Source organism: Callithrix jacchus, chromosome X (genome assembly GCF_049354715.1).
Source record: "Callithrix jacchus isolate 240 chromosome X, calJac240_pri, whole genome shotgun sequence".
Lineage (NCBI taxonomy): Eukaryota > Metazoa > Chordata > Mammalia > Primates > Cebidae > Callithrix > Callithrix jacchus.
This window is the reverse complement of record NC_133524.1, coordinates 24,554,119-24,698,297: the sequence shown is the minus strand read 5'-3', so window position 1 is coordinate 24,698,297 and position 144,179 is coordinate 24,554,119. Positions and strand designations below refer to the sequence as shown.

The following is a 144,179-nucleotide window of genomic DNA, read 5'->3' as shown; positions in this document are numbered from 1 at the left end:
TGTGATTCCATTAAACCTCCTTTTCTTTATAAATTATGCAGTCTTGGGTATGCCTTTATCAGCAGCATGAGAACAGACTAATACAGTAAATTTGTACCAGTAGAGTGGGGTGCTGCTGTGAAGATACCCGTAAATGTGGAAGCAACTTTAGAACTGGGTAACAGGCAGAGGTTGGAGCAGTTTGAAGAGCTCAGAAGAAGACAGGAAAATGCGGGAAAGTATGGACCTTTCTAGAAACTTGTTGAATGGCTTTGTCCAAAATACTGACAATGAAATTCAGGCTGAGGTGGTCTCAGATGGAGATGAGAAACTTGTTGGGATCTGGAGTAAAGGTGACTCTTGCTGTGTTTCAGCAAAGAGACTGGCAGCATTTTGCCCCTGCCCTAGACATCTGTGGAACTTTGAACTTGAGGGAGATGATTTAGCATGTCTGGCAGAAGAAATTTCTAAGCAGCAAAGTATTCAAGAGGTGACTTGGGTGTTGTTCAAAGCATTTAGTTTTAAAAGGGAAACAGAACATAAAAGTTTGAAAAATTTGCAGCCTGAAGATGCAATAGAAAAGAAAAACTCATTTTCTGAGGAGAAATTGAAGCTGGCTGCAGAAATTTGTATAATTAACAAGGAACCAAACGTTAATCATGAAAACAGTGGGGAAAATGTCTTTATGGCATGTCAGAGACCTTTGCGGCAGCCCCTCTCATTACAGGCCGGAGGCTTAGGGGGAATAAAATGGTTTTGTGGGCTGAGCCCAGGATCCCCTGTGGTGTGCAGCCTAGGGACTTGGTGTTCTGTATCCTAGCCGCTGTGGCTAAAAGGGGCCAAGGTACAGCTTGTCCCATGGCTTCAGGGTGCAAACCCCAAGCTTGGCAGCTTCCATGTGGTGTTAAGCCTGCAGGTGCAGAGAAGTCAAGAATTGAGGTTTGGGAACCTCTGCCTAGATTTCAGAGGATGTATGGAAATGCCTGGATGTCCAGGCAGACATTTGCTGCAGGGGCAGGACCCTCATGGAGGACCCCTGCTAGGGCAGTGTGGAAGGGAAATGAGGGGTTGAAGCCCCCAACACAGAGTCCCCAGTGGGGCACTGCCTAGTGGAGCTGTGAGAAGAGGGCCACCATCCTCCAGACCCCAGAATGGTAGATCCACTGACAGCTTGTACTGTACACCTGGAAAAGCCACAGACACTCAATGCCAGCCTGTGAAAGCAGCCAGGAGTGGGCCTGTACCCTGCAAAGTCACAGGGGTGGGAGCTGCCCAAGACCATGGGAACCCACTTCTTGCACCAGTGTGACCTGGATGTGAGACATGGAGTCAAAGGAGATCATTTTGGAGCTCTAATGTTTGACTGCTGTGCTAGATTTTGGACCTGCATGGGGCCTGTTGCCCCTTTGTTTTGGCTAATTTCTCCCATTTGGAACAACTGTATTTACCCAATGCCCCCACTGTGTCCAGGAAGTAATTAACTTGCTTTTGATTTTGTAGACTGATAGGCCTTGTCTCAGATGAAACTTTGGGACTGTGGCCTTTGGAGTTGATGCTGAAATGAGTAAAGACTTTGCGGGACTGTTGGGAAGGCGTGATTGGTTTTGAAATGTGAGGACATGAGACTTAGGAGGGGCCAGGGGTAGAATGATATGATTTGGCTGTGTCCCCACCCAAATCTCATCTTGAATTGTAGCTCCCATAATTCCCATGTGTTGTGGGAGGGACCTGGTGGGAGATAATTGAATGGAGGCAGTTTCTCCCATACTGTTCTTGTGGTAGTGAATAAGTCTCAGGAGATCTGATGATTAAAAAAAAAATTTTATTTATTTTAAGTGCATACTGTATCTGGCATTTCTTCCCATGTTATCCCTTCCTATCCTCTCCTCCCTCCCCACCCCCCACTGTCCCTCCTCTAGTTCCCCCCCAAATGCCCCCAGTGTGTGATGCTCCTCTCTCTGAGTCCACGTGTTCTCATTGTTCAACACCCACCTCTGAGTGAGAACAGACGGTGTTTGGCTTTCTGTTCTTGTGTCAGTTTGCTGAGAATGATGGTTTCCAAATTCATCCAAGTCCCTACAAAGGACAGGAACTGGCCTTTTTTATGGCTAAATAGTATTCCATGGTGTGTATGTGCCACATTTTCTTTATCCACTGTATCACTGATGGGCGTTTAGGGGTTTCCCCTTTCACTTGGTTCTCATTCTCTCTTGTTTCGTAAGACATGCCTTTTGCCTTCCACCATGATTCTGAAGCCTCCCCAGCCACGTAGAACTGTGAGTCCATTAAATCTCTTTTTATTTATAAATTATCCGTTCTTAGATATGTCTTTACTAGCAGCATGAGAACAGACTAATAAACCCAGCAATGGGGACTGTTTTAGTAACTTATATCCATATTCAATTATTCAAAAAAAATTGGTAGAGGTCTGTCTTATGGCAGACTCTGTTAATCGCAGATCTAATATCCTTTCCTCTCTTCTGTGCTAACAGCACCCAGATGTTGTTCAGGACAGCAGTGTTCACTGCTCTAGGCACAAAATTAGGACAATCCTGATCCCACTTTCCCAGCTTCTCTTGCAGTTAAGAGTGGCCGTGTGGTCCAGTTCTAGTCATTGAGATGTATAGAGAAGTCTCCTGGGGGCTTTTGAGGATTTTTGCTTTCCTAATAAAAGAGACAGATGTTGCTGATGCCAACAGTCATCTACTGCAAACTTTATGTTAAATGAGAAAAATTAAGTATTTGTTAGGAAAGGGGGTCAGTTGTATTTTTTGTTATTTGGAGCCAAATGTGTCCCTAACTGTGGTGGATTCGGTGATGTGCTGCCCAGATCTCCCTTCAAGGCTGCCAGATACTTGGAGTGCTGTGGGCCGTTGTCCTCTGTGAGCTGTCTCTAGGAATTGCACTCAGCTGAAGTCTACTGCCTTCCCAGTGTAACCCTAATCCCGTCCTGGGGGTATTCCAGCAGGATTATAAAGACCCAGCCTTCTTTCTTCAATTCCAGACAACTCTGCAGGGCCCTTCCATCTGCAGAGCTGGATCCCTGGTGGCTACTGCACCCACTGTCTAACTTTCCCTCTGCCTAATCCTACTTTCTTCCCTTTCCTGGTGGGTGTTGACTTCACGAGCACACCCTAATGTCATGCACACAAATCTCTGTCTCAGTGTCTGTTTTCTGGGGAACCCCACCCACAACAGCACTGACATATTTATTAATGTAAAAAGATGCTCAAAAGATATTGCTCAAGGACACAACAATAGGTTATAAAGCAGTGTGCATGCTGTTTTCTTAGTATACATACATATATATCTGCATAGAAAAAATTCTGCAAAATAATACACTAATATCTTAATAGTAGGACTTCTGTTTCCAACAATTTGTTGGACTAAATGTTCAGAGAAACTCCTAGTTCAGAACATCAATGCCAAAAAAGTTTTTTGTGTTTGTTTGTTTCTTTGAGACAGCGTCTCACTGTCACCTAAGCTGGAGTGCAGTAGCACAGTCTCAGCTCCCTGCAACCTCCGGTTCCCAGGTTCAAGTGATTCTCCGGCCTAAGAGTCCTGAGTAGCTGGGATTACAGGCATGCACCATCACGCCTGGCTAATTTTTATATTTTTCGTAGAGACAGGGTTTCACCATGTTGGCGAGGCTGGTCTCAAACTGCTTACCTTAAGTGATCCATCTGCCTCGGCCTCCCAAAGTGCTGGTATTACAGGCATGAGCCACTGTGCCTGGCCAGAAAAAGTTTTAATATTTTAATATGTAGGGTAGTGGCAAGAAAGTATGGAAATTCCTGGGAGGGCAGAAATGATAGGAAAGCACAAATCCCTCAGAGATGGAGACCATATTTACTCTGGAGCTATCTACTGATTCCTGCGGTTCTAGCCCCAGGTCTTAGCGAGCCATTCCTGTGGGGCACAGGAGACAAAGCCTAGAATCCAAGCAGTGTACAAGGTCAGAGTGAAGACCCTTGCAGGAAGGCAGGAGAGTCAAAGGGAGTCACCCTCAAGAAATTCAACTGGGGCCGAGCGAGGTGGCTCATGCCGGTAATCCCAGCACTTTGGGAGGGAAAGGTGGGCAGATCATTTGAGATCAGGAGTTCAAGACCAGCCTGGCCAACATGATGAAACCCTGTCTCTACCAAAAATACAAAAATTAGGCTGGGCATGGTGGCACACACCTGTGGTCCCAGCTACTGGGGAGACTGAGGCAGGAGAATGGCTTGAAGCCAGGAGGCAGAAGTTGCAGTGAGCTGAGCTTGCACCACTGTACTCCAGCCTGGGCGACAGAGGGCAACTCTATCTCAAAAAAAAAAAAAAAAAGTTCAACTGGAAAGAGCCCATCCCACTGATGGAAGTGGTGGAAGTAAACTCCTCGAGAACAGTCAAGCACAAGCAAACTCACACAAGCATCGGACAGACCTAAACCGGAATCTCTGTGGCTCAAAATAAACACCATGCCAAAAACACAGTTCAAAGTGGTCCTTGGTAGTGCCTAGAGAAAACACCAGAAGAAAACAAAAAATTCTTTGGAGGAATGCACTTTACAGACTTAAAGGAATTGCTATAAAGGCACAAATTCAGAATTAAATCACTAAAGCCATGAGGAAACAAACTATCATTAGTGACAGTAAGCCGAAATGTCAAATTTCCGAAAAAGGTATACATGAAAAGCTATAGGTAGTGAGACTTTCAGGTTAGAGTATAAAATGATAATATTTATAGTGTATAAAGAACTAAAGGGTCTGGGAGCAGTAGCTCACGCCTATAATCTCAGAACTTTGGGAGGCCGGGGTGGGTGGATCACAGGAGGCCAGGAGTTTGAGACCAGCTGGGCCAACATGGTAAAACCCTGTCTCTACTAAAACGTACAAAAATTTAGCTGGGAGTGATAGCACACACCTGTAATCCCAGCTACTTGGGAGGCTGAGGTGGGAGAATCACTTGAGCCTGGGAGGCAGAGGTTGCAGTGAGCCGAGAGTACATCACTGCACTGCAGACTCACAGAGCAAGACTGTTCCTATAAAAAAATTATTTAAATTAGAAATTCAAAAGATATTATAAATAGCAGATAAAACTGAAGGGAAAATTAGAGAATTAGAAGATAGACATAAATTATCAATATAGGACAAAAAAGAATGATAGAAAATATTAATTAGAGGTTAAGAGAAATGGAGCAGTGGAGTTCCAGAAGGAAGGAAGAAAGATAATAGAGGAAAAGGTAATATATAAAAAGATAATGTTTCAGAAACTATGGGCCAGGCACAGTGGTTCCCATCTGTAATCCCAGTACTTTGGGAGGCCAAGGCAGGAAGATGGCTTGAGTCCAGAAGTTCAAGACCAGCTGGGCAACATGGCAAAACCCTGTCTCTACAAAAATTGAAAAAGTAGCAGGGCATGGTGGTGCCTGCCTGTAGTCCCAGCTACTCTGTAGGCTGAGGTGGGAGGATCACCTGAGCCCAGGGAGGTTGAGGCTGCATTGAGCTACAATGATGCTACTGCACTCCAACCCAGGTGACAGGCTGAGACCCTGTTTCAAAAAAAAAACAAAACACAAAATCGTGAAAGACACCCATCTTCAGATGCAAAAACCCAAGAAATTCCAAGCAAAATAATTAAAAATAAATTTACAAGCTGGGTGCAGTGGCTTATGCCTGTAATCCCAGCACTTTGGGAGGCTAAGACGAGTGGATTACAAGGGCAAGATATAGAGACCATCCTGGCTAACACGGTGAAACCCCGTCTCTACTAAAAATACAAAAAATTAGCTGGGTGTGGTGGTGTGTGCCTATAGTACCAGCTACTCGGGAAGCTGAGGCAGGAGAATCACTTGAATCTGGAAAGCAGAGGTTGCAGTGAGTGAGCCGAGATCGAGCCACTGCATTCTAGCATAGGCAGCAGAGCGAGACTTTGTCTCAAAAGAAAAAAAGAGATCAAAGACAAGCAGACATTCCAATAATGGTAACTGGAAGACAATGAAATAGGTCCTCTGAAGTTGCAAGAGAAATAACTGTCAACCTAAAATCTTACACCAAGCAAATACACTTTTATGAATGAGGGTATAATAAAGATATTTTCAGCCATAAGCAGACATAATTAAAATAACTTTTAAAGAATATATCCAGATTGGGCATGGTCGCTCGTGCCTGTAATCCCAGCACTTTGGGAGGTTGAGACAGGTGGATCACCTAAGGTCATGAGTTCAAGACCAGCCTGGCCAACATGGAGAAACCCTGTCTCTACTAAAAATACAAAAAACCTAGGTGTGGTGGCACACACCTGTAATTCCAGCTACTCGGGAGGCTGAGACAGGAGAATCGCTTGAACCTGGGAGGCAAAGGTTGCAGTGAGCCGAGATTGTGCCATTGCACTCTAATCTGGGTGACAAGAGCAAAACTCCGTCTCAAAAAAAAAAAATATATATATATATATATCCCAGAAGGATAAACATGATTCTAGGTGGAACCTATGGATAAAAGAATAATGATCATTGCCGGGAGTGGTAATGATATCACACCCATAATCCCAAGACTTTGGGAGGCTGAGGAGGGCGGATCACTTGAGCTCAGGAGTTTGAGACCAGCCTGCCCATGTTGGGCAAACATGGGCAGCGAAACCCCGTCTCTACTAAAAATACAAAAATAAGCTGGCCGTGGTGGCAGGCACCTGTAATCCCAGCTACTCCAGAGGCTGAGGCAAGAGAATTGCTTGAACCTGGGAGGCGGAATTTGCAGTGAGCTGAGATCGTGCCACTGCACTCCAGCCTGGGTGACAGAGTGAGACTCCATGTTAAAAAAAAAAAAAAAAAAAAGTGATTGGGGACGGGTGCAGTGGCTCACCCCTGTAATCCCAGAACTTTGGGAGGCTGAGGCGGGTGGATCACGAGGTCAAGAGATCGAGACCAACCTGGTCAACATGGTGAAACCCCATCTCTACTAAAAATACAAAAAATTAGCTGGGCACGGTGGCGTGTGCCTGTAATCCCAGCTACTCAGGAGGCTGAGGCAGAAGAATTGCCTGAACCCAGGAGGCGGAGGTTGCGGTGAGCCAAGATCGTGCCATTGCATTCCAGCCTGGGTAAGGAGCGAAACTCCGTCTCAAAAAAAAAAAAAAAAAAAAGTTATCAATATTCAACATTGTATTGGAAGTCCTAGCCAGTAAAATGGGCAAGAAAATGAAACAAAGGGCATATAAATCAGAAAAGAAATAAAACCATTTCCATTGACAAACGGTCTATGTAGAAAAACTCGAAGAGTCTACAAAAAAAGGTATTCAAACCAGCAAGTGGGCTAATCAAGGTTACGGGATATAAGGCCAAAATACAAATCAATTGTATTTTTGTGCACTAGCAATAAACAATTAGAAACTGACATTTGAACCAGTACTATTTACAGTAGCACCAGAAATATGAAATCTTTAGGCATAATTCCTATAAAATATGTGCAAGGTCTATGCACTAAAAACCATAAAACATCAATGAAAAAAATCAAAGAAGACCTAAATAAATGATATATTGTGCTCCTAAGGTGGACGACTCACTGTTATAAAGGTGTCTGTGGTAGGCAGCCTTTCAAATGGTCCCCAGTGATCCTTGCCTTCTGATATTCATGCCCTTGTAATCCTCTCCCCATAAGGGTGGGCCGGACCTAGTCATGCACTTGTAATGAACAGAATAGGCAAAAATGATGAAATGTCACTTCCTCAGTTAGGCTGCAAAGAGTCTATGGCTTTTGCCTTGAGCACTCTCTTGCTCTCTTGTTCTGAAGAAAGCTAGCTGCCATGTAGTGAGGTGCTCTACAGAGAGGCCCACACATCAAGGAATGGAGACAGGCCTCTAGCCAACAGTCGGCAAGGAACTGAATCCTGCCAACAACCACGAGTGAGTTTGGAAGCAGAACCTCCCCCACCTGAGTCTTCAGCAGAGTCCTGGCTGACAATTTGATTGCTTGCAACCTTGTGAGAAACCTTGAGGCAGAGGCACTGAGCTAAGCTGCACCCAGATTCCTGACCCACAGGATTTGTGAGATAACAAAAACTTGATGTTGTAGGCTGCTAAATTGGGGGCTAATTGGTGATGCAGTGATAGATAATACATGTCAATTCTCCCCAAATGGATTAATAGATTCCACGCAACCCCAACCAAAATCCCAGAAAGATTTTGTTGTAGATATTGTCAAGCTGGCTTTAAAATTTACATAATAAAGCAAAGGAACTGGAATAGTCAAAACAATTTTGAAAAAGAAGAGCAAAGTTAGAGAACTCACAGTACCTGATTTCAAGATGTACTATAAAACAAGAGTGATTAAGACGGTGTGGTATTGGCAAAAGGACAAACCCATAGATCCGGAACAGAGTGTAGACATAGACCCACACATATATGGTCAATTGATTTTTTGGCAAGAATGAAAAGGCAATTTTTTTTTTAGATGGAATTTTGCTCTCGTTACCTGGGCTGGAGTGCAATGGCACAATCTCGGCTCACTGCAACCTCCACCTCCTGGGTTCAAGCAATACTTCTGCCTTAGCCTCCCAAGTAGCTGGGATTACAGGCATGCACCACCACGCCCGGCTAGTTTTGTAATTTTAGTAGACACAGAGTTTCTCCATGCTGGTCAGGCTGGTCTTGAACTCCCAACCTCAGGTGATCCACCCGCCTTGGCCTCCCAAAGTGTTGCGATTACAGGCATAAGCCACAAGGGCCATTTTATAAAAAGATAATCTCTTCAACAAATGTTGCTGGAGCCACTGAATAGCAAAGGCAAACAACAGAACGTTCCCGTATACCTCACATCATGTACAAAAATGAACTAAAAATGGATTATGAATCCAAATAGAAAATTTTAAACAATAAAACTTTTAGAAGAAGGCACAGAAGAAAATCTTTCTGATCTGGTTAGACAAAGACTTCTTATTTCTGACACTGAAAGGACAATTTGTAAAAAACTGATCAGTTAGACTTCACCAAAACTAAGAACTGCTGCTTTTTGAAAGACATTAAGAAAAGAAAAAAAAAAAAATACACATTTTGGGGAAAATGTTTTCAAAACATATATCTGATAAAGGAATTGTAAGCAGAATACATATAGAACTCTAAAAAGCCTGTAATCCCAGCATTTTGGGAGACCAAGGCAGGCGGATCATGAGGTTAGGAAATCAAGACCATCCTGGCTACCACGGTGGAACCCCTTCTCTTCTAAAAATACAAAACATTAGGCATGATGGTGTGTGCCTGTAGTTTGAGCTACTCGGGAGGCTGAGGCAGGAGAATTGCTTGAACCCGGGAGGCAGAGGTTGCAGTAAGCAGAGATCGCGCCACTGCACTCCAGCCTGGGCGACAGAGTAAGACTCCATCTCAAAAAATAAAAAAATATAAATAAATAAAAGGCAATAATAACACAATGCAACCAAAGAATATGCAAACTATTTAAAGACACTTCACCAAAAACAAAAAAATAAAGACACTTCACCAAAGAAAATGTACAAATGGGAAGTAAGTGTATGAAAAGTTGCTTAACATCTTAGTCATTAAAGAAATGCATATTAAACCATAGTGAGACACTACTTCATACCTACTACAATGCCTAAATTATAAAAGATTGACAATATCAAGAGAAGTGAAAGTCTACATCCACACAAAGACTGCTCATAAATGCTCAAAACAGCTTTATTTGCAAGAGCTAAAAACTGGAAATAACCCAAATGTCCATTGACAGGTGAATGGATAAACAAATTGTATATGGAAACAATGGAATGCAACTTAGATGAACTATTGTACATGCAACAATATAGATGGGTCTCAAAATAATTATATTGAGTGAAAGCAGCCAGAAACCCCCGTCCCCCCACCCTGCCAGAAAAGCATATGCTAGTTGATTTCACTTATACAGAACTCTTGAAAATGCAAACTAAAGATGAGTGGTCATTTGGAGATGGGGCTGGGAAAGACAGAAGGGAGGGACTAACGAGGCGTGAGAAAATGTATGAGGATGATTATCTTGATTGTGGTGATGGTTTCATGTGTCAAAACTTATCAAATTGTCCTGGTGCAATATTCATAATATATGTTCGTTCTACCTTAATAAAGCAGTTAACTTTTAAATTTTAATTGTACAATTTTCACACTGTATTGAGAATATTTTTCCCTGGCCCAATTTTCCAAGGGAATTGATAACCGTAGTTACGCTTGACTAGGCACTCACCATTTATCAATTATCAGAAACAGAAAAACAGGGATTAAAGGATTAAATTGATTTTTTTTCCTCTTTGAAAATTATTCTTTTTACTTGCAGAATTCAGCTTCTTCAATCAATACACTTCAACATTTGGGTGAAATGTGGAGCATTTTACTAAAGGCAGGAAGGAAATAAATGAAAGATAAGAAAATATTAAATTTAAAATAACTACCATACTGCTGTGTTCATTATCATTGTTGATCTCTTATCTCAGTCTGACCAAAATGCTATTAGATATTAATTTTGCCAGTGTGGAACTTCAAGTCTGGAGCCAAATGATAGAAAAAATTGAGTTCTGTCAGAAAAGAAAATGTGACTATAATTCAGCCCCTGATCCAGTATTTTTTTTTTTTTGAGGTGAAATTTTGCTCTGTCGCCCAGGCTCGAATGCAGGCATGATCTCGGCTCACTGCAACCTCTGCCTCCCAGGTTCAAGCAATTCTCCTGTCTCAGCCTCCAGAGTAGCTGGGATTACAGGCTCCTGCCATCACAGCTGGCTAATTTTTGGATTTTTAGTAGAGACGGAGTTTCACCATGTTGGCCAGGCTGGTCTCAAACTCCTGAGACCAACGGATCCACCTGCCTCGGCCTCCCAAAGTGCTGGGATTATAAGCATGAACCACCACGCCCAAACCTGATCCTTCTATTTTTCATGCGTAAAGGCAAACATTTTCAGACATTTTAGGAGTCATGTCCCCTTCTGAAAATATAAATGGAAGCAATAATATAATGCCATAAGAAATATTAATCAGGGCCAAGCCAGAGTGTGGTGGCTCACGCCTGTAATCCAAGCACTTTGGGAGGCCGAGACAGGCAGATCACAAGGTCAGGAGTTTGAGACCAGCCTGGCCAACATGGTGAAATCCCGTCTCTATTAAAGATAAAAAAAAAATTAGCCAGGCATCATGGCATGTACCTGTAATCCCAGCTACTCAGGAGGCTGAGCCAGAAGAATCGCTCGAACCCAGGAGGTGGAGGTTGCAGTGAGCTAAGATCGTGCTGCTGCACTCCAGCCTAGGTGACAGAGCGAGACTGTCTCAAAAAAAAAAAAAAAAGAAAAAAGAAAAAAGAAAGAAAGAAAAAAAAATTAATGAAGTAAGCTCTAGATATGAGAAACATTGGTAAGCAATGAATCCAAAAGCAATAGTTAGACATACATACCTTTTAATATGATTGTGATAAAAAGCAATTTTGGAAAGAAGGTAAGATATAAAAATTAAAACCCAGATATTTCAACAAAAGATTTGCTATATGGGTAGGGTTAAAGTGTGTTAAATGTCTTGATGGGTGTGGAGGGATGGGGGTAGATGATTTTTACTTTTCATGATTAAATGGTGGAATTAAAGTTAGAAATTAAGGAAGATAATAGTATAATAAAAATAATATACTGAGTCTTACAAATCCTAGAGGAAAAAGTGATCAGTGAAAACTGGATCATCCCAGCAAACGTCAGAAAAGGAAAACTCATGCCTGTAATCCTAGCACTTTGGGAGGCCAAGGCAGGAGGATAGCTTGAGCTCAGGAGTTCAAGACCAGCCTCAGCAATGTAGCAAGACCTTGGCTCTACAAAAAATCAAAAAATTAGCTGAGCATGGTGGTGCTATTTTGGAGGCTGAGGCGGGAGAAGCACTGGAGCCCAGGGGGGTCAAGTCTTCAGTGGGCTGTGGTTGCACTGCTGCACTCCAGCCTGGTCAACAAAGCAAGACCGTGTCTCAAAAACCAACCCCCACCCCCTGAAAAAACAAAAAAGAACACACAGGAAACTGCAGGCATAAAATAATATAAATAAGACCAAAAGTAAGTTGTCACAATAAGCATAATAGGTTAAATATTTTCTTTAAAAGATGAAAGACTCTGATATTGAGGAAATAAAAACTCAGCTATATGCTGTTTATCAGAGACACAAATGACAAGCAAATGTTTAAAATTTGGGACCGCACTTGGTGGCTCACGCCTGTAATCCCATTACTTTGGGAGGTGGAGGCAGGGGGATCACCTGAGGTCAGGAGGTCGAGACCAACCTGTCCAACATGGTAAAACCCCATCTCTACTAAAAGTACAAGAATTAGCCAGGCTTGGTGGTGGGCGCCTATAATCTCAGCTACTGGGGAGGCTGAGAAAGGAGAATTGCTTGAATCTGGGAGGCGGAGATTGCAGTGAGTTGAGATCACATCATTGCATGCACTCCAGCCTGGGCAACAAGAGCAGAACTCCATCTCAAAAAAAAAAAAAAAAAATGAGGCAAAGCTATACCAAGTTGTGGAAATTTTAATAATAGGCAAAGCAGAATTCATGGCAGCAAACATTTGATAAGATAAAGATGGATATTTTATAATTATATAATGTATAGTTGATGAACCTTTACCCCAGTAGTGGCAAAATACAGAAGAGCAGGTAGAAACACAAAGAACAGTAGAAAAGGTTATGCTCTGTGAGAGTATTTCCACTCCAATAGTCAGAACAAACTCTTCTCCTTTAAGCTTCAAGAACATTGTTTTACAATGATGGGTAATTGACATTTTGACAGAAATTAACTCACATTAAGGTATTTACTGTCCTGGAACATTGTATTTTAAAGAACACCATTTCTAATTGTGAGTTAAATATTTTTTTCTTTAATTCAAGAGATTTTCTGTTAGTGAGCTGGGGAAAGGCTCCCTGGGCAATAATACAGTTTGTCCTGTAAATACACCTGCTTCAGTCTTATTAGTGTGCCAAGTGAGGCGAGATCAAAAAGGATAGCAAAGTACGTGGGCCAGGCCTCTTTTCCTCCTCATCCCACTCCCATTCTTTTGCCAGAATGATAATGAGGCCCTGTGATGTGGTGAAAAAACCCAGTAGACTAGAAGTAACTATTCTAGCCCCAGGCAGGCCTTAATAGTTTTATCACCTTTGGGCACCTCCTATCCTTTTATATATTTTTATTATCTGCAAAGAGAGAGCAGCCAAAAATCTAAAACCAATCCCTATCATGCCTTTTTCCTCTCCCGTTATGATCACATAAACTCAGAATTTTTAAATAAATTTACTTGAGGTCGGGTGTAGTGGCTCACATGTTTAATCCTAGCACTTTGGGAGGGCAAGGTGGGCAGATTGCCTGAGCTCAGGAGTTCAAGACCAGCCTGGGCAACACAGTGAAACCCCGTCTCTACTAAAAGACAAAAAAAATCTGGGCGTGGCAGTGTACACCTGTAGTCCCAGCTACTTGGGAGGCTGAGGCGGGGAATCGCTTGAACCCAGGAGGCAGAGGTTGCAGTGAGCCGAGATCGCACCACTGCACTCCAACCTGGGCAACATGGCATGACTCTGTCTCCAAGAAAAAAAAATTTTACTTTGAAAATAACTATAGATTTACAGGAAATTGCAAAAATAGTACAAAGTGCCCCATATGCCCTTCCCTGAGTTTCCCCCAATGATGAGATCTTATATAGCCATAGTATATCAAAACCAGGAAACTGATATTGGTAAATTACTGTTTACTATAGACATTCAGTCTTCACCATTCTTAACCTGCTCATCATACAAGTTGGGAAATATTCCCTCCTCTTCAATTTTCTGAAATAATTTCTGTCGAACTGGTAATGAAACTTACAGAATTTTAAAGTTGAAAGACACTCTTGAATTCACCCAGTACTGACTGAACCTTGATTTGACTACAAAAATACGAGAGATGCCATTTTTTTCTCCCCAGGTAGCCAAAATCAATGGTAGATTTCTATACCTTGGAGGATTAGCGAAGGAATAAAATGACTATTCTTAACACAGTGTACAAAGAAGACAGTCTGTTCTGAAATAGCTGAAAAAGCCATTTCCTAATGAAGTTGACATTTGCTCTCTTCATTGCACTATAAAAACAAGAAATGACAAATGAATTCAAATGTTGAGGAAAGAATGAACCAGAAACAGGGTCTTCTGGTTTTCCCCAGAAGCCTATCCTGAGGCAAGCATTCCAGGGCAAGTACAATAATTATTTAGAGGCTGTAAAACCAAAAGAAGCCAAAAACAGAGTAAAATGGGGAAAGACAGTAAAATGGGGAAGTTACTGGGGAAGTAAGAAAGGCAAGGCAGCCAGTAAAGGATGTGTTACTAAGTCAGTTACCCTGTGGGTGCCTGGAACTTACTCGTGCTGGGGACATTCTGCGAACCAGTACAGAACACACACATACACCTCGGTTATTCCACCCAGGGCAGAAAGAGCTGGGATGTGTATACATCAACTTCTCTCAGGCACTGAGTGAGAGCAACCAGAGGGACATTCACTCCCTGGCACTTCTGGCCTGCTTGCATAGGCATGAGTGGCAGTGGGCTTCAGCAACAGGAGAATACTCTCGACAAAGAAGTCCATGAGCCGGTGAGTCTGAAGTCAAGCTGTGCGCTTAGAAGTGATAAAGGTGCGGGGATACAGGCAGCCCACCTACATACAGCACCTGTCACAGCAGGGTAGGAGAATTACCTTAACACGTGAGAGAAATTACCTTCCGAAGGAGGATTTGTGTGATTCTAGGAGGAAAATATGAATGTTGTGATTTATTTCAAGATTACTTGAATTACAGAATATTTCTGGGGGTGTATTTGTCAAAAATAATATTCCTTTGAGGTTGTGCCTTCAGAAATAATCTGTGAAGACAACAAGAGACTGGCAAGGCACAGTCTTTGCACAGAGTATTTCTATTCACTTTAATGCAAACTTCATCATCATCTTATTCTATTTACTTTAGCATGTTAAAAGAATTAATTTATTTGTGCTAAATGGAAAGGTACCCCAAATGATAAAAAAAAGGTAATGGGTTGCATGCTGAGAATAACCTATGGATTAATATTTAAAGTTTCTCAAGAGATGATGTCATCATAAAATCCCTGGTACAGATAGTATAATGGCATTAGTCATAGATTTCCAGAAATGCTAATCCACTGTCTTTTAACACTGGAGGTTTTTTATTCATAGAAGTCTATAATAATTATTGATCCAAAATATGCATAGGTTGTATTTGATTCTTTCTTAATAGTCTATGATAGAATTGTATAATTTTTGGTATTAATTTTTTTCACTCTGGTCCATAACCACCATATCTTGATATTTTCACTTTTAGAAGTTTCTCATAGCTCTGCAAATGTTGGAGAATTTTGGAGAATATAATTTGACAGGTTAATTTGAATGCTAAAGATTGTCATAATTTAATATTACCAGGGAGAAATGAATATTCACTTTTCCAAAAATATAGAAGGATATGACTTACTCTTGGAGAACTTTAAAAAATAATATGCATGAATATTTTAAACTTAATGTGATTTCTATGAATCATAGCCAATACGATACTGTAAATTTATAGATTAGGGTTGAAAATTTTTGTTCTTTGGACAATCTTAACTCTTCACATCTTCGTGGCCCAGAAATCTAAGCATCTCACCTTACTTACAAAGATTTAATAGTAGAGGTGAAGTAAGTTCTCATGTTTCTAAAACCTCATTAACTGTATAAACAGTATATACATTCACCAATACATTATGAAAATAAGCTACAAAACCATTTAACTTAGGCCACACTTAAAATAATTTAGCCAAATACTGTTTATGAAAAGGAAGCCTTGATGTTTGCTTTTAAGCAAATCAATATTTCTCCAAGTAGTCGATATTATTCTATAAATAATTACATTGGTTAGGGAGACTGCGTTATTAGTTTACCATAGGAAAAAGCAAGAGAGCATCAGGTTATAGAATCTTATTATTCTGTGTTCTTTTCATTTTATCTTATTTTTATTTATTTATTTATTCTGATACAGAGTCTCACTCTTGTTGCCCAGGATGGAGTGCAGTGGCGCGATCTTGGCTCACGGCAACCTCTGCCTCTTGGGTACCAGCAATTCTCCTGACTCAGCCTCCCAAGTAGCTGGGATTACAGGCACTTGCCGCCACACCCAGCTAAATTTTTTTTTGTATTTTTAGTAGTGACAGGGTTTCACCATGTTGGTTAGGCTGGTCTTGAACCCCTAACCTCAGGTAATCTGCCCGCTTCGACCTCCTAAAGTGCTGGGATGACAGGTGTGAGTCACCGCACTTGGCCTTCTGTGTCCTTTTTAAACTGAAGATTCTGATAATTTAGAAATATGTGGTAAAATTCATTCCTCTTCTTTTTAAAAATCCTTGCTGAATTCCTGCAAATTGTTCCTACAAAATTTGCAATCATTGTCAGCGGTGCTTGATCAATGTACCATTGTTAAAAACAACCTTGAAAAATAGACAACTGTTTCTATACAAGTGGTTATGCGGTTAATAATTTCTTCAGAAAGGCACTGCTACACTATTTCTATGCTATTATTAGGAGTCCCTTTGTCAGTTAATATCTATTTCACCCATAAGGCCTCACATTTTTGGAGCTATCTCCTGAGTTGATGACCAAGTTAACGGCATGGAGTAAACTATAACAATTTGTCCCCTGAGAAGATTTTGTCAAGTTGCCTAAAATGATAAATATCCTTAATGATTACTTCATATTTTTATCCTATTCAGGCATGTAGTAGATATTCAACATTTATTCGCTGAATTGGTATTTTTGCTGTTGTCACTTTTTAATAATAAAGAATGAGTCTCCTAAGGCTAGGCATGGCAGCTCATGCCTATAATCCCAACACCTCGGGAGGCTGAGGCGGGCCGATCACTTGAGCTCAGGAGTTCAAGATCAGCCTGAGCAACATGGTGAAACTCTGCCTCTATAAAAAATACAAAAATCAGCCAGGCATAGTAGCACGGCCTGTAGTCCCAGCTATTCGGGAGGCTGAGGTTGGAGAATTGCTTGAGCCTGGGAGGTGGAGGTTGCAGTGAGCTGAGATCATGCCACTGCACTCCAGCCTGGGCAACAGAGTGAGAACTTGTCTCAAAAAAACAAGAATGAGTTTCTAGATCCAACTACCAATTTACAGGAAATACAGAGGACAGAGGAATGTGTTAGCTACGCCAAGGAATTCAATCAGCAAAGTCTAGATCTTGGGAGATGTTACAGAAAGAATTATCCAGTTTCATTAAAAAATTGTAAAGGGGGAGAAAAAAGGAGGTGTATAGAGAACTTACAGATTAAAAAGATTTAAATAAAAGCCATATAAAAACAGACAACATTTAACTACAGTGTTTATGGGTGCATACTTAGGTGAGGAAACTATAAAAGAATGAGGTGGGCCAGGCATGGTGACTCACACCTGCAATCCCAGCACTTTGGGAGGCCAAGATGGGCAGATCACAAGGTCAAGAGTTCAAGACAAGCCTGGCCAACATGGTGAAACCCCATCTCTACTAAAAAAATACAAAAATTAGCTAGGCATGGTGGTGTGCCCCTGTAATCCCAGCTACTCAGGAGGCTGAGTCAGGAGAATTGCTTGAACCCAGGAGATGGAGGTTGCAGTGAGCTGAGATCGAGCCACAGCACTCCGGCCTGGGCGACAGAGCTAGATGCTGTCTCAAAAAAAAAAAAAAAAAAAAGGTGATTACCATAAAAGCCAGAAGAATGCTTACTCTTAGAAGATGGGGTGCAGGGGCCGGTAGAGGGTTTCTGGGGTGGTCAGATATTTTTTTTTCCTGACATGGATTGTAGTTACAAAGGTGTCTTGCCTTACAATAATGCATTCAACTGTAAAATCATTTTATATGATTTTTCTATAGATGTGTTATACTCTTAAAAGTTTAAGAAATACACAAGAAATATATACATAAATATGTTTTCAAATTACCAACATGACATCACAACAGCATTGGCAAGAGATATCTAGTAACACATCACTCTATAGCATTTCGACCATACAGATGCAATAGATACAAATAGAATCAAGAGCACAGATTGTAGAATGTAAAATATAGAATCATTACAATGGTTCTCCTTAAATAATAATTAAAATAATTAGAAGTGATGCATTTTGAATAGTTTTACCTGTTATTTTAACATAGTTTACCTAAGTAAATTATACAATCATAAGTTTATACAATTCAATTTTTTTACTTTTTGAGACAGTGTCTGGCTCTGTCACTCAGGCTGGAGTACAGTGGCACAATCTCAGCTTCGGGCAGCCGCTGCCTCCCAGGCTCAAGCGATCCTTCCACTTCAGACTCCCAAGTAGCTGGGACTACAGATGTGGGCCACCATGCCCAGCTAATTTCTTAAAAGTTTTTTGTAGAGATGGGGTTTTGCCATGTTGCCCAGGCTGGTCTCAAACTCCTGTGATCAAGTGACCCATCTGTCTCAGCCTCCCAAAGCATTGGGATTACAGAGGTGAGCCACCATGCCTGGCTGCAATTTAATTTTTAATAATGGCTATACTTAACCAGCTCACCAAATTCCTGAAAATTCAACAATGAGTGTTAAAAATGTAACAACAGCAAGCTAAGTATGAGCCACTTTAGCACACTCCTGTATGCATCCTAATAATTCCCCAACTTTCTTGTATTTTTAAAATTTCGTTTTTAAAATCAAATGTATACTTGCAGTTAAAAAAATCAAATAGTTCTCCATTTTCTGATCCTCAGAGGCAATGGTTTCAAACATTTTATTGGATTCTTGCAGTACTGACCTCCATCTCTCAAAATTAGATGTTTCTTGATTTTTCAGTTTTGGACATGCCTATAGACTGAATGAATGATTGTTCTCCCACCCCCACCCCAATTTATAGGTTGAAATTCTAACCTCCAGTATGATGGTAGAGGCGGGGCCTTTGGGAAGTGACTTAGGTCACTAGGGTAGAGCTCTCATGAACAGGATTAGTGCTCTCATAAGAGACCCTAGAGAGCTCATTTGCCCTCTTCTGTCATAGGAAAAGACAGCCACCTATGAGCCAGGAAGCAAGCCCTCACCAGACTCTGAACTGCAGGTGTCTTGATTTTGGACTTCTCAGCCTCCAGAACTGTGAGAAGTATCTGTTGTTTATAAGCTGCCCTGTCTACAGTACTCTGTTATAGCAGCCTAAACAGACTAAGACAGACATCACTTATTGACTTTCCATTATGGGATGTAATGATTAAGTTCTCTTTCATTCCCTACCCAGCTACACACATACACATTTCCTATCCTTCCAGGTTGCACATATGGTTACATTCTAATTTTAGTTAGAGCAGTAAAGGAAAATGTTATTTACTGATCAAATATGTAATATACTATGATTATTCTTCCTTTCCAACTTTTTGGTTTTTCCTGAAGCTAATAATTGTTCTGGGTTTTTTCCCCCTTATTTTTTTCCATTTGTTTGGTTTCCTAAGTCCATATCCTCAGACTTTCTCTCACTTGGGTAAATCTTTCATATTCAAACATATTAGGTTTATGAGTTCATCTACCTAAAAAGTCTCTTCTGGAGCCATCTGGTCGGCTCCAATCTGGATTTGTTTCTATAAATCTGCTCAATGGCTGCTATTTGGAGACTTCCTCATCAGGGATTCCCTGTACTCTCTTAAGTTGCATCCCCTGGATCTTGGATCCCATTTTCACCTTCTTTCCTTGTTTATACTCTTGTATTAGTGAAACAATATCCTCTAGAGTTTCGAGAAATGCATATGGGAGGTAAAAATTCCTATAACCTTGCATGTCTGAAAATGTCCTTATTCTGCCCTAAAACTCAATTGAGAGTTTACCTGGTTTTAGAATTCTAGGTAGGAAATTATTTTCCTCAGAATTTTATAAAGACATCGATTGCTTCAGTGTTGTTGCTGAGAAGTCTGATCTTGATTCTTTATATAAAATCAGTTTCTCCTTTCTGGAAATTTATGGGACCATTTCTTTGTTTTTGTCCCTGGTATTTTAAAATATTACAATGAAACCTTGTGGTTTTGATTTACTCTTGGGGGAGTTAGTTAACTTTATTTTATATTACTTTTTTGAGATAGGGTCTTGCTCTGTTGCCCAGGCTGGAGTGCAATGGCACAATCTCAGCTCACTGCAACCTCTGCCTCCTAAGCTCAAGCAATCCTCCCACCTCAGCCTCCCAAGTTGCTATTTTTTTGTATTTTAGTTTCACGACGCCTGGCTAATTTTCATATTTAAAAATTAAACACAAAATTAAATTAAACATGGTTTTGCCATATTGTCCAGGCTGGTCTCAAACCTGGGCTCAAGTGATCCACCCGCCTCGGCCTCCCAAAGTGCTGGGATGACAGGTGTGAGCCACCGTGCCCAGCCTTGACTTCCTTAACTTTAAATTCAAACCTTCAAGGCTATTAGAGTTTTCATATATACACATATATATAATCATGCTGTTCTTATTTCATGAATGCAATACCTTTTCTTTTATTAGTGGTCTGGTTTTTTTTTTTTTGAGGTTTCAATATTTGGATTATTTATTTCCTTCAAGTTTTCTCCTCTGTTTATGCCTCTGTCTTTCTTGCTACAAGCTTTCCTCGGACGTCCAGTGATGCCTGGTTGTCTGTGCTTATTTATTTATTTATTTGAGATGAAATCTCATCCTGCCACCCAGGCTAGAGTGCAGTGGTGTGATCTCAGCTCACTGCAATCTCTGTCTCCCAGGTTCAAGCGATTCTACTGCCTCAGCCTCTCAAGTAGCTGGGACTACAGGCACATGCCACCACACCCGGCTAATTTTTTGTATTTTTAGTAGAGATGAGGTTTCACCATGCTGGCCAGGCTGATGTCAAACTCCTGACCTCAGGTGATTTGCCTGCCTCGGCCCCCCACATTGCTGGGATTACAGGCGTGAGCCACCATGCCTGGCCATCTGCTTATTTATGAGTGGGATGCCAAAAATATAAGATTGGAGGCTCTGTGTAGTTAGGTGGAGCTAGGAGACTGTAAGCTTCCATGCCTGGTTGGGCCATTAGTTGTAAGACTCCCTTCTTCCAGACCAGTATTTTGAAGTCTTTACCCTTGTCGGCCAGACTCTCCAGAGAAGTCTCTTCTAAATTTCATGGAGGGTGTAACCCTACTGGCCAGCATTTTGAGTGCCTGGTGGGAGAAGAAGGCAGGAGTCTTAACATTCAATATGTCTACTTTTGTTTAACTCCTATTTTCAGAACAGTGCCTTGGTCCCTAGCATTGCCTTATGTTTTCCAGGCCCAAGAACTTTTGTTTTGCTCTCTCTAGCCAAGAAAAGTCTCCGGTTTTGTGCCCAAGTGAAGGAGAAGCAGTTGCCTGACTACAAGGCGGTTATATTAGTCTACTAGGTACTTGCGGTAACAAAATACTCCAAAGTGGATGATCTGACACAACAGAAATTTATTGTCTCACAGTTCTGGAGGCTAGAAGTCCAAGATCAAGGTGTCTGCAGGGCCATGCTCCCTCTGAAACCTGCAGAGAAGAATCTTGCCCTGCCTCTTTGTGGTTTATGGTGGTTTGCTGGCAATCTTTGACATCCCTTGGCTTGCAGCTGCACAACTCGTCTCTTCCATCATTACATGGTGTTCTCCCCATGGGTCTTTGTTTTTACATGGCTGTCTTCTTATAAGGACAACAGTCATATTGGATTAGGGGCCCATTTTACTCTAGTATGACCTCATCTTAATGAATTACATCTGCAACAACCCTATCTCCAAATAAGGTCACATTCTGAAGTACTGGGGGTTAGGACTTCAATACAGTTTTTCAGAGGAGGGTCAGGGGGATGAGAGGGGGTAGTCACGATTCAACCCCTAACAGTGGGGAAGGGATTTGGTGCTCTAATTGCTTCTTAAACAGATTTTCAACCAACTCTTTTTACTTCAACACTCACTTCCAAAGGGTACCTGCTGTTGCCAATTCCTGAGCCTTCTAGGGGGTTCCCCCAGTATAAACTGATTCGCGTCTTAGCTGTTTTTCAACACCAGTTTAAAACTCAGTTTTCTCACATCTGCTCTTCAACCACCACTCATATACAAGCTTTCCAACTGAAGAAATTTTGCTACTGTTTTCTCTGATTTCTCTTTATCATCAGGTTTAGGCTCTAAAAAAGAAATCTCCTTGCTGTTATTTAAGTGGGGTTTGAGGGGAGAGAGAGACTTCGATGCTCAAGCCAGCATTTTTAGCCAGAAGTTTTCCTACATGTATCTTCCTTCTCTGCCTCTCAAATGGCACCTTCTATCTTAATTCTCTCACATTTCAAACCACAACAGACTTTTAAGGAAAAATTTTTCTCTAATCTCTATATATGTAAATAATGGAGAGGTTGAGGGAGAGATGACGATAGGGAGAGAGAGAACCAAATTTGGCTGATTCAAAGCCCATACTCTATCATAGCACACTGCCTCCATGAAGTATAAACAAACATCAATATCATACCACTCAAAGAGCAAACGGCTGGAAAGCAATATGACAATGCATATAAACAGCTATAAAAATGTTTAAAATCTCTGATGTAAGTAGTACCACTCTCAAGATTTTATCCTAAGGCTGTAATTCAATATAATGAAGTGACAATGTGGACTCTGGCTTCTGAGAAATCAGTAACCCATATATCGTGAAAGAAACCAACCCATTGTAAAAACCATAGAAATTCTAGATAAAATGCAAAAACATATCTTAAAAGGCATAATTGAGCTTCTAAGAAGGAAGAATCCTTGACACTGAAAAGAAAGAAAAATAAAATGAAGAAAAAGGAAGAATCCTCAGGAGTGAAAAATAAAGAGAAAGCTACACACTAGCATGGTAAATGACTGAAGCCCTGAGTATGTGTGTCAATACCAGGGATCTAAAGTTTCAGAGATTTTTTTTTTTTTTTTTGAGATGGAGTTTTGCTCTTGTTGCCCAGGCTGGAGTGCAATGACACAATCTCGGCTCACTGCAACCTCCGCCTTCTGGGTTCAAGTGATTCTCCTGCCTCAGCCTCCCCAGTAGCTGGGATTACAGGCACTCACTACCACGCCTAGTTAATTTTTGTATCTTAGTAGAGATGGGGGTTTCATCCTATTGGTCAGGTTGGTCTTGAACTCCTGACCTCAGGTGATACACCTGCCTCAGCCTCCCAAAGTGCTAGGATTACTGGTGCGCCCAGCTGAGTTTTGGATTTGAATGACCTCAGGTGTGTAGAAGGTAAGCTTTTGTGCTCAGGGAAGGGAGGGGGTTGAAAATTAGACCTCTACATAAAGTCAGACCCTCAAAGGACAGTAAGGTGAAAGTAAATAGAAATAGAGAAAGAACATGGGAGAGTCAATCTTTTTCAATATAACTGAAGAACACAAAATAGAGAAAATCTTAAAAGTTGTCAGAGAAAAATAAGAGATCATTTAAAAGGAATAACAACTAGACTGGAGGTGGCAGCCAGAAGACAATGGAATGAGACTTCCCATTGCTGAGAGAAAACCACTGCCAATGTAGAATTTGATAGCTAACTAAATTACATATTTAAGAATCGGGGCAAAATGAGGACATTTTCAGAAAACCAAAAACTGAAAGAGTAATTATTACCAAAAGACGCTCCTTAAAAGAGCTTTTAAGAATATACATCAGGATAAAGAAAAATGATCTCAGAAGGAAAGTCTGAGATTTATAAAACAGTAATAATGTCTAAGTTGGAACTTAAGATAGGGCTAAAATATTAGACACAACAATAACCTGTAAGACAAAAGAATGGTGATTAGCATGCTTAGTTTGGGAGGAGAGTGGAGCTGTTGATTAACTTTAGATTTTAAGAACACATGCCAAAATTTACACGTAATGACAAAAACAGAGGGAGGAGGAGGAGGTGGAGGGGAAAAAAAAAAAAAAGAGTTGGCCAGGCTTGGTGGTTCATGCCTGTAATCCCAGCACTTTGGGAGGCTGAGGCAGGAGGATCACTTGAGACCAGGAGTTCAAGACCAGCCTGGGCAACATGGGGAAACCCCATCTCTACTAAAAATACAAAAATTCTCCAGGCATGGTGGTAGGTACCTGTAGTCTCAGCTACTTGGGAGGCTGAGGCAGGAGAACCGCTTGAATCCAGGAGGCAGAGGTTGCAGTGAGCCAAAATGGCACCACTGCATTGCAGCCTGGGTGACAGAGCGAGACTCCGTCTCAAAACCAACAACAAAATAAAATCCCAGAGTGTATAACTTCCAAAACAGTAGGGGGAAAAAAGTAGAATTGAAATCTGAAAGAAAACAGGAAGAGCAGGGGAAGGACAAAGAAAATGCAGGAGAGATAGCACAAAATAAAATGGTAAAAATAATTCCAAATATGTTAGCAATTAATTAAAATTGCAATAAACTGTAAATTAATTAAACTCACCAGTTAAAAGACAGATGTCCTGGGATTGAATTAAAAACAATCTAGATATTTGCTATATGCTGGAGAAAACCTAAAACACAAAGACAGTGTATTTGACATTATATCGGAATGATTGTTATCTGTTGTAGCAAATAACTCCTAAGATTATTGGGGCTTAACACAACGAAGTTTATTTCTTGCTCACATTACAGTTCATCAAGTCAGGCTGCTGCTCTGGCTGTCTTTCCTTCAATCACTGACAGAGGAATCTGGAATCCTTCAATCCTGCTTCTACCACCATGGAGTTCCCTGCCTCCAGCCACAGGAACGAGGGGGAGTGGAGGGGGAGAATAGAAGACCATGTTTATTTTAAGGGCCAAGGCTAGAAGTGGTATACATCACTTCTGCCCACATTCCTCTGGCCAGAAGTCATTTCACAGGGTCCCAACATAGCTGCAAAAAAAAAAAAAAAAAAAAAAAATGCCGGGAAGTGTGTTCCCAGGAAGAGAACATGAAGTCCGTGAGCATCTATCCAGTCTCTGACACATGAAAAGGTTGAAAAATTAAAAAGATGGAAAAGGATATGCCAGGCAGACACTAACCGGAAGAAAGCTAGAGTAGCTCTTTTCACATTGGACAAAATAGTCTTCCAGTTGGGTGTGGTGGCTCACGCCTGAAATCTCAGCACTCTGGGAGGCAGAGGCGGGTGGATCACCTGAGGTCAGGAGTTCGAGACCAGCCTGACCAACATGGTGAAACCCCGTCTCTACTAAAATCTTTTTTAAAATTAGCTGGGCGTGGTGGTGTATGCCTGTGATCCCAGCTACTCAGGAGGCTGAAGCAGGAGAATTGCTTGAACCTGGGAGGCAGAGGTTGCAGTGAGCCGAGATCCCACCACTGTACTCTTGCCTGGGTGACAGAGCAAGACTCTGTCTAAAAAAAAAGAAAAAGTCTTCTAGGCAAAATGCATTATTAGGAATAAAGGGACCAGCAGTCGTGGCTCATGCCTATAATTCCAGCACTTTGGGAAACTGAGGAGGGAGGATCTTGAAACCAGGAGTTCCGGGTCAGCCTGGGCAACATAGTGAGACCCCATCTCTACAAGAATAAAAACGTTAAAAACATTAGCTAGCTTTGGTGGTGCCCACCTGTAGTCCTTAAGTCCTGCTACTTGGGAGACTGAGGCTGGAGGATCACCTGAGCCTAGGAGGTCGAGGCTGCAGTGAGCTATGATTGTGCCACTGCACTCCAGCCTGTGCAACAGAGTGAAACCCTGTCTCTAAAAAAAAAAAAAAAAAGGAAGTAACTATATAATGACAACAGATTAAATTCACCAGGAAGAGATGCTAATTCCAAAATTATATATGTGCCTAATAATATCTTCAAATAACAAAGGAAAAAAAATTACGAGGAGAAACTGACAAGTTTCCACCATAGTAGGACATATATAACATACACCTTTCTCAATAATTGACCTCACACAGATCAAAAATTTATTTTTGATTTATTTTAGGGGCCAAGGCTAGAAGTGGTATGCATCACTGCTGCCCACATTACTCTGGCCGGAAGTCAGTTCACAGGGTCCCAACATAGCTGCAAAAAATGCTGGGAAATGTGTTCCAGCACTTAGTAGCATATGGAAAACAAAAAAATATAATTAACAAGCTTGATCAGAAGGACATGTGCAGAACTTTTTTCCAACTATAGAGAATGCACAGTTTTCTTTTTCTTTCTTTCTTTCTTTTTTTTTTTTTGAGACAGAGTCTCCTTCTGTTGCCCAGGCTGGAGTGCAGTGGTGTGATCTCGGCTCACTGCAGCCTCCACCTCCTGGGTTCCAGAAATTCTCCTGCCTCAGCCTCCTGGTTAGCTGGCATTACAGGTACTAATTTTTTGTATTTTTAGTAGAGACAAAGTTTTACCACCTAGCACTGTTTGTTTCTCGAACTCCTGACCTTAAGTGATCCACCTACCTCAGCCTCCCAAAGTGTTAGGATTACAGGGGTGAGCCACTGCATCTAGCTAAATGCACATTTTTCTTTTTTTTAAATTTGTTTTCCTTTTTGTTTTAACCTTTTTTTTTTCTGTTACCTCCAGTAATGTGTATAAGCAAGTACATTTTTCTTAAGAGTATAAGAAACATTTATGAAGATGGACAATGTGCTTGGCTATAAAGCAAGTCTCAACAAGTTTTCTAGAATCAGTATCATACAAATCATACTCTCTGATTATAGTGCAATTAGGTTAAAAATAAATAACAGAAAAATCAAAAGAAGACTGTGTATGAAGATGTTCATTCTAATGTTAATTACCTATGGTAGTGAAAAATTAGAAACAACTGAAATATCCAATGATATGAGTATGGTAGATAAATTATGCTTTATCAATTCAATGGGCTATTGTATACCCATGAAATTATTTTTAAGTGGATTATGTTTAAGATATAAGTGAAAAGTTTAAATCCATATGTTAGCTATTATTACAACCATGTGAAAAATATGTATGCATTTAGACAGATTAGAAAGGGATAAGCAAATAAAAACAGTCATTATATTATGGTAATGGGATTATATATAATTCTACTTTTAAATGGATTTTCTGTAATGTGGCTATATTATTTAATGTGAATTAAAAGAATCAGTAGAAGACATGATCTCTGGGAGCAGAAGCTAGTTGTGCCTTAATATCCACTACCCTTTCTTTTATAACAACAGAATTTTAGCTGGTTACATAAATGCACCAAACAAAAATACATTTCCCAGCCTCTCCTGTAGCTAGGTGTTACGATGAGACAAAGTTATAGCTAATGAAATATGAGAAGTGGGAACCATGAAACATGAAGATGCCCTTCCTTTGTCTTTTCCCTCCATCTTGCTACCTAAAATCTTCCTTTGTTGTTACACATATTATAGGTAGACAGACTCTGATATGCATTTGATCAGATGAGAGACTACATTCCAAATTAATGAATGAAAACATGTGTGGCTCACGAGGACAAATAAGTGTTTTTCTATTTAACCAGTGTCCAGGACAAGCTCTGAAAACAAGGGATTACCATTGCATTTTTGGATATCAAATGACAATGCATGAATGTGAAAGAGTGCACATTTATGTTAAATACATTCTAGTGAGAATCATACACATTTACTCCAATATTCTTTATCATGTAAGAGAATATTTTAGTAGAGCATGAGATCCTCTTACAGGCTGCCATGACTGAATTAGATAAGCAATCAACCTACGTGTTTTAAATGTTAAGTAAAATAAAAAATTAGATTTTTAAAGTTCAATAAATAATTGCACTTTAATTATCATAGCCTCTGTGTAAAGTTTGATATGATCCAACAGCCTGGATCACAAAAGAAATCAATAATTTGTACTATATCAGGAATGACAATTTATCAGTTCAAAATGAAATTGATAAATATTACTCCAAACAGACGTGATACTTGAAAAATATCCAAAGTACATTAAAGCAGATGCAACATTATGTTCCTGGTGCTGCTCATGCTCAATAATAATTAGATATGCCATGTCATGCCTCCTGTAGCAATAAATCCATTATTACTTTTATTATAATTCAGAATAGGTCATTCACAAGCTGTTCTGTAAAATCAAATTTCAACTTAAAAAAAGGCACTGGAAGCTGACTCAAAAGAAGTCTTTCATTCTGTGAATTCTAATATTTATGCTAAGCATGGCCTGTTCAGATATTTGTTTAATTGAAGGAAAATCCAAATTGGATAAAAATTTCAGGGACTAATTTACTCATAATTTCTTGAACAAAACTGTATACTGCTAGTTAAAGGGCAACTAATAGAAATAATTTGTTTAGATTAAAATTCTGTCAGTAGAAGAATGTGTTCCTACGGCAATACAAAAAGGCTTAAAATATTGTCACACATTTAGTTAGGAGAGCATACTCAGGCAGGCACAGTGACTCACAGCCATAATCCCAGCACTTTGGGGAGGCCGAGGTGGGCTGAATCACCTGAGGTTGGGAGTTCGACACCAGCCTGACTAACATGGAGAAACCCCATCTCTACTAAAAATACAAAATTAGCCAGGTGTGGTGGTGCATGCCTATAATCTCAGCTACTTAGGAGGCTGAGGAAGGAGAATCACTTGAACCCACGAGGCAGAAGTTGCAGTGAGTGGAGATTGTGCCACTGTCCTCCAGCCTCAGCAACAAAAGCGAAACTCTGAAGAGGACACTCAGGACTTGCTTCTATGTTATTTTCCTTTATTACTCATATGCATCATTTATAGACAGACAAGCAGATTGTTAAACAACTTGGGTTTTCTGTCATTTAGCTGTGCATTATCATGATGGAGAATTATCAGCTGCCAAATTTTGATACCAGAAAAGTAAGTCCTTTTTTTCTTTTTTCAGTTGACTTTCTGATGTAGATTCCTTAGTTTTCACAATGTCAAAAACTGGAGTGGAGATGAAAATTATCCTTTGCACCTGAGGTGTCCATTTTCGGTTCCTAGGCAGAATTATCAATAAAAGTGGAAAGTGTTATATATTTGTTTTTTTACTCCTTTGTATTTTAATATTTGACTATCCTCATCCCAAAATATTTACAGTGATTTTTTAAATTACAAAGTAATATATGAATATATGTCCACTGTAAATTCCTATGATGTAAAAGTATACTGAGGCAGACTTTATATAGTATAGTTCTTGGTAAGTTTAGATAGAAGTGACTTCCATTTTGAGAAAAGCACCATCAGAGGTGTGCTGAATCAGCAGTGTCAACATACAGACAATAATTTTTTTTTGCCAACTCATGCTGATATGGAGCCAAAACAGCTGGTTTTTATCAGGATTGCTACCAATATTAAGAATATTTTTTAAATGTTACCAAGATGAAATTAGCTTTATATTATTCATGATAAAATGTGTCAAATGTGTTTCAGCCTTGAACTTTAGGAAAATTCCATTTATGTAAGTACAGCTACTTACAGACAGTTTGAATATTGTCCAAAACAATGAATTCAGTACAAGTTAAACTTACGGTTGCCTCAGAAGCATTTTCTTCTTTAGCCAAATAAGCTTTTCTCATTTTTTCAACTTTCATTAGAGCTTGCTTGGATCGACGACCCAGATATTTAACTTGATTTTGCTGTTTATAGGGCTGATATGGAGGTCGGATATTTAAAGGTGGTAGAGACCTAGAAAATGTTTGTATTAAAAACAAAAAAAAAATCACACAGAATAAAATTTAAATGCAAAGCAAGTTTCAAATGTTATTAAAGATTTCTCTAGAAAATATAGACCTTAGCAACATTGGAGCAGCATTGCATGTATGCTTTTAGGTTAAAGATATCATTTCTGCTTGAGTTTACATAGCATAGATCTTCATCTGGCACTTATGAAGGAGTACAGGTGATATTGACAGCGATGATGATAAAAATTATAAAACCTGGTATCAGTTTAAAATTAGGTTTCCTAGAAAATACTGTGTAGTAGCCATTTGAATCTTATTTTTTTACACCATATACTAACACAAAAAAGTATTACATTTCGGCTGGGCATGGTGGCTCATGCCTGTAAGTCTAGCACTTAGAGATGCTGAGGCAGGTGGATCACCTGAGGTCAGCTGATCGAAACCAGCTTGGCCAACATAGTGAAGCCCTGTCTCTACTAAAAAAAAAAAAAAATACAAAAATTAGCCACGTGTGGTGGCAGGCACCTGTAATCCCAGCTACTTGGGAGGCTGAGGCAGGTGAATTGCTTGAACCCGGGAGGTGGAGGTTGCAGTGAACCGAGGTCGCACCACTGCACTCCAGCCTGGGCAACAGAGCAAGACTCTGCCTCAAAAAAAAAAAAAAAAAAAAAGTATTACATTTCATAATGGTTGGAAAAACAAGCTGTTTTTATCAGTGCTGGGATCAGATGCTATGCCCATAATCCCCTTGTCCTTAACATTATAAGGCACATGGACTCAACTTTCAACTGCCAGCATCTGCATCACTCAGCCTGAAAGCTTTCTTTGAAAAGCAAAGCCCCGAGTTGGAGGTAATGACAAGGCAAAAAATAAATAAAAGATAAATAAAAAAGAAAAGCAAAGCCCACGTGCAGGGGAGGTCAAAAGTGCCGAAGAATGAATATCTCCCTTCCTAAGCAACCCTTGACCAATGACTGATGGGTGTTGATGTATCAATACTGTAATTCCCTTCCCTTCTGTGGGATAATTCTGAGTTGCATGTTCTACATTGGCTCTGACATTCCCAGGGGGGATTAAGCTCCAGTTACCCACAGTGGTAACTTGCTAACACACACTGTTTTGGCTGCCTTCCACTTTTCTACCCTTTCCCTTCAGTGGTTCCTCGGATCACCTCCCAAATAAACTACTTACACTCAAATCTCTGTCTCAGGGTTTGCTTCTGGGAGATGCTAAGCTACAACTTCATTTAAAGATGTGGGTTTTTTTTTTTTTTTGAGTTGGAATTTCACTCTTGTTGGCCAGGCTGGAGTGCAATGGTGCGATCTCAACTCACTGCAACCTCTGCCTCCCAGGTTCAAGGGATTCTCCTACCTCAGCCTCCCGAGTAGATGGTATCACAGGCATGTGCCACCACACCTGGCTAATGTTTTGTATTTTTAGTAGAGATGGGGTTTCTGCATGTTGGCCAGGCTGGTCTCGAACTGGCGACCTCAGGTGATCTGCCTGCCTCTGCCTCCTAAAGAGCTGGGATTACAGGCATGAACCACTGCACCCAGCCTCGTAGATGCTTTTATGAAAATATTTTTTCCTCTTCAATTGATTAAGATTTTGGCTACTTATTTGCCTCTTAAATGACTTATTCTGAGATACTCAGTAGGATAAATCTAAATAGCAGGGAGACCAGGGTTATATATTGTGGCAGAGAAAATTACATCATTTATTTGACCTTGGTGGTAATAGGGTTAAATTCTATATTCAGTGCTCATATGGATGAGTTAGAGAAAAATCTATTTCATGATGACAGACTGTGCCCTAAACCAGGCCATCTGTCTGGCAAATGTATAGCCTTGATCATAAAATATATGGGTTAAATTATGTTATTGGGTCAGAATCACTCATCTCTACTCCTGAGAAAAATCCTGGCATGTTTGCTTGACAGTGGGTCATCAGTATCTTCTTCATGTACAAAGGGAGTATTTTTCATTTCAATTATAAGAGTGTGAAAATAGATTACCAGTAGGTCTTCTCCCATATTATTATCTCTTTCTTTTTTTAAGAAAGCAGCTCAATTTGTAAATAAGATGGGCTAAGAGAGGCTTAGTAATGGAAAGAGAAAAGGAATATAATTGGAGCGGTTATATTCTGTCCATGTTGTTTCAGATCATAATACATCTATTTTGCCACAACATGCATTTCTACAATGTGAACTGGCTCACATGCTATTGGTAAAAAGGGGAATGACGTCACTCTAATTTATATGCAATTTATCCTAGGCAAAGGGAGCCAGAGTGGCAAGAATAGAATTATAACCTTCAGCAGAAAAGGAAAAAGCCCTCAGCTCTGTGCTGCAGGGGTGAGGGGAGCCCTTTTGGCTTTATTCATGAAAACAAAAATGAGTACCTGAATCAAATGCTGTCTTCCCACAGAGGCATACCCCACCCCCAACTCACCCTCATTGCTCTCCACCCTACTCCTTCCCCACCTCCACTCTGGCCTTGGAAGGCTCCTGGTTCTTGGCAGATTGAACTGTCTCTCATGTCCACTTAAAAGGCAACCACGCTGGCCCAGGGTCCCACTTCTGTGTGCACTGTCCCCATGCCCACTATCTGCTCTAATGAAAGAGTTGCCAGCATCTCCACTCTGTGGTTGTTGATTTTGTATATTTTCTGTGGCAGCCTCCAGCTACACTGAGCTGCCTATCTGGTGGTACAAGTTATCTCTCCAAGTAGCAATTGTTCTTTTTGTTAATGCTGTTTACAAAGTTGCCTAGGTTTTGAGCAATCTGCCCCAACCCTATTTTTCCCATATATCCTATTATCTCTAGTGAGCTATCGGGCAGAATGTGAACAGTTTCAGATATGCGCCTAGTATTGTAACCCCAGTGAAGAACCTGTTTTACCTAATTTCAGAAACAATCTGTAACTGCTGCTTATGCATCTCTTCTGTTACTGGTCTCCGTGACAGAAACTTCATTTCGTTTCGTAGACGGGTTGAGATTACTCCAGACTCTGAATAGTGAACTATGTCATATATTAGCATTGACTTGGGAATGTTCTCAAGGTTTAATTTTCGCCAGCTGTTATTTCTGCCACCAAAAGACGCTGGGGCCTCATCCAGAAAACTGCGATACTGTATGGAAAAAACAATTAAGAATGATTAGTTGGCTAGGTGGGGTGGCTCACACCTGTAATCCCAGAACTTTGGGAGGCTGAGGTGGGTGGATCACCTGAGGTCAGGAGTTCGAGACCAGTCTGGCCAAAATGGTAAATCCCCATTTCTACTAAAAATGCAAAAATTAGCAGGGCATGGTGGCACTTGCCTGTAGTCCCAGCTACTCAGGAGGCTGAGGCAGGAGGACCACCTGAGCCCAGGAGGCAGAGGTTGCAGTGAGCCAAGATTGCACCACTGCACTCCGGCCAGGGCAAGAGAGTAAGACCCTATCTCAAAAAAAAAAAAAAAAAAAGATTGGTTATGGGTGCACTAAAATGGTTTTAGACGCATTTTCCATGGTTCCACTCAAATGTCACTTCATCCAAAAGGATTTTTTTATTCCATCTCTGAACTTTATTGGCATTGCTCTTCTATGACTCTTATTACTGACTACTCCATGTTTTTGTTATCTGTGTATGACTTAACTCCCTTATTGGAAGGCAGGAGCTATGCTACACAGTATCATGCACATAGTATCACACTCACTAAATATTTATTTAATGCGCCTATATTTTTATGGCAAATATAACTCAGACAAGTTAGGCCTAAAAATTAATGATAATAGCTGTGTTCTGCATATATGGTAGAGCTTGTTCATTATGTACTTGGGTTGAGAAGAATTTTTCTTATTATTTTTGAGACAGGGTCTTGTTCTGTCACCCAGGCTGGAGTGCAGTGACATGATCATGGCTAGCAGCTTCAATCTCCCAGGCTCCAGTGATCCTCCCAAGTAGCTGGGACTACAGGTACACACCACCATGTCTGGCTATTTTTTTTTTTTTTGAAATGGAGTTTCGCTCTTGTTGCCCAGGCTGGAGTGCAGTGGCATGATCTCGGCTCACTGCAACCTCCGCCTCCTATGTTCAAGTGATTCTCCTGCCTCAGCCTCCAGAGTAGCTGGGATTACAGATGCCCACCACACCTGGTTAATTTTTTTATATTTTTAGTAGAGACGGGGTTTCATCATATTGGCCAGGCTGGTCTCGAACTCCTGACCTCAGGTGATCCACCTGCCTTGGCCTCCCAAAATGCTGGGATTACAGGCATGAGTCACTATTCTTGGCCAGTTTTAAAATTTTTCATAGAGATGGGGTCTCACTATATTGTCCAGGTTGTTGAGAGGACTTTTGCCCAAATCTTTTTAGCAAGATGAGTTCATTTATAGTTTGAATTGGAGAATTTCACTATTTTCATTTGGAGTATTTGCAGAAATCTCACTTTTCAGCTGGGTGTTGTGGCTCACACCTGTAATCCCAGCACTTTGGGAGGCCGAGGCAGGCAAATAACGAGCTCAGAAGTTCCAGACCAGCCTGATCAACATGGTAAAAGCCTGTCTCTACTAAAATACAAAAATTAGCTGGGCGTGGTGGCATACACCTGTAATCCCAGCTACTCAGGAGGCAAAGGCAGGAGAATCACTTGAACCTGGGAGGTGGAGGTTGTAGTGAGCTGAGATTGCAACACTGCACTCCAGCCTGGGTGACAGAGTGAAACTCCAGAAAGAAAGAGAAAAAAAGAGAGAGAAATCTCACTTTTCTTCTTTTCCAATTTAAAATGATATCAAATTAGGAATTAAAAATACAAATATATATCATCAATTTAACATTATAATTGTGCATTTAAGAGCCATGATGGGGCAGGAAAAGTTACAGTGCTAGGAAACAGGATAACAACAAGGCCTTTAGGGTATATTACACACACAGTCACACTCATGCTTTCAAGCACACACACACACACACAGATGCACATACACATATACTCTCAACATACACACACTCACACACACACACACAGACACACACATACAGAGGAGGCAATCCTACCTTTGCACCATTTCATCTTTTTTTCTCTTTTCTGGAGAACGGGGTCTCACCATGTTGCCCAGGCAGATCTCAAACTCTTGGGCTAAAGTGATCCTCTGGCCTCTGCCTCCCCAAGTGTTGGGATTACAGACATGAACCACTGCACCTGGCCTTTTCAAACCTTTTTTTTTGAGATGGAGTCTTGCTTTATCATCCAGGTTGGAGTGTAGTGGCATGATCTCAGCTTACTGCAACCTCCACCTCCTGAATTCAAGCAATTCTCCTGCCTCAGCCTCCCAAGTAGCTGGGACTACAGGCATGCGCCACCACAACCGATTAATTTCTGCAGTTTTAGTAGAGACAGGGTTTCACCACATTGGCCAGGCTGGTCTCAAACTCCTGACCTCAGGTGATCCACCCACTTCAGCCTCCCAAAGTGCTGGGATTACAGGTGTGAACCACCACACCCGGCCTCCTGTTGCTAGCTCTTCAGCTCAAAGATCACAATATAAATGACAGATGTTCATCATGATTAGTGACAAATCAGGTCATACCTTCCAAAGTCAATCAGTGACTGGTCATTGTGAATCTGTTATTCATTTCACACACAGCAAAGTATATAGTTGTGTTGCCTTTTTGTTTCCCAATGATAAATCCATGTGACATTTTACAAAAATGGAAAATCAGAAGAGGGAATTGGCCATCAAAGAAACAAAAAGTGGTAACACTTGAAGTGAAATTGGAATCAATCGTAATGGAGTTCTAGAAGAGATAGGTGACTGTGGGAATGCTGACACTGCCATCATTCAAGACGCTGCAGATCTACAGCTAGAGGAACTTGGTGAGGATGAACTTATCAACGTAAATGAGGAAAGTGGCTGTGATAAAAGGATGACGCTTTCCCAGTGGAAGTGATGCTGGCCAAAAAAAAAACCTTCATACTGAAGGAACTCTCAGATATTTGGCAACATTTAAAGTGAAAAGAATAAAATGTTGGCTGATCCAAATTTTAAAAGGAATATGACAATGCACCAAGACATAGAAAAGACACTTGTAAGTTATATGAGAAGAACAAGAAGGCAAACACTGTTTAAACTACTCTTGATAAGTTGTTTTTTCAAGCTTTATTAGGGTTCACATATCATACAATCCACAATTTAAAGTATACAATTCAATGGTTTTCAGTATATTCACAATTGGTAAGATTTTTTATGAAGAAACAAAACACTTTGTCTATGTTTCTAATGCTTTAAATTATAGTGTACTAAAAGTGTACTAAATGTGTTGGGTTTTTTTCTTTCATTTTCCTATGTATTTATAACAGCAAGAAAGTTTGTGTGTGTGTGTGTGTGTGTGTGTGTGTGTGTGTGTGTGTGTTTTGAGATGGAGTCTCAATCTTGCCCAGGCTGAAGTGCAGTGGTGCAATCTCGGTTCACTGCAGTCTCTGCCTCCTGGATTCAAGCAGTTCCCCTGCCTCAGCCTAGCAAGAGAGTTTTTAATGTTTTGACAAAAAAAAGCTCATTAAAAAATTTTTTTAAAAATCTTTTTATTATTATTATTTGTGTGTGTGTGAGACAGAGTCTCACTCTGTAGCCCAGGCTGGAGTGCAGTGGCATGATCTCAGTTGACTGCATCCTCTGCTTCCCAGGTCCCGATTCAAGCAATTCTCCTGCCTCAGCGCCCCGAGTAGCTGGAATTACAGGCACGTGCCACCATGCCCAGCTAATTTTTGTATTTTTAGTAGAGATGGGGTTTCACCATGTTGGCCAGGCTCTTCTTGAACTCCTGACCTCAGATGATCCACCCGCCTCAGCCTCCCAAAGTGCTAGGAATACAGGTGTAAGCCACCATGCCTGGCTGTTTTTGTTTTTTTTTTTTTTCTTAGAGATGGGGTCTCACTATGTTGCCCAGGCTAGTCTCAAACTCCTGGGCTTAAGTGATCCTCTTGCCTCAGCCTCCCAACTAGCTGGGACTACAGACAAAAATTTTGAAAAGTCACAGGACAATCACAATTTTCCCCATGGACTATTAAGTTTGCTTTGCATGGTTTCAATTTGCCAGTCATTTTTATGGTCCTGCACTACCTTGCAAAGTAAGACTGTATATATTTTTTTCCTGAGCGCAGTAGTAAAATGGGTAAATATCACAGACCTGTCAACCATCTGCTCTGCCACTTATCAGATCTGTGACCTCAGGCAAGTTTTTTTGAGGCTTGTTGAACTTCATTTTTCTCATTTGTAAAAAAGGTCACATAATTTACAAACTTGAAGATTAAAGAAGATAATACACATGTGTGAGTTAAAAGCAGTGCCACACCTGTATCAGGACTCAACAAATGTCAACAATGATCTTATCTATCTCTTCCATTATGTCTATCTGGGGACTCCTCTCTATGACACTAATCTTTGACATGTTCACAATCTGAAAGTATGTGATCTTTGTCCTTAGCAAAGATAGTTGGCATCCCTGGCTTGATTTTTTTCCTAGTTCACTTCCCTAAACTCACAGGCTAAGACTCTAACAGAAAGAAAATATCACTGGGAGTCTCCAAGGCACTGCATTAATTTCATGTTTCACATTGAAGCAACCGAGTGAATAGTTAAGGCTATATATAGACATACTTCAGAGATACTGCAGTTCCAGATGCAGACCATGGAAATAGAGTGAATATTGCAAATAGAGTCATGCTAATTTTTTGGTTTCCCAGTGCATATAAAAGAGTTATGTTTGGCTGGGTGCAGTGGCTCACATCTGTAATCTCAGCACTTTGGGAAGCCGAGGAAGGTGGATCACAAGATCAGGAGTTTGAGTCCAGCCTAATCGACATGGTGAAAACCCGTCTCTACTAAAAATACAAAAAAAAAAAAAATTAGCTGGGTGTGATGGTGTGCTCCTGTAATCCCAGCTACTCAGGAGGCTGAGGCAGGAGAATTGCTTGAACCCGGGAGGGGGAGGTTGTGGTGAGCTGGGATTGCGCCAGTGCACTACAGCCTGGGTGATATAGCAAGACTCTGTTTCAAAAAAAAGTTATATTTACATTATATTGTAGTTTAAGTGTGCAACAGCATTATTTCCAAAAAATGTACATATTTTTTATTTTAAAAACACTTTGTTGTGGCTGGGCACAATGGCTCATGCCTGTAATGCCAGAACTTATGGAGGCAGAGGTGACAGATTGCATGTGCCCAAAAGTCCGAGACCAGTCTGGGAAACATAGCAAGACCTTATTTCCACCAAACGATAAAAAATACTTTATTGCTAAAAAATGCTAATGATCATCTGAGAGTTCAGTGAGTCCTATTCTTTTTGCTGGTGGAGGGTCTTGCCTTGATGTGGATGGCTGCTGACTGATCAGGGTAGTGGTTGCTGAAGGCTGGGGTGGCTGTGGCATTTTTTTAAAATAAAGATGGGGTTTCACCATGATGGCCAGGCTGGTCATGAACTCCTGACCTCAGGTGATCCACCCACCTTGGCCTCCCAAAGTGCTAGGATTACAAGTGTGGGCCACCATACCTGGCCTGGCATTTTTTTTTTTTTTTTTTTTTTTGAGACAGGTTCTCACTCTGTCACCCAGGCCAGAGTGCAGTGGTGCAATCACGGCTCAAGCAATCTCCTCACCTCGGCTTCCTGAGTAGCTGGGATCATAGGCATACTACCACACCTGGCTAATTTTTGGGGGGTAAATTTTTGTAGAGACAGGGTCTCCCTGTATATCCCAGGATGGTCTCAAACTCTGGCTTCAAGAGATCCTCCCCTCTCAGCCTCCCAAAGTACTGGGATTACAGCCATGAGCCACCGTGCCCATCTCATGAATGCTCTCAAAAGCATCTAGAATGGTGAATCCTTTCTAGATTTTTAAAATTTACTTTACCCACATCCATCAGAGGAATCATTCTCTATGGCAGCTATAGCCTTATGAAATGTATTTCTTAAATAATAAGACTTGAAAGTTAAAGTACTCCTTGATCCATGGGCTGTAGAATGGATGTTGTATTAGCAGGCATGAAAATATTCATCTCTTTGCACAGTTCCATCAGAGCTCTTGGGTGACCAGATGCCTTGTCAATGAGCTGTAATATTTTGAAAGGGATCTTTTTTTTTTGTCTTGTCTGAGCAGTAGGTCTCAACAGGGGCTTAAAATATTCAGTAAACCATGCTGTAAATATACGTGCTGTCGTCCAGGCTGTATTTATTCCATTTATAGAGCACAGGCTATATAATTACTCTATACAGAGTAGATTTAGTATATATATATTTTTTGAGACAGAGTCTTTCTCTGTCACCCAGGCTGGAGTGCAGTGGTACAATCTCAGCCCACTGCAACCTCTGCCTCCTGGGCTCAAGTGATTCTCCAGCCTCAGACTCCCCAGTAGCTGGGACAATAGGCATGTGCCACCACACCCAGCTAATTTTTATATTATTAATTGAGATGGGGTTTCACCATATTGGCCAGGTTGGTTTTGGGCTCTTGACCTCAAATGATCAGCCAGTCTTGGCCTCCCAAAGTGCTGGGATTACAGGCGTGAGCCACCGTGCCCAGCCAGATGTAGCATAATTCTTAAGGGCCCTAAAATTTTCAGAACGGTAAATGAGCACTGGCTTTAAGTTAAAGTTACTACCAGCTGCATTAGCTCCTAACAAGAGAGTCAGCCTGTCCTTTGAAGCCAGGCATTGACTTCGCCTCTCTAGCTGTGAAAGCCCTAGAGGGCATCTTCTAACAGTATAAGGCTATTTTGTCTACATTGAAAATCTGTTGTTTAGTGCAGCCACCTTCATCAATTATCTTAGCTAGATCTTCTGGATAACTTGCTGCAGCTTCTACAACAGCACTTGCTGCTTCACCTTGCACTTTTATGTTATGAAGATGGCTTCTTTCCTTAAACTTTACGAACCAACCTTTGCCAGCTTCACCTTTATCAGTGATTGGTTTAGGGGGAGCATGTGATACAATTATGACCAATGGGACCTAAGGGGAAGTCTCTTGGAGATTTCTGGGAAAGAGTTTCCTTCTTGAGATAAAGAAAGATGCTAGGAGTCCCATCTTCATGCCTTTGAATGGAACTGAGGATGTGGCAGTTATCGTTTCCATGTGAAGGAAGCCAAGACGACTGAAGAGAAGCTGGCCCAGAACCTGATGTTACTAAGCTGTGAATTAGCTAGCCCAAGAATTGCCTATCCCCAGACTTCTTTCAAGGGACAATAAATGGTCTTCATTGTTTAAACCTCTTGTAGATGGAAATATGCTGTTACTTGTAGAGAAAGCATCCAAACAATAAGAGAACCCTTCCCCACTAGGTCAAATCTCCATCATATACTTTTTTTTAAGCACCATGTATTTTTGAATTTTTGATTTTTTTTGTTGATATAAACTTCACATAATAGAAACTTGACTGTTTAAATCATTTTAAAGTATATAACTCGGCTGGGCATGGTGGCTCATGCCTGTAATCCCAGCACTTTGGGAAGCCAAGTTGGGCAGATTGCCTGAGGTTAGGAGTTCAAGACCAGCCTGGCCAACATAGTGAAACCCCATCTCTACTAAAAACACAAAAAAATTGGCTGGGCATGGTGGCAGGCACCTGTAATCCTAGCACTTTGGGAGGCTGAGACGGGTGGATTGCCTGAGGTTAGGAGTTTGAGACCAGCCTAGCCAACATAATGAAACCCCGTCTCCACTAAAAATACTAAAAAATTAGCTGGGCATGGTTGCGGGCACCTGTAATCCCAGCTACTCGGGAGGTGGGGCAGGAGAATCACTTGAACCCGGGAGGCAGAGGGTGCAGTGAGCTGAGATCATGCCTGGGTGACAAGAGTGAAACTCTGTCTCAAAAAAGTCTACAACTCAAAGATTTTTCGTATATTCATAATGTTGTGCAACTATCACCACTACCTATGAATATTTCTGAATATTTCCATCACCCCATAAGAACCCCCAAACTCCTTAGCTATCGCCCCCCCTACATATAAAATACCATATATCACATGACTTCCTTTATATGAAATATCCATATTAGGCAAATCCATAGAGACAGAATGTAGACTGGTGGTTTACAGGGCTGGAATGATGCAGGAATGGAGAGTGACTGCTTACTGGATGCAGGGTTTCCTTTCGGGGTAATGAAAAGGTTCTGGAACTAGATAGTGGTAATGCTTGCACAACCCTGTGAATGTACTTAATGCCCCTGAATTACATACTTTAAAATGGTAAATTTTATAGCGAGAACACATGGACTCATAGAGGGAAACAACACACACTGGGGCTTACCAGAGGGTGGAGGGTGAGAGGAGGGAGAGGATCAGGAAAAATAATTAATGGGTACTAGGCCTAATATCTGGGTGACAAAATAATCTGAACAACAAACCCCCATGACATAAGTTTACCTGTATACAGTAACAAACCTGTACATGTACCCCTGAACTTAAAAGTTAAATTAAAAAAAATTTTTAAAAGTTCTAGTGCTTATCTAAAAACAAGTTTCATTCTATAGAATACAATTGAAAGGGCTGGGCATGGTGGCTCACACCTGTAAACCCAGCACTTTGAGAGGCCAAGGCGGGTGGATCATGAGGTCAGGAGTTCGAGACCAGTCTGGCCAATACGGTGAAACCCCGTCTCTACTAAAAATTCAAAAAATTAGCCGGGTGTGGTGGTGTGCACTTGTAATCCCAGCTACTCTGGAGGCTGAGGCAGGAGAATCACTTGAACCCAGGAGGCAGAGGTTGCAGAGAGCCGAGACTACACCACTACACTCCAGCATGGGCAACAGTGCAAGACTCTGTCTCAAAAAAAAAAAAAAAAGAACATAATTGAAAGATATAAAATAGTAAATTTTATATTGTGAGTATTTTACCATAATAAAAAAAGTGTGATTCTTTCTTCTTGGACAACAGAGTTAGGAAGACTTGCTTGGTTTGTTTGTTTTTCAACATCTAAACCTAAATTCCTTACTTGCATATAATCTTGCATGGTGACAACATCCCTTATATCAGTTATTTTGGAGTTCCAGAAAATACGTTTATCTTCCATAATTATACGGTGAAATTTCTTTTCACCCATTAGTTTGCAAGCATCAACTGCTGCCTGTAAAGAGAATAGGAAATAGACTTTAAAAATAGTAGCATAATAGCATTAATTATCAGCACACCCTTTACATATTTCTTCTGACAAATACATCAACTGTTGTTCCTTTCTTCTAGCAGCTTGCTATTCAGTAGAAAGGCTGCATTTGCAAATAAATTATATAGGGATTCTAAACCACTTAAAATTGTTTCTATAGCCTTATCTACATAGTTTTATTGTTGTTGATGTTGTTTGTTTTTTTGAGATGGAGTCTCTCTCTGTTGCCCAAGCTGGAGTGCAGTGGCCAGATCTCGGTTCACTGCAACCTCCGCCTCCCAGGTTCAATCAATTCTCCTGCCTCAGTCTCTCAAGTAGCTGGGATTACAGGTGCCCACCACCAAGCCTGGCTAATTTTTGTATTTTTAGTAGGGATGGGGTTTCATCATGCTGGCCAGGTTGGTCTCGAACTCCTGACCTTGTGATCTGCCTGCCTCAGCCTCCTAAAGTGTTGGGATTATGGGCATGAGCCACAGTAAAAAAGGTATTTATTTATTTAGTTTTTTTTTTGTTTTTTGTTTTTTTTGAGATAGAGTCTCCCGCTATTGCCCAGGCTGGAGTGCAAGTGGTGCGATCGTGGCTCATTGCAACCTCTGCCTCCCAGGTTCAAGCAATTCTCCTGCCTCAGCCTCCCGAGTAGCTGGGACTACAGGCGCGTGCCACCACACCTGGCTAATATTTTTTACTTTGTATTTTTAGTAGAATTTTTAGTAGAGACAGGGTTTCGCCATTTTGGCCAGGCTGGTCCTGAAATGACCTCAAGTGATCTGCCCACCTTGGCCTCCCAAAAAAGGTATTTATTGACAGGTCCTCCCTACACTGCCCCACTCAGCCACCACCAATCTCTCCAAGACCCAGTTTCCTTATGTGTGCAATGCCTCAGCTGTGTGACTCATCTGTGTCTGGCCCATTCTGGTCCTCAGCCAAAGAAAAACACACCTGGAAGCATAGGGCAAGCTCTCTGCCTGTCTGTGAAAGGGGTTTGAAAAATGTGGCCAGGCGTGGTGGCTCATGCCTATAATCCCAGCAGTTTGGGAGGCTGAGGTGGGTGGATCACAAGGTCAGGAATTCGAGACCAGCCTGGCCAACATAGTGAAACCCCATCTCTACTACAAATATAAAAATTAGCTGGCCATGGTGCCAGGTGCCTGTAGTCCCAGCTACTCGGGAGGCTGAGGCAGGAAAATCACTTGAACCTGGGAGTCGGAGGTTGCAGTGAGCCAAGGTCCAGCCACTGGATTCCAGCCTGGGTGACAGAGTGAGACTGTCTCAAAAAAAAGAAAAATGTTTGCTGTCCAGGGGCCAAGATATTCTTTCTCAGACATCCATAGTATATGACCATATTCAAGAAAGTCCTTCTCCATAGGAAGCAATGGGAAAGTAGAGCCTAGAGCCTGGAGAAAAGCAAGGGCAAAAACTGGGCAAAGATTCCAGGATACCAGCCAATCAGGGTAGGATTCAAGAGGCAGTTTCTGTTCTTAGTGGGTGATTGAAAGGGCCAAAGGGGGCTATCTCTAAATCTGACACTTACTCTCATACTCAGCATCCCTGTGGCCAGAGGCCCCCACAGCTCTGTGGCTATTTGCTGGCCTCGGTCCACACTTGGGCTTGCAAAGCTACGCTAGTATCTCAAGACACTTCCCCGTTCCTACTGGAAATTCTCATTCACGGAGGAGGTAATAACTAGTAACCCTGCCTTGGAACAGTTTCTTGGTTTGGAACAGTTCAATTATATAAAGGCTCAGAATCAACAAAACCACCATAACTGCATGGTTGTTTTAACCTCAATATGTACATAGTACAGTGGAAACACAGAGAAGTGTTCAAGTCTCAGTTATGCTCCTGGCAAGTCTTTCCAACTTCCAGCTTCCTCATAGGGAAAACGGGAATAATGTGTCCCTTACCAGAATTATTTCAGGGCCATCTAAGAGAATATGTATTTAGCATAGTTCCTAACTCTCAGGAGTGGTTAAGAACTTGGACTTTGGAGGCAGACTGACTAGGGCTTGATTTCGGTTCCTTTACTTTCTAGGTGTGAGACCAGAGGCAAGTTACTTAGTTTTTTTCTTTTTTCTTCTTTTTTGTTTTTGGACAGAGTCTCACTCTGTCACCCAGGCTGGAGTGCAGTAGTAGTGCAATCTCGGCTGCTCACTGCAATCTCTGCCTCCTGGGTTCAACTGAGCCTCCTGCCTCAGCCTCCCAAATAGCTGGGATTACAGGCATGTGCCACCACAGTTGGCTAATTTTTGCATTTTTAGCAGAGATAGGGTTTCACCATGTTGGTCAGGCTGGTCTCAAACTCCTGACCTCAAGTGATCCATCTGCCTCAGCCTCCCAAAGTGTTAGGATTACAGATGTGAGCCACAGCACTTAGCCCTTAGTCTTTTTTAAAATGAGGATAATAACAGAAAATACATTGTAGTGTTTATGAGGATTAAATATAGTAATGTGCATAAATTAAGTTCGTATTTGTTTATTTATTTATTTTTTCGAGATGGAGTCTCACTGTGTCGCCCAGGCTGGAGCGCAGTGGCGTGGCTCACTGCAACCTTCGCCTTCTGGTTTCAAGCAATTCTCCTGCCTCAGCCTCCCGAGTAGCTGGGATTACAGGTGCCACCACCATGCCCGGCTAATTTTTGTATTTTTAGTAGAGACGGGGTTTCACCATGTTTACCAGGCTGGTCTCGAACTCCTGACCTTGTGATCTGCCTGCCTTGGCCTCCCAAAGTTCTGGGATTACAGGCGTGATCCACTGCACCCAGCCTAAGCTCATATTTGATAGAAAGTACTCAGCAGGCTCAGCACTTTGGGAGGCTGAAGTGGGCAGATTGCTTGAGGCCGGGAGTTTGAGACCAGCCTGACCAACATAGCAAAACCCTGTCTCTACTAAAAAAATACAAAAATTAGCCAGGCGTGGTGGCACATATTTGTAATCCCAGTTACTCAGCTGGTTGAGGCATAAGAATTGCTTGAGCCTGGGAGGGGGAAGCTGGAGTGAGCTGAGAGTACGCCACTGCACTCTAGCCTGGGCAACAGAGTGAGACCTTGCCTCAAAAAGAAAAAAACAAACAAACCAAAACTCAAAAACAAAGAGCAACAGAGTTAAGCTTAGAGTGAGGAAAATTCCACATTTATCAGTTTTCTATCAACCTCGAATCCAACTGTTACCAGAGTTTGTTTTGCAGCTGAACTAAAGGGAAAAAGGAAGCTTAAACTGTTCTCTTCAAGATGGGTATGTTCTGATCATTTAAAACCCATTATGATGTTTAGTGGAAAATTCAAGGTCAATAGTACGAACACATGTTTATAATAAGAACAAAATTTTTAAATCTCTGTGTGTATATTTTCATGGGAAACATGAAGGATACACAGCAAACCATTAACAATGACTACCCCAGGAGAGTGAAAGACGTAGCACAGAAAAGAAAGGCACGGAGGCATATTTTTCTATCTGTGGGCTAATTTAAACAAAAATTTAAGTTACTATACAGCATTACTATGAGTTTTAATGCATAAGCAGTGATTTCCAATCACTGCCTCTAAGGTTCTCATTTGCTCAAGCCTGGGTACGGCACAGGGTCTGGCAGGAGTAGACCCAGAAGGATTTCAGTTCTTGAAAAAGCCTCAGTAAAGCTGGGTACAGTGGCTCATGCCTGTAATCCCAGCACTTTGGGAGGCTGAGGCAGGAGAATCATGAGGTCAGGTATTTGAGACCAGCCTGGCTAACATGGTGAAACCCCATCTCTACTAAAAATACAAAATTAGCCAAGTGTGGTGGTGGGTGCCTGTAGTCCCAGCTACTCAGGACACTGAGGCAGGAGAACCATTGAACCCGGGAGGCAGAGGTTGCAGTGAGCCAAGATCACTCCATTGCACTCCAGCCCGGGTGATAGTATGAGACTGCGTTTCAAAAAAAAAAAAAAAAAAAAAAAGGCCTCATTATATAGTCTCAGGAAAGAAACAATTGATGATATTTTATAGGGGTAACTACAAGCTTATTTTATAGATAAATGTGGCATAAATTTATTCTTCAAATGTAGGATAAACATGTATTCCCACATTTGAAGTCAATCTATTTAAATATTAATGTTTTTGAAACACCATGTTCCATAATGAAAACATGTAGCTCATTTGATATATTTCTGTTTTTCTTTTTTTTTTTTTTTTTGTTTTTGAGACAGAGTTTTGCTCTTGTTGCCCAGGCTGGAGTGTAATGGGGCAATCTCAGCTCATTGCAACCTTTGCCTCCCGGGTTCAAGTGATTCTCTTGCCTCAGCCTCCCAAGTAGCTGGGATTACAGGCATCCACCACCACACTTGGCTAATTTTGTATTTTTAGTAGAGATGGGGTTTCACCATGTTGGCCAGGCTGGTCTTGAACTCCTGACCTCAGGTGATCCACCCACCTTGGCCTCCCAAAGTGCTGGGACTATAGGCATGAGTCACCATGCCCAGATTCATTTGTTATATTTCTGAAATAAAGTTAAATTTTCTCTGATATTGCCTGAGAACATGGAGAAAAGCAATCCCTTTTCCTTTTCTAAAACTCGTCAGAATCAGTGCTGCACATGCAGGATCTGATCAGAAACAGCCAGACTGTGTGGTCACCTCTCCTGCATACATGCTAGAACTTATGATTTAAGATGGGCCATAGTATTTCCATACAACATTTCCAGGAGGGGGATCTTGCCGGAGTTACAGGAAAATAACCTTTGATGTGTGGTTTATAAATGGCTAAATATGAGAATGTCCATCTTTTTTTAAACTTAAGTCCTGTATAAGGGTCCAAGGAGGCCAGGCGCAGTGGCTCAAGCCTGTAATCCCAGCATTTTGGGAGGCCGAGGCGGGTGGATCACGAGGTCAACAGATCGAGACCATCCTGGTCAACATGGTGAAACCTCATCTCTACTAAAAATTACAAAAAATTAGCTGGGCACGGTGGCACGTGCCTGTAATCCCAGCTACTCTGGAGGCTGAGGCAGGAGAATTGCCTGAACCCAGGGGGCGGAGGTTGCGGTGAGCCGAGATCGCGCCATTGCACTCCAGCCTGGGTAACAAGAGCGAAACTCCGTCTCAAAAAAAAAAAAAGGGTCCAAGGAGTAAAACCTCTATTGTAGAGCGTTGCTATTAGAAGTGTGATCTATATCACAAGCCTGTCCGGATTCACCACCTGCTGATTGTAGAGCCCTTGGACTTTGAGTGAACCTAAGTGGTAGCCAGGCAGTGGTCACTGTGGGCCTCGGCAGAGAGTGCTGTGCCTGCTTCAGGTGCAGTCCTAGTGTGGTGGTGGGCACAAGGGTGCCTGTTTTACCCCTTCCCCAGCTCTAGGCTGTTCAGTACAGAAAGAAAGAGAGATTCCATTTATTGGGGAAAAAGTAAGGAAAGAGAACAGGAGTCTCTGCCTGGTAATCCAGGGAATTCTTCCAGATCTTAGCCAAGAACAAGGCAGTACCTCTCCAACTCTGCAACAGCCACTGCCTTACTGGGCTTGGGGTGCCCCCTATTGCAGATATGGTTGCAGTGACCAAAGATTTAGATCATGACACCCGGGTTCCCTTTGAATACCTGAAAAGCCTTTTCATGCAGGATGGGTTACCAACAAGCCCAGACTGTAAAGACTATAATAAATACTACAATACCTAACTCTCTGATGTTCAAACACTGGCAAACCTCCATACGCATCAAGACCATTTGGGAAAACACGACCTCACCAAAGAAACGAAATAAGGCACCAGTGGCCAATCCTAGAGAGACAGAGGCATGTAATCTTAAAGTTAGATATTTCAAAATAGCTATTTTTGTGTTCCTGTTCTGATTTAAAAAAAAAAAAAAAACACCAAAATAGCTGTTTTGAGAAAGCTCAGCAAAATTCGAGATAACACAGAGACGGAATTCAGAATCCTATCAGATAAATTTAACAAAGAGACTGAAATAATTAAAAATAATCAAGCAAACAGGGCTCAGTGGCTCATGCCTGTAATCCCAGCACTTTGGGAGGCCAAGGCGGGTGGATCACCTGAGGTTGGGAGTTTGAGACCAGTCTGACCAACATGGAGAAACCCCGTCTCTACTAAAAATACAAAAAAATTAGCTGTGTGTGGTGGTGCATGCCTATAATCCCAGCTACTCTGGTGGCTGAGGCAGGAGAATCTCCTGAACCCAGGAGACGGAGGTATGGTGAGCCGAAATTGTACCATTGCACTCTAGCCTGGGCAACAAGAGCAAAAAACTTCGTCTCAAAAAAAAATAATAATCAAGCAGAAATTCTGGAGCTGAAAATTGCAACTGACATACTGAAGAATGCATCAGAGTCTCCTAACAGAGGAACTGATCACACAGAAGAATTAGTGAGCTATAAGACAGGCTATATGAAAATACACAATCAGAGCAGACAAAAGAAAAAAACATAAAAAAGAATGACACATGCCTACAAGATTTAGAAAATAGCCTCAAAATGGCGAATCTAAGAATTATTGGCCCTAAAAGGCCAGGCACAGTGGCTCACACCTGTAATCCCAGCATTTTGGGAGGCCAAGGTGGGCGGATCACAAGGTCATGGGTTTGAGACCAGCCTGACCAACATGGTGAAACCCCATCTCTACTAAAAATACAAAAATTAGCCAGGTGTGGTGGCATGTGCCTGTAATCCCAGATACTCAGGAGGCTGAGGCAGAAGAATTGCTTGAACCCGAGAGACGGAGGTTGCAGTGAGCAGAGAACACGCCACTGTACTCCAGCCTGGGAGACAGAGCGAGACTCCATCTCAAAAAAAAAAAAAAGAATTATTGGCCCTAAAAAGGTGGTAGAGAGATAGATCAGGGTAGAAAGTTTATTCAAAGGGATAATAGCAGAGAACTTCCCAAATTTAGAGAAAGATATCAGTATTTAAGTAAAGAAGGTTATAGAATACCAAGCAGATTTAACCCAAAGACTACCTTAAGGCATTTACTAATCAAACTCCCAAAGGTCAAGGATAAAGAAAGAATCCTAAAATCAACAAGAGAAAAGAAACAACATTCAAAGGAGTTCCAATATGTCTGGCAGCAGACTTCTCAGTGGAAACCTTACAGGCTGAGAGAGTGATGTAACATATTTTAAGTGCTGAAGGAAAAATAAAAACTTTTATCCTAGAATAGTATATGCAGTGAAAATATCCTTCAAACATAAGGAGAAATAAAGACTTTCTCAGACAAACAGAAGCTGAGGGATTTTGTCAATAACAGACTTGTCCTACAAGAAATGCTATAGGGAATTCTTCAATCTGAAAGAAAAGGGCATTAATAAACTGTAAGAAATCATCTGAAAGCACAAAATTCACAGGTAATAGTAAGTATACAGAAAAACAGAGTATTATAACATTGAATTGTGGTGTATAAACTCGTATCTTGAATAGAAAGACTAGAAGATGAACTGATAAAAAATAATAACTGCAACAACTTTTCAAGACAGTACAATAAAATATTAACAGAAACAACAAAAAGTTAAAAAGTGGGGAGATGAAGTTAAAGTGCAGAGTTTTTGTTTGGTTTCTCTTGTTTGTTAATTATTTGTTTGTTGATGCAATCAGTGTTAATTTGTCATCAGTTTAACGAGTTACAATTGTTTGCAAGCCTCATGGTAACCCCAAATCCAAAACATACAACAGATACATAAAAAATAAAAAGCAAGAAATTAAAACATGCCACCAGAGAAAATCACCTTCACTAAAAGGAAGGCAGGCGGGAAGGAACGAAGGAAGAGAAGACCACAAAACAACCAGACAACAAATAAGAAAATGGCAAAAGTCCATACTTATCAGTAATAACATTGATGTAAATGGACTAAACTCTCCAATCAAAAGATACAGAGTAGCTGAATGAATTAATTTTTTTAAAATGTGGTTTATGGACCAGCAGCAGGGGCACCATTTTAACAAGATGCGCAGGTGATTCCTATACTGCAGACACAATTTGTGGTTAATATTCATGAAACTTAAAAGTATGATGAGAGGGCCAGGCACAGTGGCTCATGCCTGTAATCCCAGCACTTTAGGAGGCTGAGGCGGGTGGATCACCTGAGGTCAGGAGTTTGAGACCAGCCTGACCAACTGGTCAGGGGTGAAACCCCATCTCTACTTAAAATACAAAAACGTGCCGTGTGTGGTGGCACATGCCTGTAATCCCAGCTACTCGGGAGGCTGAGGCAGGAGAATCACTTGAACCTGGGAGGCAGAGGTTGCAGTGAGCCAAGATTGTGCCATAGCACTCTAGTCTGGGCAACAAAAGTGAAATTCCATCTCAAAAAAAAAGTATGATGATAATTCATGTGAAAAAAGACAAATATTTTGAAAGTTCATTTTCAATAGCACAGTCCAGCACATTTTTTTTCTAAATGTGCTACCAGAAAAAAAAAAAAATCCATTAAAACAAATAAAATGGCATTAAATTAAATGTTCTTCATAGTTTAAGAGCCCTGACCAATTTTAGTCTATTTTTTCGTTTTTGAAACAGAGTCTCACTCTGATCCACAGGCTGGAGTGCAGTGGTACAATCTTGGCTCACTGTAGCCTCCACATCCCGGGTTCAAGTGATTCTCCTGCTTCAGCCTCACGAGTAGCTGGGATTACAGACACGTGCCAGTATGCCTGGCTAATTTTTGTATCTTTAGTAGAGATGGGGTTTCACCATGTTGGCCAGGCTGGTTTCAAACTCCTGACCTCAGGTGATCCGCCTACCTCGGCCTCCCAAAATGCTGGGATTATAGGCGTGAGCCACCGCGCCTGGCCTAGTCTATTATTAAGAAATGAAAACTTTAATACAAAAAAACTGATGGATATTTTCTAGAGCCTTAAATAAGTAATTTACTCCAATTTTTTTTTAGCTAGTAAGTGGAGACACTTTGAAACATGGTGCTTAAAAAAAAAACACTACCTGCCTGGTGGGCTGTTTAATGGTGAAATAACTTATTCTGTATAATTTGAATGCAATTCAGATACTACACAGATGTTAAGAAGCTAAATTAACAGAAAATGTACACCATGAAACGTCACCTCACTTGATGGCCCGAATACATTTTTTCCGCTGAAGTACTTATAACCATGGCCTTCAGTATGAAGAAAAATTTTAAACACGATGAAAGGTGGAAATGTTTCGCCTCTAAATCTGAAATAAATATAAGAAATTAGTTACTTGGCATCAGGTTTTGGGCTCCGTTACTTTTCCCCCTTGTACTTAAGATAGTTTATATAGTTTCTTGCATACAAGGTAAAGGCTATGTCGGAGCATATAAAGAACTGGTAATGAAATGATCACGTAGGATGTAAGACCCACACTTTGGCATGCTCAGAACTATTCTCATGTGGAAGAATGGATACACAATGAGAGATGACAGCATAGCAACTTTTAGCCAGAGTCATGCCTCAGTCTCTTCACATAACAAATGTAAATAAGGATAACACATTTACTTTGTCATTATATTCTGAGACGTTATGAGGGTTAACAAAATACATTTCTAAGATTTCCTCATATTAACTAAGTACTTCTTGAAATAAATCAGCATAGACACATTACCTAAATCTAATTTTACACTTCATGGTAGGATCTTTAAGAAGTTTAGCCTCTAAGGGGGTCACTTTCTTCAGTATCTCATGTGTCACAAAGAATTCCTGAAATAGAGGACAGTGATGTAAAAGGACAGCAGTATCCTGCCCAGACACAATGTACAGACTGTAAGAGAGGCAACATGGTAAAGTGAACAGTACACTGGGCTTGGAGTTCTGAAGGGGTGGGTTTTTGTTTCGGCACCTCCACGTACCATCTGTGTAGCTTTGACCTAGTTACTTCATCATTTTGGCCTCCAAGTTGGGGTATCTGTCCCTTTTAGAGATCAAAGGCACTATTCTTTCCCTATGACAGCACTTTTCACAATATATTATAATTACTTATCAACTTGTCTGTGCCTCCTACTAGCCTGTAAGCTTCATGAAGGCAGGGATGGTGGCTTCTCTCTTTAACACTATATTCCCAGCATCTAATACAGTGCCTGGAACACAGCAGATGCTTTATTTGTTGAATGAATCACTGTAAGATGAGGATTATAATAGTAATAAGTTACTAGCTTTTAAGCACCTTTTATATACCATATACTATGTTAGGTGCCTTATATACATTAGCTCATTTAATCCTTACACTAGCAACATTATGAGAATTTTTTTTTTGAGATGGAGTTTTGCTCTCATTGCCAAGGCTGGAGTGCAATAGCACAATCTTGGCTCACCACAACCCCCACCTCCTGGGTTCAGGTGATTCTCTTGCGTCAGACTCCTGAGTAGGTGGGATTACAGCATGCGCCACCATGCCCAGCTAATTTTGTATTTTTAGTAGAGATGGGGTTTCTCCATGTTGGTCAGGCTGGTCTTGAACTCCTGACCCCAGGTGATCTGCCCACCTTGGCCTCCCAAAGTGCTGGGATTATAGGCATGAGCTACTGTACCCAGCTCATTATGAGAATATTATCACTCCTATTTTACAGATGAGAAGGCTGAGGCTCAGGAAGTCTTTGCAATGTATAAAAAGGGATACAGGTAGTAAACTGGGAAGCCAGGATTCACTGATTTCTGTTTGACTCTAAAGCCCCAACTCTTTCCCCCAACCAACCCCTTTATGCCTATGATAATCACATCAAAACGTACACTAAAGGGCTTTTAGGCCAGGTGCTGTGGCTTATACCTATAATCCCAGCACTTTGGGAGGCCGAGGCAGGAGGATCACCTGAGGTCAAGAGTTCAAGACCAACCTGGCCAACATGGTGAAACCCTGTCTCTACTAAAAATACAAAAATTTGCTGGGTGTGATGGCAGGCACCTGTAGTTCCAGCTACTCGGGAGGCTGAGGCATGAGAATTGCTTGAACTGGGAGGCAGAGGTTGCAGTGAGCCAAGACTGCACCACTGTACTCCAGCTTGGGCAACAGAACGAGACACTGTCTCAAAAAATAAATAAATAAATAAATAAAGGGCTTTTAAAAGGATAAAACATTATTAAGGTATTAAAGCATTACTATAACAGATAAAAACAATTAACTTTCTTCTGTTACAAAAGAATCTAAAAATACTATACAACCAGCATTATAATAATTAAATACAAGTTCCATATTCAAAGACAACAGATAATAGACCTGAAATGTCAGGAGTTTACGTGGGTGGGTTTTCTCTGAAGTATTCTGCTTTCTTTTCTGTTTCTTTTTTTTGTTGAGACAGAGTCTTGCTCTATCACCCAGGCTGGAGTACATTGGCATGATCTTGGCTCACTGCAATCTCCACCTCCCTGGTTCAAGCAATTTCCCTGCCTCAGCCTCCTGAGTAGCTGGGATTATAGGTGCATGCCACCATGCCCAGCTAATTTTTTTTGTATTTTTAGTACAGACAGGGTTTTACCATGTTGGCCTGACTGGTCTTGAACTGCTGACCTCAGGCAATCCGGACACCTTGGCCTCCCAAAGTGCTGGGATTACAGCTGTGAGCCACCGCGCCCAGCAGTATTCTACTTTTACTGACATCAGAAATAGGTCTGTGAGTCAGATGGTAAACAGTGTACACATTGCTCAGACTAATTTTTTTTTTCAGAGCTGCTAAATGCCCTTAGAGTATCACTAATTGGCCAGGTGTGGTGGCTCATGCCTGTAATCCCAGCACTTTGGGAGGCCAAGGCGAGTGGATCACTTGAGGTCAGGAGTTCAAGACCAGCCTGGCCAACATGGTAAAACCCCATCTCTACTAAAAATAAAATAAAAAAAATTAGCTGGCCATGGTGGGACAAACCTGTAGTCCCAGCTACTAGGGAGGCTGAGGCAGGAGAATTGCTTGAAGCTGGGGGGCAGAGTTTGCAGTGAGCCAAGATCATGCCACTGCACTCCAGCCTGGGGACAGAGTGAGACTCTATCTCAAACAAAAAAGAGTATTACTAATACTAGACTACTAGAATTATGGGATGTCTTATTAGAATATTTGGTACTATACCAAGGAAGGCTCTGCTAGGATTGCCAGAGTTGCTTTCTGGAGGAGGGGGGGGTGTGCATCTTTTTTTGGTTTTGTTTTTCACTCAAGTAGAATCATATTCTTCATACTGTCCGGTGCTTGCTTTTTTAACTGATGAGCTATCTTGGTTATCTTTCAATTGCAGAATCACGTTAAAGCCACAAAGTTTAACACTATAAAAGCAGCAATACTTATTTAACCAGCATTCTATCCATAGTAATTATACAGTTTACTTCCTTTGCTGTTACAAACAATGCTACAATCAAATTGTGTGTGTGTGTATTAGAATGGATTCTTAGAAGTAAAATTGCTGGATGAAAGGTAAGGGCACTTTTATTTTATTTTATTTTATTTTTGAGACGGAGTTTCGCTCTTGTTACCCAGGCTGGAGTGCAATGGCGCGATCTCGGCTCACCGCAACCTCCGCCTCCTGGGTTCAGGCAATTCTCCTGCCTCAGCCTCCTGAGTAGCTGGGATTACAGGCACATGCCACCGTGGGTAAGGGCACTTTTAATTCAGAGATTTTTTGGGTGGGGGACAGAGTCTCACTGGTTCAAGCAATTCTCCTGCTTTAGCCTCCCAAGTAGCTGCGACTACAGGCGCATGCCACCACACCTGGCTGTTTTTTTGTATTTTAGTAGAGACAGGGTTTCACAGTGTTGGCCAGGCTAGTATTGAACTCCTGGCCTCTCTGCCTCGGCCTCCCAAAGTGCTGAGATTACAGGCGTGAGACACCGCACCTTGTAGATTTGGAGCTTTTTATACTTGAAAGAGAACTGTCTCACATTTTTAAATAAGGAATCAAATTTAGAAACAAAACAGGAAGTATAAATAGTCATCCACATTTTAAAAAATCCAGAAATATTCATTTAGGGCTAACAGAAGAAACAATTCCAGAACTCCATATAATATTATCAGATCCAAACAGAAGAGATAAAGGTTATCTATTCTATCTTTAATTAACAGATCTTTTAGTTTGATAATTAAATCCATCTGAGAAAACAAAAAGCAAAATACATACCGCTGCACAAATTGCACATTTTAGGAGTTGAAATATCATTTTGTTTATATAAGCTAACCAAGCCCTCTGTATTATTCGAGCTGCAATATCTTGAACCTTTCTGTGAGGAAAAAAAGAGGTTAATATTTACAAAGTAGTTTTCATTTTTCTAAAACCTTAGAGAACTATCAATTTATGCTTCTTCCTCCTGTACCTCCCCATCCCCCACTCTAAGACTAACCTAATGAGGAACATTTGGATGTGGTAATTGGAACTGGTCATTTGCGGAATCTATTCAGAATGAGGATGTGAAATACCTGAGGGGATTTCCCTTGAGATTAAAAAAAAAAGTTCTGGCTAAGACTTTATCATGAAGAGGCATATAAAATATAAATGTATCATTAAGAGGCACATATATTATAAATAAAAAGTGTGAGGAGGCAAGTTCACTTCCCAAAAACATCCATGACCTAAAATGAAATGTCCAACTAGTTCAAGTGCTATGAAAATGGAATGGGGAATAGTGAAAGTTACAGGAGGCTCAGTTCTCTTCTGGGCATGGATGACTATGCCCTAGAAAAAGAAACTTCCTTCTCTGATCTTTGCTTGAACCAGGTTCATCCAGGTCAGGTCAGAATTATTCTACGTTTTTTGTTTTTTGTTTTTTGAGACGGAGTCTCCCTCTGTTGCCCAGGCTGGAGTGCAGTGGTGTGATCTCAGCTCACTTCAACCTCTACCTCCTGGGTTCAAGCGATTCTCCTGCTTCAGCCTCCCGACTAGCTGGAACTACAGTCGCTCGCCACTACGCCCAGTTATTTTTTGTATTTTTAGTAGAGACAGGATTTCACCACATTGGCCAGGCTGGTCTTGAACTCCTGACCTTGTGATCCACCCACCTCGGCCCCCCAAAGTGCTGGGATTACAGGCATGAGCCCACTACACCCGGCCTAGAATTATTCTACTTTGGATCATATCCCAGCACTGGCAGACTGTAGAGGTCTCCTCCTTCATACCTTCCCACCCCATCATTACCCCTTACAGGGCCAGGTACAAAGACAGGTACTCCTGCATAAGGTTACCCATTGGCTGGCAAAATGCAGACTACAAGATAAAATGAGCACAGTGGCTCATGCCTGTAATCCCAGCACTTTGGGAGGCCGAGGCAGGCGGACTACAAGATCAAGAGATGGAGACCATCCTGGCCAACATGGTGAAACTCCGTCTCTACTGAAAATACAAGAATTAGCCAGGTGTGGTGGCGCACACTTGTAATCCCAGCTACTTGGGAGGCTGAGGCAGGAGAATCACTTGAACATAAGAGGCAGAGGTTGCAGTGAGCCAAGATCACTGCACTCCAGCCTGGGTGGCAGAGTGAGACTCTGTCTCAAAAAAAAAAAAAAAAAAAAAAAAAAAAAACGAGAGAAAAAGCCTGAAGTATGGAAACAAAGCTTTGAATCCTAGCTGATGCTATTTATTAGCTGTTTAACTTCCTGAAACCACTTACCTTCTCACAGTTGCTGCTTCTTCATTTGTAAAATATAATAATAAAATTCTTTCACAAGATTGTATCAGGATCAAATAGATGTGTGTTAATATGCTTTGTAAATTAGAAAATGCAATTATTATTCAATTGGAAAGTAATTTTAAAACACAAAATCAGCTGGATGTGGTGGCTCACTCCTGTAATCCCAGCACTTTGGGAGACCGAGGCAGGCGGACTACAAGGTTAAGAGATGGAGATCATCCTGACCAACATGGTGAAACCCCGTCTCTACTAAAAATACAAACATCAGCTGGGTGTGGTGGCGGGTGCCTGTAATCCCAGCTACTCAGGAGGCTGAGGCAGGAGAATCGCTTAAACCTGGGAGGCGGACGTTACAGCGAGCTGAGATCGTGCCACTGCACTCCAGCCTGGGCTACAGAGTGAGACTCCGCCTCAAAACAAACAAAAACAAAACAAAAACACAAAATCTCTGATTTACAAAACAAGAAGATTGAAGTTATCTGGATAAGTACTGTTTGGAAACTACGGTTGTGGAAAGTGACACAAGGCAAAATATGGGTACTTACGATGGTAATGATGATCCTGTGGTTCGTACACTTGTGAAATGTACTCTGTGAGCTTTTCCTGAGGTCCTAGTATCTGATTTCAGAATACCTTTAAGTGTTGCATTTGAAGAACGATTCATTTTCCCTCCAATGAAGTAATCTGAAAGTACATAAATTAAGCCTTTGCGGTCATAATTTATACTATGACACCGTTTGGACAAGACTCAAGTGCCATATGACTGTTATACTAGTTCTGAATTCTTTAAAAAGGAAGGCATCGTGGATCTCTTAAAGTTGCTTACAGTTGACATTCTTTGTGTACCAAAAATATTTTATGGTATATGGAAAAGACAAGTAAATCTATCCATAGCCTTCTAACTGGCCTGTCTCCAGTCTTATTCTTCTCCCATTGACCTACCACACTGCACCTAGAGTTAACTTTGTAGCTCAGCAATTCAATCTCATCACTCCCCAGCTGTCTACCAAAAAGCTCATTGAGGGCAGGAGGCATCTTGTTAACTATGGCTTTCTCAGTGCCTAGCACAGTGGAGGGTTTTTACATGTTTGTCTAAAAATGTTTTGTCCCAGTTTTATCATCAAATAGCAGTGGGACTTTGGGCAAGTCTCTTAACCTCTCAGTGGTTCAGTTCCCTCCTTGGTAAAGGGAGAGGCTGTGCACTAAATTTCTGATTCCACCTCCAACTTTCTATTCTTTAAAGCAACCAATTTGGATGCAGTAACACTCCAGTTTGGATGCAGCTCCCAAATTCTTAGTCACGGCTTGGTCTCTGTTACTAAACCAGGGGCTCTTTATCATTTCTTTTGGTGCCATGGACCCCTATGGACAGATCTCTTCTAAGAATTGGTTTTAAAATGCATAACATAAAATACATAGGATTACAAAGTGCTCCCATTATACTGAAATTATCAAAATATTTTTAAAACAAAATTATAGTAAATGTGTCTTCTTAATGCATTAAATGAGCTCTAATAACTACTGTATTTTTGAAGTAGTAATGAGCATAAAATTTCAAGATCTCTGACATGACTGCAATGTAGCATGAAAATATCTGCTTTTATCATCCATGCTAATATACTGTTGTTTGCTGTCTACACTATAACTGAAAGAAACAAAGTTCAGTTAGAGGTTAGTGAAAATGAAGTTGTCATTTTTTCCCCAAGTTCACATTCCCCCTGAATTAGGAACTTCTGCCCTATTTTCTCAATATGTTTCACACTTTTATGTATGTGTGATGTTACACTGTGCTGCAGAGAGCCTTCTGAGTCTATTCAATATTTCACCTTGGGCCAGAGAAAGTGGCTCACACCTGTAATCACAGCACTTTGGGAGACCAAGGCAGTTAGATCACGAGGTCAGGGGATCGAGACCATCCTGGCCAACATGGTGAAACCCCATCCCTACTAAATATACAAAAAAAAAAAAAAATTAGCTAGGCGTGGTGGCACATGCCTGTAATCCCAGCTACGGGGGAAGCTGAGGCAGTAGAATCACTTGAACCGGGGAGTCAGAGGTTGCAGTGAGCCCAGATCGCACCACTGCACTCTAGCCTGGAGACGGAACAAGACTCCGTCTCAAAAAAAAAAAAAAAAAAAAAATTCTCCTTGGGGATGCCTTGGAATATACAATCCTCTTAAGAAAAAGCAGCCCTTAACATCTGGGAGATGGCTGGCATTCACAGCTGGGCCTTGGTGTTACCATTGCTTCCTAACAACACCCAATCCAGAGCAAAGCTCCTGCTTCCTTGAACTCGCCCCAAAATCACCGAACCAAAGCCTAAATCCTATAATAAATCTTTCTAACACTCTTTTACTGAAATATGTGACTGTGTTCCTACACGTGCGATTTCCTTGGATCAATGAGAAATCCAAAAACTGTAGGCGAGTCCCTAGTGGGTTTTGGCTGAAGGGCAGTGACATGTCGCTGTAAAAATTCCAAATTTTTCCAGATGCCCGCCTGAATGGGGCTTACACTTTCTATAGGACTAGAGCAGAAATACAGAATGAAATAGGAAATATATCCTCATTATGACACAGTGCAACAATTATTTTTGCTAGAACACAGGTTTCAAGGGCAGACTAATGGGTTCGGATCCTAGCTTCCCACTTTCTGTGTGGTCTTGTACAAATTACTTCTCCGTGCCTCAGTTTCTTCATCTATGTATTGGGAATAATAATCATGCCCACCTACTTCCGTCGTTGGAAAGATTAGATGAATGTGTATAAAGAACTTAGATTAGGGCTGCGCACATCCTAAGTGCTGTATCAGTGCTTGTTACTCTAGTTAATAAGATAATTATTGCCATTATCATTGACTTCTATAAGTATTAAGAGACAAACATTTGATTCCCAGAGAGGAGGCTTACCGCTTGTTTCTTAAAGGGGAAAAAAATAAGGTCTGAGCCTTTTCCGATTAAAGGACATAGTATGTTAGTTTAAATTTAAAACCTGAGAAACGTCCAGTCAACGGTTAAAAATCTTAAAACCTTTCTTAAGGTAAACCCAGTCCGCCAATCGGCGGCTTCCGGCTGCGAGGCTTTCGAAGCCGCCCGAGGCTCTCCCAGCGCCCCCTCCCGGCAACCTGTGCTCACAGAAATGCCAGCCCACGCCGCTGGGCGCCCAATCGCGGCGGCGAAGGCAGTTTCGCGGCTGCTGAGGCAGTTTCCCAGAGCCGCGCGACGCCGGGCACCTCCCTCCTCGCGCCTCCGCGTACCGCCCACACAGAGCCGGCGCTTTCTTGCCGCCTAGCAACCGCCGGCGCAGGGGCGGAGCCTCCTGGAGGGCGGGTCTTGCGTTCATCCGCCGCCTGTGGCGCGACGTTCTGCGGCTCAGCGACGCGGCTTCTAGAACCGGGTGATTGTAATAAGCCTTTGCCGTACCGAGTTTGCCGTACGGCCGCCACCCGCACCGCGACCTGCTTGCGGTTGGAGAAATCAAGGCCCTATCGGGCCTCCGTAGTCACCTCTCCATAGTGGGCGTGGCCGAGGCCGGGGTGACCCTGCCAGAGCCACCGTTGCCAGCGACATGTTCAAGGTGAGAGCGTGGAGCTGGGTCACAGCTGTCACCGCCCCCTCCCGGCCGCCCGAGCCCTCCCCGCGCTCTCTTGGGACCTCTCCGCCGGCCAGGGCCGACTCACCCCGAGGCTTCTCCCGCCACTGGGCCGGCTGCGTCCTGGCCCCGCGGTTCATTCACCGGTCTACTGGGGATGAGCGGCTACTGGGTGGAGGCGGGAGACCCCCTCGTGGGTGGGGGCGGCCTTTTGGGTTGTGCTTTCGTGAATCAAACACTTTGAAAATTTAAAGTGCCTCCCCCAAAGTACCCATCCCCTCGGCTGGTGGCCTCTTGGGATAGTAGGGTAGAGTGAGGCCAGCTCGGGTCACTGCGGGGTTCGCGGCTTTAGTTGCCTGGCAGGGTCAGGTTTCAGAACCTGATGTGTGGGTGGGGGAGGGTCATCTTAGGAGAAGTGCGGGGTGTGGGGGAGGCTGGGGTGGGACGGCTGGGTGGCGAGGGAAGCTGGAGCTTTGCTCCACTCCCCAGGGAACATTATTTAACATGGACTAGTGGACCCCCCTTTCCTGCATTTTGTGAACTCGAGCCCTTTGAAAAAAATCGACTTTTACGATGAAGACTTAATTTCGAAAATCTGCACTTCAGCATAAAACCATTATTCTTTTTAAAAAGTAAATTATATGCATTTTGTCATATAAAAATCACAGGCAACCAGAAATTAATCTACAAAATTGAGTCTTCAAGAAGCATAGTACCCATAAAATAGTGTTAATGAAATCTCAGGATTGTTTTATTCATTTAAAAATTTTATTGAGCTCCGCAATGTACATTAGTAAAGGCTGTAAAATCATGCATTCTGCCTTCTAGTCCTGGCATTGCCACCTTTTAGCTGTGTGACCTTGGACAAGTCACTTACTTTCTCTGTACTACTGGTGAAATTGGGGTAATAACATATTCCGCATAGGGTTGTTATAAAAAGTAGGTTGGTATGTGTAAAGCACTTGGAAAAGGCATGGTATTTGCTCTTATTCTCTTTTCAGGGAGCTCACAGTTTAGGAAGACAAATCTTATAATCAACATTCATTTGATAAATTTGTGTGTTAAACACCTGTTATGTGCTAGGAGCTCAGCTCCATTTCAGGGTTACAACAAGGAAAGATATGCCGTGGCCAGTTTAACTATATGTGTACCTACAGTGTACAAAGGTAGCAAAAAGGAGTGCAAGATACCCTTGGCTTAACCAGGGGTTCCTATCCGGGGGTCCTCAGCTCCTCAGAAGATCTGCACATATATTTCAGGGGGTTCCTGAACTCTGATGGGGGAAAAAATATAAATTTATCTTCATCAGTCTTATCTATTATTGGGTAACAAATCACTGCAAACCAGTGCCTTAAAACAAAAAAAATTGTTTTTGTCTCGTTCTGTTGCCCAGGCTGGAGTGCAGTGGCTCGATCTCGGCTCACCACAACCTCTGCCTCCTGGGTTCAAGCAATTCTCCTGCCTCAGCCTCCTGAGTAGCTGGGATTACAGGCACCCACCACCGTGCCTGTCTAATTTTTGTGTTTTTAGTAGAGACGGGGTTTCACCATCTTGGCCAGGCTGGTTTTGAATTCCTGACCTCAAGTGATTCTCCCACCTCAGCTTCCCAAAGTGCTGGGATTACAGGTGTGAGCCACCACGCCTGGCCAAAACAGTAATTATTTCTCAAAATCTGTAGGTTCGCTGGGCAGTTCTGCTGGTGTCTCCCAGTGGCTGAATTCAACTGGTGGCTTGACTGGAAGTTGGCCTCACTCCCATGCCCCGGGGCTTGGTGCCCCACCATGGGCCTAGCTTGGGCTTCCTCACCTGGTTACTGAGTTCCAAGAGGACAAGTCCCAAGGCACAAACAGCATCATATTTGCTGATGTCAAAACAAGTAATGTAGCCAAGTTCAGAGTTGATGTGGTGGGGAACTGCACAAGGTCATAGATATGAGTAGGTATACTTCACTGGGGGCCATTCATTTAACAAGCTCCTATTGTATCAAACCACAGTAGTATTAGCAGTACCTGTTACCAACAGAAGTCACAGTACCAGCACAAGTCACAGACATTTTCATATTACATTACAGTTGTCGCAGATCTCAAAATATCATTTATGCTCATTACTACTTCAGAACTATGGTGGTTATAAGACTCACTGCTAGATCTTTTTGTTTAGTGGGCTAATAAAAAAGCACATACTGCTTATGTCAGATATTTAAGTCTAAAAAATAAAATTATTTCAATATAGTTGGCATTTTTTTGTATGCAATTAGAAGCATTATTTTGAAAAGGGGTTCATACGGCTCACAGACTGCCAGAGAGGTCCATGGCACAAAAAAAGATAAAGAAACCATGGACTTCAGGGAAGGCTTCCCAGACAGGACACTTAAATTTAATTTTGAAAGACAGGTAGTTCTTAAGGTACATGAGCTGGGGAACATCAGCCGGGGTATTCCATTGGGGGAAGTGCTGGTAGCTCAATTTTTTTTTTTAAGATGGGGTTTCACCACAGTGGCCAGGCTGGTCTTGAATTCCTGACCTCAGGTGATCCACCCACTTCGGCCTCCCAAAGTGCTAGGATTACAGGCGTGAGCCACCGCGCCCAGCCTGGTAGCTCAATTTTGATGTTTCAAGGGGAAGATACAGGGAGCTGAGATGATGATGATGATGATGATGATGATGATTATTTGAGACCAAGTCACACTCTGTCACCCAGGCTGGAGTACAGTGGTATGATCTTGGCTCACTGCCACCTCTCTCCCAGGTTCAAGCTATTCTGCTTCAGCCTCCCAAGTACCTGGGGTTATAGGCACCCGCCACCACACCCAGCTAATTTTTTGTATTTTTAGTAGAGACGGGTTCACCATGTTGGCCAGGCTGGTGTCAAACTCCTGACCTCATGATTCGCCTGCTTTGGCCTCCCAAAGTGCTGGGATTACAGGCATGAGCCACTGTACCCGGCCAAGCTGAGATTATTTCAGGTGAACATGTACTTTGGGTAGAAAAGATCACAACAAACCTTAGAGGACACCAAAATGTAAGGAATAGGTGGAGGAAAGGGGGAGGCCAGACTTGAGAAGTAGAAGTAGGAGCAGAAAAGAGTGGTGTTTAGAAAATCAAGGGAGAAAAGTTTCAAGGAGAAATGGCTATGTTAGGATGCTTTCAGCTGGGAAAACCCTATTGCTTAAATAGGAAAATTATCTCACAAAGTCCAGAGGAAGAATGAATTCCAGGCTCTGATTCAGAGACCCATCTCTTGGCTTTCCACAGTCAGGTTGGTTTCCTTTAGGGTTGCAAGATGACTACCAGTAACATACACACTTTCTCATTCTCTAGAGCAAGAGGAGGAGAGAGGAAAAACTCCCACACTTGGTCCTTCAGTCTGATTGGACCAACTTAGGTCACTTGTCTAACCCTATACAGTTGTCAGAGGAATGCCATGATCTGATTGGGTTAGACTAAACAGGATCAATCCAGGGTGGCGTCACTTCATCACAGGGGAGAGGAATGCATTCATGAACACACTAGAGTTCTTTTAGGAAGGAAGAGGGAGAATAGAGACTGGGTATGCAACCAACAATGTCCATGATAGAGATAAAAGCTAGGTAATGAGGCATGTTCATTGATGTGGACACTTGGGAAAGCTTTAATGATCCTTATACCTTAGGTTTACTGATGGAAGTGAAGGGTAGGTTAATGTGGGTTGGTGACTGAGGGATGAGTAAATGGACACTATGGTGGTTGATAAGCTTGACTGTTAAGGGAATCAGAGAGAATATGGTAACTAGAAGGAGATGTTCAGTCAAGATTCTAGAGAGACTGCCTCAGCTTTACAAGGGAGAGAGATTCCCACCCGAGAGACGGGGCAAAAAGAAAGGTGCGAGGGATTGTAGACCGGTGGTTCTCTGCAGAATGGTAGGAGCCCCTTAAGGTATGTTTTGGAAACTTGTGGGGTTGTTCTTTTTTTTTTAACTTTGCAAAAATTATAACTGAAAATGGGGTTGTTCTTTATGTCTTTAGTTGTGTTGAACATTTTTATACTGAAATATAATTCATATAAATCTTTCCTTTTTATTCACCTTTATACTACCGTGGTGGTATACTGACTTACTTTTTGGAATTATGCATGTAGGTTAATGCTGAATTTTATTTTAGGATAGCAAAAGAGTGTCACGAAATGTTTGTCATAAAATATTGATGTTAGGTCTAGTAGTTGTGAACCAGTGCTTGTTAAATTTTAATGGGCATGCAACTCTTGTTGCAATGCAGATTGCGATTCAGTAGGTCTGGGATGCGGCCTCAGATTCTCCATTTTTTAGCTAGCTCCCAAGTTCTGTAGTTTTCATTGGTCCCCTTTGAAGAGCAGGAATTGAGGCAAATCAGTAGATGAATGGTTCTTGTGTTTTCGAGATGCATGGTTTTATGAGTGTGGTGGGATTTGGGAGAGGCACTGACCAACGAACAAGAAGATAGGCCAGACCCTTTGAGGGCTCTGCTGAGAGCGCTCCTCCTGCATGTTGATGCAGAGTGGGGATGGAGTAAATGGTAGGATTGATCCGGGTTTAGGAGTTAACAGCTGGGGTCAACTGGAACCGGAGGGCAAACGAGTTAATAGTATAGGTGTTATAAGTAAAAGTATAATGTGTCTGACTAGTTATGTGCATATCTTAATAAAAATTTATATTTTATTTTTATATAATTTATATATCCTAGCTACTTGGGAGGCTGAGGCAGAATTGCTTGAACCAGAACCCAGGAGGCAGAGGTTGCAGTGAGCGAAGATTGCGCCACTGCACTGGGCGACAGAGTGAGACTCCATCTCAAAAAAAAGTCCCGATGCCCAGTATAAATTAAAATTTATACTTAATTAAGATATGCACATAACTATCAGGCATATTGTAATTAAAATACATGCTGTGATGTTTTGATATAGCTATTCATCTTCAGGTCACTAGGGGGCACTGGTGGATTAAAAAACACATTTGAAACTCTGTCCAGTATTTGCATTCCATTGTAGGAAGCAGCTTTTCCTTGAGCTGCTGCAGGAAGTTTGAATATTGAATACATATACCCAGGTTCGCGTTGCTAGATTTCCTTCCTTACACAGATTTTATTCTAGTCCAACTATGGGCTGGGCATCATGCTGGACCCTGGTGGGTACAAGTGAAAGGACCCAGTTCTTATTTAGGAGAGATGTCCCAAACCTGGCCACACGTCAGAATTATTCAAGGAGACAGTTTCCAAGCCCCTACCCATGGTACTGATTGACTTTTTAGGTGGAATCCAGGAACCACTAGTGTTGAAAATGCTCCCCCAAGATGATTGTGAAACTTTCATTTCAGAAGTTCACAATGCATTTACCAGCACAAACATTAAACATCCATTACGATGCAGTGGGTTTCAACCTTGACTGCACGTTAGAGCCACCTGGGGAGCTTTTAAAAGTCCCGATGCAGCCAGGCGCGGTGGCTCAAGCCTGTAATCCCAGCACTTTGGGAGGCCAAGGTGGGGGGGATCACGAGGTCAGGAGTTCAAGACTAGCCTGCCCAACATGGCGAAACCCTATCTCTACTAAAAATACAAAAATTAGCTGGGCATGGTGGCATGTGCTTGTAATCCCAGCTACTTGGGAGGCTGAGGCAGGAGAATTGCTTGAACCAGGACCTGGGAGGCAGAGGTTGCAGTGAGTCAAGATCACACCACTGCACTCCAGCCTGGCGTCAGAGTGAGACTCCATCTCAAAACAGACAAACAAAAAGTCCCAGTGCCCAGTCTAGAACCTATACCAATGACATCAAAAATCTCTAGGGGTAGGATTAGGCATGTAGTTTTTGGAGCAAGCAGCCACCCTTGAGAACTACTGACTTAGAGGGAAGAGTGCCGGCAGGGGGCATCAGAAGCCTTTATAGAGAAGAACGTGCCTATGCTGACCTTTGGAGCTAGGCAGACAAGGTTGAAAGGGGCTTCTAAACAGGAGAAAGGCTTCACTGTATTCCTTGCAAGAGATCCTAAAGTTTTTTGTAGCTGCTTCCTTATTTGTAAAACAAGGATGAGATGCTTACCAACTTCAAATTACTTTGTTGATTAAATTCATTCACACCCAAAGCTTAGAACAATGCTTGGCACAAAGTAAGGGCTCAAGAAATGTGAGCTGTTACTTTTAGTTGGCATCTTGTAAGAGGCTGCTAAGATGGTGTTACGGTAGTGCACAGTCTTGGGGCTCTTCAAAAGTATTTTTTATTTCAAAACTTGGTAGTCGATTGGATGTGGCAGACAAGGGAGAAGGATAAATTAAGGATGGTGCCCAGGCTTTTGACTTTTGACTGTGGGAACTATTCACTGAGATGGGAGAATGGAAAAAGGTTGAGTTTGGCTTGAGTGGGAGGTGATGGTTTTGAACAGGTTGAGCTTGTTGAAATACCTGGGCATTGGGCGGGGGAAATCAGTTGATATAGAACCCAAGGGTATGGACTTTTCCTGCAAGATACTTGGGCTGGAAATTGGGAAATCATCAGCTGCTAGCTGAAGCCTCCAGGGCAAGAAGGTGGCCTGGTGAAAACTGGTCTGTGTCACTTCCTTCCTCGAGGGAAAATACATGACCTGTACTCAGAGCTCACCACACTGAGGAACCTGAGTCCATGGCTGTAAAGCATTATTACATCACACATTCTTTGTGGCTTGGTGTAATGCTTACATTGCCTGTCTTCCTGAAATTAATTTTTTTGCCATGTTACTAGTATGTTACTAGTACAAACTGAGGGGAGAATTACAATGCTAAATGGAAAAGGAAAATTGTCTGTAAATTGGAAGAGTAATGTAACTTTTATACTTGAGTATGATTTTAAAAGCCACGTATTTGGAAGGATAATAAAGGCTTATTCCCTAACAATTTAAGCATCTTCAAGGGAATTCTTCTTGAGGAATTGTAGTAACTACATTTTTACTCACATAAATACATTTATTATGTGCAGAACTAATTGGTTGTTTTCGTTTTTTCCTTTCTTACCCTTCAGTGAATTGAGACAATAGATCACAAAGAGGAAGAAACAACTGCTCTGTAGCTCTGGATGCAATCTTTTGAGCCTCAGGTTCTAGTTGTGTTTCTGACTGAGCGACCTTGTTAAGATTGATTGATTGATTGATTGATTGATTTCTTTTTCTTCCTTTCTTCCTTTCTTTCTTTTTCTTTCTTGTTTCTTTCTCTTTTTTTTTTTGAGCTGGAGTCTCATTCTGTCACCCAGGCTGGAGTGCAGTGGTGTAATCTTGGCTCACTTGCACCCTCAGCCTCCCCGGGTCAAGCCATTCTCCTGCTTCAGCCTCCCGAGTAGGTGGGACTACAGGCATGTACCAACATGCCGGCTAGTTTTTGTATTTTTAATAGAGACCGGATTTCACCATGTTGGCCAGGCTGGTCTTGAATTCCTGACCTTAAGTGATCTGCCCTCCTCAGCTTCCCAAAGTGCTGGCATTACAGGCACCACGCCCAGCTAGTTGAGATTTCTTAACCTCTCAGCGTCCCAGATCATGATCCTGTGGGGATAGTAATATGTGCCTCCGTATCTCACAGGGTTGTTGGGAGATTCAAATGAGATAATATGTGAAAAGAACCATGAACTACAAAGCACTATATCAATGTAAGGTGATTTCTGTGCCTCTTGCGTCACATTTGTCCACTGAAGTGATCTATGCTTGCAGGTTAGCTCTCTGGACTTAACAACTCTCAAAAGTGAATCAAACGTGGGTTATTTCACTTCTCATTTGGAAATGAATTCTGCTCAGGACATTGTAGGACTCTTCTATCTACCTCTAAATGCAAATAGCCTCACAGTTGTAACTAACACTGGAAGAGGAGAAGGAAGAAGTAGAAGAACGATACATTAAAAGAATGGGGAGATCAGAGACACAGTGGAGAAGAGTAGATAATGTACCAGACATTTATGATAACTGAATTGATTATCCCATGAGGCCTTTTGTTTATAGACTTTTATGACATAAAGGTTTAATCTATAATCTAAATATATGCATGTTCCACACCTATGTCCTTTCTAGGCTAGACTGGAACTTAGAGGCTAGGAAATGAACTTTCGTATTTGTTTGTATGGTACATTAAAAATTAGATGTATAAATGCAAGTTATTATGTGTATAATCTCAATAGCAAAGATATCTGTTTCAAAAAGTTTAGACTTGACTTATTTGACAAGAAAGTACCAAAAGATCTTTAAAAAAAGGAATTGGAAGAGTGTATCAGTTGATTTTCCCCAATAATGCTGAAGTGGAATTTTACGGTTAGTTCATACAGCATGAAACTTTATATAGATAGTTTCAGGGGCAAAAAAATCCCAGTTTAAAGATATATTTCGGAATTTGGAAGTTATTTTTCACTTTTGCTGAGTTTTTTCTAACTTTTGCATGCCTCATGCCAGTTTTGTTAGAAAATTTAATCAGTGCCAATTTCTAGTGTAGTAGGTTTTTAAACTTATTTTCAGTGTTCACTAAAACTTGGAGAAGCAGGAATATAGAGCAAGGGTTGTAGAGTTTTCAACATGCTGAAAGCAAAAATCACTTTGGTTGTTAAGCTATATTTCCCTGATAGAGCTTTATGCATTATAGATAGTATAGTTGAATTTTGAGTGAATATTGTTTTAAAGGCACCTTAAGTACAGTTACTCTTTGTCTTCCTATTTCTGGCTCTTTGAAGCAATGCAGCGTGTTTTATTCAAAGCCCACACTGGCTCTGCTTAAGGACTTCTTTGTTTGGTTCCATGAAGATGAGGAGCCCCCTCTGTGGGAACTAGAGATGGATTCACAAGTGCATGTCCATTGCCTTAGTGTGGAGGAATTCCCAGTAGTTTCTTTTTTCAGATATGTCTATTCCTTCTTCTGAACAGTCTTTTAAAACAGGATGTGTGAAACTAACTAATAAAGGTTCCTTTTTCTTTTTCCCCATTCCACAAACGTCAGTCCTTGTGAACTAGGCTGTTTTTCTTTGTGCTTGCTGAAATGAGTCTCCTCTCCTATTAGAGGTGCTGCTGATTCATGTGACATGGGTTAGACTGGTGAGTGAGTAAGTAAGCAAAAAGTGATTATGAGGGCTCCAAGAAGTTTCCTAAATTGTCTGTTGATGGTTTACCTCACTTGGCAAATAGGACTGAGCCTGTTTGTGGAGTCACACCATTTGGGACTTCTGTTAAAGTTGCTGGGTATAGTCCAAACATTTACTTTTCTTGTTTTTGTTCCTTATTTTTGCACAGATTTTCATTATGAGGTCAGATGGTCATCAACCGAATTGAGTCTTACACGTGATTTTTTTTTTCAGAAAAGGTTTACAGTTTTCCTTAAAGAAGAAAAACACACATTAATAACTGAAATGAAGTTGAAGGCTGTTTTCATTAGTGAGTTCAGAGTCCTCTGTGCACGTGGTAGTCTATTAAGATATGAAACCTGGGTCTAGGCCCGACATGGTGGCTGACACCTATAATCCCAGCACTTTGGGCAGCTGAGACAGGAGAATTGCTTGAGCCCAGGAGTTTGAGACCAGCCTGGGCAACATGGTGAAACCCTGTCTCTACAAAAATGCAAAAATTAGCCGGTGTCATGGCACCTGCCTGTAGTCCCAGCTACTTGAGAGGCTGAGATGGAAGGATCACTTGAGCCTAGGAGTTTGAGGCTGCAGTGAGCTGTGATCATGCCACTGCAGCCTGGGTGACACAGCAAGATCCTATCTCAAAAAAAAAAAAAAAAAAAAAAAGAGAGATATGAAACCTGTGTCTAGATAGATTTTTTTTTTTTTTTTTTTTTTTTGAGACAAGAGTCATGCTCCGTCGCCCAGGCTGGGGTGCAGTGGCACAATCTTAGCTCACTGCAGCATCTTCCTCTCAGGCTCAAATGATCCTCCTGCCTCAGCCTCCTGGGTAACTGGGACTACAGGCACATTCCACCACACCCAGCTAGTTTTTTGTAGAGGGGGATTTCACCATGTTGCTTAGGCTGGTCTTGAACTCCTGGGCTCAAAGGATCCGCCTGCCTCAGCCTTCCAAAGTGCTGGGATTACAAGTGTGAGCCACCATGTCTGGCCCAGATAGATTTTACTTTGACAGAATAGCTCTGCTATTAAATGATGTACATTTTGTTAGTTGCTTGAAAACACAGATGCATTTGAAAAGCTAAACTTGAAGTAAATGTTCCCCTGAGATTTTTTCCTCCCTATAGTCCCTTAATTCAGAAAAGATTAAGTGGATCCCAGGATTCCTTTCTAATAGAGAATATATATATGTGTGTATATATATGTATTGGAGTTTTAGGTAGCAATAAATTTCTGTCTGGATGAGGAAGTTCAAAATAAATTTTGTACCTGATAAATTACTTATTATCTGTGTTCCAAGTCTGTGAAACCAGTATAGCCCAACTGGATGACTCAAAACCTGCATAAATGAACAATTATCTCATTCTTTGGCCCTGAGGTTTTCTTCCTGTCTATCACACAAGTTTATTATTTTCATACATGAATTTTATAAAATCTAATAGCTATTTTTAAAGAGTAGAAAATGAAACAATTGCAGATTAAACATTTTGTTTGCTTTGCTGACCTAACTTTGTGGTGAATTCTACCCTCCAAAGATAAAGTAGAATTTGGTTTTCTGTGAGAAAAAGATAATATTAATCTTGAAAATAGCCTCATTTTTTTCTTTGCTTATCTCTTTAGATTGTAATCTATTTATAGTGTATGAGAAATAACTAGGAATTACTAATTACTGTAGTACAGAACTAAAGAATTAAAATTTTCTCATAAAATAGTTCTGTGTTTGTCATAGTGGGAAGAGGTTTTCTTCATGTTGTTTAAAGTCTGAACTTTACTGGGCGTGATGGTTCATACCTGTAATGCCAGCGCTTTGGGAGGCCAAGGCAGGAGGATTGCTTGAGGCCAGGAGTTCAAGATCAGCCTGGGAAACATAGTGAGACCCCATCTTTACCAGAAAAAAAAATAGCTGAGTATGCTCCATCGAACCCATAGTCCTAGGTACTTGGGAGGCTGAAGCAGAAGGATTGTGTGAGCCCAGGAGTTCAAGGCCACAGTGAGCTATGATTTTGTCACTGCACTCCAGCCTGAGTGACAGAGGGAGAGAAATTCTTGGCTTTATGCCCTCCTTTGATGTGAAACAGATTGAAATGATTGTGGCTTTTATTGTTATTGTTAAAGTATGAGTGCTTCCAAATTTTACATTCAAATGAATGCATCAGAACAGTCATTTTGAGAGGTTAGGTTTAATTATACTGTCAATATATTTATTCCAAAAACTGTTATCACTGGTCAAAACATTTTTCTTCTTCCTCATTTGGAATTATCTTCAAACTTTGTGGCAAACTCTTTGGAATATCCTCAGGAGCCAGCCATTTTTGTTCTTTGCATGTTATAAAACCAATGTTTTTTGTAAAAACTTCAGGAAATACAGATAATAGTAAATAATCATCTTTAATATCACCACCTATAAAGAACCACTGTTAAATTTTTTTTTTTTTTGAGATGGAGTCTTGCTTTGTCACCCAGACTGGAGTGAAAAATGATGCAATCTCAGCTCACTGCAACCTCGCCTCCCGGGTTCAAGCCATTCTCATTCCTCAGCCTCCCGAGTAGCTGGGATTACATGTTTGCGCCACCACGCCTGGCTAATTTTTGTATTTTTAGTAGAAATGGGGTTTCACCACGTTGGTCAGGCTGGTCTTGAACTCCTGATGTTGTGATCTACCTGCCTCAGCCTCCCAAAGTGCTGAGAGGCCACTGTGCCTGGCCCTAATATCTGTTTAGACTCCATTCTGGACATATTCAGATATACCCTTGATATGACATTTTCAGAAAATTTGGTGGAATCATACTACAAGTCCCCCTCCCCTTTTTTAAACAAATGCTGTTTTCTTTTTTCTTTTTTGTACAATGAGGTAATTTTATTATTGACCAAGTTTACATAAAGTTTGATTCTTTACTACCACCACCACCACCGCAACAGAAAGAAAAGCTTACATTGGACACTATATTTAATTATGTGATGTACAAAAGATTCAGGTAGAGATTGTTTTAATGATGACTAACAGTTGTAATTTTTTTTTTTCTATTTTGAGTTCTGGGTACATGTGTAGAACGTGCAGGTTTGTTACATGGGTATACATATGCCATGGTGGTTTGCTGAACCCATCAACCTGTCATCTAGGTTTTAAGCTCTGCATGCATTAGGTATTTGTCCTTAATGCTCTCTCTCCTCTTGTCCCCAACCCCCGACAGGCCCTGGTGTGTGCTGTTCCTGTCCATATGTTCTCATTGTTTAACTCTCACTAATGAGTGAGACCATGTGGTTGCTGGTTTTCTGTTCCTGTGTTAGTTTGCTGAGAATGATGGCTTCCAGCTTCATCTATGTCCCTGCAAAGAACTTATTCTTTTTTATGGCAGCATGATATTCTATGGTGTATATGTGTCACATTTTCTTTATCCAGTCTATCATTGATGGGGATTTGGGTTGGTTCCAAGTCTTTGCTATTGCAAATAGTGCTGCAGTAAACATACACGTCTCGATGCCATTTTCTAATCTGTGTGTGTGTGTGTGTGTGTGCGCGCGCGCGCATGTGTGTAAGTGTGTGTAGATAATCTTTTTTTTTTTTGAGGTGAAGTCTCACTCTGTCACCCCGACTGGAATGCGGTGGTGTGATCTTGGCTTACTACAGCCTTTTGCCTCCTGGGTTCAAGTGATTCTCCTGCCTCAGCCTCTGGAGTAGCTGGAGCTACAGGCGCCTGTCACCACACCTGGCTAATTTTTGTATTTTTAGTAGAAATAGGGTTTTACTATTTTGGCCAGTCTGGTCTCAAACTCCTGACCTCAAGTGATCTACCTGCCTCGGCCTCCCAATTACAGGCACCTGGCCCATTTTCTATTCTTTACCACTCTTACTTCAAATATATTGAGACTGATTTTCTTTTTTTTTTTAAGATGGAGTTTCGCTCTTGTTGCCCAAGCTGGAGTGCAATGGCGTGATCTTGGCTCACTACAACCTCTACCTCCCATGTTCAATCGATTCTCCTGCCTCAACTTCCCAAGTAGCTGGGATTACAGGCACATGCCATCATGCCTGGGTAATTTTTTTCCTGTTTTTAGTAGAAACAGGGTTTCACCATGTTAGCCAGGCTAGTCTCGAATTCCTGACCTCAGGTGATCTGCCTGCCTTGGCCTCCCAAAGTGTTGGGATTACAGTGGTGAGGCACTGCACCTGGCCAAGACTGATTTTCTTATAGGCTTAAAATGTGATCTGAAGGCATTTAGAAATGGAAGGCATATGATTACATATTACATGTAAATTTCAGCTGGGTGCAGTAGCTCACACCTGTAATCCCAGCACTTTGGGAGGCTGAGATGGGTGGATCACCTGAGGTCAAGAGTTCAAGACCAGCCTGGCCAACATGGCAAAACCTCATCTCTACTAAAAATACAAAAATTAGCTGAGCATGGTGGCACAAGCCTGTAATCCCAGCTACTCGGGAGACTGAGGCAGGAGAATCACTTGAACCTGGGAGTGGAGGTTACAGTGAACCAAGATCACACCACTGCACTCCAGCCTGGATGACAGAGTGAGACTCTGTCTCAAAAAAATAATAATTTTTTTAAAAAGTAAATTTCACTTATGAAATTTATATAAATAGTTGTAGTAAATTCTGGCTCCATATATGATTTATCAAGGTAACTGCTTTGAAAAGAAAGCATCTATTATTATTTTTTTTTTTTTTTGAGACGGAGTTTTGCTCTTGTTACCCAGGCTAGAGTGCAATGGCACGATCTCGGCTCACTGCAACCTCCGCCTCCTGGGTTCAGGCAATTCTCCTGCCTCAGCCTCCTGAGTAGCTGGGATTACAGGCACACACCACCATGCCCAGCTAATTTTTTGTATTTTCAGTAGAGACGGGGTTTCACCATGTTGACCAGGATGGTCTCGATCTCTTGACCTTGTGAGCCACCACGCCCGGCCAAAAACATCTATTTTTTAAAAATGTTGTAACACCGAAATACCTTTTCTTTGTAAAAAGTCAAAATAGTGCAGTTGATGATCAGGTTGCTATTGTCTGCCTCCCTCCAACCCCTTACCAGAGAAAGCCTCTGTTCTGTTTGGTGTGTGGCCCTCCAGATTAGAAAGGATTGCTGGCTGGGTGTGGTGACTCATGCTTGTAATCCCAGCACTTTGGGAGGCCAAGGTGGGTGGATCACCTGAGGTCAGGAGTTTGAGACCAGCCTGGCCAACATGGAGAAACCCCATCTCTATTGAAAATACAAAAAACATTAGCAGGGCATGGTGGCGGGCACCTATAATTCCAGATACTCAGAGGCTGAGGCTGGAGAATCACTTGAACACCGGAGGCAGAGGTTGTAGTGAGCCGAGATTGCGCCGCTCCACTTCAGCCTGGGTGGGAAGAGTGAAACTCCGTCTCAAAAAAAAAAGAAAAAGATGGCTGTATAAAATGTAGATACTATCCTGAATGCTCCTTATGGAGGAGAATATTCTGCGTTCTTCTGATGTTTCAAGAATGTGGACTCATTTTGTTTCTCTTGGTGTTTTTTTTTTTTTTTTTTAAGACAGGGTCTTTGTCACCCAGGCTGGAGTGCAGTGGCATGATCTCAGTTCACTGCAACCTCTGCCTCCTGGGTTCAAGTAATTATCTGCCTCAGCCTCCTGAGTAGCTGGGATTATAGGTGCCTGCCACCACGCCCAGGTAATTTTTGTATTTTTAGTAGAGACGGGGTTTCAGGACCATCTTGGCAAGGCTGGTCTTGAACTCCTGACCTTGTGATCTACCCACCTCGGCCTCGCAAAGTGCTGGGATTACAGGTATGATCCACCGCACTTGGCCCATTTGTCTTGATTTTTAATTCAGTTTTCAACACCTTACTAAGGACACCAACATAGCTTGATTTGGACAGAATTTTTTGTCGTTTTCATCATTTTGTTTTACTCTAAATTATTTCACAGTTTATTTGTTTTATGTTAGTCACTTGGAATAAGAATAATCTCAAAAGTATTGTCAGTGTTCATAGTTTTTTTTTTTTGTAAAAACCCATTTTAGATTTTTACTGCTTATGATTAAAACGAATCAGATTGAAGTAGTTTTGTTTCAAGTGAAAAATGTTTTCAGAATGGAAATTATTACAGAAAAGGTTGATTGAAGCCGGGTGCAGTGGCTCATGCCTGTAATCTCAGCACTTTGGGAGGCCAAGGTGGGTGGATCACCTGAGGTTAGGAGTTTGAGACCAGCCTGACCAACATGGTGAAACCCCATCTGTACTAAAAATACAAAATTAACCAGATGTGATTGTACGTGCCTGTAATTCCAGGAGGCTGAGGTAGGAGAATCTCCTAAACCCGGGAGGCAGAGGTTGCACTGAGCCAAGATCGCACCACTGGATTCCAGCCTGGCCACAGAGTGAGACTCTGTCTCAAAAAAATAAAAAAATAAATAACAAAAAAAGAAAAAGAAATCTATTTTCTACAAAAATTAGCTAGACATGACCGGGCGTGGTGGCTCACACATGTAATCCCAGCACTTTGGGGGGTTGAGGTGGGTGGGTCATGAGGTCAGGAGTTCAAGACCAGTCTGGCCAACATGCTGAAATGTTAGTTACTTAGAATAAGAATAATCTCAAAAGTATTGTCAGTGTTCATAGTTTCTTTTCTTTTGTAAAAAACCCATTTCAGATTTTTACTTTCTAAATAAGAAAAATCAGATTAAAATAGTTTTGTTTCAAGTGAAAAATGCTTTCAGAATGGAAATTATTACAGAAAAGATTGATTGAGGCTGGGCGCAGTGACTCATGCCTATAATCCCAGCACTTTGGGAGGCCAAGGTGGATGAATCACCTGAGGTCAGGAGTTCGAGACTAGCCTGACCAACATGGCAAAACCCCATCTCTTCTAAAAGTACAAAAATTAGACAGGTGTGGTGACACGCACCTATTATCCCAGCCATTCAGGAGGCTGAGGCATGAGAATCGCTTGCTCTGTCGTGGTTATAGCTCACTGTATCCTTGACCTCTTGGGCTCAGGTAATCCTCCCACCTCAGCCTCCCAAGTAGCCAAGACCACAGGCATGCCCCACCATACCCGGCTTTTTTTTTTTTTTTTTTTTTGGAGAGATAGAGTCTTGTTAGGTTGCTCAGGCTGGTCTCAAACTCCTGGCCTCAAGTGATCTTCCCACCCTAGCCTCCTAGTAAACTCAATCTTATGCCTGAATCTTTTTTTTTTTTGAGATGAAGTCTCACTAACTCTGTTGCCCAGGCTGGAGTGCAGTAGTGTGATCTTGGCTCACTGCAACCTTCACCTCCTGGGTTCAAGCGATTCTCCTGCCTCAACCTCCCAAGTAGCTGGGACTACAGGCACATGCCACCATGCCCGGCTAATTTTTGTATTTTTAGTAGAGATGGGGTTTCACTGGGTTGGCCAGACTGGTCTTGAACTCGTGACCACCCATCTCGGCCTCCCAAAGTGCTAGGATTATAGGCGTGAGCCACTGCACCTGGCTGCCTGAATCTTTTTTTGAATGTTAATTAATTTTTTAAATTGTGGCCTGAGCTTCCCAGAAGCTCTGTGAGAGCAGGGACCATGTCTGCTTATGTGTTGTATCTGTTTAGCACCATGTCTGACATGACACAGGTGTGCAGTGAATATTTGTTTGAAATAAAATCCTGGTTGACCTCTTCTAATTGTTATACATAACCTTGCTTGCCTTAACAAATTTGTTTTGCCAACATCAGTCCTTGGCAAGCTTCAGTGGAGAGGGAGTAAGAAGCAAATACATTTCTTAAAGATAATGACAGCCTGCCCCTTTACATTTCTTGTTAGGGCCTCATCTAACCCAACGCCAGTTCTGGTTGATCTGTTTCCATTGACAAGTCCCTTGCAGACCGTGTGAAACAAAAGTTGAGACACAGAGAGTCCAAGGTCCAAGATAGAGTGTACCTTGATACCTTGCTGGGGAGTAGGATCAGACCAGAAAGAAAGAACGTTCAGCCACAAGAGCGAGATAACTCAATGACACTCCGAGGTTTGCAAAGCTAAGGGCCACCAGTTTACCTTTGTCTAAGCTGAATTTTAGTTTTCTCTGTGACTACGGGTCATACAGCTGTATTCAAAACCTCAGACAAACTAACACATTAGAGTCTTTACTTTGAGACCCTCAACTAGCTCAATTCCAAGAAAGGCACTTAGTAACTGAAGGGTACACTTGAGACGGGCTGGATCTAGAGAAATGCCACCACCTTTTCTTTTCTTTCTTTCTTTTTTTTTTTTTTGAGACAGAGTTTCACTCTTGTCACCCAGGCTTGAGTACAGTGGTAGTCGGCTCACTGCAACCTCCGCCTCCTGAGTTCAAGCAGTTCTCCTGCCTCAGCCTCCAGAGTAACTGGGATTACAGGTGTGCACCACCATGCCCGGCTAATTTTTGTATTTTTAATAGAGACAGAGTTTCACCATGTTGGCCAAGATGTTCTCAATTTCCTGACCTTTCGATACGTCTGCCTTGGCTTCCCAACATGCTGGGATTACAGGTGTGAGCCACTGTGCCTGGCCAAGAAATGCCACCTTTGATCTAACCTATAACTTAGCACTAATTGGAGAGGCAGCTCTTAACAGAGTTGGCTTGACTTTGATTGAGCAAACCCAACTCATCTAATTCAAAGTAGAGCGTATCTTATCAGTTCTTGGCAGGTGCACATGTACTCATTTTCTGGGCCAGGTCATCTGCCCTGAGCAAACAAGGCTTCTCAAGGACTGTCACTTGGGACAGGAAGTGCTCTTGGTACATGCAGTCTAGAGATTCCAACCCTGCATCAGAAAACGTCTGGGGGAGATCTCACTTATTGGGAGGCATATCCAGTCCAATTATACCATAATGGATTGGGACTCCTCATGGAGACAGAATACCTTTGTGTTCTTGTCTCACAAAACAACCTATCCAGAGTGCAAACAGGAGGAAGGTTGATAAAGCTAGAGAATTTTTTTTCTTTTGATGCAGACCCTGAATGTTGGTTGTGTTTCTTCAAGGAACCGGATTATTCTTCCTGGGGGAGACAAAAGATTGAAGAAGTTTCTTCTTCATGTCCTCTCTGTGCCGTTGCACTTTCCTGGGGTGATCTCTGCCCATCTTAGCCTTTCCCTTCTTAAATCCTGATTTTGAATAGGTTGACCTGAATACTCAATATGAGCCCTAACAAAGTATGGTAACCACCTGGCAGGCACACAGTATCCAAGACTGCCATTTGTGGTAATATCTGGTCTGGCCAGCTTCCTTTTTACTGTTAGAGGGAAAGGTGGTGAGTGGGCTGAGGCAAGGTGGGGTCGTCTCGCACCAGGAGGCGCCCCTTTTGATGTCAAAAAGGAAGATGAATCAGCCAAGATGTTGAATGCATCAGCTTCAGCCTTGTCTGTCTGCCTGAGGACCTTTTACCAAGGCTTCTCCCATGGGTTTCGATCACACAGGTCTATACCAGTTCCTTACCATGGTCAGGTGTGTGGCTGTTTCCTTCCTAGGAATGAGCCTGGCATGGATTAGGTATGCTAGAGCCCATGGGTTTTTTAAAAAGTATAATTTACATATAGTGAAATAGATTCTTAAGTTGTACAATCTCAGATGTACAATTTGAGCTTTGACAAATGTATACACCTTGTGTAACTCACATCCCCATCAAGATATAGATTATTTCACCCCAGAAAGTTCACTTGTGCCCCTTCTCCATAAGTCCACTTCCTTTCAAACCCCACCTCTCCCTCCCAGTAGTTCTGGTTTCTTTTACTGTGTTTGAGGCCATGGGTTTTAAAACATACAGATTTTCTTAAAGTTTGGATGGTGAGAGATGTCAGAAGGTGGTATTTACTTAAGTAAATCAGAGGTTCTCAGTGGGAGAGTTGCTCCCCAGGAGGCATTTGGCAGCATCCAGCGACGTTTTTGACTGTCATGACTGGGAGGAGGTGCTACTGGCATCTAATGGGTAGAGGATAGGGATGCTGCCAAACTTCCTGCTGTGCCCAGGACAGCCCTATGACAAAGAAGGACCCAGCACAAATGTCAATAGTGCTGAGTTTGAGAAATCCCTGAGTAAATCATGTGTTCTCTGCAGAGTCAGAATTATGGACCTGGGGAGTGTTCATTTGTGGGTCTCCCAGGTCTTCTGGGATGAGGTTTGCTTTTTCTTTGTTTTGTTTGCTTGTCTGTTGAGAGCTTGCTGGAAGCTGAAAAGGCCACTGCAGGAGCCAGTTTTCTTTGGTGCCACCACCCTTGTGGCCGCAGTTCTTGTTGTGGGATGGGGATCAGGGTGGGCTTAGGGAGGAAAACTAATAGGAGAAGAGAAAGAAGAAGAAAACGATTTAGGCAGTAAAGGGAGGCAGGCCTAGAATAATATTAAAACTAGAAAAACGAGTAAGATAAGAGGGAAAGGTAAAGTAGAAATTAATAATTAAGAATCCAATAAAAAAAACAAATGAGTTGTGATTTAAAAATCAAAGATAGGCTGGCTGTGTTGGCTCATGCCTGTAATCCAAGCACTTTGGGAGGTTGAGGCAGGTGGATCACTTGAGCCCAGGAGTTTGAGACCAGCCTGGGCACCATGGTAAAACCCTGTCTCTACTAAAAATAGAGAAATTAGCCAGACGTGGTGGTGGGTACCTGTAATCCCAGCTACTCAGGAGGCTGAAGCAGGAGAATCACTTGAACCTGGGAGGTGGAGTTTGCAGTGAGCCAAGATCACGCCACTGCACCTGCAGTCCAGCCTGTGCAACAAGAGCAAGACTGGCTCAAAAAAAAAATATATATATATATATATATGTACATATATATGGAAAAAAGAATTCTACAAAGTTCCAAAAAGCAAAACTTAAATTTGCTGTGCTCCAAGTACTACACTGAACCCACGCAAATGAAATGATGTATAGGCATTGTATTAGGTATTATAAGTAATCTAGAGATTATTTAAAGTATACAGGAAGCTGTGAAGAGATTATATACAAATACTAGGCCATTTTAGATAAGGGACCTGAGCATCCATGGATTTTTGGTATTGCAGGGAGAAGTCCTGGATCCAATCCCCCATGGATACCAGTATATGAAAACGAGGATGAAGAGGACACTGTGAAACCATAGAGGCTAATTGAGGGAGTAGAGAGGGGGCGGGGTACCAGCTTGGGTACCTGAAGGAGGGGAGTTGGAAACAAAGTCCTGGAGTGGGGCTGGCTTGACTCCTGCCTCCATGGAGAGTTCCTAGTTGAAGCACTGTGGTCTGTTGGTCCTGGGCAGACCTAGAAAGCAGATAGCAATGAATTGGCGCCTCCAGATGCTAGCAGCCTTACAAGCCCCTGATGAGGGCTCCAGGAGGGAACCACTTGGGTACTGTAGAGAACTCTTGGGTGGCTCAGCCTTAGACAGCTTGGCATCTTTAAAAAGAGCTGGGAGGCTAGGTGCAGTGGCTCATGCCTGTAATCCCAGCACTTTGGGAGGCCAAGGTGTGAGGATTGCTTGAGCCCAGAAGTTTGAGACCAGCTTGAGCAACCTGGTGAGACACTATCTCTACTAATATATAGATGTGTGTTTGGCCAGGCTGGAGTGCAGTGGCACGATGTCAGGTCACTGCAGCCTCCGCCGCCAGGTTCAGGTTCAAGCAGTTCTGCCTCAGCCTCCTGAGTAGCTGGGATTGCAGGCATCTGCCAACACTACTGGCTAATTTTTGTATTTTTAGTAGAGACTGAGTTTCAATATATTGGTCAGGCTGGTCTCGAACTCCTGACCTCGGATAATCCGCCCGCCTCAGCCTCCCAAAGTGTTGGGATTACAGGCGTGAGCCACCGTGGCCAGCCTTACTGTGCTTTATGAGAAATAAAATGTGCCCTTGAAGTGCTGAGGAAGTCCAGACCCAAAAAAAATGTTCTCATGGACTTAAAATTTCAAGTCAACTTTGTCTTAATTTCCAAAAGACAAGAGTTTCTAAGTTTGTCTACTTAGCTTTTCAAGTAAAATAAAAGATGTATAGACAGATGACTAGACCTCTAGCTGTCTGTTTGTCTCTGGAAAATATCCAAAACCAACTCATCATCTCTCCCTCAGACTTGCCCCTCCTCTACTTCCTCTCTCAGGAATGCTGTGTCACCACCCAACTAGAAAAACCCATCAGAAACTCCAAGGTCACTTAAAATCAACTCTTCCTGATTTTCAAGACTACAATACATTGCTATTAACTGTAGTCACCATGTAATACAGCAGATCTCTTGAACCCACTCCTCCTTTCTAACTGAAACTTTGTACCTTTGACCAAGATCTCCCTGACTTCCCCCCAGCCCCTGTCCCTGGTAGCTACCATGGTGTTCCCTACTTCTATTAGTTGAACTTTTTTAGATTCCTCAGAAATAAATTTGTGAGGTAATGCATATGTTAATTAGCTCAATGTAGCCCTTCCACAATGTATACATATTTCAAAACAGCATGTTGTACACAATAAATATGTGAATCTTGTTAGTTTAAAAATTAATTTAAAAATAAATAAAAATTAAAAAAAGAAGCCAAGGTGATTGTCACCCCTCCTTTCCCATTGATCACTAAGTCCTGCTAATTCTGCCTATTAAACTGTCCCAATTCCACTTTCTCCTCTTTCTCCTCTCCTGTGCAATCTTTCCTTGGGCCCTCATTGCTTTCCTGCATTGTTTTAGCAGCACCATAACTGGTCATCTGGCCCTTTAATGACTCAAACCACCACACTGAGAAATCATGATCTTTCTAAACGGCAAACTTGATTTTATATTCTATCCCCTTATTTGAGATCTTTTGGTATTTATTACCTAGGACTTTATGTGAGCCACGCGAGGCCCATTATGATCTGGCTACAATCAACTTCTCTAACTCATCTCTCTGTCACTCTGCCCCCTCCCACAAAACTCGAACTCTGTATTTCTCCATGGTGTTTCCCAGCTTCATGGCTTCACACGTGCTGATTCATCTGTCTGTAATGTTCTATACTTGTTTTGCCTTTCTGTAGAACTGCCTAAGAGCAGGGAAAATTCATGCTTTTGAAACAGGAAAATTTCCCTTGTCACTCTTTCGGGGCATGCGGTGGGAGTGTGGCTCACTTCTCGGGTGCCCCACTGCTCAAAACCTCTAGGGAAAGCAGGCAGACAGGCAGGTCGTGGGCAGTATGGGCTCCAACTCCATGGCAGCGTCTAGGGGTGGATGTTTACAGCTCCTGAAACCCCAGTGGGTGTCTGTTACTGTGTGCTCTTTTAGTTTTGCCGTCAGTAGGCAGCTTGTGTTAATCAATTGAATTAGACACTCTACCTTATCGCAAGGACAGAGGGCTGTCTGTATCCTGGGGTCCTTGCCTGAGTATACCAGCAAAATTGGATCACATGTGGGCTTGGGGAATTAGTGCAAGGTTTTATTGAATGGTAGAAGTAGCTCTCAGCAGATGGATGTGGAGCCAGAAGGGATACAGAGTGGGAAGGTGGTTTTCCCCTGGAGTCGGGGCTGCTTAGTGGCCGGGCTCTCCTCCTACCACCCTCAGCCGAACTCTGCGTTGTCCTGCCATTCTGCTGTTAGTGGCCTGCTGGAGTCTGTTAGTGTGTTCTTCTGCAGGTGTGTTCTTCCATGCCTCTGCTTCTCTTGACCTCCAGCTGCTCATACGCTCTTCTGTCAGTGTCCAGCCACTTGTGTCTATCATAGGCACAGGATGGGGCATGGTGAGCCAGGGTGGTCTTGGGAAATGCAACATTTGGGGGGCACAAAAACAAAAATGCCTGCCTTCACCTAGGTTGGTGGCCAGGCCCAAGGGTGGAGCCCTAGCCAGGGACCATGCCCTTCTCTGCCCAGCATTTACCTGCCCCACCTCCCATATCACTTTTATTTTATTTATTTATTTCTTGAGACAGGGTCTCACTCTGTCACCCAGGCTGGAGTGCAATGGCACCATCTTGGCTTACTGCAATTTCCCACCTCCTAGGTTCAAGCGATTCTTGTGCCTTCAGCCTCCCTTATTTTATTTTTTAATTTGTCCTAGGCCAAGTGCAATGGCTCATGCCTATAATCCCAGCACTTTGGGAGGTTGAGGTGGCTGGATTGTTTAAGTCCAGGAGTTCGAGACCAGCTTGGACAACATGGCAAAACCTGTCTTTACAAAAATTAGCTGGGCATGGTGGTGCATGCCTGTGGTCCCAGCTACTTGGGAGACTGAGACAGGAGGAGTGCTTGAACCTGGGACTAGGAGGTTACAGTGAGCAGAGATCCTGCTACTGCACTCCAGCCTAAGCCGCAGTGTGAGACCCTGTTTTTTAAAAAAAAAAATTGTCGGCCAGGCATGGTGGCTCATGCCTGTAATCCCAGCACTTTGGTTGGCTGAGGTGGGCGGATCACGAGGTCAGGAGTTCGAGACCAGCCTCCTGACCAACATGGTGAAACCCCGTCTCTAAAAAAAAGATTGTCTATTTACTTACATCTATCAAGTTCTTCCTGTCAGATTGGAAGCCCTTTCAGGGTGAGGATATATCTTACTCCATATTCCAGCTGTGTCTAACACACAAGACATGCTCAATAATTGTTTATTTCCTGCTCGAATGAGACAAAGGAAATGGATGGAGGAGAGGTGGAAAATAAATGAGCTATTGATTTCTCTCTATTTAGGCATGATTTAGCATCTTGGAAATTACATTACTGAGATTTGCAGTGCCTGTAATGTGAAAGACTAGGCTATTTTGTAAGACAAAACATAATGCCAGCTAAAATATAACAAAAATGTCTGTTGAAACGTATGCCTGGAAATTTCCGTATTTCAGAAGCAAAGAGCTGAAAGCCATTAGAAAAAAGTGGTTATTACTTTAACTGGTTTAAAAATAATCGATACATCTTGAAGTATTAAGTGTGCATCTTGAGGTCATAATTTCAAGGCAATATTGCTATAGATTTCTTTTTATTTTTTATTTTTTTGAGACAGAGTCTCACTCTGTCGACAGGCTGGAATGCAGTGGCACAATCTTGGCTCACTGCAACCTCCGGATCCCAGGTTCAAGCAATTCTCCTGCCTCAGCCTCCCAAGTAGCTGGGACTATAGGCACGTGCCATCACGCCTGGCTAATTTTTTGTATTTTAGTAGAGACTGGGTTTCACCATGTTGGCCAGGATGGTCTCTGTCTCCTGACCTCATGATCCGCCTACCTCAGCCTCCCAAAGTACTGAGGTTACAGGCATGACATTGCTCCTGGCCTATTGCTACAGATTTCTTTTGCTTCTGAGGTAAAGATTAGCCAGCTAGTGCTGACATTCGTCCATGTAGTTTGTGCCTATCACAATTATTAGGCAGAGCCAGCAGCACCAGGATACAACTTAAGTTGATCAATATTCCTCCTAGAAAACTCTCACAACCTTCACAGGAGGAGTCTGATTTTTTAATAGTCACAGTTTAAATTTAAAAACCCGTAGCTCTCCCCTCTTCTCAGCTTATCTTTTTTTTTTTTAATGGAGCGATCATTTTGTGTATGTAAAACAGAATCTCACTCCATCACCCAGGCTGGAGTGTAGTGGCATGATCATGGCTCATTGCAGCCTTGAACTCAAGAGGTTCTCCCACCTCGGTCTCCTGAGTAGCTGGCACTACAGGCATACACCACCATGCCTGGCTAATTTTTAAAAAATATATTTTGTAGGCTGGGCACAGTGGGTCATGCCTGTAATCCCAGCACTTTGGGAGGCTAAGCCTGAGGTTGGGAGTTCAAGACTACCCTGGCCAACATGGCAAAACCCCATCTCTACTAAAAATAAAAAAAATTAGCTGGACATGTTGGCAGACGCCTGTAATCCCAGCTACTTGAGAAGCTAAGGTAGGAGAATCGCTTGAACTTGGGAGGCAGATGTTGCAGTGAGCTGAGATCATGCCACTGCACTCCAGGCTGGGTGACAGAGCAAGACTCCATCTCAAAAACGTAAAAATAAAATAAAGCACAGTAAGCCTTTCATGGTGGGAAGTGGCTGAGGTTATGAATATGCTCACGTTTTGCACATTTGGTCTGTAACACAGAGAAGGTTTAAGATTGCTTCTACATTTCAGGTAATTCAGAGGTCCGTGGGGCCGGCCAGCCTGAGCTTGCTCACCTTCAAAGTCTATGCTGTACCAAAAAAGGACTCACCTCCCAAAAATTCTGTGAAGGTTGATGAGGTAACATGCTGTTTATGTTGTGATATATTTTGAGTGTCTGATTTAGTTACTCTTGGATAATTTTTTACAAATTGTACATCAGGAAGATGTGACTGTTTAAAAGACATTTATTTATGGTTTTTTTGAGATGGAGTTTCACTCATTGCCCAGGCTAGAGTGCAATGGTGCGATCTTGGCTCATTGCAATCTCTGCCTCCCGGGTTCAAGTGATTCTCCTGCCTCAGCCTCCCAAGTAGCTGGGGTTACAGGCATGTGCCACCATGCCTGGCAAATTTTGTATTTTTAGTAGAGACAAAGTTTCACCATGTTGGCCAGGCTGGTTTTGAAATTCTGACCTCAGGTGATCCACTCGCCTCAGCCTCCCAAAGTGCTGGGATTACAGGTGTGAGCCACCTTGCCTGGCCAAAAGACATTTAAATGGAGAAAATGTATTTCCTTATAGTTTGTTTAATTTGTGGGAAATGACTAAACTATGGCTTTTTCAGCAGATAAACTTTAATGGTACTTAGCTAAGGGCACAATTAAGGAATACTTTATAAGTGTTTACTCGGGAATCCACTTTGTCCCAATAGGTTTATGCGCACAGCTCACTTTTCTAAGTGGTCTGCCTGATTCTTGGCTTATCTTGATTTTTATCAAGCCAAGAGGATATTCACATTTTTTCTTCTCTAAGAAATTAGAGATCTGGATCCTTTCTGTTTCTTGGCTGGAGGAGACACTCGTAAGTATATACTTAATAAATACTAAATTAAAAAAAAAGAAATCTTCTCTCTACTGTTTACATTCCTTTTTGGTCTGTACTTCCCACTGATTATTTTGGATATTCAGTTTCTGTTGCCTTTGAGTAAAGTGAGGTACGGATCTGCTTTCAGTCCTGGATAGGGTTACTTGATTGGTGTTTACATAAAGCTAATTAGCTTATCTTTTGCCCTTTATTCTCTTCTCAGGCCTTGGCACAGTGGCATTTTTGAGGGTGAAGAAGGCAGCCAGCAGTGGCTGTGAGAAGTTCTCTGGGTGGGGAACAAACCTGGTGTCCTGCTTTGATTAACCACAGACCAATCATCTGAACTGAGTGACATGCCCTTATGTTACTCTCAAGCTTTTGTAACCCCTTCACCTACCCTTTAGAGTAATAGAATCCTTTTTCCAAACTCAATCTAAGGTGGAATACCAAATACTAGTTTATAACATGGGTAAAGAGGAGCTGCTTTGTTTGCATTCAGTAGGTGGGGAGAGGGTAGGACAGACACCACGTAGCCTTGCCTTATCGGCCTTGGCCTCGTTGATTAAGTAAATAAGGTGCAGATATAGTTTGAGGTCAAGTTCAGGTTTCACGTAACCCTTAGATTCACTGGAATTTATTAATTATTATTATTATTTTAGAGTTGGAGTCTCGCTCTTTTGCCCAGGCTGGAGTGCAGTGGCACCATGTTGGCTCACCGCTACCTCTACCTTCCAGGTTTAAATGATTCTCCTGCCTCAGCCACCCAAGTAGCTGGGATTACAGGCATGTGCCACCACACCTGGCTAATTTTTATATTTTTAGTAGAGAGGGGGTTTTGCCATATTGCCGAGGTTGGTCTTAAACTCCTGACCTCAAGTGATCCATCTGTCTTGGCCTCTCAAAGTCCTGGGATTACACACATGAGCCACCATGCCTGACCACAGAGTCACTATAATTCATGAATTATTAGAAATATTAAATACTTACAAAATTGATAAATTTATCCTATAAACAGTACATCATTTAAATCTTTGTTTTATTTTAATATGCACAGCTTTCACTCTACTCAGTTCCCAAAGGTCAATCGAAGTATGTGGAGGAGTCAAGGAGCCCACTTGAAGAAAGCATCTCACAGCTTCGACACTACTGTGAGCCATACACAAACTGGTGTCAGGTACAACTATTCTGAAAATGGAGTGAACGCACTTCTTTTTAGAGTCAATAGAGAAAAGTCTATATTGGCTGCATGTTTTTGGAAAAAGGCATGCATGATAAAGGGCCCTGAGATGGTTGACAGAGGCTGGGAAGGGTAGTAGGGACTGGACGGAAGGTGGGGAAAAAAATAGCAAGAATGATAAGACCTGTTTGATAGCACAGCAGGGTGACTACAGTCAACCTGTAGTACAATTGTACATTTTAAAATAACTTAAAGAGTGTAATTGGATTGTTTGTAACACTAAGGATAAACGCTTGAGGGGATGGATACCCCATTCTCTATGTTGTGATTATTTCACTTTGCATGCCTGTGTCAACACATCTCATGTGCCCCATAAATGTATATACCTACTATGTACCTTCTATGTACTATGTAAACTTCTGGTAGTTAAGATAAAGTCAGCACATTTGTGCAAATATTTTTGTATCAGGTAGGCATGACTACTGTTGTTCCTAGTGTGTCTGTTTTGTTTTGTAATAAAAGTACTTAGTCTCTACCTTTCAGCCTAAGATTGCTTTTTGTTTTTTACTTTTTCTTCCATGCATGATACTCAGTGCACAGAATATCTCTCTGGGTGATAGATTAGTTATCTACATGTTTATTTCCACTACTACTAAATATAAAAACTGGCCGGACGCGGTGGCTCACTCCTGTAATCCCGGCACTTAGGGAGGCTGAGGCGGGCAGATCATGAGATCAGGAGATCGAGACCATCCTGGTTAACACGGTGAAACCCCGTCTCTACTAAAAATATAAAAAGTTAGCCAGGAATGGTAGCATATGCCTGTAATCCCAGCTACTTGGGAGGCTGAGGCAGGAGAATCGCTTGAACTAGGGAGGCGGAGGTTGCAGTGAGCCAGGATTGCACTACTGCACTCCAGCCTGGGCGACAGAGCGAGACTTCGTCTAAAAAAAAACTTCGTCATAAATATAATAGTTTTTGTAATTATAATGGTTTAATTTTCCTGGGTAGAACAAAGTATTAATGAATAGAAATATTTCTAATTCCTGGCTCCTTTTTCATATCAGCAATTTCTAGTCCTTTTCTAGAAGAACCAATTTAATTTTTTTAATAGTAAAAATATTAAGCTGGCAGAAGAAGTGAGCATTCACTCTAGACATTGATCTGAAGTTTTCTTTTCTTTTTTTGAGGGGAGGAGGTAGAGACAAGGTTTCACCATGTTGCCCAGGCTGATCTCGAACTCCTGGGCTCAAGAGATCTGCCAACCTCAGCCTCCCAAGTAGCTCAGACTACAGACAGATACCACCATGGCCAGCTAATATTTTTATTTTTTGTAGAGATGGGGTCTCTGCTGTGTTGCCCAGGCTGGTCTCAAATTCCTGACCTCATGCAATCCTCCTGCCTTAGCCTCCCAAAGTGTTGGGATTACAGGCATGAAGTAATGGATTTTAATGAAGAGATACTCGGTTCTTTAGGTCTTCCACCTCATTCGACATTTATTATTTAAGGCCATTTAAAGGGTGAGGATAGCTTGTTCTGACTTGAACTGAATGACACAAAACAAATCCTTTTCCAAATGGCAACTAGTTCTGATGCCTTCTGATACCCATGTATCTCTTCTTGTCTTCACTGTAGACTTCTTGAAAGTGTGAGTACCTTCTGACGGGTTCCTCGTTTCCTTTAGGATCATCTGATGTTCATGTACAAAGTCTTTTTTTTTTTTTTTTGAGATGGAATCTCGCTGTGTCACCAGCAGGCTGACGTGCAGTGGCACAATCTCTGCTCATTGCACCCTCTGCCTTCTGGGTTCAAGTGATTCTCCTGCTTCAGCCTCCTGAGTAGCTGGGACTATAGACATGCACCACCACGCCCGACTAATTTCTGTAGTTTTAGTAGAGATGGGGTTTCATCACATTGGTCAGGCTGGTCTCTAACTCCTGACCTCAGGTGATCCCTCCACCTCAGCCTCCCAAAGTGCTGGGATTACAGGCATGAGCCACCGCGCGGGCCACAAAGCCTTTTTATTGTTGTTAAGAGAATGTTGATACCTCATTTGCTTTGGGATATAGGCTTCTTTGACTCAATAAAGCTGGTCATTCTTGCTTCAAATGGAGAGTTTCCAGATGTAGGCTCTAATTAATGGCAGATTAGGAAGTAGTTAATGTGAAAGACAGATTTAATCTCATGGAGAAAAGCTTGCCACTTAAGTATCAAGGGGATTGATTTTTAGTCTGTTTTTTCCATTTTAATAGAAGAGTGAAAAGGCTGGGTCGTTGAAACCATCCTGCTTGAAATCTGCTTCCTGTGTCAGTAGTAAGCCATTCTGCTGAGTAATTTGCAATGAAAGGAAGAGTACAGTAGAAAAAAACAGACAAAAAGACCCAGATAGACAATGTATCCCTTTGTTGAAAAAGCGTTAATAATATGATAATTTATTCAGTAAAGACAAATATATTTATTCTGTTAACTTTCTAATCAGCAGATCCTGTGAATAGTTTCATTCAGTTTCTTTTTACCTTTTTAGGAAACGTACTCCCAAACTAAGCCCAAGATGCAAAGTTTGGTTCAATGGGGGTTAGGTAAGTTGATTTTTAATTAGGCATAATCAGCTACTTCATTAACATTGAACTCTTTAATCGGAGTTCTGTGAATGAGCTCCAAGAAATCTGTGGATTCCTTAAAATTATATGCAAAATTTTAGAACTTTGTGGATTTTTCTGGGAAGAGGAGCTGTTGTTTTCATCAGATTTCAGGCAACTAGTGTCCCCAAATAGGTAAGTCTCTTCAAGATCGTTAGGATTCTTGGGCTGGCAAGTATAGATACACTGCTTAAAAAAAAAAAAAACCAATTGAAGAGGAAGTTTGCAAAAGGAAAAAAAAACCAACTCATTTCCAGGTATAGTGTAATACACCATACTAATTCACCAATAGATTTTCAGAATTGGAATAGCTCATTTGCACTGCAGTGAATACATGCTATAGAAGTTTTGAAGCAGGAAAGAGCTGAGCTGGTATGCCTGGGAAATGTCTTATTGCATAATTGATAGTGTTCTTTTTTTTTTTTTTGAGATGGAGTCTTGCTCTTGTCTCCAGGCTGGAGTGCAGTGGCGCAGACTCAGCTCACTGCAACCTCCGCCTCCTGGGTTCAAGCGATTCTTCCGCCTCAGCCTCTCAAGTAGCTGGGACCACAGGTGCGTGCCATCACGCCTGGCTAATATTTTTGTATTTTTAGTAGAGACGGGGTTTCACTGGTGTTGGCCAGGATGGTCTCGATCTCTTGACCTCGTGATCCACCTACCTCGGCCTCCCAAAGTGTTGGGATTACAGGCGTGAGCCACCGCGCCCGGCCAACAGATAGTGTTCTTACATTTTTTTGCATTTGGTTTTATTTTCCTTGATTGTTTTTTACTTGTGGGCCATTTATCACATATACTCCCAAACTGGATTCACAGTCTATGTTCTGACTGATCTCAAACAGGAACTGGTAAATAAATAAAGATGTTGATCATATTTCATTCCCCTCATTGGGCATCTCAGAAACAAAATCTTGTTTTTACAAGGGTTTGTTTCCATGATGGAACAAAATAAACATCAGTACAGTTTATTTGCTAGGATCATCATACTGTGTCGATGTCCTGATCTTTCTGAGACTATCAGATAAATTTATCATTTGAAGACAGATATAGTAATAGTTGCCTACTGGTTCTTTGTTTTTTGAGATAGAGTTTTGCTCTTGGTGCCCAGGCTGGAGTGCAGTGGCGCAATCTCAGCTCACTGCAGCCTCCGCCTCCTGGGTTCAAGTGATTCTTCTGCCTCAGCCTTTGAGTAGCTGGGACTACAGGCATGTGCCACCATGCCCAGCTAATTTTTCGTATTTTTAGTAGAGACAGGGTTTCACCATGCTGGCCAGGCTGGTCTTGAACTCCTGACTTCAAGTGAGCCACCATTCTCAGCCCCCTACTGGTTCTTTAAATTATTAAGTCATGTTAATAAGTAACATCTTCATTTTATTAATTTCATAAACACTTATTTAAGACTTACGCATCAGGTACTATTCTAAGTGCTTTAAAAATACCAATTTATTGGAAGTGGAGTGAGAATGGTTAATGAGTACAAAAATATAGTTAGAATAAATAAGATCTAGTATTTGGTAGCACAATAGGGTGACTGTAGTCAACAGTACTTTACTGTGCATTTTATTTATTTATTTTTATTTTTTTGAGACAGATTCTTGCTCTGTTGCCCAGGTTGGAGTACAGTGGCGCGATCTTGGCTCACTGTAGCCTCTGCCTCCTAGGTTCAAGCAATTCTCCTGTCTCAGACTCCCAAGTAGCTGAGACTACAGGCGTACACCACCACACCCACCTAATTTTTTGTATTTTCAGTAGAGACGGGGTTTCACCATATTGATCATACTGGTCTCGAACTTCTGACCTTCTGTTATCTACCCACCTTGGCCTCCCAAAGTGTTGGGATTACAGGCGTGAGCCACCATGGCAGCCTATTTATTGAACTTTTTTTTTTTTTTTTGAGACGGAGTTTCGCTCGTTACCCAGGCTGGAGTGCAATGGTGCGATCTCGACTCACCGCAACCTCCGCCTCAAGTTACACTCATAGTTATTGTGAATAAACTAAAAGAATACAATTGAGATGCTTGTAACACAAAGAATAATGATAAATACTTGATACTCATTTACCGTGATGTGATTATTATGCATTGTATGCCTGAACCAAAATAACTCATTTACCCCATAAATATGTACCTATTATGTACCCACAAAAATTTGAAATATATATATATATTAATTTAATCCTCATAACAACCCTGATAGATCCTTTATTATCTTCATTTTTATATGAGGAAACTAGAGAACTCGTGATACAGTCTTTTATCTGTACATGTGTGGCTGAGAGGTCTCTTGTTTAAATTTTTCTGAGATAGGATCTTGCTCTGTCATCTAGGCTGGAGTGCAGTGGCGTGATCATAGCTCACTGCAGCCTCGACCTCCTGGGCTCAAGCAATCCTCCCAGCTCAGCCTCCCGTGTAGCTAGGATTACAGGCATGCACCATCACACCCAGATAATTTTATCTATTTTTTGTAGAGACAGGGTCTCACTTTGTTGCCCAGACTCTGTGCAGTCTTACAACATGTCTTCTTTCCCCTTTCTTTATGATTTACCCACTTTGGCCCAGCTCACCAGAGCCATCTGTGTGTTCCTCTGTCAACCGTTCTGTGTACACATCTAGAATTGAGCAACACTGGGCTAGTAGGCAAAAATAAAGGGAAGTGAAAAATGGCCTCAAATGACCCAGACTAGAGAATGGAAAGTAAAAACTAGGCTAAAGGCAAAATAAGTAAGAGGCCAGACAGTAATTAATGGAAACACAGCACAAGTCCTATAGTAGTATTTAAAATGATCACATTTCCCAAAGAACCGAGGAAAAGGAACACTGGCATGTATCTAGTATTAGGGGACAGAATTACTGAGTTTTCCAGTTTATTAGTTCAGTTCCGCGTGTGTTTTTTAAGTCACCATTCTGCCAGACCTTGGAAATTGTGGTTGGTTAAGACAGTGGTCACAACCACTGAGATGCATGTAATACATTATTCAATACTAGTGCAAATAAGAGATGATCACAGACCATTATTGAAGGTACAGGGGAAGGAGATTAGTTTAATATAAATTGAGGAGGTGAGAGCAGTCAGGGAAGGATTTCTGAAATGAATCTTCAAGGAGCAATGTTAGCCACAACACTGCTGGAGGGACTGCTAGAGGCAGGCATTCCACACTGGGCACAGCATGACCAGGCTTAGAGAAATGACTTGGTATTGGGTGTTCGAGGAACCCTAAGCAGATATGGAATGCTGAAGATGAGACTGAGAAGGAGACGTGAGGGCCTTGTTTAAGTCATGACCTAGCTAAAACTCATTTGTTAATTCATCCAGCATTCATCAACTTCTGGCATTGTGATTTTTGTTTTGTTTTTGTTTTTCTTTGGAGACAAGGTCTCAGTCAGTCACCTAGGCTGGAGTGTAGTAGTGTGATCATAGCTCACTGCAGCCTCGACCTCCTGAACTCAAGCAATCCTCCTACCTCAGCCTCCCAAGTAGCTGGGACTACAGATGTGCACCACCACACCTGGCTAATTTTTTTGTTGTTGTTGAGACAGGGTTTTGCCATGTTGCCCAGGCTGGTCTTGAACTCCTGGGCTCAAGCAGTCCTTCCACCTTGGCCTCCCAAAGTGCTGGGATTACAAGTGTGAGCCACCACATCTGGCCATCATTCTTAATAATTATCTATTGAGGCCAGGCATGGTAGCTCACACCTATAATTCCAGCACTTTGGGAGGCCAAGGCAGGCGGATCACGAGGTCTGGAGATCAAGACGATCCTGGCTAACATGGTGAAACCTCGTCTCTACAAAAAATAGAAAAAATTAGCTGGATGTGGTGGCATGCGCCTGTAGTCCCAGCTATTCGGGAGGCTGAGGCAGGAGAATTGCTTGAACCTGGGAGGTGGAGGTTGCAGTGAGCTGAGATCACATCACTACACTCCAGCCTGGGCGACAGAGACAGACTCTGTCTCAAAAAAAAAATATCTATTGAATGAGTATCCATTATTACCACTGAGGGAAGATAACACAGAAGTGTAAGCAATCTATTGTTAAGCAGCTAATGTTCTCCCTGGGGAGACACCAGATACACCAGGGTACTATAGGATTAGGTACGAAGTAATGGTACAGAGAATAAATATGATGGGACTTTAGAGGAGGGAGAGAGGTATGGACTGATGAGCTTAGGAAAGGCTTTTCTGTGGAGATGGGACTCAAACTAGCTTTTAAGAGGTGAGATTGGCTCGGTGGAGAGGAGAGGAGACATCATATGAATGAAGTCAGAAGGCATGTTCGGGCATGGTGCATAGGCTCATATTTTTATTCATTCTATCACCATCAATGGTGGTCAACAGTGGCTATTTCCTGAGTGAACTTATAAATTTCCTTTATTATACAAATTTATTCTTTTCTTTAGTTCGAATAATAAGTTTAGATGGCAAATGATGCTTACTTTTCCAAGTCTGATTTCTTGTTTTTGTTTTTGTTTTTTTTTGAGACAGAGTCTCATTCTGTCACCCAGGCTGGAGTACAATGGTGCAATCTTGGCTCACTGCAACCTCCGCTTCCCAGGTTTAAGCTATTCTCCTGTCTTAGCCTCCTGAGTAGCTGGGATTACAGGTGTGCACCACCATGCCCGGCTAATTTTTTTTTTTTAATATTTTTAGTAGAGATGGGGTTTCACCATGTTGGTCAGGCTGATATCGAACTTCTGACCTCTTGATCCGCCTACTTCGACTGCCCAAAGTGCTGGGATTACAGGTGTGAACCACCATGCCTGGCCTTTTTTTTTTTTTTAAAGAGGCTGTGTCTTGCTCTGTGGCTCAGGCTGTCAGGCTGGAGTGCAGTGGCGTGATCCTAGCTCACCACAACCTTGAACTCCTGGGCTCAAGTGATCCTCCTGCCTCAGTCTTGAAAAGTGCTGAGTTTATAGGAATGAGCCACCACTCACAGCCTGTATTTGGTTCCTCAGTTTCAGAGAGGAAGCAGCAAAGCTTCAGATAGCAATAGATCTGCCCCAAGATTTATCCAAATCTATTCTGTTTTTGTGTTTGCATAACAAGAGTTTAGACAGCAAAGGATCCCTATATTTGTATTCCTCTCTGTGCAAATTGCTGATTAAGATTTTCATATTGTTTTCAGGAATATGAAAGTAATTTAATATTACTTCATTGTCAGTAGGTTATTGGACCAAAGTGATTGAAAATTGGACACTTGACACCGGGCATGGTGGCTCACACCTGTAATCCCAGCGCTTTGGGAGGCTGAGGTGGGGGGGATCACCTGAGGTCAGGAGTTCAAGACTACCCTAACCAACATGGTGAAACCCAGTCTCTACTAAAATTACAAAAATTAGTTGGGCATGGTGGCGGGCACTTGCAATCCCAGCTACTTGGGAGGCTGAGGCAGGAGAATCACTTGAACCAGGGAGGTAGAGGTTATAGTGAGCCGAGATCATGCCATTGTACTCCAGCCTGGGTGACGAGCGAAACTCCATCTCAAAAAAAAAAAAGAAAAGAAAATTGGACACTTGCTATGTGAATAGTAAATCTTGTTTATATGTCACACAAAAAGAATATGTTGAAAAGAAGTATACTAGCAGAATGCAGAGTATGTGGTTTGAAAAGCACTTTAATACTATATATGCAAATTATATACTGTATAAGACTTTTTATTTTGTTTTTTTAATGAGAAATTTATGGAACTGCTTCCTGTTCTAATTCTATTGTAGACAGCTATGACTATCTCCAAAATGCACCTCCTGGATTTTTTCCGAGACTTGGTGTTATTGGTTGTGCTGGCCTTATTGGACTCTTTTTGGCTAGAGGTAGGTGCAGTTTTGTGGGTTTAACAGCTCCATAAAGCAGAGATAGGATATATGTTTCTTTCTTTCCTTTTATTTACCGGGTTTCAGAATAATGAGTTGGTTCCTAAATATGGCTTTCTTAATGTATAATTGATATGGTTATTGTATTTGATTTGAAACATAAACAGAAATTGTATACTCTTGGTTAAAAAAAAAAAAAAGGCCGAGCGCAGTGGCTCACACCTATAATCCTAGCACTTTGGGAGGCCAAGGTAGGCAGATCACGAGGTCAGGAGTTCGAGACCAGCCTTACCAACATGGTGAAACCCCATCTCTACTAAAAAGACAAAAAGTAGCTGGGCATGGTGGTACTTGCCTGTAATCCCAGCTACTTGGGAGGCTGAGGCAGGAGAATTGCTTGAACCCGGGAGGCGAAGGTTGCAGTGAGGAGTGATCCTGCCACTGCACTCCAGCCAGTGCGACAGACAGAGCTAGACTCCTTCTCAAAAAAAAAAAAAAAAAAGAAATTAGTTATCCTTTATAGGCACATTTGCTTGATCAAACCCCTATTGTTCTTGGTACAGAAAGAGTGAAATTTTCTTCAAAGTCTTTCACACATGAGAAATAAACTCTTTCTAAAGGTTTCACTATTAAGATCAGGCTATTCATCACAGTAAATAGAACAGTGATTTAATAGAGATTTTATTACCTTCTTGATTTGTCATGGCTTCAGTCAGTCATGACATAAAAACTTTTAAAATGCTTAAAATTCAATGCTAACAAATGCCAACTTAAAAATATTACTACACTGCTAGATTATAAAGTACCTATAGGAAATAAAGCCTGATAAAATACTTCACTATGATGAGATTAATTTGTTAGGAACTACTTGAAGTTTCACTGCTTGGAAACTAAATGTTTATGATATAAAATTCTGACCTTTCTGTCATTCCTAATGAAGAAAGTTTATGAGCCCTGTAATCAGACCCCCATAAAAGAGCACCATAGAGACTAGTTTGGTCCCTTTATTAGTTTGTTTTGCATTGCTACAAAGGAATATCTGAGGCTGGGTAATTATAAAGAAAAGAGGTTTATTTGGCTTATGGTTCTGCACGCTGTACAAGAAGCATGGAGCCAGCATCTATTTCTGTTGAGGGTCTCAGAAAGCTTCCAATTGTTTTAGAAGGCAAAGTGGGAGCAGGTGTGTCACATGGAGAGAGATGCCAGGTTCTTTTAAACAACCAGCTCTCATGTGAACTAATAGACTGAGAAATCACCCATTACCATGGGGAGGGCATCATGCCATTGAGGAGGGATCTGCCCCCATGACCCAAATACCTCCCAGCATGGAGTGTCACTTTTCCACATGAGATTTAGAGGGGCAAACGTTCAAACTTTATCAGTCCTATTCCTCCAATTTAAAAAATCTTCGTCTCCATGCAATAGCTATTATTTTATTTTATTAAATTTTTTTTTTTTGAGATGGAGTCTTGCTCTGTTGCCCAGGCTGGAGTGCAGGGGCGAAATCTTGGCTCACTGCACCCTCCGCCTCCTGAGTTCAAGTGATTCTCCTGCCTCAGCCTCCCCAGTAGCTGGGATTATAGGTGTGTACTACCACGCCCAACGAATTTTTGTATTTTTAGTAGAGATGGGTTTTGCCATATTGGCCAGGCTGGTCTCCAGCTCCTGACCTGAAGTGATCGGCCTTCTTTGGCCTCCCAAAGTGGTGGGATTACAGGTGTGCGCCACTGCGCCTGGCCTTATTTTATTTTTTTAAATTGGTTTCTTTTTTGAGATGGGGTCTCACTCTACCACCCAGACTGGAGTACAGCGGTGCAATCATAGCTCACTGCAGCCTGGATCTCCTGGGCGCAAGTGATCCACCCACCTCAGCCTTTCAAGGAGCTGGGATTACAGATGCCCGCCACCATGCCCAGTTAATTTTTGTATTTTTAGTAGAGATGGGGTTTCACTATGTTGCCCAGGCTGGTCTTGAACTACTTAACTCAAGCCATCGACCTCCCTTGGTGCTCCCCAAAGTGCTGGGATTACAGGCATGAGCCCCTGCACCTGGCCAGTGGCTGTTATTTTTAAATCTGGAGGGTAGACACTGCCCTGGTGGCACTACCAGCTCATCTGTGGAAGCAACTCATGTCATAGTCTTCATGCCCTCCTCCTGTCTCATGCAGAACGTGTCAGAATTAAATTTCCAGCTTATTTTTTGTAATCAACTTATGAACCAACATTTTTCCCCAAACTTCTTTCATCCCATTTCTTGCAAAGCTGTTCAAAAGAGCATTCAGTCTTATTTAGATAGTGTTTGAGATTGTTGGACATCCCTAGGCTAGGGTGTTGGGATTTCAGCTGTTGTTAGAGAGGCAGGAATGTGGAAGTGAGTGAAAGGAGCTTCCCCCTCCCTCACTGTGGTTAGAGCATGTGGGGAAGTCTTCCAGGTCCAAGAAAGCTCTTTTTCTCTGTTATGGGTATGTTCCTACAATGCCAAGAGTTTGTCCCTGGCATATCCACTAGGGTGACCCTCCTAAGGAGGATTGGAGACCATGCTCTTTTGGCCAGAGCAGCAACATGAGGACACCTGCTACAGTAGATTCTGGTCCTCTGATTTTGTTTGTTTCTTTGTCTCTTCTTCCTTTTCCTGGGGAGAGCTTAGTAGTATTAAAATAATTTGAGACCTTAATTCTTTTTCACAAATATGCACACAGGCATACACACACACATGTGCAATAACAGGTCTTGTCCCCTGGGCGATGGGTATAGAAAGGCCTGAGGTGAGCAGTGTCAGAGAGTTCACCAAGCAGGATGAGTGGGATGATAGGGATGTCTGTGGGTAGCCAGAGTGGTTTGCAGGTCCCTCCAGGTAGATGGTCCTTTATGTGGGCAGCAGCATGATGGGTGGGTGCAGAAGGTCCCTCCTCATGGGTTTTTTTTTTTTTTTTTTTGAGACAATCTTGCTCTGTTGCCCAGGCCGGAGTGCAGTGGCATGATCTCAGTCTCACTGCAACACTGCCTCTTGGGTTCAAGTGATTCTCCTGCCTTAGCCTCCTGAGTAGCTGGGACTTCAGGTGTGTGCCACCACGCCCAGCTAATTTTTGTATTTTTAGTAGAGATGGGATTTCACCATGTTGGCCAGGCTGGTCTCAAACTCCTGAAGTCAAGTGATCCTCCTGCCTCAGCCTCCCAGTGTGCTGGGATTATAGGTATAAGCCACCATGCCTAGGCTGGTGGGATTTCTTGAGTGTATCTGCTAAGATAGTCTGCTTCAGTTGATGAGGATGGCCATGACTGTGGTGGTGACAGGGGGCTCTCAGAGAGGCGAGTGGATGTCCATTCAGAGGAAATGGGCCCAGCCAGACCACTCCAAGTTGACACGTGGTTGTTGACACTACAGTTGCCTTCTGGTGGCTGTCTCCAGCACTGGCAACCAGTGGGTTCCCCCCTGCCCCTGGCAGTGCTGATAGTGACAACCCATACCATTGGCCTCTTGGGAGATGTGGGCATGAAGGTAGGGGTGGAGGAGTATGATTACACCACCTTTCTGAAGTTCTGGAGTCCCTGGCTCATTGTGTGAACCAGCAGGAGCTGGAGACCTGAGAGCTGCTACTTCTTGGCTCTCCCTGGAGGAGTGAGAAATGACTGGGTGGCGGGTTGCTGCTCTTCCCTTGGTCCTCACTTGGGTGAGCCACTTCAAGTGGATGGGGTGGGGGAGGGGCAATATGCAGGGGTATCACAGGCTTTTCTAGGAGAATTATACCCTTTCAATTCATGCAACAGGATTGGGAGAGAAACAGTAATTCATTAATACTCTAGGTTGATAACATTTATATTCTCTTCAGCAACCCCGGTTCCATCTTTGGGGATTTGTCTGTTTAAAGTTTTAAAGCCAATAAACAGCACTTACATGATTAGAACTGTTTAAGGATTAGCATACACATTCTGGTGGGTTTACGCTTGTAATCCCAGCACTTTGGAAGGCCGAGGCGGGAGGATCACCTGAGGTCAGGAGTTCAATACCCGCCTAGCCAACATGGTGAAACCCAATCTCTACTAAAAATACAAAAATTAGCCAGGCATGGTGGTGGGTACGTGTAATCCCAGCTACTTGGGAGGCTGAAGCAGGAAAATCACTTGAACCCTGGAGGTTGCAGCAAGCCAAGATCGTACCACTGCACTCAAGCCTGGGCAACAGAGTGAGACTCCATCTCAAAAAAAAAAAAAAAAATTGGTTGGGTGTGATGGCTCACTCCTATAATCCCAGCACTTTGGGAGGCTGAGGTGGGTGGATCACCTGAGGTAAGGAATTCGAGACCAGACTGACCAATGAAACCCCATCTCTACTAAAAATTAGCCAGGCATGGTGGCGCATGCCTGTAATCCCAGAGGCAGGAGAATTGCTTGAACCCAGGAGGTGGAGGTTGTAGTGAGCCAAGATCGCACCATGGCATTCCAGCCTGGGGAGCAAGAGTGAAACTCCATTAAAGAAAAATCAATAACATACACATTTTGCTATCATCTGTGTGGGTCCCATGGCAAAAACACTATGCCTCTCAGTGGAGTCAAGTCCATATGTATTCTCTAGTTTCATCCTCTACCGGTTTTTAAACCTCATTCTCAGGTTTTTCCAAGCTCTGCGTCCTATTGTCTCTTCTGTCCATTCCCCTTGCCCCACAGCTCTACATCCTCCTACAGTCTGGTCTGAGACTTCAACACAGCTCTTGTTTTGGGACTGGTCTTCTCCACACTTTCTTGGGTTTAAGCCCTCTTTTCCTGGGTTCCATGTCATCTTCTCCTTGGTTTAGTCTGCCGTGCTATTGAACTACATGCTTAAGTCACTTTCAAAAAAGTATATGTTGGAGGTAAACTTCCCAAGACCTTCCATGTCTGAAAATCCCTTTCTGGCCCTCATACCATGTGATAGTTTGGTTGGGCACTGAATTGGTTTGCCATCAAAACTTTCAAAGCCATATATTGTAGCATCTGGCATTGTAGATGTGAGTGTCAGCAGCCAGTCTGGGCCAGGCATGGTGGCTCACGTCTGTAATCCCAGCACTTTGGGAGGCCAGGTGGGGACGGATCACCTGAGGTCAGGAGTTCAAGACCAGCCTGACCAATATGGTGAAACCCTGTCTCTACTAAAAATACAAAAATTAGCCGGGTGTGGTGGCGGGCACCTGTAGTCCCAGCTACTCAGGAGACTGAGACAGGAGAATTGCTTGAACCTGGGAGGCAGGGGTTGCAGTGAGCCGAGATCATGCCACTGCACTTCAGCCTTGGCAACAGAGCGAGACTCAATCTCAAAAAATAAATAAATAGTCAGTCTTGATATTTGCTGCTTCTGAGGAGGTGATACATTTTTTTTTCTTCCTAGATGCTTTGAGGATCTTCTGTGAATCTTCAGTGTTTGAATTTCTGTGGTGCTGTGACTAGATAGAGGTCATTTCTTTTTCTTTCTTTCTTTTTTTTTTTTTGAGACAGTCTTGCTCTGTCACCCAGACTAGAGTGCAGTGGCGTGAGCTCTGCTCACTGCAACCTCCTCCACCTCTGGGTTCAAGCGATTCTCATGCCTTAGCCTCCTGAATAGCTGGGATTACAGGCATGCACCACCACGCCTGGCTAATTTTTGTATTTTTAGTAGAGACAGGGTTTTGCCATATTGGCCAGGCTGGTCTTGAATGCCTGACCTCCAATGATGCATCTGCCTCAGCCTCCCATAGTGCTGGTATTACAGGCATGAGCCACCATGCCGGGCCTTGGATATAGGTGTTTTCATTCCTTGCCCGAAAAATATGGTAGCTTGCAGCATCCAGCTGAAGGAAGGTATCTTTTCCTCCCCTCCCCTCTCCCCTCCTCTCCTCTCCGTTTCCCTCCCCTCCCCTCCTCTTTCTCTTCTCTTCTCTTCTCTTGAGAGAACTCATTGTTGGACAGGGACAGCACCAAGGGAATGGCATTAAACCATTTGTGAGAAATCCACCTTCATGATCCAGTCACCTCCCACCAGGTCCCACCTCCAAATTGGGGATTACAGTTTAACATGAGATTCAGAGAGAGCAACATGCAAATTATATCACCCAGGTTGGAGTGCAGTGGCATAAACACGGCTCACAGCAACCTTGAGCCTTGAACTCCTGGGCTCAAGCGATCCTTCTGCCTCAGCCTCCTGAGTAGCTAGGACCACAGGTGCGTGCCACCATACCTGACTAATTTTTTAATTTTTTGTAGAGATGGTGGTCTCCCTATGTTGCCCAGACTGGTCTCAAACCTCTGGGCTCAATCAATCCTCCCTCCTCAGCCTCCCAAAGTGCTGGGATTACAGGTATGAGCCACTGCATCTGACTCACTTAAAAAAAAAAAAAGGAAATAGAGAGGGTGCTGGGCGCACTGGCTCATACCTGTAATCACAGACAGCAGTTTGAGAGGCTGAGGGGGGAGGATTGCTTGAGCTCAGGAGTTCAAGACCAGCCTGGGCAACATGAGCACACCCTGTCTCTAACAAAATACAAAAAAAAAAGTTAGCCAGGCATTGTGGCTTGGACCTCTAGTCCCACCTACTTGAGGAGCTGAGGCAGGAAGATAGCTTAAACTGGGATGCTGAGGCTGCAGTGAGCCATGCTTGTGCCACTGCACTCCAGCCTGAGAGACCAAGTGAGACCCTCTCTAAACAACAAAAAAAAGAAACGGAGATGGAGTCTCGCTCTGTTGCTCCAGCTGGTTTCAGTTCCTGGCCTCAAGCAATCCTTATGCCTTGGTCTCGCAGAGTGCTAAGATTACAGGTGTGAGCCACTGCACCCAGTAACCCTGCCCCTTTTCAACATTTTTGCCTGGTGTGACTTCCTGGCCACGGTAGTTTTGTACTGGGATGGCAGAGGGGAAGGAAGGGCCATGCTGGTCTATGCATCGGACTTGTGTTTGTTTTGTCCCCCATCTTGCTCCCTGGTTGCCATCTCCATTCCCCACAGAACCTGCCATCTCTGAATCTGGAGTCTCCCTGGGACAGATCTGCTCCCTTTGAGGCCGCAGCTCCTCCTCAAGATTTCAAGACAGTGTGTCCTCTTATTTCCGTTCACTCTCCATTTTCTGAAAATTGATTGACACTTCCTTTCTGCCAGTTGCCTCTCCACACATTTTCTCTTGATTGCGGGTTTATTAATGTTTTTTCTCACTGTTGTTTTAATGGGGTTGCAGAAAGGGGAGAAGAAGAACGCCTGTGTTTAGTATTTAAATAGGAAGCCAGATTGCTGTAAAAGAACATAAACCCTAGAAACCAAAATACTGATTTGTTTATATTTAAAACAATCTGTTTTTCTGCTCTCTTAGGGGGAAAAAGGTGGTTCTCTTGAAAACACTTGGTGCTGAGTGAAAGAAGAATGTGAAACACAGGACCACATATTTACTAAATGATTCAATTTTTATGAAATGTCTAGAGAGCCGGGCACATTGGCTCATGCCTGTAATCCCAGCACTTTGGGAGGCTGAGGCAGGTGGACCACCTGAGGTCAGGAGTTTGAGACCAGCCCGGTCAACATGGCAAAACACCGTCTCAACTAAAAGTACAAAATTAGCCAGGCATAGTGGTGCGCGCCTCAGGAGAACTGCCTGAACCCGAGAGGCAGAGGTTGCTGAGATTGTGCCATTATACTCCAGCCTGGGCAACAAGAGCAAAGCTCCATCTCAAAAAAAAAAAAAAAGAAAAAGAAAAAGAAATGTCCAGAGTAGGCAAACACATAGAGATAGAAGTAGATTAGTGGTGCTGGTTGCAGTGGCTCACACCTGTAATCCCGGCACTTTGGGAGGCCGAGGTAGGCGGATCACAAGGTCAGGAGTTCAAGACTACACTGGCGAACAGGGTGAAACACTATCTCTACTAAAAAAATACAAAGATTAGCCAGGCGTGGTAGCGGGCACCTGTAATTCCAGCTACTTAGGAGGCTGAGACAGGAGAATCACTTGAAATCGGAAGGCAGAGGTTGCAGTGAGCCGAGATCGCACCACTGCACTCCAGCCTGGACAACAAGAGTGAAACCCCATCTCAAAAAAAAAAGAAAAAGTAGATTAGTGGTGGCCAGGCGTGGTGGCTAACGCCTGTAATCCCAGCACTTTGGTAGGCTGAGGTGCGCAGATCACGAGGTTAGGAGATCGAGACCATCCTGGCCAACATGGTGAAACCTCGTCTCTACTAAAAATACAAAAATTAGCTGGGCATGGTGGTGGACACCTGTAGTCCCAGTTATTCAGGAGGCTGATGCAGGAGAGTTGCTTGAGCCTGGGAGGCGGAGGTTGCAGTGAGCCAAGAACGTACTACCCTAGCCTGGGCGACAGGAACAAAACTCCATCTCAAAAAAAAAAAAAAAAATAGATTAGTGGTTGCCTAGGGCTGGATGGTATGGGGCAGTTGAAGAGTGACTGCTAATGGGTTTCTTTGGTGATTATGAAAAAGTTCTAAAATTAATTTTCTTTTTTTTGTCTTTTTTTCTTTAAACTCACAATTACTTTTGTAAAATTAATTGTAATGATGGTTATACACCTGTCAATATACTAAAAGCCATTGAATTGTGCCATGCACTCCATGATTGTGCCACTGCACTCCAGCCTGGGAGACCAAGTGAGACCCTCTCTCAACAACAACAAAAAAAGAAAAATACAGTATACTAAAAGCCATTGAACTGTCCTTTATTTTTGTGATAGAGTTTTGCTTGTTCTTGTTGCCCAGGCTGGAGTGCAATGGTATGATCTTGGCTCACTGCATCCTCTGCTTTCCAGCTTCAAGAGATTCTCCTGTCTCAGCCTCCCAAGTAGCAGGGATTACAGGCACCTGCCACCATGGCTGGCTAATTTTTGTATGTTTAGTAGAGATGAGGGTTTTGTCATGTTTGGCCAGGATGGTCTGAAATCCTGATCTGCCCTGCTCAGCCTCCCAAAGTGCTGGGATTACAGGTGTGAGCCACTGCTCCCGGCTTTGAACTATACTTTAAATGGGTGAATGTGAATTACATCTCAATAAAGCCATGCAAAAGTTTTTTGGTTCCCATGACTTTATTAGGCACATTCTCTTAGTTTTTTTTTTTTTCCTTTTTCTTTTTAGAGGTTACTGCTAATCAAGTTATTTGGGTTTCTTAAGAGACACAGTCTTGCTCTGTCACCCATGCTGGAGTGCAGAGGTGTGATCATAGGTCATTGTAACCTGGAACTCCTGGGCTCAAGCAATCCTCCCACCTAAGCCTCCCATGTAGCTAGGACTGTAGGTGCACACTACCATGCCTAGCTAATTTTTTTATTTTTATTTTTGTAGAGACAAGATTTTGCTGTGTTGCCCAGGCTGGTTTCAAACCCCTGGCTTCAAGTGAGCCTCCCGCCTCAGCCTCCCAAAGCTTTGGGATTACAGGCATGAACCACTGTGCCTGGCCTTGTTCATTGTTAAATGGATAAGGTAAATTGTGATGGTGAGGATAATGAATCATCTGATGGTGTGTACAATGTTTTATTTATTAGGTTCAAAAATGAAGAAGCTAGTGTATCCGCCTGGTTTCATGGGATTAGCTGCCTCCCTCTATTATCCACAACAAGCCATCGTGTTTGCCCAGGTAAGATAAACTCTGTAATCCATGGTGTCCCTCATTCTTGCTTATGTGTATATGAATTTGATGCTTAATTTTATTTTACTTTGCAGTTTTTATAACACCAGACTAAAATTTGTTCGTACATATAGATGAACTGCAGCAAATTTAACTGATTTTCTCCACTACATACCTCAGTTCTGGCCCTTTTTTCCAGTAATGCCAGTATTCACAGAATTTGAACATGAATTTGCATGATTGTTTGAATATTCATTAGCAAAAATTTAAAATACTTTTTTGGTATACTTATGTGGAAGTCTAGAGACTCAAATTCCAAAGCCGATAATTAAGGGTCACTCAGTTTAGATAATTATGTATCTGGTCACAACCTGCTCTTGTTGGCATTGTAGACACAGACTGCTCTGACCTTCACACTTCCCTGGTACTGGTACCTTTGCTTTCCTTGTTGGGGACCTTGGGGACTGTAGTCCCCTCTGCTGGGAGTGCCCTTCTTGGGGCTTTCAATTGGCTGCTCCTTTCTTACCCTTGAAGCCTCAGTTTTATGGTACCCTAACAGATAGGTGGATCACAGTGGCAGGCAACATGGATAAAGCTGTACCACCGATTCTGGAAGTGTGTTACCAGACCAGAAGCAGCAGCACCACCTGAGAACTGGGTAGACATGCAAACTCTCAGGCCCCACCCCAGACTGAATCTGAAGCTCTGGGAGTAAGGGCCAGCAGACCATGTTTTAGCAAGCCCTCTGGTGGTTTTTTATTAATGCCTATGGTGTTTAAGAGCCATTGATGGAGACCAGTAGGTAGCCTGTTAAAGGTGATGTCTGGAGTGAGTGGGACTCTAGAGATAGTGTCCCTTGGAAAACTGGCAAGAGCAAGGCAGGCTTTAGGTTTTGAGGTCCTGGGCAGATTATGGACACAGGGACTTCAGTTGCTAGAACCACATCACGTGGAAACTCAGTTCCAGGAGCAGACAGCAGTGCAGTCACCTGAATTGATTGAGCTCTGAGCCAGACTGACCTGAGACTGAGCTCCCTCAGTTGCTCATGACAGAACTGAGTCCAGATTCCTCGACTGGGCTACAGTTATATGTCGGAGTCCAGTGGCTGCAGCTTGGGGAGCTTGATGGCTTCAGTGACAACTGCCAATACTTTCCAGCATTGGCTCAACATTGTAACAGTCCTGGAGGCAGATGGTTAATGCTTCTATCTCTGCTGCAGCCCCAGGTCAGGAACAGTGAGTAGCATCTTCCTGCCCTAGATATAAAAATAATTAAACGTTATTTCAGCCTGTTATGGTTTAAGCAGTAAATGGTTAGAGTGGAAAGAGTGAACTTGGTTGCTGGTTGAGAAGCATATTGGCTATACCCAGAATAGGAGTCTTTTTTTTAAAAAAAACTTCTTTCTTAACTTTTAGCTTTAGGGATACATGTGGAGGGTTGTTATTGTAAATTATGTGTCATGGGGGTTTGGTGTACAGATTATTTTTATTACCCAGGTAATAAGCCTAGTACCCTATGGGTGGTTTTCCCGTCCTCGCCCTCTTCTCACCCTCTACTCTCAAGTAGACCTCAGTCTCTGTTCCCTTCTTTGTGTCCATGTGTTTGTCAAGGTTTAGTTCCCACTTATAAATGAGAACATGTGGCATTTGGTTTTCTATTCCTGTGTTAGTTCACTTAGGATAGTGGCCCCCAGCTCCACCCCTGTCCCAGCAAAGGACATGAGCTCATTCTTTTTTTGGCTGCATAGTATTCTGTGGTATAAAAGTACCACATTTTCTTTATCTAGTCTACCATTGGCCGGGCATGGTGGCTCATGCCTGTAATCCCAGCACTTTGGGAGGCCGAGGCGGGAGGATCACCTGAGGTCGGGAGTTCAATACCAGCCTAGCCAACATGGTGAAACCCCGTCTCTACTAAATGCAAAAAATTAGCCAGGCGTAGTGGTGCATGCCTGTAATCCCAGCTACTTGGGAGGCTGAGGCAGGAAAATCTCCTGAACCCAGGAGGCGGAGGTTGCAGTGAGCCAAGATTGCGCCATTGCATTCCAGCCTGGGCAACAAGAGCGAAAACTCCATCTCAAAAAAAAGGAAGTCTACCATTGATGGGCATTTAGGTTGATTTGGTGTCTTTGCTATCATGAATAGTGCTATGCTGAACGTATGCATGCATGTTTCTTTATAGTAGAATGATATATATTCTGTTATTCTATTACTATTCCCAGTAGTAGGGATTGCTGGGTTGAATGGTAAGATCTTTTCTATTTTGTTTCAAGGTCAGTGGGGAGAGATTATATGACTGGGGTTTACGAGGATATATCGTCATAGAAGATTTGTGGAAGGAGAACTTTCAAAAGGTGAGAAGCATCTTTTTCCTTACCTTCCTTTTGGTTTAAATATGTGGTTTCTCTAGGGTTTTGTAAAAAACTTAATAACCCTGCTGATTTCCTTGCTTTTTCTGGTTGCTTCTAGTTATGTCTCCAGTTCAGATTTTCTGGTGACCTTTCTTGGTAGAGCAGTAGAATTTCTGAGCATTTGGTTATTATCAGCAGGACCAAATCAGTGGTGTGCATAAAATGCAATGCACTCCACCACAGTCTTAGACCATATTTTTCATTATATTGTATTCATGGTTTCCTTCAAGTGTAGATTATTATTTAAAAGTTTTATTGAAACTGAGTTCAAAGGGAATATACTGTGCTCCCAGGAAAAAGACACAGTTGAGAGCCTCTTCCACATAATTGTGAGCCTTTTCCCCTTGGTTTTTCACTTATCATAAGCTCTGTATTTTCCTTAGCACTGCCGTTTATGTTTATCCCCCAGGCTTCTCAGCTCAGCTGAGGGTGTGAGCCAAGGTATGTTGGGGACTAGCCACCAGCTAAAGACCACGTTCTCTGTGCTGTCTGGTACATGAGCAGCAGAGGGAAGAGATTGTATAATTGTAAGAACTTGTCACCTTTCATCTCTTTTAGCGGCCACATAACTGATTAAATGTTGCCTGTGTTCACTGGAACATTCCCTTCCTCCCACTGATAAGGAAGAATGAGTAGAGAATAAGGTATCATGTCGCTACTCAGAGGCACAGCCAGCTAAGAAAGAATTGGACTTCTTATGTTAACATGCCTTCTACATCACAGATTGAAGGAAGTTCATTTTTCAATGAAAATAAATAACCGAGCTTCAAATCACTGACAAGTCTTAAAAAATACTGACAAGTATTTCAAATCACTGACAAGTTTTAAAAAACACTTCAAATCACTGACAAGTTTTGAAAAGTTTTAAAATATAAATAACTATGTCAGAATTAAAATCTAGAATTTTGAACTGGGATTTGGAAGTAACAGAATAAATTATAAGCCCTTTTTATTATTTACATAAATAATCTTCTAGTGAAATCTTAAAACTCATTTTTTGGCCAGGTGCAGTGACTCATGCCCAGCACTTTGGGAGGCCAAAGTGGGAGGATCACTTGAGCCCAGGAGTTTGAGATCCGCCTGAGCAACATAGTGAGACCCCATCTCTCCAAAAAATAAAAAATCAGCCAGGCGTGGTGGCACACTTTGGGAGGCTGAGGTGGGAGGATCACTTGAGCCCAGAAGGTCACGGCTGCATACAATGAGCCATGATTGCACCACTGTGCTCCAGCTTGAGCAACAGAATGAGGGCCTGTCTCAAAAAAAAAAAAAAGAAAAGAAAAAGAAAATACATAATTTTTATACTGCTGGCTCCTAAAGGAATTAGTCCCTCTAAAGCCTGTTTAAACTAGCTCTTGAATAGACAGTTCTATACCAGTATCAAGTGTCTTTTGGCAATCCCTTTTAAAGAATAAACATTCATAGGTGTTTTTTTTAAAATTATTATTGTTTCTCTGGTATTTTCTATGGAAGCTTCTTTTCCTGTTTAAAAAATTCCTGGCCGGGCATGGTGGCTCATACCTGTAATCCCAGCACTTTGGGAGGCTGAGGAGGGTGGATCATGAGGTCAGTTCAAGACCAGCCTGGCCAAGATAGTGAAACCTTGTCTCTACTAAAAATACAAAAATTAGCCGGGCGTGGTGGGTACCTGTAATCTTGGCTACTCGGGAGCCTGAGGTAGAGAATTGCTTGAACCTGGGAGGTGGAGGTTGCAGTGAGCTGAGAGCGTGCCATTGCATTCCAGCCTGGGCAACAGAGTGAGACTCCATCTCAAAAAAAAAAAATTCTTAACAAATGTGGCTGGGCATGCGGGCTCACACCTGTGATCCCAGCACTTTGGAAGGCCGAGAGGCAGGTGGATCACCTGAGGTTGGGAGTTTGAGACCAGCCTGGCCAACATGGTAAAACCCTGTCTCTACTAAAAAAATACAAAAATTAGCTGTATGTGTTTACACACATCTGTAATCCCAGGTTCTTGGGAGGCTGAGGCAGGAGAATTGCTTGAACCCCAGGAGGCAGAGGTTGCAGTGAGCCAAGATCACACCACTGCACTCCAGCCTGGGTGACAGAGCAACACTCAGTCTCAAAACAAAAACAAAGCAAAACCAACGCACACTGAATTTTGTACAGGAAAGGAAGTAAAATGTCAAGAAAACTCTACACAGCCCTGGATGGAAATGTGGGAAGTGAGACTAAAAGCCTCAACTGCAAGCTTTCGTTGTGGTGTGACTACAGACTGAGGCACACCAAAGCCAGAGGGGAGTCCCCCAGGATCCCCTGAGTGCTCACTGTGGTGTCTGTGCAGACACACATGCACACCAAAGCCAAAGTGGAGGCTGCAGGAGCCTCTGGCGTGGAAACAGCATTCTCTGACTGCGCTAAGAATTCAGCCCAGTGCAGAAGCAACCGGACTGTGGTTAGAATGCCAGTTGAGCAGGCCAATATTTTCTGGTAATTTGAAAACATTAGGTATTAAAACTACTAAAATTTATATGCAGATCAGTTTGGAGTAGGGTGATAAAGATTTCTAATTAGCTTGTGGTTGCTTTGCATTTCTCTCTCTATCCCCTTGCCTTCTTCAGAGTCATCGAAAACTTAAGGCTTTCTCCCATTTGTTTGCCCTCCAAGCATAATTCTCCTGACAGCTGTCTATTCTCGATAGAAGTTAATAAAATCAGGGCCAGACTCAGTGGCTCATGCCTGTGATCCCAGCACTTTGGGAGGCTGAGGCAGGCAGATCGCTTTGAGCCCAGGTGTTCGAGACCAGCCTGGGCAATATGGTGAAACCCTGTATCTACAGAAACTACAAAAAAAAAAAAATTAGCCAGGCACACCTGGCATGCACCTGTAGTCCCAGCTACTTGGGAGGCTGAGGCAGGAGAACCTCTTGAGCCCAGGAGGCGGAGTTTGTGGTGAGCCATGTTCATGCCACTGCACTCCAGCCTGGGGAATGGGAGTGAACCCCTGTCTAAAAAAAAGAAGGTAATAAATAAAATTGATGTTGACCATATTAAGTATTTGGTACAAGTTTTAAACAAAAAATAGTAGAGGGCCCTTTTAATTCAAAATTTAGTATTCTTAGATTTTAGGAATTACTTGATTTAATGAAGTGCCATTGTTTTTTGTTGATCTTGCCCCACCCCCCACTTCAGATTTCATGGGCTTCGGGGTGTTTTTTTTTGTTGTTATTTATTTATTTTTTTTTTGAGATGTAGTCTCACTCTGTCACCCAGGCTGGAGTGTAGTGGCGTGATCTCGGCTCACTGCAACTTCTGCCTCTTGGGTTCAAGCGATTCTCCTGCCTCAGCCTTCTGAGTAGCTGGGACTACAGGCTCACACCGTAACACCCAGCTAATTTTTGTATTTTTAGTAAAGGCGAGGTTTTGCCATGATGTTCAGGCTGGTCTCGAACTCCTGACCTCAGGAGATCCACCCACCTTGGCCTCACAAAGTGCTGGGATTACAGGTGTGAGCCACCTCTCCCAGCCTTGTTTTTGTTTTTTAAATGAGAGCAAAGATGTAAGCTACCCTAGAATATGAATGTTTCCAGGGCCCGGGAGTTGAGTATGTTCTCATCATAGACTATCAAATAATTCCGAATCTAGTAAAGGAGATAAGGAAAGCAGATGACCAAAATACAGGATAAAATGTAATAAATGCCAGTAGGAAGGCACAGAAAAATATGTACGATTTTTGGATGAAGAGATCTTGTCTTCATTGAAGGGAATTAAGGGACACTTCATGAAGGAGACTTTTTTGTTTCTTAGCTTGTTTGGAAGTTGATTTTCAAGTCAGGCTTTAATTAGCAGTCTCAATTAGGTATCATCTACTTCATAATTGTTTGTATTCTAATCATGTAACAGATGTAGTGGCTTTTGGTTATACGTAGTCAGAGAAATTGTGGGCATTATATTTAAAACAGGGCACTGGCCAGGTGTGGTATCTCAGGCCTGTAATCCCAGCACTTCGGGAGGCAGAGACAGGTGGATTGCTTGAGCCCAGAAGTTTGAGAACAGCCTGGACAATATGGCAAAACCCCATCTCTACTAAAAACACAAAAATTAGCTGGGTGTGGTGGCACATGCCTGTAATCTCAGCTACTTGGGAGGTGGAGGCGGGAGAATTGCTTGAACTTGGGAGGCAGAGGTTGCAGTGAGCTGAGATTGTACCACTGAATTCCAGCCTGGGTGACAGAGCAAGACGTGATCTCCGAATAAATAAATCAAACAAACAAATAAATACATACATACAAAACAGGATGCTGAAAATTTTTAAATTAGGAATGATGGCACAGTTCTTAATGGTATAATTTCCCATGGAGCTATATTACTGTGAAATATCCCAAACAAGTCTGTGGCATTTTACTGCTCTGCCACATGCCTTTTCTCTCTTAGGAAATGATTCTTTTTTTTTTTTTTTGAGACAGAGTTTCACTCTTGTTACCCAGGCTGGAGTGCAATGGCGCGATCTCGGCTCACCACAACCTCTGCCTCCTGGGTTCAAGCAATTCTCCTGCCTCAGCTTCCCGAGTAGTTGGGACTACAGGCGAATGCCACCACACCCAGCTAATTTTTGCATTTTTAGTAGAGATGGGGTTTCACCGTGTTGACCAGGATGGTCTCGATCTCTTGACCTCGCGATCCACCTGCCTGGGCCTCCCAAAGTGCTGGGATTATAGGCGTGAGCCACCGCGCCCGGCCAAGGAAATGATTCTAAATGTTTGTTCTGAGTCTTCTACCGATAAAGCAGTCTTTCAGTCTCATCGTTGGTTACTTCGGAGGAATTTATCTGCTTCAGTTAAAATGAACTTTCTTTCAGAACTGTGAAGCAAAGATAGGTGTGTCCAGAAATATTGTCATCTTAGTACGGTCTAGGGCTTTTTCTTAAAGTTACAAGAATATATAACACACATATACAGTTTAAAATCCAACAGTATAATGACCATGTATATACCAACCAATCATCTGCCTTTAAAAATAGGAAATTACCGATGCCTCTCAAGTCTTCCATGGGTCCCCTCACCCCCGTGTCTCCCCAGAGGGAACCACTATCTGGAATTTTATTTCATTCCCTTGTTTTTCTTTAAACTTTTCTTCCAGTTTAACCATATATGTATATATTCTGAAATACTGTAGTTGCGCCTGCCTGTTTTTGCCTTTATAAATTAATATACCAAATTTAAATCTAAATATATATATATAATATATATGTTTATCTAGATGAGTCTTACTACATATTATTTTGCAACTTGTTTTGTTCCTTTAACATTTTGTTTATGGGTTATGTATGACAGTAGTGCATTCATTTTCACTGCTCTATTTTCTTTTTTTTTTTTTTTCAGATGGGGACTCACTCTGTTGCCCAAGCTGGAGTGCAGTGGTGCAATCATGACTCACTGCAACTTCTGCCTGCTGGGTTCAAGTGATTCTCCTGCCTCAGCCTCCCAAGTAGCTGGAACTATAGGCATGCACCCCTATGCCTGCCTAATTTTTGTATCTTTAGTAGGATGGGGTTTCACCGTGTTGGGCAGCTGGTCTCAAACTCCTGATCTCAGGTGATCTGCCCTCCTCAGCCTCCCAAAGTGTTGGGATTTCAGGCGTGAGCCACTGTGCCTGTTTTCTTTATGGGAAAATACCCATCTTGGTGGCTAGTTGGGTGGTTTTCAGTATATTACTATTACAACACAGCATGGCGTCATAATTTTTTAGGAGATTTTCTAGGCCAGGGTTCCTGAATCATAGGGTCTGCATATCTTCAGTTTTACTAGATGATGCCAACTGATTGTTTCCATTTTTGCCAGACTGGTGGCTTTAAAAGAATTTTTCATTGTGGAGTATATGTGTATGTGGCTTTACTTTATTTCCCAATTTTCATTTTGAGAAAATTTCAAAACTACAGATCAGGTGCAGGACTGGTACAATGAATATACCCTTCACTTAGATTCACTAATTAACATTTGCTATATTTGTATAATCTATCTTTTCACGTATGCCTGGTGTTCATGTGCACATGTATATTTTATTTTTCTGAACCATCTGAGAATTAATTGTAGATATCATTGCATTTTTCATCCGTATCTAATTCAGCATGTATTTCCAAAGAACATGGACATTCACTTATATAATCACAGTACCATAATTGTACTCAGAAAAGTTCATATTTCATTATTTACACAAATGTTATCTCATAGCCCATGTTCATATTTCCCTAGTTGCCCCAATAATGTGCTTGACTTAAACCGTTTTTAATTTTTATAGATAAGTGAATTATTACAAGGCATACACCCTCATAAACCATCATTCAGGGCAAAAAAATAGAAGTTTGCCAGCGTTCTCTCAAAGCCCCACCACGTAGCCCATCCCAGTCACAGTGCTCTCTACCTCCTGGAATAACTACTGGTCTAACTTTTATTATAATAACTTATTTTTTAATGGCTTTCTCACCTAAGTATTTGTCCCTGTCACTTTAGTCTTGCCCATTAGTTTGAATTTGTATGCTTTTTTTCTTTGGCTTTTTAAGTCTCTCTTAATCTACAGGCTCCCTTTCCATCTTTTGGAGTTGTCTTCCTTGCAGTTTATTTGTTAAAACAATCAGGCACATTTTACCCATAGAGTTTCTAACAGTTTGGGTTTTGCTGATTACACATTTATGCTGCAGTTTAATATGTTCTCTGTATTCCCTGCACTTTGGCAGCTGGATCCACAGGCTACTTGATCCACATCCTGTTTCATCCTTTTGGCAAGGCTCTAGATCCACATAGGCACATAAGTCTGGTTTTGTTCTGTTTTTGTTGTTGTTGTTGTTGTTATTGTTGTTTTGATTTTAGCAGCTGTGGATGCTCAATGCCTAGACTCATTGAGTCTTTGGGGGTTAGAAAATGATGATATTGGCCGGGTGCAGTAGCTCATGCCTATAATCATAGCACTTCGGGAAGCCGAGGAGGGTGGATCACTTGAGGTCAGGAGTTTGAGACCAGCCTGGCCAACATGGTGAAACCCCATCTCTACTAAAAATACAAAACAATTAGCCATGCATGGTGGTGCGTGCCTGTAGTCCCAGCTACTCAGGAGACTGAGGTGGGAGAATTGCTTAAAGCTGCAAGGCAGAGGTTGCAGTGAGCCAAGATTGTGCCACTACACTCCAGCCTGGGTGACAGAACAAGACTCTGTCTCAAAAAAAAGAAAATAATATTCTACTTTTATTGTTTCATTTTCTTATATTAGCTGAAATATTTTAATAAGGAACCTTTTCCCTTATCTACTGGTTACCCAGTTATAGTTTATATAGGAAAAAGAAGATAATTACTTGATTTTTTTCTCTTATCCAGTTTCAAAATAATTCATTCCCTTTCCTCAAAAGATCATCTATTAGTTTTTCTTTAAAAATATCATTATGGGCTGGGCACAATGGCTCACACCTGTAATGCCAGCACTTTGGGAGACCGAGGCAGGAGATCACTTGAGTCCAGGAGTTTGAGGCTGCAGCAAGTTATGATCATACCACTCCACTCCAGTCTGGGTGACAGAGCGAGACCCTGTTCCTTAAAATAATAAATAAATTAATTAAAATAATTATGGACTTATAGATTTAAACATATTTGATGGTTTTGAATGCTTTGTAATTCTTGTTGTTATTAAAGTTCAAACTGTCCCATTTTGCTAGTGGAAGTTGGCTCTGAGTCCTCTTGACATGACCCAAGTAGTTTGCATAGTTACCTCACTATCTAGCATGTCGAGATGTTCCCAGAATTTCTCATCGTGGTTTTCATTTACATTGCCCTGATTGCTAATAAAGTTGAGCATCTTGTCACAGGTTTATTGGTTTCTTTTTCTTGAAATGCCTGTTCATGTCTTTTGGCCACTTTTTATATGGGTCATTTGTCCCTTATTGATTTATAAGAGTTCTTTATTTTTTTTCTGAGATACTAGTATTTTTTGGCCGGATGTTTGCAGATGTCTTTTCTCAGTTTGGGGCTTGTCTTTTCAGTTTTGGTGTCTTGATGATCAGAAGTTCTTCATGGAGTTGATTTATTGACCTTTTCCATTGTGGTTTCACTCTTTGACTCTAGGAGCTTAATGAAAGCATGAAATATTTAATGACTGCCCATTGCTAATCTGAAACACTTTCAGAATAGTTCTAACTCAAGGTCAGAGTATCAGAGATGAAGGCCAGTTGTGGGTGTCAGGAGGTCAGTTGTGGGTGTCAGTCCTCAGGATCACAGATGGCTCTTTTAGAGTTGTCTCTTTTGTTTTTGAGACAGAATCTTGCTCTGTAGCCCAGGCTGGAGTGTAGTGGTGCAGTGGTACGATCTCGTTCACTACAACCTTCATCTCCTGGGTTCAAGCAATTCTCCTGTCCCAGCTCTCTAGTAGTTGAGATTACAGGCATGCGCCACCATGTCTGGCTAATTTTTGTATTTTTAGTAGGGATGGGGTTTTATCATTTTGACCAGGCTGGTCCTGAACTCCCGGCCTCCCAAAGTGCTGGGATTACAGGCGTGAGCCACCACGCCTGACTAGAGTTGTCTTATAATTAGCCAAACACAGCAGTATGTCTCAGTAAATACATTTTAGTTTTTCACTAGCTTTTATTTTTTAATGCAACAAATTACTATCACAGAATTGTAGAATGACTCTTAAAGGCCAACACTAATTATTCAAAGGGCGGGAAATTCAGAAAGAAGCACAAACCTCTTACCAACATGAAAATTGAGCAGAACTTCTAAAGCTGAGCTGTTAATAGTTTTATTCAGGATCTTGCTGGCTCAGCAGGAAAATGAAAGGGAAGCAGCAGCCACCACCCTGAGTAAACATGCCCTGCTTTTTCTTCCTCCATTAGAAATTCCTCGGCTCTCTAAACACAGCAAAGTTTGGCTGAAAGTAAGTCATGTAGTTTTAAAATGTTCATCTTTGAAGCTAGTCACAGAAGGGCAAATAGTGCATGATTCTACTCATACGAGGTATCTAAAATAGTCAAACTCATAGAGGCAGAGAATAGAATGGTGATTGCCAGGGGTTGGGGGAGGGAGAAATAGGGAGTTGGCAATCAACAAAGTTTCAGTCAAGCACAGAGAATAAGTTCTAAATATCCCCTACACAACATTGCACCTATAGGTATCAGTACTGTATTGTACGCTGAAAAATCTGCCAAGAGGGTGGATCTCACGTTAGGTATTCTTACCACTATATTTTTTTTAAATGACAACTTGGTGGGTTTTCCATAAAGTTATGAATTTGTGTTCTTTGTAATTTTTTTCTGTCTAAAATTCTAAGAAATACAGGTATTAGGAAATGATTTTTTCTTTCTTTTTAAAAACACCATTATTTAGCAAAACAAAAAGTTAGAAATCCTGAAAAATAATGATCATCTCCTCCTTTGAAAGGAATGCACTCTTGGTATCAGTGGTCAGGATACAGTGTTGCCCAGTGGAGTAAGATGTGGGGAGCACCAGACTCCTACCCCACCTCTGCCTCTTACTAGCCCTGAAACCTTGGGAAGTCACTCCAGCACTGTGGGAACTGGACACAGTACCTCCTGGAGCTGTTTTGAGGATTCAGTAAGGTTATCTATGTGAGGAACATATGATATGGTTGGATTCCAGCCACGTTAGTCATCAACCACCACTCATGTGATACTGAACATTTTCGCTTCTGCCTGAGAAGATAATGTCCACTGATAGAAAATGGAACCATACCCTGTAGTCAGGAGTCCTTATGTCATTGTTTAATTTTCCATTGCTACCAGAATAAATGACTCCAAATGTACAGGCTGAAAGTAATGCAAATGATTATCATAGTTTTGTAGGTCAGAAGTCCAGTTCTAAATCAAGGTGTCAGCAGGGTTGCATTCCTTTTTAGAGGCCCTAGGGGAGAATTTCTTCCCAGCTCATTTAGATTGTTGACAGAACTCAGTTCCTTGAGGTTGTAGGACCAAGGTCTGTTTTGCTGGCTGTCAGCTGAGGGCTGTTCCCAGCTTCCTTCCTCTATTGTCAAAGCCTGCAGCAAGTCCTTTTCAGGTCCCCTCTCTGACCCCTTCTTCTTCCTCCCTCTTAGACTACGGACACTCATATGCTTGAATCAGGCCCACCTGGATAATCCAAGATCATCTCCCTATTTTAAGGGCAACTGATTAGTAAGCTTAATTCCAATGCAACCTTAATTTCCCATTGCCATGTAAGGTAATAGTCATGGGTTCCAGAAATAGAAGACATCTTTGAGGGGCCATTACTCTGCCTACCACATCCAGTGAACTAGAATTTAGTTGGGAATTTTTTTTTTTTTTTTTTTGAAATGGAGTCTCGCTCTGGAGCAGCTGGACAGAGTCAGGTGGAGTGCAGTGGCACGATCTTGGCTTACTTCAACCTTTGCCTCCCGGGTTCAAGCAATTCTTTTGCCTCAGCCTCCCAAGTAGCTGGGACTACAAGCACATGCCATCATGTCCAGCTAATTTTTGTATTTTTAGTAGAGACGGGGTGTCACTATATTGGCCAGGTTAGTCTCGAACTCCTGACCTCGTGATCCGCCCACCTCATCCTCCCAAAGTGCTGGGATTACAGGCGTGAGCCACCTTGCCCAGCCTTGTTGAGATCTTTAATAGGTCATTTATCCTTACCTTTTATTTTTTTCGTCCAAAAACTAACGTGACTACCATATAGGATAGGTAGTATTTATTGAGCACTTACTTGCTGTGAGCTTGGCCCTTGGCACTAAGCTCTTTACTCAGGAAGAGTCTTTGAGGTGGATTCTATTATCCCCATTTGTAAGCAAGGAAACTGCCTTTTGGAGAAGTTAAATAATTGTTGAAAATAATTCACCTGGTAAGGGAAGCAAACATTTCAGTAGGCTGCTGTACCTCAGAGGTTTGGCTGGCCATCAGCCTTCACATGGCAGGCATACTAATTAGAGATCAGTATCTTGATTTTCTTTAAAAGTTTCAGTTTTGCTAGCAGAAATTGTTGTTTATGGCTGGGCACGGTGGCTCATGCTTGTAATCCCAGCACTTTGAGAGGCTGAGGCAGGTGAATTACCTGAGGTCAGGAGCTCGAGACCAGCATGGCCAACATGGTGAAAAAAGATGCAAAAATTAGCCAGGCATGGTAGTGGGTGCCTGGAATCCCAGCTACTCGAGAGGCTGAGGCAGGAGAATTGTTTGAACCCGGGAGGCAGAGGTTACAGTGAGCCAAGATTGAATCGTTGCATTCTAGCCTGGGTGACAGAGGGAAACTCTGTCTCAAAAAAACAAAACAAGAAATTGTGTTCATGGATGTGGTAAGAAAATAAAAACTGAAGTCAGATATGTATTAAAATGATTGAGTTACAAAATATTCTAGATAAAAATGTTTCTCTGAAAATGCAAAAAAAACTTGATTTCCGGCTTGTGCTAAATCACAAACTGTTTTTTTGAAGTCAGAATGTTGTTTTGTCTGAAATCATGGAGTTATCTGCCAAGAGAGATCTGATTTGTAACAGGGTGGGTGTATGGGCTTGATATTTTTATTTTATTTATTTTATTATTATTATTATTTTGTAGTGCATCCAGATTCTCTGAAATATTTTTTTAGTGAGATATTGGACTATGATGTTTTGTTATACTATAAGTGATATGTAACCAAACAAGAAAATTTTCCTAGCAACAAAGTTGTTTTCCTGAATCAGAAGAATGCTTTTGTGTGCTCATTTTCTTACTGTCCAAAAGATTAAAAAGCTTGTGAATTTAGCATTTTGTTTTTTCAGACCTAACATATATTTAGGTAGAGAACCACCTTGCTTTTTTTGTTGTTGTTTTTAGTTTGTTTTTTTGTTTTGTTTTGTTTTTTCTTTTTTGGAGATGGAATTTTACTCTTGTCCAGGCTGGCGTGCAATGGTGCAATCTCAGCTCACTGAAACCTCTGCCTCTCGCATTCAAGCAATTCTCCTGGGATTACAGGCATGTGCCACCACACCTGGCTAATTTTGTATTTTGAGTAGAGACAGGGTTTCTCCATGTGTGTCAGGCTGTCTGCCTTGGCCTCCCAAAGTGCTGGGATTACAGGTGTGAACCACTGTGTCCTGCCGAGAACTATCTTGTTTTTATGCCAGACCCAATTGTTGGACATGATTATTTCACTTGCCCTCATAAACCTCTTTTTATCTCTTCTTGTTCTTCATTAATCTGGTGAGGGACCCAGACATTTCAGTAGACTGCTATACCTCAAAATTATGGCTGGCAATCAGCCTTCACATGGCAGTCATACTAATTAGAAATTAATGTTTTGATTTTTTTTTTAAGTTTTAATTTTGCTAACAGAAATTGTCATTCGTGTTCATGGATGTGTTAAGAAAATAAAAACACACACTTTTAAATTCTAGACAGACTTGAGATCTGAGAAAAAAAAAAAAACCAAACTTTTTTACATTCATCAGATCTCTAAGTTCTGCCCCATTTCCATTTGTTTGTTTGTTTTGAGACAGGGTCTCACTCTGTTGCCCAAGCTGGAGTGCAGTAGTGCAGTCATGGCTCACTGCAGCCTCAACCTCCCTGGCTTAAGTGATCCTCCCACCTCAGCCTCCTGAGTAGCTGAGACCACAGGCGTGTGTCATCACATCTGACTAATTTTTGTATTTTTTATAGAGACAGGATTTCAGCATGTTGCCCAGGCTGATCTTGAACTCCTGGATTCAAGTGATCTACCTGCCTCGGCCTCCCAAAGTGCTAGAATTACAGGTGTGAGCCACTGCCCCTGGCCTTCCATTTGATTATTCAACAAATATCTGAATACTATGTACTAGGAGGCCCTAGGGATAGTGTGCGCTCATGAAGCTTACAGATTAATGAAAGATTCAAAGAAGAAATAATTATGCAATCAGGAAGTGCATGAGTGCTATGAAAGGGAATAGACAGTTCTGCTAAATTGAAGGACAGGGTACAAAGAAAGCTTTGATGTAAAGGATGAATAACATTTAGCCAGACAAAAATTGGGATTGACTGGTCTCGGTCAAGGGGTATATTTGGCAAAATTCTTGTCCCAATAGGGAGTTTGGCAAGTTCAAGCAACAGCAAAAAGGCCTCTAGGGTGTAGGTGGGTGTGTGTTCACGTCTGTATATGTGTGTTTGCTTGTGTGCATGCATGTGAGGGGGCAGGGTGGGGAGTGGCTCTGGAGGAGGAGAAGGGCACAGATTCTGAGTCCTATAGCAGTCTTGTTCAAAGCATCAAGTAGACGTGAGAATTGTTGATCATTGATCCACCAAGTAATCCATATGGCCTTGTTTCCCAGAACTCAGTTGTCAAGTATAATTTATCATCAAAACCAGGGTACTCTTTTTTTTAAACTTTTTTTTTTCTGTGTTGCTCAAGCTGGTCTTGAACTCCTGGGCTCAGTGGATCCTCCCACCTCAGCCTCCCAAAGTGCTGGTCTTACAGGCGTGAGCGACCATGCCCGGCAAACCAGGATACTCTTGAGAGTGAAAGGGGACACTATTGATTATGCTGGGACAATGGGTATAATATAGTGCTTATAGACTAGTTCTCAGCCACTCCAGGGAGCCCCACAGTTGCCTAGAAACCGTGCTCTGAAATGACAGGATTTGTCACGTGCTCCTGCTTTCTTACTTTCCCCCTCCTTCACCTGTGAATAACTCTGAAAGAGGGCCACCAGGAGAAACTGCTCCAAGTCTACACCACAAAATCATAGCCCCATGGCCCACCCAGCTGCAGCCTCCTGTTTTTCAGACTGCCATCTGATCTCTGACTATTAATGTGTTTTCAGAATTAAAGTCTAAAAAACATATAGAAAAGAAAGTAAGGCCTTAAAAGGTTAGCACATGAACTTTTCCCACTAGAAACTTTTCTTACACCACTTCTTAAGGATGACATGAGCTAATTATGTGTTCTGGGATGATGGCTAGGCAGAATGGGTGTGGTCTGATTCTAACTTCTTTCAGAGTAAACATGTTTTGTGGATTGGCCCCTATGGTGGAAAATGGTGAATAATGCATGGGGCAAATATCTACAGGAAGCCTTCCCATAGGTGTAAAACCTTCAACAGTGACAGCGCCATGAAATAGTAAATCTTCCTCTTTTAGGAAGATTTATGTCAGGAAATAAAAGAGGAAGATTTATTGATTCTTTTTTTAAATAGAACCAACTGTTTGGCTGAATCTACATAATGAGAATTAATGGAGCTTTATTTCCTGCTCTCTCTGCCCAAGTCACTCTACAGCAGGGCCCTCTGAGACCTAGTAACTTCTTCAACTTACTGAGAGGTGGATCACTTTGCAGTATAATATTTAATGGTCGGCAAGGCAACTGTGAGAATGTGGGATCTCTGTCCTCCTCAGCCTTTCTTCAGCAAGCCCCAGAGTCCTCAATAAAATGGTTTGACCCTGTCCCCTGTAATAATTTTTAATGTTCATGTTCAACCGAACACTCAGGACACTGAGGAGTTGCACTGTTTCTTTTCAAACTGCATTAAAGCTCTTTCTTTTGTTTCAAAAGCCAGGAAATGTGAAGAATTCACCTGGAACTAAGTAGAAAACTCCATGCTCTGCCCTTCTTAATCAGGTAAAGAATAAGAAATCTCTGAATATTTTCAGCATTGTAGTGCCAGCTGAAATGACTTGTCTTTCATTTAATTAATTGTAACAGTTCAAACTTGATGTGAAAATATAAGGGTCATATTTTCTTCCATCTTTAATTTCTGGGCTTAAATGCTGTGACTTATTTGCGTTTGTTCCACTGATGGAACAAAATAAATACCTGGGTATTTTAGACAAGCTAGAACCAGGCAGTTGGTATTTGTCTATAGATCTATTTCAAACAATTGAAAAGTATCGTTATTCCTTAGGTTTATTATTTTCAAACAATACTTTATTATAGTAAGTACACTTGTATTTATCTAATAACGAACACTCAAATGTATGACTGTTACAGAGAGGCTCAAAACACTAGTTATATTGCTTGTGTATAAATGAAAAATTATATAAAAGCACTTGTGATTCCCTGGTAATTAGAAGACTATAATTGAATTCAGAAACAACCTAGATATTCAACTACAGGAAAATGGTTTAATTATGGTATATCCATAAAGAGGAATATTATTATTCTGTTTCTGCGATATTTAATTTCATGGGAACATATGCACAATTATTGTAAATGAAAAAAAAGGAAGTGTGATATGTTTATAGAGGGGATGAAGCCAGGCGATATACTAGAAAGTGTGTATCTTTCAGTGGTATGATGATTTTTATGGTTTTTCTTCTTTATAATTTTCTGTGTTTTAAAATTTTTCTGCAATGACTGTGCATTTTATAATCAGAACATTTTTTTTTTGAAAATTGGTGTTACATTTATTGTAAATCATGGCCCCTACTTGAAATTTATGAAAACCCTGAGTTTGAAGGGTTTTTTTTCCTCAAGCTTTCTTTATTTTTGGAGACCCAAAGAGTCATATAAACTAAGAATTTGAGAGAGATTATCTGGCCCAACCCCCAGCCTCAAGCAGAGTCCACTGGAGCCCTGTATGTTCCTCCTTTTACACCAGCACTGATGGGAAACTCACCCCATGGGGCAGCCATCTTGGGACAGTTCTGATTTTTCGGAAGCTATTTCTTCTGCTAAGCAAAAATATGTCTTCTTAGTGGTCACAGAGAACAAATCCAGTTCCTCTTTCACATCATAGCCGTTTATACAGTAATCCACAATCAGTAGTTCTCAGATATAAACTATTACCCAGGGAGCTTGTTAAAAGGCAAAAGCCACCCCAGAATCAGCATCTCTGGTGAATGGGGCCAGATGCGCCATTAGAAGGATAACTAGAGCCAGGCACAGTGGGTCATGCCTGTAATCACAGCACTTTGGGAAGCCAAGGCGGACAGATCACAGGGTCAGGAGTTCGAGACCATCTTGGCCAAATAGTGAAACCCCGTCTCTACTAAAAATACAAAAATTAGCTGGGCGTGGTTGCAGGTGCCTGTGATCTCAGCTACTCAGGGGGCTGAGGCAGGATAATTGCTTGAACCCAGGAGGCGGAGGTTGCAGTGAGCCGAGACTATACCATTGCACTCCAGTCCAGACAACAGTGCAAGGCTCTGTCTCAAAAAACAGAAAAAAGGATGACTAGAGGGTGAGCAGCCACAGAGTGACACATGTCCTCTAGAGACTTGACTTTTAATATGGTTATATTTCTTTTGCTCTTTTTTTTAATCCCTGTCAGCCAGAATGGTTATATTTCTCTACAGGGATAATGAAAAAGACATAGAATAAAGAGAAATTAGGTAAATATCCATTTAAATTTTCAAAGATACTCTGCACTAGAGTTCAGCTTGCTGTAATACACAACCTTGGTTTCATTCTTTATTTTTTTTAGGTCTTTATTGAAGGAGGTGTAGCTTTTAATTATAAAAGTGATTTTTTGCGTTGGTTATAAAAAAATGTTTTTAACTAAATATTTTAAAAGCTCATCTTATCCCTTATTCTTTTTTTTTTTTTTTTGAGATGAAGTTTTGCTCTTGTCCAGGCTGGAGTGCAGTGGCGCGATCTCACTCACTGTAACTTCTGCCTCCCAAATTCAAGTATTTCTCCTGCCTCAGCCTTCCAAATAGCTGGGAATACAGGCATGTGCCACCACGCCTGGCTAATTTCATATTTTTAGTAGAGATGGGGTTTTACCTTGTTGGTCAGGCTGGTCTTGAACTCCTGACCTTAGGTGATCCACCTGCCTCAGCCTTCCAAAGTGTTGGGATTACAGGCATGAGGCACCACACCTGGCCCCTTTATTCTTTTTTCCAGAGGTAATCTTTGTTAATAGTTTAGTATATCATTCCAGACTTTTATAGAGAGAGAGAGAGAGACAGATAGAGAGACTGGGAGCAGTGACTCACACCTGTAATCCTAGCACTTGGGGAGGCCGAGGTAGGTGCATTACATGGGACCAGCCTGGGCAATATAGCAAAACCCTATCTCTACAAAAAATAAAAAAAATTAGCCAATCGTGGTGACAAACATCTGTAGTCCCAGCTACTCCAGAGGCTGAGGTGGGAGGATCACCTGAGCCTGGAAGGTGGAGGTTGCAGTGAGCTGTGATCATACCACTGCCCTCCAGCCTGGGCAACAGAGTAACACCCTGTCTCAAAAACATATATATACACACACACACACACACACACACACACACATACATACATATATACACACACACACACATATATACATATAGTGTTTAAAATTTATTTATAAATTTATATATTTATAATATATTCATGCATACATACATGTTTTTGTTTTTGTTTTTTTTTTTTCACAAAATGGGATCATATCCCTCATATTGTTATGCAAGTTCACAAAAAACTTCTTTTTACAGTTATTTATTTGGGGGTATGGGATCTCGCTGTGTTACCCAGACTGGACTCCAACTCCTGGGTTCAAGTGATCCTCCCACCTCACCCTCCTGAGTAGCTGCACAAAAAACTTTCTGAAGGCATATAATTGTAATTTTATTATCACACATAAAGAAATTAAGACCCAGGCGGGGCGCATTGGCTCACACCTGTGGTCCCAGCACTTTTGTAGGCCAAGGCAGGTGGGTCAGGAGTTCGAGACTAGCCTGGCCAATATGGTGAAACCCCGTCTCTAATAAAAATACAAAAATTAGCCAGGCATGATTACGTGTGCCTGTAGTCCAGCTACTTGGGAGGCTAAGGCAGGAGAATCACTTGAACCAGGGAGGCAGAGGTTGCAGTGAGTGGAGGTTGCACTGAGCTGAGATCCTGCCACTGCACTCCAGCCTGGGCGACAGAGCGAGACTCTGTCTCAACAACAACAAAAATTGAGGTTGCTCATGCCTGTAGTTCAAACTACTCAGGAGTCTGAGGCAGGAGAATTAGTTGAGCTCAGGAGTTTGAGACCAGCCTGGGCAACATGGTGACACCCTGTCTCTCCAAAAAAATGTTTAAAAAATTAGCTGGTTGGCCTGGCACATTGGCTCACACCTGTAATCCCAGCACTTTGGGAGGCTGAGGTGGGCAGATCACGAGGTCAGGAGTTCAAGACCAGCCTGACCAATATGGTGAAACCCCATCTCTACTAAAAATACAAATATTAGCCGAGCATAGTGGCAGCGCCTGTAATCCCAGCTACTCAGGAAGCCGAGGCAGCAGAATCGCTTGAACCTGGGAGATGGAGGTTGCAGTGAGCCGAGATTGCGCCATTGCACTCCATCCTGGGTGACAGAGGATCGGTCTCAAAAAAAAAAATTAGCTGGGCATGGTGGCATGCACCTGTAGTCCTGGTTACTCAGAAGTCTGAAGCAGGAGGATTACTTCAGCTGCAGTAAGTCATGATGCTGCCACTGTACTCCAGCCTGGGTGACAGAGTGAGAGCCTGTCTCAAAAAAAAAAAAAAAAGAGCTGGGCATGGTGGCTTATGCCTGTAATCCCAGCACTGGGAGGCCAAGGCAGGTGGATCACCTGAGGCCCGGAGTTTGAAACCAACCTGGCCAATGTGGTGAAACCTTGTCTCTACTAAAAATAGAAAAATTAGCGGGGTGTGGTGGTGGGTGCCTGTAATCCCAGCTACTTGGGAGGCTGAGGCAGGAGAATTGCTTGAACCAGGAGGCAGAGGTTGCAGTGAGCTGAGATCACGCCACTGCACTCCCAGCCTGGGCGACAGAGAGAGACTTCATCTCCAAAAGAAAGAAAGAAAGAAAGAGAGAGAGAGAGAGAGAGAGAAAAGAAAGAAAGAAAGAAATTAGCATTAATTCCTTAAAACCTTCTAATATCCAGTCAATGTGCATATTTCCCTGGTTGTTTCATTAATAATCTTTTACAGTTGGTTCCTTTGAACCAGGAGCCAAACAAGATATGCCCCTTGTGTTTGATAGGTCTCTTAAGTCTCTTTGAACTGTAATAGTTTCCACTCCCTCATTGTCCCTTGCCATTTATTTGTTGAAAACCCTGGCGGATTTGTCCTTTAGAATTTCCTGTGTTCTACAGGGATTGAGCTGGGAGGAAGAATAAACTGTATTTCCCATAAACTTATAGTTGCATTTGAAGGCTTAATCAGACTTAGGTTCGATGTTGTTTTGCTGAGAATGCCATAGACAGTACTATGTTTAGCTATGTTGAATGAATGAATGAACTTGTTTTATGTAATATATTGTGTAAATATTTCCCTGTTGGTACTTAATAGATCTCCTATTCCTTCTCTAGTTGCTTAATGATTTCCTAGTATGGACTACCATCCTTATCAACATAGATTGTTTCCAGATTTTAGTTTTTAACAATGCAGTAAATCTGTCAAATTCCTAGGGAAGACAAAAACAGAATAATAAACTGAGATAGGAAAAATAAACTAGTAGTTTACATGTTTAAGAATGTTTGGGCTGGACGCAGTTGCTCACACCTGTAATCCCAGCACTTCGGAAGGCCAAGGTGGGTGGATCACGAGGTCAGGAGATTGAGACCATCCTGTCCAACATAGTGAAACCCTGTCTCTACTAAAATACAAAAAAATTGCTGGGTGTAGTAGCACACGCCTGCAGTCCCAGCTACTCGGGAGGCTGAGGCAGGCAAATCGCCTGAACCCGAGAGGTGGAGGTTGCAGTGAGCCGAGATCGTGCCACCACACTCCAGCCTGGTGACAGAGAAAGACTCCATTGCAAAAAAAAAAAAAAAAAAAAAGGAATTTTTGGTTGTATATTAAACTATCAAGTGAGTAGTCACTGGCCTCTAAGGTATTTAGAAATCTCTAATTGCTAAGTACATTCATTACAAATTATGAAGAAAGAAACAGGTGCGGTGGGTCCCGCCTGTAATCCCACCACTTTGGGAGGCTAAGGTGGGTGGATCATGAAGTCAAGAGATTGAGACCGTCCTGACCAACATGGTGAAACCCCATCTCCACTAAAAATACAAAAATTAGCCAGGTATAGTGGTGCGAGACTGTAGTCCCAACTACTCGGGAGGCTGAGGCAGGGGAATTGCTTGAACCCAGGAGGGGAAGATTGCAGTGAGCCGAGATCATGCCACTGCACTCCAGCCTGGCAACAGAGCAAGACTCCGTCTTAAAACAACAACAACAACAACAAATTATGAAGAAAGCAATCTGGAGAAGACTCATTTGTCTTTGGCATATCTTTGAATATATATGTATTTTATTCCAGAAAAGTATGATGAGGGTGATGTGAGGAAAATTATACATCAAGCTGAGGGTGATGTAATCATGCTGTTCAGCAGATAGATGGAAATGTAGTTGTTTAATCTTCAGATGTGATGTGTACTGTGCCATTTAGGCATTTATTTTTTTATTAATCCATCCATCTGGTTAATCACACTCAGATACATAGCTAGTTAAGAATTCGAATGTAGTATTGATGGAGCACAAAATTTCTTTTTTTTTTTTTTTTGTTTGAGATGGAATTTTGCTCTGTCACCAAGCTGGAGTGTAGTGGCATGATCTTGGCTTACTGCAACCTCTGCCTCCTGGGTTCCAGTGATTCTCCTGCCTCAGCCTCCCAAGTAGCTGGTACTACAGGCACCCACCACCACACCGGGCTAATTTTTTGTATTTAGTAGAGACGGGGTTTCACTATGTTGGCCAAGCTGGTCTCGAACTCCTGACCACAGGTGATCCACCTGCCTCAGCCTCCAAAAATGCTGGGATTATAGACATCAGCCACTGTGCCCAGGCTTCTTTCTGATTCTTAGTTTAACTCTGTGTGAAATGGGAATAATTAGTTTTCTCTGGCCCATGTTTCTCATGGCCATATAATGGTGATGTAAATATTTTCTATGGCTTCTGTATTTATTTATTTTGAGATGGAGTTTTGCTCTCGTTGCCTAGGCTGAAGTGCAGTAGTGTGATCTCGGCTCACTGAAAACCTCTGCCTCCTGGGTTCAAGTGATTCTCCTGCCCCAGCCTCCTGAGTAGCTGGGATTACAGGCACCTGCCACCATGCCCAGCTAATTTTTTTGTATTTTTAGTAGAAACGGGGTTTCACCATGTTGGCCAGGCTGGTCTTGGCCTTCTGACCTCAGGTGATACACCCGCCTTGGCCTCCCAAAGTGCTGGGATTACGGGCATGACCCACTGCATCTGGGCTGGTTTCTCTACTTAAATCTGAAGAATTTTCATAATGCAAAATTTTATAGTCATTTTTATTTTTTCTGGCACAGTTTACTTATGTTTTTCTTTTTTTTTTTTTAGTTATAGGTAAACATTGGAAACTCCATAGACTAAATCGGTATTTCTACAGAAAAATGGCAGAGAAGTCAGTATTGAATGTATTAAATTGGCTTTCTTCTTCAGGAAAAACTAGACCAGACTTCTGTTATCTTGGGTGATACCATCCTACAAGCAAACTAATCTGAAACCATTTCACCTAGAGATAATGTACAAGCCTTAGAACTCCTCGTTCTCATGTTGCTATTTATGTACATAATTAAAACCCAAGTTAAAAAAAAAGTTGTCTGATATCATTGAGTGACGGTCTAAGTGTATCTGGTGCCTGTGTGTATGGTATGTATGGTGTGTGTGTGTATGCATGGTCTGTGTGTGTGGTGCATGGTTGTATAGTGGTATGCATGATGTATGTGTGTTAAAGACAGCAGGTAACTCTTCTTAGAGAACTATCAGCTTGCAGACTGCAGAGTCTGGGGCCCACAACACAGAGTAGAGAAGTCGGAGAGATGCTTCAGTAACCAGCACAAAGAACAAAACTTGTAAGTAATACAGTTTGCCTGACAATGATTAGAAGACATATAAAACAGTAACAGTGACCCCTTGTTGTGGCTGTCACCTCCTAGTCTGTACAGAACTTGCAATTCTTGAATGCCAGTGGGAGATTCAGAATGAAGAAGTCTATGTCCTCTGCCAGTGGATGAATGGGGATGTGGTGTACTTTGGGTTCTCTGTATGTATGGCTTGTATTTTCCTCCTCTGTGGCCCCTGAATGCACAGCTCGTTGAACTCTGGATTCCTACTGCAGGAGCCTCTCTTGGCTTAGCCAGCCAAGAAGAATGGCAGGGGAACTAAATGTGAAAGAGAATTTAGAATTTCCAGATTTCAGTTAGTTTTGGGAACTCATCTTCCTCATATATTTGTATCATCAATTTAATTCCTAATTGTTGACCTTTCAGAACTGATAGCAGTCGGTTAGATAGCAATACACAGATGGACATACACATATTCATGTCATATATATTTAAGAGAGCCAAAATGGCAGGAACAGTGCCATCATTGTTACTGGATTAATGAGCTGAAGCAAATTTGTCCCTAGAATGATCTTTGTAGTCACCCAGACGTCTTTTATTTCCTTTTATGCCAAAGTACTTTTGTGTTACTGTGTCAGTCACCCAAATATATGAAAGCCATCTTATATCTCATTATAAAAATGCTGTTATTTCAGACTTTGTTCATTTGGCTTGGCCTCTGACATCATCTCTGGAAAGTAGCAATTCCATGAGTTTCTTCCTTGTGATTACCTGATCTAGTGAAGATTAAGAAGAAATGGCCTACACGTCAGCATGCTCAGGTCATTAATGAATAGATATTTGAGTGCCTCCTCTCTGTAAGATATTACCTCCCATTTTCAGTTCTTTACTCAGCATTGAAACATTGCTTTAAAACATTTTAGGCCAGGCGCAACAGCTCACACCTATAATCCTAGCACTTTGGGAGGCCAAGGCAGGTGAATCACTTAAGGCCGGGAGTTTGAGACCAGTCTGGCCAACATGGTGAAACCCTGTCTCTACTAAAAATACAAAAATTAGCCAGGCATGGTGGTGCGTGCCTGTAGTCCCAGCTATTCAGGTGGCTGTGGCACAAAAATTTCTTGAATGCAGGAGGCACAGTTTGCAGTGAGCCAAGATCGATCCACTGCACTCCAGCCTAGGCGACAGGGTAAGATTTTGTCTTAATAAAAAGAGAAAGAAAGCTGGGGGCAATGACTCATGGCTGTAACTTTGGGAGGCTGAGGCAGATGGATCACTTGAAGTCAAGAGTTCAAGACCAGCCTGGCCAACATAGTGAAACCCCATCTCTACTAAAACTACAAAAATTTACTGGGCATGATAGCGGGAACCTGTAATCCCAGCTAATCAGGAGGCTGAGGCAGGAGAATAGCTTGAACCCAGGAGGAGGAGGTTGCAATGAGCCAAGATCGCACCATTGCACTCCAGCCTGGGCGACAGAGCAAGACCCTATCTCGAAAAAGAAAAAAGAAAATTCAAAATATAGGCAAAATTCCTATGCTCACATATACAGATGGAAAAATGTGACTTGCTCAAGGTTAAATAGCAAATCAATAACAGGTAAAATTAGGCCATGTAGTGAATATTGTTGATTATTAGTTGATTATTATTCTAAAGATATAATTGAGAATCCTTGCATTCAGAAAAAATAATAGATAGGGGTTATATTTTCCTCATCTTATCTCTTTCTGGTTTTGGTTTTTTTTTTTTTTTTGCCCAGGCTGGTGTGCAGTGGCATGCACGGTCACAGCTGCTGCAGCCTCAACTTCCCAGGCTCAAGCAATTCTCCTGCCTCAGTCTGTCAAGTAGCTGGGACTACAGGCGTGCACCATCTCATCCAGCTAATTTTTTATTTTTTGTAGCGACAAGGTTTTGGTATGTTGCTCAGGCTGGTCTCAAACTCCCCAGTTCAAGTGATCCACCCACCTTGGCGTCCCAAAGTGCCAGGATTACAGACGTGAGCCACCGCACCTATCTACCTTGTCTTTTTTTTTTTTTGAGACAAGAGTTTCACTCTGTAGCCCAGGCTGGAGTGCAGGGGCGCGATCTGGGCTCACTGCAACATCTGCCTCTCGGGTTCAAGCAGTTCTGCCTCAGCCTCCCAAGTAGCTAGGATTACAGGTACCTGCTGCCACGCCTGGCTAACTTTTGAATTTTTTAGTAGAGACGCGGTTTCATCATGTTGGCCATGGTGTTGAATTCCTGACTCAGCCTCCCAAAGTGCTAGGATACAGGTGTGAGCCACTGCATCCAGCCTCCATCTAGTCTTATCTTAATGAATGTACTTTGCACTCATCATTATGGAAAGTCTTTTTTTCTTTGAGACAAAGTCTCACTCTCTTGCCCAGGCTGGAGTGCAGTGGCGTGATCACAGCTCATTGCTGACCTCCCTGGGTTCACATGATTGTCCCACCTTAGCTTCCTGCATAGCTGGGACCACAGGCACATGCTGGTATGCCCAGCTAGTTTTTGTATTTTTTGTAGAGATAAGATTTGCTATGTTGCCCAGGCTGGTCTTGAACTCCTGAGCTCAGGTGATCCACCTGCCTTGGCCTCCCAAAGTGCTGGGATTACAGGCATGAGTTACCTCACCCGGCCCAAGTTTTCACTTTTTAATTCAATGTACCAACCCAGTCTAATGCAGAAACCACTGTCAGGGGACTGGTAGTACATTTGTGGAACTAGGCTCTCATTATGGCTTAATTTTCATTTAAAGTAAGTATTTGAAATCATAGTTTCATTCAGCAGTGGCTGAAACTTGCTTCAGGTTTTGGTTTTCATACTATAAACCTCCTGTCTGATGTTTTGTTTCCTTTCTGATATTTCAACTTTCAAGTCAGTACAGGTTGAGTGTCCCTTATCCAAAATGCTTAGGACCAGAAATATTTTGGATTTTGGAATCTTTTTAGAATTTGGAATATTTGCATATATGTATTGAGATATCTTGGGGATGGGACCCAAGTCTGAAAACATGAAATCCATTTGTATCATTTGCACCTTATACATATAGGTAGAAGGTAGTTTTATAAAGTATTTTTAATACTTTTGTGCATTAAAGTTTTGAGTATATATATATTTGTTTTGTTTTGTTTTTGAGACAGTCTCACTCTGTCACCCAGGCTGGAGTGCAGTAACACGCCCTCATCTTACTGCAACCTCCGCCTCCTGGGTTCAAGCAATTCTCGGTGTCTCAGCCTTGAGTAGCTGGGATTAAAGGCGTGTTGTGCCACCACACCCAGCTAATATTTTGTATTTCAGTAGAGATGAAGTTTCAGCATATTCACCAGGCTGGTCTCGAACTCCTGGCTTAAAGTGATCCCCTGCCTTGGCCACCAGAACTGCTGGGATTACAGGCGTGAGCCACTGTGCCTGGCGAGTTTTGACTATATTTTGACTGTAACCTGTCACATGAGGTAAGATACAGAATTTTCCACTTGGGGTATCATGTCTGTGTTCAAACAATTTTGAATTTCAGAGTATTTTGGATTTCAGATTTTAATATTAGGGATGCTCAACCTGTAATTAACCAGCACATAATACTAAGGGTATACAGCTAGGTCAAACTCCACATTGACCAAAGTTCAGGCTTATCTATGTTTATGAAATGATAGCCAAGGAAATGTCTGGGTGGAAGAAAAGTTTGTTTTTATAAGCAACTGTGTTTCACATTTAATTCACTTAGCAGTGTAGAATAAGTCGTCTGTATTTCATGTGTAGGGGCCTTTATCTTAACTGACTTGAGTTTTGCTCTTGTTGCCCAGGCTGGAGTGCAATGGCATGATTTCAGCTCACCAAAACCTCCACCTCCCAGATTCAAGCCATTCTCCTGCCTCAGCCTCCCGAGTAGCTGGGAACACAGGCACTCGCCACCATGCCTGGCTAATTTTTGTATTTTTTAAATAGAGACAAGGTTTCATCATGTTAATCAGGCTGGTCTCAAACTCCTGACCTTGTGATCTGCCTGTCTCAGCCTCCCAAAGTGCTGGTATTACAGGCGTGAGCCTCTGCGCCTGGCTGGACGTAACTGTTTTCCCTGCCCACCCGCAACCTGTGAAATAGTCTTAAGACTCAGTATCCCTATAGTCAGTCTGTAAATTCTCTCCTCTCAGGTACGCCTGGTGAGACTCGCCCTTCAATGCTGACTTGTTGAATCGGTGTGGAGAACAGATAGAAGAACAAGGGAAAGGCAAAGAAGGAGAAAAATACAGGATTCAAAGACTGCTCTCCACACTGAAAAGTCATAGTGAGTCCTTCAAATGCTTAGATGACATAGTACTGAGATTTTGTTAGAAGGAACCCCAAATTTTTGCATGGACAGAGGATGATTTTAAATGCTTTGTTTACTACAGAAAACGCATCAGCTTTTTAATATCAGCTGTTTAACTTACCTCCCATATCCCTTCTAAATTATGAGTGAATGGCCTCCAGGTAATGGTGTGTGTGAATTCATACATTACTCACTCCTGAAACCCCAGGAAGAAAGGGATTTTTATGTAGCATTAGCACATAAACAAAGGATGGTGGAGGAGTTTGAGACCAGCCTGGGCAACATAGCGGGAGTACTCTATCACTAACAGAAAGAAAGAAAAAAAGGATGGAGAGAGGGAGACAATGGGACTTGTTTTTCGTAACAGACTCAGTGGAATTATTTGGAACTCTGTACCCATATAACATTGACACAAATAAAGATAATGAAAATATTTAGAAGTAAATCCTACAAAAGGCAAGGAGGTTAGTATTAAGTATTTGGCCAGGTGTAGTGGCTCATGCCTGTAATCCTAGTACTTTGGGAGGCCTAGGCAGGCGGATCACTTTCAGTCAGGAGTTCAACATGGTGAAACCCCATCTCTATTTAAAAATACAAAAATTAGCCGGGTGTGGTGATGGGTGCCTGTAATCCCAGCTACTCAGGAGGCTGAGGCAGGAGAATGGCTTGAACCCCAGAGGTGGAAGTTATGAGCCAAGATCACGCCACTGCACTCCAGCCTGGGCCACAGAGTGAGACTCCGTCTCAAAAAAAAAAAAAAAAGTTGTATATACTTTGTAAATTTTGACTCTGTGTGTCCACTGGGGCCCTTCCTATAGTGAAAGCATATGATAGATTTCTCCCCATTTAAAGAAAATTTAGAAGGTTATGAGTGTCTTTGTGTCTGTGGCACTTTGTCAAAGCTCTGATTCAGCCAGATGCAGTGGCTCATGCCTGTAATCCTAGCATTTTGGGAGGCCAAGATGGGAAGATCGCTTGAGCCCAGCAGTTTGAGACCAGCCTGGGCAACATAATGAAACCCCCATCTCTATAAAAAACTAAAAATTAGCCGGGAATGGCAAGATGTGCCTGTAGTACCAGCTACTCAGGAGGATCACTTGAGCCCACCAGATGGAGTCTGTAGTGAGCCAGGATTGTGCCACTGTATTCCAGCCTGGGTGACTGTGAGACCCTGTCACCAAGGGGGAAAAAAAGCCACGTGTGGTGGCTCATTCCTGTAATCCAAGCAATTTGGGAGGCTGAGATGAGTGGATCACTTGAGCCCAGGAGTTCAAGACGGTTCCTGGGCAACATGGTGAAACCCCATCTCTAGAACAAATACAGCGCATGCCTGAAATTCCAGCTCCTCAGGAGGCTGAGGCAGGAGAATCTCTTGAACCCAGGAGGTGAAGATTGCAGCGAGCCGAGACTGCGCCATTGCACTCCAGCCTGGGCAACAAGAGCAAAACTCTGTCTCAAACAAAACAAAATATAAAAATTGTATTTTTGTTGTGCTAGTGTGTTCCTGTAGTCCCAGCTACTCAGAAAGCAGAAATGGGAGGATCGCTTGAGCCCTGGAGGTCAAAGCTGTAGTGAGCCATGATTGTGCCGCTGTACTCCAGCCTGGCTGACAGTGAGACCCTGTCTCAGAAAAAAGAAAAAAAAAAGCTCTGATTCATTTTCTGAAACTTTTGTCAGGAATACAACCCCCAGTTACAACATTGCTCCAGAGGGAAGCTGTGGCCTGTTGGAAGGCATATTTCCCTGGATTGGAAGTTGTGTCATTTTGTGAAGAAAAGCAGAGGCCACTTAGTATATTGTTCCCCTTGTAGTTGCTCTTGAGAAATGGAAGCACCGTGCCCCTGGGAGCCCTTCCTGCCTCATACACTTGTCTCCTGTTTGTAGGTCCTCTCCTTTCCTTATTTCCTCTGTATCTTATCAAACAAAGATGGTATTTTTTTCCATTGCTCACTTTGTGTTAATGGCTCTTTGTGGTCCTGCTGACCTAAAGATGCTTAACTTACTACTAATAGTCTTCTTTGTGTGATCGCTATGCCCTTGGGACATGTTCTGTTCTCATTACTCATTTATATGCAGGATGTGAGATGTAGGAAAAGCTGGTATCCTTTCAAACCCTTTTTAATTTATTTGTACTCCTGTTGAATTCACCATCACTGGTACCTTTCTGAAGAACTGACTTTCCAGAAGTGAAAACCTTTTCTCTCTGAACTCCTAGATCACATTGTATATTTCTTACGGCTTCATGCGTGTTCCACCCTTGTTTGTTCATACCTGACCTCCTCTAGTAGGGTATAATCTTCCTGAGGCCAGGACAAGTGTCCTTCTTCTTAGTGTTCCCACTGTACTGACCTAATGCAGTGATATATACGTTGTGAATGTGTGAATTCTTGAAAGTTCAAAATTGCATTGATTCTATTTCAGCTAAAACCTCTGTAGGATTTACATAAGTATTTGATTTGTTTGTCCTCAACCTCAGAGTACATGTCCCTGTTTCTGACTTCCAAATCTAAAAACAGAGGAGCTCTCTGAAGGCCTTAAATCTCTAATGACTTCTCCCACTTAGATTTATTAAGCACCCACTGAATGCCTGGTCTAGATATTTTGTTATGGTGGGCAGATACCTTTTACAATTCAGATTCAAAGACAAAGCAAGTACATGAAACAATCGGAGTAGTTACAGGCAGCATTATCACAATGTGCAAATTAAATATCTGTGGTAGATACTGATTTTGTATTTTGGTCTTGTGCAAAGAAGCACCCAAGGATGTTTGTCTAAAACATGAATATGGCCAGGAGAGGTGACTCACACCTGTAATCTCAACACTTTGGGAGGCCAAGACAGGAGGATCAATTTAGCCTAGGAATTTGAGACCAGCCTGGGCAACATAGGGAGACCCCCAATTCTACAAAAAAAAATTTCTAAGTTGGCCAGGCACAGTGGCTCATGCCTGTAATCCCAGCACTTTAGGGGGCTGAGGCAGGCAGATCACTTGAGGTCAGGAGTTTGAGACCAGCGTGGCCAACATGGTGAAACCCTGTCTCTACTAAAAATACAAAAAAGTAGCCAGGTATGGTGGCACACACCTGTAATCCCAGCTACTTAGAAGGCTGAGGCAGGAAATCACTTGAACCTGGGAGGCAGAGGATGTAGTGAGCCGAGGTGGTGCCACTGTACTCCAGCCTGGATGACTGAGTGAGACCCTGTCTTAAAAAAAAAAAGTTAACTAGGTGTGGTAGGGCACACCTGTAGTCTCAGCTACTTGGGAGTCTGAGATGGGAGGATCACTTCAGCCTGGGAAGTTGAGGCTTCAGTGAGCCAAGATCGTGCCACTGCACTCCAGCCTGGGTGACCCTGTCTCAAAAAAAAAAATAAAATAAAACGTGAATGTACCTAGTCAGTAGTTTTAAATTTTTGTGCACACTAACTCTTGGATAAGGAAGGAAAGTAATCAAAGGAAACAAGCCTGGTAAAACAGGGGATACAGGCTTCGGATGGATGATTTGACTGAGTTAGGACTTAGCTTAGCTTATGCTCTCTTTGTGTGACCACTGTTTTCCGCTTGGAACACCTTCTCTCCCTAGCAAGTCTAGCAAGCGTTAGCCCAGGGTTGGGCTTTTGAGCAACCCTTGATGTATCCCTCTAGCTCATTTATTAAAGTTGTTGCATATGGAAAATAGTTAATATCTTACTACTTTCACATATGAATAGGAATTTTTTTTTTTGAGACAGAGTCTCACTCTGTTGCCCAGGCTGGAGTGCAGTGGCACCATCTCAGCTCACTGCAACCTCCACTTCCTGGGTTCAAGCATTTCTCCTGCCTCAGCCTCCCGAGTAGCTGGGATTACAGGCATGCACCATCACCCAGCTAATTTTTTGTATTTTTAGTAGTGACAGGGTTTTACTAGGTTGGCCGGGCTGGTCTCGAACTCCTAACCTCAGTTGATCCGCCCGCCTCAGCCTCCCAAAGTGCTGGGATTACAGGTGTCAGCTACCACACCCAGCCATGAATAGGAATTTAAACATCTGGCTAACAGTAGTGCCAGCTGAGATCTTGCATATCCTGCTTTAACTAATAGATATGATAATATAGGATTAATAATATTTTCATAAGAAATGCCACTGTCCTTTAAATATCTCCTTGGCAGTTTAGACATGCCATTAGACAATATTTACTATAGTAATATACTTTCTTTCTTTTCAATTCATAGATAGGAATAAACTTCAACTCGCTGAAATGATTACAAATTCAGAATATTAATAAACACCAAGTTTGAGTGTTTCCTTAAATAAACATAAAATTCAAGCTTGCATGAATGACGTGACATCTCACAGAAGAGAGTTACCATAGCAAGCCTGAGCCTGCCGGCTTCAAAAAGGTCTGCTTGCAGGGTTGGCCCTTCAGAAACTGGGCTTCCTGAAAGTTTTCTATGCTCATTAAGTCTAGGGCACCAAGCCCTGTTGTATCAGATCACAGAGATTGTGCAAACGATGTGAGTTATGGCAAACACCTGGTTTCCTTCTGTGAATCTGGAATTTTGGTCATTGCTACACAGAAGATACCTACATGACCAGCTTCCAGTAAAACCCTTTGGTGCCGGCTGGTCGCGGTGGCTCATGCCTGTAGTCCCAGCACTTAGGGAGGCTGAGGCAGGTGGATCACTTGAGGCCAGGAGTCAGAGACCAGCCTGACCAACAAACATGGTGAAACCCTGTCTCTACTAAATACACAAAAATTAGCTGGGCCTGGTGGCACGCGCCTGCAGTCCCAGCTACTTGGGAGGCTGAGGCAGGAGAATAGCTTGAGCCCAGGAGTTTGAGGCTGCAGTGAGCCGTGATCATGCCACTGCACTCCAGCCTGGGTGACAGAGCAAGATTCTGTCTCAAAACAAAACAAAACAAAACAAAACAAAACAAAGCCTTTGGCGGTGAATCTCTAATAGGCTTCCCTGGGCAGAAGCATTGCATATGTGTGGCTTCAGTTTTGCTGCTGGAGAAAAAAGCGCACTCAACATGTGCCCTTCCAGGTTGGGAGGGAGAAAGCATGGGAAGCTTGAGTGTAGATTTCTCCAGACTCTGCTGTGTCTTCTTCCCTTGCTGGTCCTGTCATGAATCCTTTGTTAGGATAAACCTAAGGCATGAGAACGTGTATGGAGTCACTTTAAGCAAATCTTGAGGACCCACCCCCCAAAACAGCATGTTAAGATGGTATTTGTTTTATGTTATGCCATCTTGCCCTCAGCTTTAGAAGAAAAACATACATAAAAGGACTATTATATTTACATTAAATATTTCCAGGTCACAAGACATAAAAAAAACTGTTTTTATTCATCTTCTTCAGGCAAAGAGAAAGTGGTTTTTGAAAGCCACAGAAAACTCTAAGCTCCCTTGTTTAGACCAAATTAGTGATTGGGTTTTTTTCCCTGATTCTCACAGTAGAGTCTTTCTTTCTTCCCTCACGCTATGGAGGCAAGCGGTTTGGGCTGGTTCATAAGTAAATAGGTCATAAACTGCACTCCATTCAAAAGTGACGTCTTTATGAAAGCATTTATTTGTCCTACAGAGAGAGTACTGGCTCATTTCAAATATTGTTCTCAGCCTAGATCAGAATGCTAAAGAGCACGCATTGCACATTTTGTTTTAAACACAATAGTGTAATTGTTTGTTTCTTAGTGGTGCCATAAATATTTCCCTGGGAAAGCACTACCAAATAGGTAAGACTTAGAAGTCTGTGTGGGATCATACACCTAAATGTCACAGCTAAAACGGTTAGACTTTCAGAAGACAGCATAGGAATAAATCTTGGAAAAGGAGTAAATCATGACCTTGGGTTAGGCAGTGGTTTTTTAGATACAACACCAAAAGCACAGGTGACAAAACCCATAAACTGTACTACCTCAACTTTTAAAATCTTTTGTGCTATAAATGACACCATCAAGAAAATAAAAAGACAGTTGGGTGTGATGGCTCATGTCTGTAATCCCAGCACTTTGGGAGGCTGAGGCAGGAGAATCGCTGAGAGGTGAAGGTTGCAGTGAGCTGAGATTGTGCCACTGCACTCCAGCCTGAGCAACAGAGTCAAACTCTGTCTCAAAAAAATATTAGCTGGGCATGGTGGCACATGAGTGTAGTTCCAGCTACTCAGGAGGCTGAGGCAGGAGAATTGCTTGAACCCAGGAGGCGGAGGTTGCAGTGAGCCGAGATTACACCACTGTACTCCAGCCTGGGCGACGGAGCGAGACTCTCTCTCAAAAATAAAATAAAATAAAACTCAGCAGAAGATTTGAACAGACATTTTTAAAAAGAAGATATACAAATGGCCAATAAACAAGAAAAGATGTTCAGCATCATTAGTCATCTGAAAAATGCACATGAAAACCACAAGGTGCTATTTCATGCCCTAGGATAAAAAAGTTAAGTGTTGGCAAGGATGTGCAAAAAACAGTCTGGCAGTTCCTCAAAATGCTAAACATGGGACCCAGCAATTCTTCTCTACTGCAGTATATACCCAAGAGAAATGAAAACACATGCTTGTGTTTTCACAACACAAAAGCTTGTAAGATGGCCATAGCAGCATTATTTATTATAGTCACAACAGAAACAATCAAATGTCCATCAACTGATAAATGTATAAACAAAATGTATTTCCATACAATGGAATATTATTCAGCCATAAAAAAGAATGAGGTGCTGGTCAAGTGTGGTGGCTCATGCCTGTAATCCCAACACTTTGGGAGTTGAGACAGGAAGATCACATGAGGCCAGGAGTTTAAAACCAGCCTGGGCAACATAGTGAGACCTCATTTCTACAAAGTTACAATTAGCTGGATGTGGTGGCACATGCCGGTAGTCCTAGCCAGTCAGGAGGCTGAAATAAATAGTAGGATCACTTGAACCCAGGAGGTTTATTACCCCTCTCCACTCTGAGCATCAGTTGCTACTTTGCCATGGTTGACAGAAGCATCCAGCAGGCAGGGCAGCGGGAGCTGGTGAGGCCAGGCAGCAGGGCGGGGCTTCTTCCTTCCTTGTACTTGCTGGTTTCTCCAGCCAGAAATACCCCTCCCTGAGCCCAGTGGTTCTCAGGCCATTGTGTCCCCTAGGCATTTGGGTTCTTTCACCTTAGGAGGGACATGCTCCTAGCATCTTGTGGGTAGAGGCCAGAGATGCTGCTGAGCATCTTGCAGTGCACAGGACTGCCCCCACAGCTTTGCAAGGCTAGCTCCTTGTCATGCAGGTCTTGACCTAAATTGACCTTTGGGTATGTCCTGACCAACCAGCATAAGGTAATTTTGTTTTTCTTGTTGCACTATCACTCTATTATATTTTGTTTATTTGTTAGTCTTTTATCTACCCCATCTCCTGCCTACCTGCCCCCACATACAGTACACTAATGAGAAGGGCTGGGCACAGTGGCTCACTCCTGAACCCCAGCACTTTGGGAGACTGAGGTGGGCGGATCACCTGAGGTCAGGAGTTCAAGACCAGCCTGGCCAACATGGTGAAACCCCGTCTATATTAAAAATATAAAAATTAGCCAGTCTGGTGGCGCATGTCTGTAATCCCAGCTACTCAGGAGGCTGAGGCAGGAGAATCGCTTGAACCTGGGAGGCGAAGGTTGCAGTAAATCGAGATCGTGCCATTGCAGTCCAGCCTGGGTGACAGAGCAAGACTCCGTCTCAAAAAAAAAAAAAAAAAAAAAAAAAAAACTAACAAACAATATAAATTCTAAAAAATTCCAAAAGTCGACAAAGATTAAGAGATCTGGTTCCTCCTCACTGCTATATGGGCTTTTTGCACAGTGCATGGGATCCAGTGAGAGGCAATCAATACTTCTTTCATCAATGAATGAAAGAGATTTAACTTGCTGTAGCAACTCACCTCACCCCTAACTCTCAGGGCAGGCCAGTTCCCTGTTCCTCTCAGTCAGGAGGCCTCTGGTCCCTTTCTGCCACCCCAGCTGCTAACTGCAGTGGAAGCAGTGAAACTCCTTGGGAGGGTATCCCCTGGGGGAAGCAGACCTGCAGGGCTGAGGGGAGTCTGGAGCATCGCAATCCTGAGGAGCTGGGTAGAGGAAGGGCTCATGGGAAATAAATAAGCTAAAGGGGAAAGGGTGGGGTGGGGAGAGTCCATGTGTGGGAAAGAAAGAAACTAACACGTAAAAAAGAAAAAACATGTATTGAGCATCCTTCTAGATTCAGGACATCATAATTTCATTTAATCCTGTTAATCTGAGATGAAGACACTGAAGTCTGGCAATTACTAATTTTCAGTAGATGATCAGGTGGTAATGATCATCTGGTACAATTAAGTACCATGTCTAAGGCCACAGTTGCCAGGAAGTGGCAGAGTTGAGACTTAAATCAAGGGCTGTGCAATTCCAAAGCCCTTGTGGGGAAGGGGTGAGGTGAATTGCTACAGCAAATTCAGTCTCTTTCTCCAAGGAGCCATGTCATGAAATCCTTTGGGGAAGCCAGATAAGATGGGTCCTGTCCTCAAAAGAGTTTCTAATCTGGTTTATGAGACAGGCAGACACACAAGTTAGTATATTAAAGTCATAGTAGGTATGGCTTCTTGACCAACTTAAGGTACCAGTGTCACTTTGCTATAATGAAATTAATTGGTCAAACACACACAGCCAAATTAGCAGGCAGTCCAGTATCATATTCTCTCTGTGTGTGTCTCTCACTCTCTCACTGTCTTTCTTCCCCCTGAGGGGTTTACTAGGTCTGAATGGGTCAGTCCTAAATGAAAGACAGCCATGTGGTTATTACCACCTGATCATCTACTGGAAATTAGTAATTGCAAGGACTGGAGTGGTGGCCAGTCTTTTATACTCCTGTAGCTGATTTGTACCCATGGACAAAGCTATTATCCAGAGGGAGTCCCAGTACATGCCCAGGTGGTTTCAGCCTGAGGCATATACCACCAAACCTACTGTGACTAAAAATGGCCACAACAATATTTCTAGTTCCACATATTCTTGTAGAAACTTGCCATTCCTCCCACCAAAAGGTAAGAGTAATTCTCCTCCCTTTGAATACATATGGGCTGACTTGGCTGGGTGCAGTGGCTAATGCCCTTAATCCTAGCACTTTGGGAGGCTGAGGCTGATGGATCACCTGAGGTCAGGAGTATGAGACCAGCCTGGTCAACATGGCAAAAACCCGTGTCTACTAAAAATAGAAAAATTAGGCCAGGCATGGTGGCTCATGCCTGTAATCCCAGCACTTTGGGAGACCAAGGCGGGTGGATCATCTGAGATTGGGAGTTCAAGACCAGCTTGACCAACATGGAGAAAACCTGTCTCTACTAAAAATACAAAAATAGCTAGGCATGGTGGCATGTGCCTGTAATCCCAGCTACTCAGGAGGCTGAGGCAGGAGAATTGCTTGAACCTGGGAGGCAGAGGTTGCCGTGAGCCGAGATCTCGCTATTGCACTCCAGTCTGGGCAAGAAGACCAAAGCTCTGTCTCAAAAAAAAAAAATTAGCCGTGAATGGTGGTGTGTGGCTGTAATCCCAGCTAATCCCAATTAAGACACGGTACTTAATTGTGCTAGACTTTAGTGTCTTCATCTCAGATTAACAGGATTAAATGAAATTACTATGTCCTGAATCTAGAAGGATGCTTAATACATGTTAGTTCCTTTCTTTCCCGCACATGAAAGGGATTTAACTGGGATCCCAATTCCATCATGGCACAGCAGCAGGGACAGGTTCTTACTGCTTATAATGTCTTGACTGGAAGATTTGAAGGCTGGGGGCTTATCACTAGAAGGCTCACTCCATCACAGAGCTGCTGAGTGATGCTGCCTGTCAGTGAACACCCACACAAGGCCTCCCCATGGGGCCTGCGTTTCCTCACAGAACGGTGGTTGGATTCTGAGGGTGACAATAACGAGAGACAACTGGGTGGAAGGTTAAGACCTAACCTCAGAAGCCATCCGCTATCACTTCTGCTGCATCCAGTTCATTGTGGGGGAAGTGACTAAGGACAGCCCATATTCTTTTTGTTTGTTTTTTGAGATGGAGTTTCGCTCTGTCACCCAGACTGGAATTCAGTGGCGTGATCTCAGCTCACTGCAAACTCTGCCTCCTGGGTTCAAGTGATTCTCCTGCCTCAGCCTCCCAACTCCCAAGTAGCTGGGATTACAAGTGTGTGCCACCATGCCCGGCTAATTCTTGTGTTTTTAGTAGAGACGGGGTTTCACCATGTTGGCCAGGATGGTCTTGATCTCTTGACCTCGTGATCCACCTGCCTCGGTCTCTGAAAGTGCTGGGATTACAGGCATGTGCCAACGCACCTGGCCTGTGAGTTCTCTTGAAGGCTGGTCCACATTTCATACCTCTCTTCAGTAGCACCTAATATGTGGCAGAGGTAACAGTACTCACTGCATGAACCAGAGAATCAAAGTTCAGATCCCCTGTACAGTAGAAGATATTTTTTCAATAGCCTTGTTTATGTATATATGTATACAGGTGTGTATATATTTTTTAAAAACAATTCATAAGTTGGGTGCGGTGGCTCATGTGTGTAATCCCAGTACTTTGGGCAGCCGAGGCAAGTGGATCACTTGAACCCAGGAGTTTGAGACCAGCCTGGGCAACACAGCAAGACCCTGTCTCTATGAAAAATTAAAAAAGATCAGCCAGGTGTGCTGGTACACACCTATAGTCCCAGCTACTTAGAAAGCTGATATGGGAGGATTGCTTGAGCCCAGGAGTTTGAGGTTACAGTGAGCCATGATCGTGCCACTGCACTCCAGCCTGGGTGACAGAGCAAGACACCATCTCAAAAAAAAAAAAAAAAAAGTGGGAAGATGAGAGAGTTCTGGAGATGGATGATGGTGATGTTTGCACAATAGTGTGATGTACTTAATGCCATTGAACTGCATACTTAAAAGTGAATAAAATGAG

General features: G+C 42.3%; 2 protein-coding genes across 4 annotated transcripts; one reads left to right on the top strand and one right to left on the bottom strand.

The window, feature by feature from the left end:
- Positions 1-28,646: 28,646 nt before the first annotated feature.
- On the bottom strand, positions 28,647-59,448 carry CXHXorf58 (chromosome X CXorf58 homolog). 2 transcript variants are annotated; one of them, XM_035288249.3, is made up of 9 exons: positions 59,318-59,448; positions 56,730-56,868; positions 54,681-54,780; positions 51,196-51,290; positions 50,676-50,787; positions 41,481-41,612; positions 32,419-32,648; positions 29,367-29,523; positions 28,647-28,835 (listed from the first exon to the last, which is right to left on the bottom strand). In XM_035288249.3, exons 2-9 carry the CDS (start codon positions 56,846-56,848, stop codon positions 28,776-28,778), a joined length of 1,005 nt encoding a protein of 334 aa, XP_035144140.3. In that variant the 5' UTR covers positions 56,849-56,868; positions 59,318-59,448; the 3' UTR covers positions 28,647-28,775. The 2 variants fall into 2 exon arrangements, with proteins under 2 accessions (XP_035144140.3, XP_035144141.1); XM_035288250.3 differs by lacking the exon at positions 59,318-59,448 and adding an exon at positions 59,093-59,304.
- A 103-nt stretch (positions 59,449-59,551) lies between these two features.
- On the top strand, positions 59,552-128,712 carry APOO (apolipoprotein O). 2 transcript variants are annotated; one of them, XM_054250776.2, is made up of 10 exons: positions 59,552-59,759; positions 84,854-84,961; positions 86,740-86,859; positions 89,388-89,442; positions 95,208-95,303; positions 104,784-104,875; positions 107,139-107,219; positions 119,886-119,978; positions 121,750-121,815; positions 128,455-128,712. In XM_054250776.2, the coding sequence occupies exons 1-9, from the start codon at positions 59,751-59,753 to the stop codon at positions 121,783-121,785; spliced, it is 690 nt and encodes a 229-aa protein (XP_054106751.1). In that variant the 5' UTR covers positions 59,552-59,750; the 3' UTR covers positions 121,786-121,815; positions 128,455-128,712. The 2 variants fall into 2 exon arrangements, with proteins under 2 accessions (XP_054106751.1, XP_002762773.1); XM_002762727.6 differs by lacking the exon at positions 119,886-119,978.
- The last annotated feature ends 15,467 nt before the right edge of the window (positions 128,713-144,179 follow it).

What these genes read in the sequence shown, in the direction of transcription:
- CXHXorf58 (XM_035288249.3), bottom strand. Translation starts at nt 56,848, where the DNA reads ATGAATCGTTCTTCAAATGCAACACTTAAAGGTATTCTGAAATCAGAT. An exon ending in ACAGGATCATCATTACCATC is followed by an intron (nt 54,781 to 56,729) that starts GTAAGTACCCAT and finishes TTTTCCTCACAG; the next exon opens with AAAGGTTCAAGATATTGCAG. An exon ending in TATTCGGGCCATCAAGTGAG is followed by an intron (nt 41,613 to 50,675) that starts GTGACGTTTCAT and finishes TTCTCTTTACAG; the next exon opens with GCAGCAGTTGATGCTTGCAA.
- APOO (XM_054250776.2), top strand. An exon ending in CATACACAAACTGGTGTCAG is followed by an intron (nt 86,860 to 89,387) that starts GTACAACTATTC and finishes TTACCTTTTTAG; the next exon opens with GAAACGTACTCCCAAACTAA. An exon ending in GGAAGGAGAACTTTCAAAAG is followed by an intron (nt 107,220 to 119,885) that starts GTGAGAAGCATC and finishes TATTTTTTATAG; the next exon opens with AGACAGGATTTCAGCATGTT.